This window comes from Labrus bergylta, chromosome 15, assembly GCF_963930695.1.
Source record: "Labrus bergylta chromosome 15, fLabBer1.1, whole genome shotgun sequence".
NCBI lineage: Eukaryota > Metazoa > Chordata > Actinopteri > Labriformes > Labridae > Labrus > Labrus bergylta.
The window spans coordinates 24444044-24588222 of NC_089209.1; the positions used below are offsets into that span (position 1 = coordinate 24444044).

The 144179-nt window shown below is 42.6% G+C and overlaps 1 protein-coding gene across 7 annotated transcripts; it reads right to left on the minus strand.

Moving 5' to 3' along the window:
* Positions 1 to 8629: 8629 nt before the first annotated feature.
* On the minus strand, positions 8630 to 109949 carry epha7 (eph receptor A7). Of its 7 annotated transcripts, none has more exons than XM_065963477.1 (17): positions 109759 to 109949; positions 108151 to 108215; positions 106924 to 107593; positions 83837 to 83992; positions 72024 to 72359; positions 35961 to 36085; positions 32827 to 32995; positions 30299 to 30407; positions 28123 to 28178; positions 25301 to 25414; positions 24641 to 24826; positions 22787 to 22848; positions 22342 to 22551; positions 21089 to 21304; positions 16604 to 16797; positions 15850 to 16005; positions 8630 to 13628 (listed from the first exon to the last, which is right to left on the minus strand). In XM_065963477.1, exons 1-17 carry the CDS (start codon positions 109850 to 109852, stop codon positions 13514 to 13516), a joined length of 3033 nt encoding a protein of 1010 aa, XP_065819549.1. In that variant the 5' UTR covers positions 109853 to 109949; the 3' UTR covers positions 8630 to 13513. The 7 variants fall into 7 exon arrangements, with proteins under 7 accessions (XP_065819549.1, XP_065819548.1, XP_065819547.1 ...); XM_065963476.1 differs by having other exon boundaries at positions 30263 to 30407; XM_065963475.1 differs by having other exon boundaries at positions 25301 to 25426; positions 30263 to 30407.
* Between the last annotated feature and the right edge of the window lie 34230 nt (positions 109950 to 144179).

The following is a 144179-nucleotide window of genomic DNA, read 5'->3' on the forward strand; positions in this document are numbered from 1 at the left end:
GACCTGTGGAGTAAAAGAGCTTTGACTATTCTAGAAGACTAGAAACAAAATATACAAGCTCAAGTCCATTTAGCATTTATATGTCACCAGATCTCTTCATGATGGATGGCTACAGCAGTTGCTCTTAATATATTAAAACTGCTGCATGGGTTAACATTGTCTTACCTTTATGTAGTTTAGATACCATATATAGTGCGTTACAATGTGTAGGTAAAATATCAACACTGAATAAGAACATTGTGGTGTGGAGTCATTCTCCAGCAAACAGGAAGGGCTGCCTTCATTTTAAACAGGCTTAAATCAAGGCACAGTATTTGCAGCTTGGTCCACATAGAAATGACTCTTTGGGACAACAAAGTTAAACAACAATATCCTCGACATAATGAGGATGGATTGATGTTGTCTTCCTACAGACAAGTCAATGACTGAACTTTTGATGAAGCACCTTCTCTTCTCTTAGGAAAGGGGGCCTCTTTCCCTTGAAAATCACCTCCATTTTTCATCAAGACAAGAGCAACAGATTAGGCGTGAAAAGTCTACTTTGTTGCATCTGTAAATACCACATTATATTTCCCCGAGGATCCACCTGAACTGTGAAAAAGCAGAGCCTTTGTTTTCTAAATGGGTCATGATCTGTTTTCCCTGCTGGAGTCCAACAGGTAAAACCATTAGTCAGGCCTGCACGTTCCTCCGAATCAATTTTACACCGTTTAAAACCATTCATCTCCATATCCGTGTTTGACTTCTTTATTAGATGCAAAATGTCAGACGCTGTAATAACGTTGGAGCTGCGTTCAGGATTATTGCAGAATCGTCAAACACAAATGATTTCTTTCTTCTTATCTTCCTCTGGCAGTCTGCCAGGCCCCTCTGATGCTCTGTGGCACTACATCAGTGTATTAGAGAGATGCAGATGAAGACATTCTGTCCTCTGATGTATAGAGATCCAATATGTCACCCAATACAGGGTGGTGATTAGCTAACAAATGTAATATAACCAATTGGAATCTAACTCAGTAAATATATTTATCATGCTGACAGCGTATCTGGGAGAGTTTGCCATCTTAATGTAATGTAGAACATGAATTTTAGAGCCACAGGAAGTCACAATCACATTCCCTTTCTACAATGTACATTTGGAGTCTTTTTTAAAACTTATTAGAAACATGCAGAGGCTTTTTAGGTCGGATAGAATCAGTTCTATCTGAACCAGTTTTCTTCCATTGTTGAAACACCTGTCTGTTTGGCCTGATAACTGCTCTCATGTCTGGCAAACTGAGGGGCGCCCAAAACTGCCGTGTGGGCGTGTCTTGAACTGCTTACCTTCTCTGGTCCAAACAAATCCAGAGCATTCAGGAGCAGAATCTAAAGTTAGAAGGAGGACATACTGGCTGCTGCATTGTTGTCAGAGAAGACAGCACTTCAACATAGCATGTTTCATTAATGTCTGATCATGTAGTAAGGTCAATTTATCATTTAATTCAGTAGATATCTTACAGATTGGACCTTTAAGTGAATTTGATAATGTTACCGTATTGGCTGTTTTTACATGTGAAAAGTAAATAATGTCATATGATCCAGACATTTTCACAAAAAAATGGTTCTTTTATAAATCAAGTTATTTATTTTTGTATAAACACATGATGTAAATAAAACAGGAATACTTTTATTTGTGCGTATTTATGTTTGTATGTGATGGGCTTTTATCACATGTGGATCTAGATTTAAACCAATGGGGGGGGGCACATTGACTCATGTGACATTTCCTCAGATCAGGAATTTAACACTAGTAGGTTGAATATTCACATTTAAATTACAACAGTATAATTTGACATTTCACATCTTGATTACATTCTTTCATGTGTGATTTTCTTTTAATCTTGTGGGAAAAAAAAATATTGAACAACAATTTTAAGTTAAAGTTGCCATATCTGCAGCATGTCTTTGATGCCAGACGGCATGTTGACCAGGGTGCCCGGGTGCCAACGGGCCTAATGGGGGACAAAGAGTTTTTGTTTGCATACTGTGTGTCGCTTTTAGGTTAAACGATTCTGGCAAATTTTGCAAAAAACGCTCTCGGAAAAACCCTCCACCAGCTTCAACCAAGAGTATACTTTAGTTTCCATCATATTCCCCCCAGTAAAAATGCATCCCAATAGCCTGTGTCTTTGGTTTGTGCCCGTGGGGTGTTACGTAGACAATGAGGATCATTACAGGTTGGTGAGCCCTTGACCTCATGTGTAGGCTGGTTGATTGACATCTGACTCAATCCATGATGATCACCTTCTCTTTGCTTTCTACAAAGCCAATGGATAAAAGCCATTAAATGACAGGATATCATCTCAATAAAGAGGGACTCCTGGTCACCATAATGGTGACACCAACAGAAAGGAACTTGTTTTAAAAGCACTGTTTTTTTCTACTTAGAAACTCAGAAACATTTGGTGAAGACATTTCTACTGCAAGCTTCCTATCCTTTGTGACCCCAGCTCTCTGTCGCAGTGAATGTGAAGACTTTAAGCCCTTGTATCTACTATAAATCCAGCTGTACTGGGACAATATTAATACACCTGATTAAATTTTCAGGTGCAATAAAGTGCTCCAAAAATAATCTGGGAATTGTAGAAATGGTCGTGCAAACATTTAAAATTTTCCACTGAAAAAAATATAATTTCTGCGAATGTTTTTGGTTCCCATTGTCTTGTTAAGGGTTAAAACAAATGAAGAGGACCCAATTGTAAACCAACAAAACTGTATACGACAAAATAAAAGACAAAAAAAAAATCAAACTCAAACAATGTCCAACAAAAAATCCAAACACAGGAAAAAACACAAAAGCTTTGGAAGATGACGAATCCAAAGAAGAAGCTGACAGTGATAAGAAGGTTTTACATTTAACACATGATCAACTGACACAGAAGGGAAGGAACACAGAGACGAAATACACAAGGGCAATATGGATATGGGTGGTATATGTATGTATATATGTGTTGTGTTGTGTGTATGTATGTATGCTGGCTGCTGGAACACCTAAATTTCCCTGCTGGGATGAATAAAGTATATCTTATCTGTATCTTACCTTAAAACTAGACATGAAACACTGGGGGAAAGAACTACAAAATAAAACAGAAAAAAACTAAAGACTGGACTCAGGAATAACCAAGTGGCAACTTCCGGTATTGGAAAATGAAGCCAATGTGGAAGTGAAAAATGCAGTTTGCTGGCTCCAGACGCTCCGGAAGTCACACACACACCCATTCACAAACATTTTGACAACAGAAATGAACATGTTTACAGCCTTTAAAAACATATAATAGGTCTGATTAGTTATTGTCCTCACGGGCACACACTTTATGGGTGGGGGTTTATATCCGTTTTGATGTCATGAATGATACATGTTATCCATAGTTAGCTGACCTACTCGACAGGTGTAATGGTGTGTCAAGAGGTTTTAAACCCGCCTCAGCTCCAGCTCTCAGCCTGTCGTTAGGTTGACTAAAAGTTAGGATGAGACATCATTTCCAGCATGGAGACCACCAACGCTGAGCCTCCCAACCTCCTGCTGTAACAGATGGGTAGCGTCACTCAGGCTTCGTCCTTTAATGTTTACAGTCTATTGGAATAACAGACAGAACGTTAAGCAAGACGTAACACACAAGGGGCAAGAACTTTGAAATTAAAACAGGAAACACAAAAGACTTAACTAAGGAATATTACAATAAAATTACACACAGGGGGACACAGGAACCCAAATATGAAAGATTTTAATTTATAAGACAAAATAAAACAGGAAATATAAAACAAGACAAGATGACCTGATGACGCCCATAAAACAACAGCACCATATTTTTTAATATGATGACAACCTACGAAAATCTACATGACAAGCACTGTAACATCTAACATAAGGGAAGCAATATAAGGGTAGGGTTAGGGTGTATGATAGAAATGATAAATCAATCCATTACATGATTGATAATGTGTCCCTATTTCTCAAAGACTCTCCTTTCTCTCTGTATTATGTTACTGTCAGTTGTTGGCATATGTACTACCACTGACTTTGAGGTGGTGTTTCACTTATTGTTGTCGGTAAGCTGCATGTTGTGACCCGTTCAACCTGAAGCTTTTAGGGAGGGCCACCACTTTAAAGTAAAGCACACTCACTGACACAGATCAAACCGTGACAGTGTGAAAACAGAGGAGCTGGAGAGATAAAAAAAAAAAAAAAAAAGCAGACAAAGCCCTCTTTGTATTGTACCTGCTTTGAATTTGTTAAAATATTTAAGAGCAAAAAAAACCTATTGTATCTTTCTCACTGCACTGTGTCAAGATGTGCAGGTGTTCAGACCTCAGAGATAACATTTAACTGCCTCTTTTGTCTCTGATGAAAGGTTGGAACAAGTTCCTTCTCTTCAAATACCTTCGACACAACAAAGTCAGTCGTCTCATGTGGAAAGTATTCTCATTCAAATGCACAATGCTTACAGAGATGATGTTTCACATCCAGGTTTTGGCCTTGTCTTTCTCTAAGCTCAATACGGAGTGGTTTCATCCACCTTTCATGTAGCTCAGGGTCGGAAAAATGATTTGTTAATGGGGAAAAAATATGACTAAGGCTGGATACACCAGTTTTTAGGCCCGATTCCGACCAATCAGATTTCTGGCCACCCCTCTTGACACGCCCCTGATCTTAAGTATCTCCAGTGAGCAAAGCTTTTTGGTGTTTGAGTGTATTCATGTTTTAAGGATGATGAGTCTTGCATGTCAACATCTTTAGATTGTGAGGGGGGTCAAATTGACATGTTCTGTGAACAGTCCTTCCATTTTTGTTTTCATCCCTTGTGGTTCGACTGGAGCTTGTTTAATTGTATCCCCTGGTCATGTCCTCTTGTCCCCCTGCAAGAGTTTAGATAATAAGGTTTTTATCTCAACGAACCAACTGCTACTATTGGCAAATTAACAAACATGAATTCAGAATTCATTCTGTGAAAATGAACATCTGGAGATTTGGTTTAATTAAAATATGATGGAAACTTAACTATTGACAGCAAATTGAGTAAACCATTTTCCAACACGATCCATTCAGTATGTGTCCCAAAACTATCCTTCCCCTTTCATATGATAATTTTTGTGAAATTGAGTTATGAAATTTAATAATTGTTTTTGCATTTCTTTTATTTAAGTTTCCAGCCAAGTTATAAAACAAATTGTTCATTGGAATGAATTTCTACCAAATAAATGAAGCCTCGGTGAGCTATTTGAAATCTGTTCTGTCGTTAATCCAGCAATACGATGTTTTAACAGATATTAATTTTGTTTTATTGAAATTAATCTTTGTTTATGGTATCATTATTAGAATTGTCATCGCTGAACGAAACCCCCCTAGGTGTCTTTGTTCTCAAGCAAAGGACTAATGAAGCCACGTCTCTCTTATAGGGCTTTCACACAAACTCTTATAAACTCCAGAAGGAGCTGCATGTGTGAACGCATAAAGTCAAACATCGTTCGGACTTCCCTGGAGTTTCTCCTGCCAGATCCCTAGTATATTTTTCCCGCAGTCTTTCATCAGAGTGAGGTGATGTGAGAACGCAGCAGGATATTCTCCGAAGAATTCACCACGAGCCAATAGGAGGGGGGGTGACGTTTATATCCTGCCACTGCTGCATGGTGTATAGAGTGTATGCACGCGACCACTGCGATCTCTGTGCATGTAATTAAACTGCTGCATTATGTTCTCTGTTTGTTAATATGTTTAGTTTGTAGTTTTCCACTCTTGTTGATAGTTTCATTCTGTTAAACTACACATAGCATTGATTTAAAGATAAACATTGCCATGATAGCATCGTAAAGCAGACTCTTTTACTCCGGCCGCTAATTCCATATTGGTTTATTTACCTCGGGAGACCCCTCGCCCCCCTCCAGTCTGACAGGGATAATCTCCCGCTGTGAGGTGCATTTGTGAACAGCCAGTAAGGAGACTATCAGGATCAGTCCTCCTGAAATTATCTAGATATTTTCAGGAGTGCGAATGTGAAAGCGGCTTTATTCTGAGTTTTCTTGGACGTAATCTAAAATGTCAGAGAAGCTCTAAAGAGATTCATAACTAGTGACAGATTAGGAGTACCTATTCAAACGACTATAAAGCTGAGTGAACGTAAGCTGAGTGAACGTCTTAAGATTTTGAAGCCAGGCTCTAAACAAGGCACCACAGCACTTTATCCTCCTGCATGTTCAAACTTTTTCCATGATCTTACCGTTTCATTAGGATCAGATTGTGGAGCTTACATTACTGGGAAGTGAGGAGAAGTCACAGAGAAACAAATGGAAGGAAGCCACGAGAAAAGAAATCCAAATATGAGTTTCACAGAGACTCAGCAGCAGGCATGGAGACAGCATATGTGAGGCCAAAGCTGGACTTACAGAAAATAAATACTGCAACTGCTGAAAGATGTGATCAGGGGAAATGTATCCGAGCATCATCAAAGAGTCCAAGTTTCTGGAAGATTAAAGTAGAAAACTGGAGGAGTTTGGAGGACTGTTTGGACGGTTCTGGCTGACTTATCATGTCTGCGTGTTCAAACAAGCTGGATAGTGTGTCCACCGGTCTTACATGCACACTCACAAACCTCAATGGTGCCTGTTTGAACAAGGACAAAAAGAATCCAACACTGAATGAGGGTAAGTGCCCTCCTGATGACGGATGATGTTTTAATGCCAGTTTACATACGCTCTGTATCCTGGTGTCACTTGATGTATGTATTTTTATGTTTTTGTACCTGCGTCTACGTATGTGCCTGTGTTATCAACATGTTTGTGTTTTCACCTGACTGCTACTAAAAACCTTCTCAGTGGTAATAAACTATAAAAGCTGTTACCAAATGTTAATCTACTCTGCTGCCAAATAAAAAGGAGACAAGATTGTGGTTGATCCACAAGTTAACTCTCACTTCTCTTGGTACATACCTTTGGGTCTGTTTTAAAAAGCTGTGTATGCTTAATAATCGCTCTTATAGACAGAAATATCACCAAGAAAAAATGAAAATAATGTAAAGGAATCTTGTCCGGGCATTAGCGAGCAGCTCTAGACCTAGACATGGTTCCCTCAAAAAGAAGAGTCAGTTCAGTTTCTCTTCCGCCATTGTTACTGTCAAAGCTGATACCAGAAGTCCCGCCCCTTTTTTACTTTGACTGGTTGATGAGGGAGAAGTGATATTGACATGCATGTAGGTGTTTCAAAAGTTGAAAAAAATAGAGAGGGTGTTATCGGGCTCAGAATACTGAAAACACTTAGGGGCGCTCCCAGTGCAAACAGTGCCATCAATGGACACAGGACCTTAAATCCAGGATCCCTTGGCTTCTCTTGTTGTATTTCTGGGAGCCAGAAGCCAGCTCTGTAATAAAACTGTGGCTTATTTCCTCTGATGCCCCCAATTTTCCAGTATGGAAAATGAATGTCAATGGTTTGAGTAATGGATTTTAGAAAACTCTTAACTCTCCGCTGTCACAAGTCAGTCTTTATCTTGTCCTCACATTTGAAGAAAATCAGATTCTTGGTGCTGGCAAGTATTACTTAAAATAATTGAACTATGTCAACAGCCAATTGGGTCACTTTCTCCAGCACCAAACAGGAAGCAGCAAACAGGTTTGGTAGTAAACATGACGGGCACCTTGTCCTTCCTGAATGTGACTCGATATGCTTGCTTGTTAGGACACAATGTTTAACCAGTTCTCTATGTAAACAGTGAAAGTGCCTCACTAACAGCCTTCTAACTGAAATGCTAAACCAGCTAATGTGACAGCATCAATCACCGTAGATAATTCATACAGCACACGCAGGAGCAACTGTTGCCAAAAGCTGCCTCTTTCCACCAGGTGCATGATGGGAAATAATGCAAACAGCAATATAGCCTTCTAAGAAGTGACCCTGTGATAAACTCAGCTTTTGCTGGAGCACTGTGAATAAATTTTTTTTTTTTTTTTTAAAGATTTATTTTGGGCTTTTCGTGCCTTTAATGCAGAGAGAGGACAGTGGATAGAGTCGGAAACCCGGGAGAGAGAGTGGGGAATAACATGTGGAAAGGGGCCACGGGTGGAAGCGAACCCAGGCCTACCGCTCGAGACGAGAGTCTCAACACATGGGACGCGCGCCCTAACCGTTGCTCCACCAGCGCGCCCCTAAAATGTTTTTTTTTTTTAACTAGGCTTTAAACATGTTTTTTATGTCTTTTTTGAATGGATGTGTACGTGACTTCTGCTGGCAGCCTCTAGTGGTCACTCGACAAACTGCAGGACTTTACACTTCTGCATCTGCTTCATTTTTTAACTCCGGGGATTGCCGCTTGCTTGAGATTGATCAAAGGATTTTGTTTTCAGATGTTTTTCAGTACTTTTCTCCACGCTCTGTCTCTGACACTTGCTGGTGAAACAGAAGGGACGTGAGGAGCTGAGGGATGAAGGAGGTGTGTCCAAAGAGAAGGTCTGTTTTTGTCTGAAAATCAGCTTTGAGAACTGCATAGTAAGCCTTACATATAACCAAATCTCAAACAGATTTATCACAAGATTATACATGAAAAATGAACAGACAACTGTAAATGATGAATGCAAAAACAATTCAACGGACAACCAGAACTTCTATAGAGATTGTATTATATTTCCAAAAATATATGTACAGTCTATTACAAAGGTTACAAAGCAAAAAGAATTGTCTATGTAACAAGAAATCGTCTAATTAAATGATCTTACAGTTCTGTTGTTGGGGAAAATACCAGTGAATCTCAATACTTTCATCACAGAAAAATAAATAATAAATTGACAATTTGAATCACTGTACAACGAACTAAAAGGCAAAAATCAAAACAAGGTCAGAGTAAAGATGGAAATCCTATCAGCTGTCTTTGGTCCTAAATGAAAACATTATGTACAACTGAAATCTTGTGGGTGACAATAATTCCTCTGCGAGATAGAAAAATATAGTGCATTTTCAATGTATTCAGAGCTCTCTACTGAGTAATATGTGTAAAAAACAATATAAATAAAATGTACAAGTTTTACAATTAGAACATATACAAAGATTCCCTCAAATCTCGGCTCCTTCGGACACAATCAACGGTGCTGCACTCTTTGGAATTATCCACCACCTCGCCCAAAGCGGTGACGCTAATTTCCAACTGCTGAACCACAAGATTTGAAAAATAACTTCATACTCTATCTGCTAATCCTGATTCCAACTGAACCTCTACATCCTGCACGCTTCTGTTTTTTTGTGTCTTTTTTTTCTTCTTTTTCTTTACATTTTTTCTTCTTTTTGTGTTTTTGCTGAAATAGTCACAACAAAAAGTTTAATTTCCAGAGTTGAGCAACCTGAAGTTTAAGATGTGGATGAGACAGACGGTAAAGTGACTTTTTTTTTTGTTGTTGCTGAAGGTTAGAGGTGATTTGGACATGGAAATCGATTGTATCCTGGCCTTAATCTCAATTTGGCTCAAACCGCTGTTCGTCCAGCGCAGAAAAAAAAAATTGGGACGGAGCTTTCTGCCCCAGCGTGTGAGGGGCCTCCAGAGGACCAGTTTTAAAATCAGAGCAGGGAGTGAGGGTGAGGGAGAGTGCTGCCTGTGAACGGGGGGGGGGGGGGTTTGTGCTGACTGAATGACTTTTATGCCTGTATTCAATTCAAAGGTCTGGCCAAGGCCCAACTGCTGAGCTCTGCTGTATGGATAAAGGGAGGGGTGTGTGTGACACGGGGGGCTCAAAGCCGATCAGGGCTAATTCCTGGTGTCTCCTCACAAAGGTGAGTCCCACAGTGTAAATGGATCCACAGCCACACTAAGCTGGATAAACCTGCAGCACTGTACGCGTCTACAAAGACATGCATCTTAATGACCTTTTTTCAGTTCATTTGTCTTCAGTAATCTCAGGGACGGGTGGCATGTAACGTGTCAAAACTAGCTCCCAACACCTGAGAAACAAAGTCAATGCAAACTCCCAATGCACATGGGGGAAGTGTTTAGAATGTGGTCAACGTCTGGTGAGGTCACACATCTTTATAAAAAGGTTTACATTACATGAGAATCAGTTAAGTGTAGAAAACTAAAGATTGTGGTTTGTGTTTAAATGAGTCCTTAAGTCAGTTTAGTTTCATATACGGTACATTATGTTACTTTGAGTGCTCTAGCTGCTTTCACACTTGCACAGCAACTCCCAAGTTTCTGGTGTGATCTACATGTGTGAACACCGACAGCTGAATTTCTCTACCACGTCCGAGTGAGCTGATGTGAGAACGCAGCAAGATATAATCAGGAGAACAAAATTAAACTGCTGCATGAAGTTTTCTATTTGCGCTGTTCTTCTGTTCGACGTACATCATGTCTCGTCTCAGGTGACCCCGCCCCCCCTGATGTCCGACAGGCACTCTATGCACATGTGAGAACGGCTTATGTAACGTGTAATGAAAATCTATTTGTTTGCATTCAGGCACTAAAACTAAATGGTGACATTAACAAAAAGAAGATGGTGGTTTGGGTATGAGTAAGTAGTGGTATCATTACGTGCTTTACGGAAAATGGCCTCGGATTCTGACACCTAAAATACTTGGCTCGGTTAAGATCAAAAGGTTGTGTTGTGAGTCTATGTACAGTACACGTCATTAAGTTTGTGACAACAAGACTAGCTTAACTTTTAATGTGTGATGAAAACTACTCGATTATGTTTAGGCCACAAAAGTAGGTTGGTGACTTTTTATAAAAAAGATTGCCACATCAGTGAAAATGATTACTGAAGGCAGTGAGATCATATTCACACTTCATGATATGGATACAATTTTATGCTAAGTGCATGAAGACTAGTCTCTTTTTTTTTAGCATGGGGCCGCACCCTGAATTGACTTCATCTAGGGAGGATTTGGGATTGACTTTGATTTCCCAGTGTTTGTGTTCAGCATAGTGCCCAAACATCATCTGAACACATTATGTGCCACCACAATGTAATGGAGGGTGTCAGGAAATGGTTTTGGGTGAAACCACACTGGTCCCAAATATTACTCTCTTTATCCACATGTCCAAAAAGTAATATGTGCTGTGGAACATATCGGTCTATGCAGCCGTGCTACTGTCCAAATGCATCAGGGCTGAGGCAACGCTTTCAGAGAGGACAGGCTTTACTCAATAGACTCCAGACAGACTGTACATCTTCCTCATTGAATCTTGTCTACACAGGCGTAGAGTGGACACAGGGTCATAATGGAGAGATGCAGCGACTATAGGTAGAGTGAAGGGAGCTACTAATGGTGTCACTGCTTGTAGGTGGTTATGATTTCTTGTGCATCTGAGATGAGGAAAGTTGAAAGAAATGACTTTGAACGAGATTATTACCCATGTTTTAGCAGCAGAACAGATTATAATGGTTTTTCTTTTGTGAGCAGCACTCGTCTTTCTATGACAGATGAATAACGGCATTCTCTTATCAGTGAATTATGCTCTATTCAACGTGGAAACTTTCTCTGTCTTTTTTCTTCTTCTCCTTCTTGTATTTGAGTTGGAGAGACAGATGGCACCGAATAGGTTGATTGGCTTTTAGCACATCATCTGCAAAGCCCCTCTCATCTCAGTTCTCCATACAAAGCCGTATGGAAGAAAAAGAGGAGCAATCTTAAGAGACACTTTAATGCATGTTCAGTCACATCTACGCCTGTGAGGGATGAGCGGCGGAGTCACATGAATAAACAAGGCGAGCAAGCGCGGCCTGCCTGCAAAAGCCCGGTGACGCTGGGATTTAACAGCATGTCTGACTCGGGCTCTGTCGTTTGGTCCTGCATTTTCAAGACCCCCGAACCCTGAAGGGGGCTCTCTGATTTTTCTTGGGGCGGCGCACAAATGTCAGAAGATGATGTCAGCATGGCTAATTGGCACCTTTTATAGTGTTTGGAACGGTGCCTCTTTCATCTCTGCAGCCACTCTTATTAAACACTTCCACGCCGTGTTAGATTCCCATCAAACGTTTAGCATATCATAGCGGCAAAAAACACAACACCATTATTTCATTTGATGACTTTGCACGGCAGTTTTCTGAGCACTTCCCAAATCCCCTTTTTTTTTTTTTTTCTTAAGGTCAAAGAGATACATTTCCTTTTTACTCTCCTGTTTTCAAGCGGTGACTGAATCTTTCCGAAGATTTCCTCTCAGTACAGCACACACATGCGATAGAACCTAGCACCTTTAAAAACCTCAGGTGAGGGGCCATTTCTACCTGGTAATTATTGCTCTGATAAGTCCACCTCTCCTTCTCCGACTGTGTCACTCGTGGCATTTGAAACCGTATATATATCCGTGCATCGGATCACACCAGTTCAAGTTCCAGAATAAAAAGACATCGCACTACAAGATAGAACAGGGAGCTGGTCCGCCCCCGTTGAAATGAACCACAGAAGAAAGCATTGCCATAGAAGTGCCTAGAATAGAGGCAATACTTAATCTAACACATTTAAGGCAGTATAACGTCTAAACTCTTCCAGGATCCACCCTTTACAAAAAATTGTATTTGCAGCTGAATAATGCACCAAAATATACACCGTGTGCAACATTTTAGGCAAAATGATGGCAAAAAACAATTTGCGGTAGCTTCGCTTTCAGTACAATCTGTCAACAGTGCGTCGACATTCCCGCTCTGCGTCTCCTGTAGTGAACACAACACAAAGGATATTGCTACTCTTATAGAAAAAGTCTGGTAATTCGAAGAACAATTTGCACTCCTGTGTCTCCTCAGTGTTGCACTCTTCAGACATTTCATTATTAAAAAAGGAAAGAAAAAAACCCACTTTCGTCGGCTTTAAACGAGCACGTGAGGTCACCATTGTCACTTCAACAGCACATGTAGGGAAAACACAAGTCACTGCAAACAGTCCAGCATGTGCACACACAAAAAAAGTACCTTTTGAATCTGCACCGTAAAGTTCCTCTGCGTTTGGATAAAAGAGTTTACCCTGTTGTCAAGTCCAAAGAGAAGAGATTTAAAAAAAAAAACAACTCACAAAACTAACAAATTGGAGAAAAAAAAAAGAAGTGAAACCACGGCTAGACGTCTTTTTGTTCATGTAAAAGGAAATCCAAAGCCATGGTGTGCACTCAAGTCATTCGTTGAGTTAAAGACAGGTAAGCATCAAACTCATAATGTGCGCCTCTTGATATGTGGTCGAGTTCATAAGCGCACATGAGAAAAAAAAAAAAAAGAAACCAAACAGGAAGTCTTCTCATCCAGGTAGTTTCTTTTTTTTTGTTGCCGTTTTTTCCCCCCTTCTCCTCTCCTCCTTTAGTGCCCTTTTGCAGAGGAAGCTCACAATCTTTCACTGAGGAACAAAGGAATGATTTCACTCCAGACAAGGCCGGAGGAGTCAGACACGACAGATGTCCGTTTTTAACTTCGACGATTATCCCAGGTTTTACGTCCCAGGCACTGCTCCAGGTTTTGAAAGTTTCTGCTTCTTGCTTTTAAGCCCCCGTCATGTGTGGCGCGTGGCAGTCCGTCACACCTGGACACCCGTCCCGTGGAGATGCAGCATCTGGGCTCTCATAGTCTGTATGCTGCTCATGATCTTCTTCTGATGGCCCACCAGCGTGATCCCCAAGCTCATCACGTCCCTGGAGAACAGGACAACACACATCAATCAATGCAGTGGACCAGAGAGAGAGAGAGAGATAGACAGAGAGAGAGAGAGACAAGAAGTGAGATTTACGGCCTCTGATTTTTTTCCATTATTGTGAGTAAGAAAGGTAGATAAACACGGCCCACTTCTTTATGAGTCTTTTTATCAATCACTAGAATCCCTACAGAGACCGACCTTTTGAAGAGCTAAGATGTTTATTTAGAAACCACAAGCAGTAGTAGCATATCTTTTGAATCAAAGACACCAGACTCCATTGACAAAAACAGTAATTTTCATCTGCAGGCCACGAGATGATTCTCTTCTGACCATTAAATATTCTGTTCGATTCTTATTGTGTATTACACATGAAATGGGTTAGATCAAACCATTTCAAAAACATAGTCCAACAAAGAGACAGAAACCTGAATGATCATGGCAGCAGAGGAAAGGTCATCTTTTTTTGTCTTCCGAGGTAAAATGGTTGTTTTTGTCAATGGACTCTGGTCGGTTTGGAGAGAGTGGTGTTGAGCTGACTCATGGGCAAAACTGTTCTTAGATTTCACATCTGTTATGTAAATGGTAAACACTTTTAGTGGACTTAATTTGATCTGACACATTGGCCCTCAAAGTTTGCATCTTTGGTGGTTTATGAATCGGTCCAGTTGAGTAATCTGGAACCATTTAATCTCATTCAGTAAATTAGAAACTAAAGTATGTCTAAATATGGCTCAGCTTTTAAAAAATGACCCCTGAATGATTCCCTTGGATGTAATTGACACACTGGACTTAACGGTGTAAAACTTCATTTCTTTGGAAGTACGTTTGGAACGATTGAAAACCTTGTGCTTTTATCACGAGAATGTGGAGACGGATGTTGACATTTTTTGGTCACTGGAAAGCTCTTGAGCAACAACTTCCGAGCAAACCACAGTCTGGGCTGATGTTCATATTCTCTCAACCGGTAAGAATGTAACAAACAGTGTCGAGTTCACACGAGTTCATGACACGGGAAATGTCGAGACATTTAAGATTGTAATTTGGTGGAGGCGCGGTGAATACCTTTTATTTCACATGTCTTGTTTTAAAGTTCTTGAGCCCAACAAACGGAATAAAACAGATGATTACTGAGCATCAAACCGGTTTTATCAAGGGAGATTTTCAATCAGTGCACAGTGTCTTTCTGCTACTAAATCTTGGCTCTGTTTTCTGCATATTTCAGGGTTGTAAATGACTATTTGACTATTAGCTACAGTAGAGAAACTAGCTTTGAGAGCTGTAGCGATAGACTTAGAATATTTTTTCTTAAACAGGAGACAGCCCTTACATCCTTCTCTTCAAAGCCACAAGTCTCCATTGACGAACATTAAGGGCCCTTTTTTGAAGGTGTAAAGAACGCTGTCTAAAGAGCGTGGCGCCAAGGGATTTGGGGTGTGTGCTAGTAACGCAGTGAACATTCTGGGCGCAAAGCTAGGTGCATAGGTTGGAGAGGTTGGATCAAGTCCCTTGAATATACATAGTTGTGTTTTAAGCATAACATATATCAAACCATGTGAAAGCTCTGAATCGCCTTAAAAAGGTAGGTGCACCTGTAGGCAGATTTCAGTCTTTACTCTCAGATAGACCGAACACGAGCCGGCTCATTTAACTTCTCTCCTTTGACTTTGACCCTGAACACACAGGACACTGTTTGAAATATGTTGATGTTATATATCGCCAAAGAACTCCTACAACATCAGAAACAATCAAAAAGATGCTGGATAAGGATGCTGTTGTAAATATTTCATATTTCCCGCACAAAGTGCACATCACTTCTGATTCGATCCCTAGGGACACAAAAGTTTGCCTTGATCTTGTTTGTACCTTTTTTTCTCGTCATTTACGTCCTCAAACGAGGGACGATAGTCAAATATTTCATGGCTCTGTCATTGAAGCTATGCATGGGAATACACGGTTCAAATGTGCAGCTTGAAGTAAATCCTGTTGCCTCTGCCATAAGGGTTTATTAAAGGGAAAGCCTGCTGTTTGAAAATGTATATAATAAGTTACAGAAAAGAGGCAAACATCAGAAGAAGTCTATGAAAACTCCACATGGAAGCACAATGCAAGCGAGTAGATGTGTTTACTCAAGTTGTGACATACGATGGTGAAGTGTGGTTGAGATTTGGCACGGTGTTAATGTTTTCCGCCGATGCCGAACCCACTCGATATCTACTTACTCGATTGACATCCTGGCCACAGATTCCAGGGAGCTGTAGCCAGCTGCTGTGAAGTTGTCTCTGTATCGCTCCATCTTGATGGCTTCCAGCCACTCTCCCACTGAGCGGAAAGCGGTGAAGTCTGGTGTGCTCTGATCTAACAGCGGACTAATTGGTCTGCGGGATGAGCACAGAAAAAAAAGATGTTGATGTCTTATGTGAAAGGGGAAACATTCGGCTGAAAACACAATCAAGCAGGAGAAAGAGACAAAGAGCTACGACCAAAGGCTTCCAGCGGGGCGGTAAACTGTGACAAGAGGGTGGAGGGAAAAAAGTGTCTGATTGGAGGCTTCAATCAATAAGAATGTCACAAACAGCATGTGAGCTTTCTGCTTCTGAAAACTATTTTAGTCAATATCTTTACAAATCTTGATGCGTCCGCCCCGTGCACGCTCTGTATAATAAAAGAGCTTTTTAACCAGCTGTGACCTCGTGAGTCGACAAAATCTCACCTCTGGAAAGTACGTTCTGACTGCAAACGAATTCATCTGACAAACGTTGGGAGTGAGGGCTGGAGTTCCCTCTGCACTTTAAAGTACCAGGAACTCATTACAGTGATTGATTTAAACGCCCCTGCCATTGACCATAAAGCCGTGGAAGCTGCTTTGGGGGTATCGATCTCCCCGGGGATTTATCTCTCATCTGTGAACTACGGAGGCTAAATCATCCACTAATGGGCTCAGGCTAAAGTTGAACATTTCAAAAATGTCCTCACCTCGTACATGTTCCCACCGGGGTTTTCAGAGTGTTGGGGTTGCGGATCATCTTATCGAGGATGCCCACTATCTGATCGAATTTGGGCCGCTCGGCTCGGTCTTTCTGCCAGCAGTCGAGCATGAGCTGATGCAGTCCTGGAGGACAGTCCATCGGGGCGGGGAGACGGTAGCCCTCCTCTATCGCCTTTATGACCTGGACAGTCCAAAACAGAAGGAGTCATTAGTATCATGAATTAGAAACCATCCTAACACTTTAAATAAAAAAGAAGGCTTTTTTTCAGTTCAGGCACATTACCGCAGTTACTGAGTTTTTATTTAGCCTTGGTTTGATCACAGTCATCACCTGCTGCCAGGAAGTGCTGAACACAGCAGGGAGGCTTTTAACAAACTCTTTAGAAGACTGGCTCATTAATCACTATCGTCTCGGTTTCCTGGGGGACTTTAAAGTTTGTAGAATGGATTTTTATGATTTTACTGATAATCCTGAATGACAGGCTAAAGATTAAACTCGATGTCAACATGAATTGAAGGGATTTTGGAAATGGAACTTTTTGTTATGGGATTTTGTAAATGAACTTTTCCTGTGATATATGTTTTTTTTTTTGTTTTTTTTTGAGAAATTGGGCTGGACATGTCACCGTACTGGGCAAGAGGATCGTTTGGTGATGCTACCAAATGCCATGCTCTATATATTTCAATTCATAACTACTGTGCTGACTATAGAAGCATTTCTCAAAAGAAAAGGACATTCTGTTCTGTAAGTTTAAAAGAATAATCACATCAGATGCTGGTTTATTCCTGTGTTATTCCAACTCATGGCATTAGCTTACAAGTTTACTGCTATTTCTTTAAAGAGCCAGCATGACCACACAGTACAGACGAATGACAAAACAAAACACTGAACTTAAAGATGTTGTCCATGTTCTCCTCACGTCCACCTTTTCATGTCGTCAGTCTGTGAAACCTAAAGAGGCGCTTTGCATTTTTTGCAGCTCAACAAACTTCTTGTTGATCTGATACTGGCGTCATGAAAATCCTTAACTTTAGCCTCTGCCTGAAACTGTTCATTTCACCTGCTGTCTCTTTAAGGCCCACCTCCCAAAGTGCCCACTTTATTCTCATGGCTAGCTCTCTGGAAGCCTGCAGGGGGACAGAACGCTGCAGGGCTGCCAGGCAAGGGTCGCTCTCTTGGCTGGGAGAAGAGAGCCAATGTAAGAGGTTTCACTGGCTTCCGCAGAGGCTTGAGATGTCTCAAGGCAGTAAGTTTCTTGTCCTGCCTTTACAATAAAACCAATCTTTATAGCAGGTCTTAAATCTTGTCTTATTCAAGTTGTTGTTCAACGATGTGACCAACAAACCAATCTGCACGGTCTCAACAGCACCAAGCAGGAAGCTGCAAATTACTAAACATTGCCAGGAGGCGAAGGAGTGTGTGCTCATGATGACAATAACTAATCAGAACTATTTCATTTTTTGTACCGGGCTTTAAAAATGTTCATTTCTGCTATAAAAATGTGCTGTTTTGAATGGGTGTGTATGTGACTTCCTGTGCTTCTGCAGCCAGCCTCAAGTGGACACTCGACCAACTGCAGGATTTTGCACTTCCGCATTGGCTTCATTTATAAACACCGGAGGTATCTGCTTGGTTTAAACTGGCACATCGACCAGAGCGATGTGTAACACACTGTAACCACAGGTATGTGGACGTTTACCTGCAAGGAGGACTGAAGGCTGGTGTTGTTAGCGATGCTAACATTAGCCATGTTTTGCAAATCGTTAACAGACGGACCAAACGTCTTGGGTGTGAATGCACCCTGATAGTGAACGGAAGGCAGGAAGTGTTTGCATTTTATTTTGACATCGGTAAATAATCACTGACAATGAAACAGCTTGAAAGGCCGTTTGGTGTAAGGCAGATATTTGTTTTCCTGATACGAATGTCCCACATTGTTTGTGTTTTTTTTTAAGAAGGAACTATATTTATACTGCTCTGATGAATAATAGAAAGATGCCTCCACTGAGCTTTTAAACTTAATCTCTTGTCACTCCACATCATGCATGCAGTTCATCGCTGTGATCGTTAAAAGTCGTGAGATCAGCGGGCACTTTGATTTCTTCCCTCATTGTGTGGATAAGGAGCTGTCTACATCTGCTCGCGTTCATCAGCTATTCCCGTCAGCTCCGCTCAGACAAGACTGAGTCATGGAGGGAAAAGGTGTCAAAACAATAAAACCGCTGGGAAAAATGCAGATAATGTTCTTCCTCCATCCCCAGAGGATGTTTGCTGACATCTTGACAAAGCACAAAAATATCTGACATTGATGTCTGTCAAGTAGCACGGCGTCAAAACACCAGCTTTAATACCCGGGGAAACTTGTTTAGCATTTCTAACATCGGACTGTTCAATCAGCATGCCTCTGCCTGGCGGCGCTGGGGAATCTTAATCCTGTTTAGCCCCCGATGCTGTGGATGCTAAACATCGGGCGGGCGCCATATAGGAATCCTAGAGGCCAGAGCTCGCCCGCCTCCCACCATCAATCAAAATGTGTCAAGTGTCCGACAATAAGGAACGGCTTCAAGTGGTCTGGCACGGTTGGACTCGCTCAGTGGGAGTTGGCAGAAAAGCAGGCAGCAGCACTCAGAGAGCTGCAGGAGAGTCAATCATTAAAGCAATTTGTGACATTTGTGAAAAGAAGTGCGGCGAGATGAAAAGTGTGGGCTGTGTCAGGAGCTCTTACTATTTACTTGACGGTGAAGTATGAACGGTGCAAAAAAAAAAAAAAAAAGATATCATCTTGAGTGAGTCACGTTTATTCTTCTGAGTTTTACAAATCAAATGAGATCCATGACTCTGCACTTTTAAAATTCACTCTCAGGTTTAGTTACAGTGTTTTTTTTTTCTTTTAGCCCTAAAAGTCTAAATTCTAGTTTTCAGCTTTAAACTGAGTTTTTGTTTTTATCTTCTTTTCTATCCTTATAACAGAACAGTGCTTCAGTTTAAGAGCACACTTTGCTGATTGTTTATTCTTACTTTATATGGTCATATTTCCCTTTACACTTCAGTACCCGCTCACTGCTTGAATTCACTCTGTTGTTGCTCATAATGATGTAAACTAGTAACTCATACATATTCTTCATTCTGCAGAGTTTTGAGCTTTCACTTCAGCCCTCCTTCTCAAAGTAAAATAGTCTCATCTCGTTGGGAGATTTTTCTACTTCGGCTAAAATTATAAGCGTGCACTTTTTTTCACAAGCTCAGATTTTCCTTCGCTCCAGATTTAAAGGCTTTTTTTGTCTCTGTAAACTGTTCAGAGAAATATCTAGTGCAACATCAATAAAAAATACCCTAAAACCTATTCAGTTCTATTTTTTACTTTTGCAGTCAGCAAGCTCATCCAACACTGAGCGCGACGTGTCAGAGCTGAAGGAGAGACGGTGAGTCTGCTTGTGTCAAAGACAAACACTGAGAAACATTTTATCTATCATTTGATTTTAGCAGTTTCAGTGAGTTATAATTTTTTTTGGTAATGCCTCGCTTTGATTTTAGTTTCACTTCAGACAAAAATTTTTTTACATTTGAGTTTTTGTTATGTCTTTAGTTTTTGTTATCCATAATAACCCTGCTCCTCACAGTCGAACAGTCCCTGCTTGCACTTAGCTCCTCTCTACACTTTGACTTCCTGTCCTCCAGCCTGCACGTTTCATCTCAGATCAATCCTTTCAAAATATGCCCCGACCAATCAAACGAGGGCTCATTTCTCATCAGAAGCCAAAAGGAAACCACATTGAACGTTTCCTCACATGTGAAGAAGCACCAACAAAAGCTGAAGCCCCTTTAAATCCAGAGTATATCTATTTCATTACATCCTTGACTTGTATAACATAGCGAGTGTAATAATGCAAACTGCAGAATATGCATGACTTGCTCGCTGTGTAATTGGTTCAACGCTGCTACTCACAATAGTTTCCATTAGCATAAGTCATTATAAACTTTTAAAGACGTTTGAGGCTAAAGCATCCTGCATGACGAGTGTTTTCCACTCCTGTTATTCATATTAACGCTCGCGTCAAATCCATGTTCTCAGGACATTTTTAATGCGTGTCCCACTTCAGGACTGTTTCTCCTTCAGATGTAGTCGAAGTACGTGAATACAGCGGGACTTCTTGAACTAATTAAGCCCAAGGTTACCCTCCTCGCCGAGCTTTTCTCACGAGAGTCCTCCAAGAAGGCTTTGAAGAAGCACAAACTGAGATTTTTTTTCTTTTTTCTTTTTTTTTGTATGTCATTTTCTCTTGTGTTAGTGAGATGACTTCATCAGGGATAATTAGAGGAGGAATCTAGGGGAAACATGATAACCTCCTAATGAATGCACTAGTTTAGACGGCGTCTTTAGTGTTGGAGTCATGTTCATTTCTAAAAGCTTTGTGATGCTTTGTTAGGACACACAGAACTTAAAACATCTCCACATCAGGTGGTCACTCACATCTTGATTGGACATGTCCCAGTAAGGCCGCTCCCCGTAGGACATGACCTCCCACATGACGATGCCGTAGCTCCACACGTCGCTTGCAGAGGTGAATTTACGGTACTGGATGGCTTCTGGCGACGTCCACCTGACCGGTATCTTGCCCCCCTGTTCAGTAAAACGCAGGTCAGTGGCTGGAGTAAAGATCACATTCATTATATCCTTCATCTTCCCCTAAAAACACAAAGTGTTACAAACAGTGTTACACACATCAACCAACAACTTTATGACATGTTAAGCTTTCATTTTTTGTGGCTTTTTTGCCTTTTGCCAGGACAGCTGAAGAGAGACAGGAAATGTCTGGAGGAGAGAGAGTGGGGGGTGACATGCAGCAAAGGGACGAGGTCGGATTTGAACCTATGACTGCTGCCATGAGGACTACAGACTCTGTACATGGGGTGCACGACATAACCGCTAGGATCTCCCGCACCCCGGACTTTATGACAAGTTGAGCAATGGTTGATACTTTTCTTTCTTCACATTGTTGGAACTATTTACATGATTATTAAAGGAATTAAACTGTTGTGGGAAACCTTTGTTTTCTTTTGAGGGCTTAGTAACATGAAAACAGAAGACTAACCCTCAACAGAACTCAAAGTTATTAATGGCTAAGCCGGATCTATTAAAGCTTTTATAATTTATAATAAAGGTTGTTTTTTTAAGATTTCTTTTTTTTATGCCTTTAACTGCAGAGACAGGACAGTGGATTTGGAAATCAGGGACACTGAGAGATGCGGGGAATGGAGCTACAGGTCGGATTTGAACCCTGACCGCCCGTCCCCCTCGAGGACTACACCCACAGGCGACCCGTTTATAATAGAGTTTAAAGAGGTCAGAAAGCTCCAGTAACACTTAAAGTATGATGCTTGTGGCCTTCATCAGGGTCTGGATGACCCTCTCCATGCACTGCAGGTAGTTGGTGAAGTCGTGTCAGATCACCCTACTCTGCTTCTACAGTAATATAGAATTGGTCACGACTAATACACCTTTAATAAACGGGTGTCTTGTCAGGGAGTTGCACTCAGACGATGTTTGTTTTGCATGTTAAAATGGTGCAGACTACTCGGGCGTGCACCGGTGCTCCTGCTCTATTTTCATACACTGGCTGAGACTTGATTAGAGAATTCAGACGGGGGTTCTTGGAGGAGAGAGAAAGAGAGAAAGAGAGAGAGAGAGAGAGAGAGAGGGAGGGAGAGCTTTAATTGACTCACAGTTGTTGTGTAGACAGCCTCAGGATCGTCGTCTATCACCCTTGACAGGCCGAAGTCAGACACTTTACATACGAGATTGCTGTTGACAAGGATGTTCCGCGCAGCCAGATCTCGATGGACGTATCCCATATCGGAGAGATATCTCATCCCCGCCGCGATGCCCCGCAGCATGCCCACCAGCTGGATGACTGTGAACTGACCGTCATGTTTCTGCGCGGCAACAAGGAAAAAACACAGACAGGTCAGCCATCTTCACTGACCAGGAGGGGAATGTAGGTCACAGCACTGCAGCAGCTCCAGCACTAAAGATTTATGATATTTATACGATGCACAGATCCTGCTGCAGACTGCCTGCTGTCTGGGACTCTTTCCAGCAAATGCACAAGAAAAAGTTTGGAAAAGATACTGCTTTGAGCCTCCTGGGCGATCGAAAGGTGATACTCACCCTGAGGAAAGCGTCTAATGAGCCGTTCTCCATGTACTCGATGACGATCATCACTGGCTTTCCTGCACACAACAAAGACACGGACAGGATGATTCACTGATACCTTTAATTTGGTTTGCTTACATAATGAACCACAATACTTGCCGAGTTATTTTTAGCCACGCGTTTCATTGGCTTTTAATTAAAAGTTACCATCTGCTGCTTTTATTACAGCGTCTAAATGGGGGAATGTTAAACAGGGAGTTTGGCTAATTTCATCAGATATAATGTCACTCTAAACTTCTTTTACCTCCCAAAGCTTAACCCACTCTGATGAAATCCATCACGCAGGATATTTGAACCGTTTCACTGCGCTCACACTTTTTATTCTTTTCATTGTAGGCAATACTCAAGAGGGTTTTTAAGTTAGTTTCATAGGAGCGGAACAGTTTTATTAAAGGTCAAAAATTAAGCAAAAAACCCTTCATGTTTTATTCTAACACTAATATGTGTCCCTAGTCCGTCTACAAACCCCCCAGTTATGAGAAAAGTCCATCCTCTCCGTCTTTTGCCTGCTCCACTTTTCAGAAAACGTGTGCTCAAATAGGCCGTTTGGAGATTTTCCCTTCATGACATCACAAAGGGCAGTAGCCCCTCCCCCTGTGGGTGACACTCCCACAGCAAGGTGTTTGTTCTGCTCTCTCTGAGTCTGCCTTCTCACCGTAAACAATAGGACATGGAGCGAGAAAGCCCAAGCCACATCCCTCTTCGAGAGAGGGGGCGTGGTCAGACACAGCTCATTTACATTTAAAGGTACAGACACAGAAACAGCCTGTTCTGAGCAGGCGGAGAAGTGGGATTAGGTAGCAGAAGTCTACCGGGTTAGCTGGATAGCATCAGATAGTTGACAGACAACAGAGTGGGGGTTTCCACATGGCTGTTCTCGTTCTGCAGTACTAAACATTGACCATGAAAATGTCAGGTCTCCATGGCGATATATTCACTAATCGTACATGAGCAGCAACATATCCTGTTCCAACTCGTCACTGAATTTAAGAGTCTTCTCACGGTCTTACATACATGAGTAACTACATCATCAACAGAAAAACATGTCATACTCTGACTGTTACAAACACAGTGCTAACCCCTGTATGAAGGTGGATCAAAGACTTTTAGGGAGGAGGAGGCTGGACTGGTGGAGGCAAAGCTTTGCCTGCAGCAGCACGATGTGAGCAGCATTGGTGTAGCAGGGAGCGTTGAGGAAGTCATGGTTAAATGGACAGCCTTGTTGTGGGAATGAGCTGTGATTGGCTAGTGAGTGATAAGAAGTGAGTTCTGACTTCTGATGAGCAGATCAAAAGGTGTATAACAGTAGAAATACAGAGCCTATACTGGTATTTTTGATTGTCTCATCTGTCTTAAGTTTCCTTACGAGCAGCTTGAAGGTTATGTACGTTCCATAAGTTATGCTCTGGCTTCTACACTTTTAACTTGAATTTCTTAAGAAGGGATTTTTTTCAAAAGTAATAAGAGTTTTTCAGGGACTGATGCCACTCCTGCTGTGTGTTTTTTTTTTTTTTTTCATTTGGGGACCACACACAGTGTCATGACATGATGTCATCAACAAACACACAGCAGGATAAAGCAAAGACAGAAGCTCTGCTTTCCCCTAAACAAACAGTGAATGCTCGATCTCTCATACTCTTTGTTTTACGTTTATTTAAACAGGACGAGGGACAAAAACACTCTTCAGCTGCAGCAGCGCTCGTGAGGTCTGTTTACCTCAGACAGCATTTCCTCAGTTCTTTAGACCAAGACTCATGTCGTGTTGACTGTACACTTTTTACATTTATTATCTAATCTAAGCGTGATTACCTCTCGTCACGACTCCCTCCAGGTGAACCACGTTAGGATGGTCGAACTGTCCCATGATGCTGGCCTCGCACAGGAAGTCCCGCCTCTGCTTCTCCGTGTAGCCCACCTTCAACGTCTTGATGGCGACCGACACGTCGCGCTTTCCAGGCAGCTTGAGCCGCCCGCTGCACACCTCCCCGAACTCTCCTGAGGCGGGATGAAGAACCATTCATGAGTGAGGGGGGGGGGGCGGTGGCGATGAAAGGGGGGGAGGGGGAACATCAAGCCACTTCACAATGACAAATTTATTAGTGTATTTTGAGACGAAGCAGCTGTGCGGTGTGGAATACAAATTGGAGTGCGACATCTTGTTATACTCAGGGGAGTGTAACCGAGACCTATAATAAGACATGCTAGAGATGCATAGATACTGTCATTGACCGCCTGTGTTAAAAAAACCCATGTGGCAGCAATTTTTCTGCTGCAGGAATCTCAGCGGCCGCCCCTTCAGACGGAGCCCACACATTAATTGCAATGAACTTTTTCCCCCTCTTTACAATTGCACCATCAATAAACAACGCATGGAGCTGTGTCCCTGCACAAGGTGTAAATATTTGCCTGTCAGCGTGATGTATGATAGCTGGAGAAGACACGAGATGGAGGGGGGAGGGGGGGGCTCACCTGCTCCGATAACCCGCTCGATTTTAATGCACGAGGCGTCCAGCTCCTTGGCAAACTGATGGACGGCTCTGTTGGGGTCCTCGTAGGTTTCAGGGTCGATGTAGGTTTTGGTGCCTGGAAATTTAACTGTAGAAAGGTAAGAGGATTACTGTTACGGTTTTAATATGCAACACTGCGCTGCGGCGGCGGCCCACTTGACAGGCACAAACGATCACAAAGAGCAGAGGGAATAAGTGAACAGTCAGCAGCCGGTGTCAGAAAAAAAGCTTTTTTTTCATGTCAAATGAGAAGCAGAGGTTTGAGTAACCTGTGCACATTATGATTTTATAAAGCTGTCGGTGACCTTTCACCTGCCTGCAGCTCACACTCACTCACTGGAGAACACGTGTGCTGGTTCATACACTAAGAGTCTTAATCATTATTTCATTAGTAGAAGAGCTTATAACACTGAGATACTCAGTCAACTTTATGACCTTGAACATATCTTCACTTTAGAAACCATCTGAACAGAAGTGGTTTGAAACCTTCGTTGACCTTGAGTCATTCCTTAATTTGTTCTTAGGAGTTCAATGTGTTCATGTGTGACTTATAGAGCACTCATGTTTCTTTTAAAGATTTATTTCTTGGCTTTTTGTTCCTTTATTGTAGAGAGTGGATAGAGTCAGAAATCAGGGAGAGAGAGAGAGTGTGTGTGGAATGTCATGCAGATAAGGAGCCACAGGTCGGATTTAAACCCTGACTGCCCGCTTCGAGGACTACAGCCTCTGTACACCGGGTGTGCACACTAACCCCTACCCTACCAACGCAAATGTTTAATGTCAAATTAGCAGCACTGTTTCATTCTGTGGGTCTGAGCTGAACCAATCAGATTTGTAAAAAAGCTGATTCACTGACTTGACGTGAGCTCTGAGCTTTCAAAGAAGTGACCAAAAGGATTCGAGCAAAACATCTGACTGAAGCTGAAATGCAGTATCTGAACATTTTACACTTATTTCTGGACTTTTTCACATTATGTTAAACATCATTCCTACCTTTCAGAACTATGGGAAAAAAAGCACTTGAATGTGTTAGTCACTTTAAATAGTTGTTACTGCTTTAACTGTTTTTCAGTCCACTTTGATTTATTTACTAATTTCACTGTCTCCAGCCAACTTCTTGTCACTGCATATTACTACCTCCTCATTCTTGATGATTGTCTTATGTAGCGTCACAGTCCAAGAGGAACAAAATCTCACTGTGTACTTTGCATATGGTTTATATGAAAACAAAAGGAACTTGACTTTGTGATGTGCAGATAATGTCCGACACGCTTTAGTCAAATTATTTAAAGCTGTGGTACAATAAAGAACCTTACAGCATGAATACAACAAACTCCTGCCTTCCAGTCTGCATAGAGAAGAACTAAATAAAAAACGTGTCGACGTGGGGAAATTAATTATTTTGTTTGACTGAAGTGGAACATCTGGACCCCCCCCCCCCCCCCTAAAAAACAGCAATGTCCCTGTGATTTTCTAAAACACTGATATGAGAAAAGTTCATGAATTTCAATGAAGTGAGAGCGGAAGCAGTTTGAAGAAAACAAAGAAAACAAGGTTAAAGGGAGGCCAGCGATGGGGTAGTAGGGGGGGAGGGGGAGTGGGGGTTACTGTATAGCACTGAGCTCCAAATTAACCGCAAATTACAATATTACGCTCTATTAAGGGAACGGGCGACTCACGGGGGCGATTATGTGCAGTTTAAATTCCACTGATAACAATATAACCTGTCAACTTTTTAAAACTTAATGAGATGAGTGCGGCTCTGATATGCTGGATAAACACAACAACAACAATGGTGGAGCAGGAGTGTAGAAGTGTAGAGCTCGTCCAGCTGGAGAGACACTTATTCCCACCCCCCCACATGGAGGAATTCGACAGTGTAAATACAACAAATGCATTGTGCTCCAGTGAGGGGGACGCCGGCAGCACACATTTCCCTCCACTTGCTCCCATAATTGCTTCGTCCATCCGAGATGTCGGCAGATCTGATAGGAGATGTCTTATCGCCGCTGCCTCGCTGCTACATGGCGGACAAATTGGCTCTGCATGTTGAATTCTCGCGCTATCTTGCTCCTGTCGACCCCGGCAGCCTTTTTTTTTTGCGTCATTTGATATTGCTCGATGGATCCTTCCAATAAGCCAGACACTAGCCTTGTTTGTGTTTGCTCACAGTATTTTTTCATCCTCAGCAGGTTTGTCAGATACTTAGCGGTAGCCGACCTGCAGCTCGCCGCGCCGCCTCTGCTTTAGCCCCCGCACTCCGTGACACCCCTGACCCTTTGTTTTCCAAATCAGCAGTTTGCCTACAGCGCGGATCATTATGACTCCACTTTGGGGAAGCTGTCTGCAGCTGGATCTCCAGGGGCATCATTAGGGGGGGGTGGTGGTGTAAAAAAAAAAAACTCTCACTGAGAGATGCAGCTCCTGCGACGGAGCAGACTGTGTGTGTACACTTTGTCGCTCTCTAAGTCGGGTTTCCACAAAACAACTCCTCTTCCTCTGGGGTCAACCTCGGCTCTCTCCCTGACAGCTGTCACATTCAAGCATCTGCAGCTTCCTAACTTCATCACACAGTCTGAGCTAGCCAATCAGCAGCAGATGTTAGCCTGATTGTTCCGGCTTTGACTCAAATCAAATGAACTGGGATCAGACAGTCATGCCTGTGGGTGCTAATGGGCTTTAAGGCACCCCTTCCTGTTTGGTATGCGTGATTGAGATGTCTCTGTCTCTGAGTGTGTGTGTGTGTGTGTGTGTGTGTGTGTGTGTGTGGATTCGGGCACTTACACTGAAAGTAGAGCTCCTCGTCTCCCTCCTGATCGGCTTTGCTGTACCCGCAGTGTCTGCACAGGGGGAAGGAGAGGAAGAGAGCGTCAGAATCAACTGATTGCACGCAGGAAATAAAATTCCCTAAATTACAAGATTTCTAATGCGGCTGCTAATGCAGTGCGTGACAAATCTGTCATGAGCCCAGCTGAGCAGCAGGAGCCTGAAAAAGGCTGGGAAAGAAGCAAATCATGTAAAGGGTCAAATAATACATGCACTGTGCAGGACTGTTCAACATGTCTCGTAATATTAGTTTGTAATATTAACGTGTTGAAGGTCTCAAAAGAAGGTGACATGCAATACAAAGTCGATCTCTGAGCATAAAGTAAAAATAATCATGACTTCTGAAGGTGAAAACGACACACGTGATAGATATGCATGTGTGTGTGTGTGTGTTTGTGTGTGTTTGTTTTTTGACAATGCCTTTTAGTCATTAGTCATTACATCTATCCTTAACGAGGAAAAAGCTGCTCAGTGGACCTTGAGTTTGAGGAAAACTCTTATTTTTCCACCCTGGATCCTCCTCCCTTTTACATATTTGAGGTTGAAATGACAAAGAAGGTGCAAAAACTTTGAGAAATGCTCCAGCAGATTGTTTCAGTCTGCAGCCAAAACCACAGGCATGCAGCAGGGCTGGGAAATATACATAGTTTTTAAGATACAACGATACATTTTCTAACTTGTACCAGGGAAAGACGATGTTGTTTATATCGATATAGTTCATGTTGCATTAAAATGACATTGTATGTTTCTTCTGTAGAGGCATCAGTGCGCCTGTTTCTCCTCTCTGTGTCTCTCCCTCTTCACTCTGCTTCTCCTCTCTCTCTCTCCCTCTCTGATCAAAACTCAAGATCTGCCTGCAGAACAAATCACACAGCTGTGAGAGGTTTGTTCTTTTTATTTATTTAATTTAATGAGGATAACTTTTATCTAATCATATTTTTATTTCACACACTATAGTAGTTCATTTTGTCACTTGTCATGTACATGTTGACGTTGTGCAGCAGGTTGTTGATAAAGGAACATGTGGGACATTTGGCATTTGACTTAGAGCAAAACTATGTTTGTCTTATTTCTTTAGGGAATAAATATTGAGATATAAATCATGTATCGCGATTCAGCTAAAAAGTATTGTGATGTTATTTTTGGTCCATATGGCTCATATGGTTGACTGGTTGCTCAGTGTGGTCAACATAGATGAGAAAGTGTAAAAAAGTGTGTTGGGCACTCTTGGAAAAGGGGAAAATGTTTCACACACACACAAGAAGAGGAAACCGGCATGAAACATGTAAAAATGAGGAAGGAAATACTCCAAAGGTCTTTATTATAAGGGTTATAATGGCTTATAATAAAGAATCTGAAATCATTTTATGTGTTTCTTTTAGTGGATTTACTTTTGATTGGGCGTCTTTCCTGCAGGGATTTTTGTTGCAGACATTACAGTCTGTTTAGTAGCTGCAGGCTGACTGATCTACCGGAGCAGTTCCAACATTTGGTGTACCTTTTTTTTGTTTCATTTAGACCCCAAATTATTTACAGGAGGTTTAAAATACCAGAAATTCTTTTTTAAAATGAAACTCAGAAAACGGGGGGGAGGGGGTACATCTGATGAATCCACCATAAAAAGCAAGCTCTGGTGAAATGCCATCCGTGCAGATGAAAACACAGATGAAGTGTGTGAGGAAACAGTGATAATGACAATGCGCAGGGTTGCTTTGTGTGTCATACTTCATCCTGCCCTCAGGATCTCTCTCTCTCTCACACACACACACACACACACACAGGAATGCAGAGCCAAAGCTGTCTCGCTCTGGGGGTGCTCGTCTCATAATGGCTCTGCAAAAAAAAAAAGCTTGAAATTTTTTGTTGGGGCTGGAGAGAGAGAGAGAGAGAGAGAGAGAGAGAGAGAGAGAGAGAGAGAGAGAGAGAGAGAGAGAGAGAGAGAGAAAAAAACTAAAAAAAATAATGATGCATCACAACGGCATTAGCACAGCATGCCACGAGATGATGGGTGCACGTGTGTGTGCGTGTGACGGCTCCACAGACAAGACGTGGAGGGCCTGTGAGTGACAGAAAGGCTAATTGACAAGCGCAGACTCACAGGAGCGGAGAGTCAATGGGGCCCGCGAGAGCGTACCTTCTCCCGATGATGAAGCCGAACACCATGAACACCAGGATGATGGTCCCCGCCACGGCCACCACTGCGATGATGATGACCGGGTTCTGCTCGCTGGACACGATGGCAGCTGATGAGACGGACACACACATACACACAGAAAGACAGAGTGAACCTCAGCACATCAAAGAGAACAATCTGCAGGACATAATTGAGTCCATTGAGAGGCGTGGAGATTGATAACCCCTCCCCCGTCCTCTCCTTCCCTCAGAGGGAGCGAAGGAGGGCCCGCTTCTATTTTTGAGCCGTCCTCATACACACGGCTCTACTGTTTCAGAAAGTGGGCTTAATAGTCCCAGACGGCGACGGCGATGCCCTTCATCTCAAACAAAGACACATTCAGGTTGGATTGTTTCCCATCCGGAGCGCTCTCTCAGTGCTCAAACTGTTTGCGTTGACAAACTGCCGATTGCTCCCAAGAATGACTCCTCGTAGCGTCGAATAAAGTCAACGCGAGCGGTGTATGAGGAGGAAATTCATGCATTTTAAATCAAGTGGATCTGAGCTGTTTAAATTGAAGAGAATTACTTTTTTTGTGGTCTGCCCGAGGAGGAAAGGAGGAGGCTGGAAAAATGCTGCAAACATTTTGATATCTAAACATCTCGACTGTTGTCTTATTATTATGTGAGGAGTAAAGACGACGACTCTGACTTATCGTACACCTTCCCCTCATGGGGGCCGTCACAGAGGAAGGCTTGCGGTTCACCGTTTTGGTCAAGGGCGCTTTGACTGGACTGCAAACTTGTAACCTTGTATCAGGACACACCCGGCATGTGGTATGAGTAATTAATGTGTCCTAATGCAGGAATGCTGCATGTAGGGGGGGGGGGGGGTGTCAGTGTGTGAGATGGTGGGTAGGCAGGCTGGACGTTGGGTCCAAAAACAAAAATGAAATGTCCCCAACTCTCGCTAGCATTTGGCTTTGAGCTCAGCAAATATGAAACGAGGAAAAGAAATGTCACAATAAACACATTTCCTGTTATTTGATTAACTGTAGAAACAGAATATGGAATCTCTAAGAAGTGTGGGGGGGAAATGTTGATTGATGAAATCGTACTCTTAATTGTTCTTTCTCCTGTCTCGCGACTTCATTTTTTTTAATCCAAATTGGTTTCCAAAGTAACTTCCTCTGTCTTTTATTTCTGGGAAATAAAAAAATAAATGAAAGCGCCACAAGACACAATTTTTTTTTCAGGCCAATTTGGGAACATAGCCAAGTCATCACTACTGCCTCTTGTGGCAAAAATGAGTATTACAGCAGCAAACTCTTCAGGACGTGGGCCCTAATGTATCTTTTAAAATCTCAATAAATGTTTTTAAAACTGGTAGGAAGGACAGAAAAATCCTTCCCAAAATGATAAAAAAAATTCCAACTAGAGAATGTGTTTGACGGCCTGTAATGTGTTTGAAACCCTGAAAGAGGAACTTTGCTCCTGCTGCTGTCACATTTTTTCAGCTGCTTGTAAAATATGAACACAGTCGAGCAGTGACTCTCAAACTTTTAAACCACAAACCTCTGAAACTACACGCCATTGTTGTTGTAGCGTGTGTCTATTGTCTGGAAGCGTAATGCACATGTGTGTAATGTCTCTGTTTCCAGAAGAGCTGCATGTTGCCAGTTAACACGATGATGGAGACGGTACTCGATGTGGAACTTAAAACTTTGCATTGTTCAGGCACCCAGAATAAGCTTAGCTTGTGAATGAACAACCAAAACGCACCAATAGGTTGAAACCTTTCTAGCTAAAATTGTCATGTAAGTCAAAAAATGAATCCATATTGATTTTAGTGTTTTTCAAAATAAGAGCGTAAATGACATAATAGTGAGGTTTACCATGTCCTGACTGACATCACTGCACGGACACGATCCCAACTTTCTGATGTCATTGACTCTATAGAGCTAATTATGTCGAGCGTGCCACATTATTACCAAAATGTTTCATACAGGAATCTTAACAAATAAAAGATGTTTTGACTTCATTTACGGAGGTCTGAAGATTGACATGAACTTTCCTACAAACACCCCCGCAGAGGAACCCCTCACCCAAACTCACAATAACACGCCGCAGCGCTCACTCCAGGCAGCGCTAATGTCAGTGATTAGATTGAAATTGAGTTCATCCTCATGACGCTACAGTTGCTTGTCCTTGTGCTCATTCATTTTTTCCCATGACGTGTTGTCAGCACTAAAGTCGAGGCAATTTCTGTTTGCTTTGCTCGAAAGCGAATAATTTCCCTGGGCCATTCCTACAGGAGCTGGAGACATTAACAGGTTGTGCATAAATTTAAAAAGCCTGTGTTCAAAAAAACGACGTGCGGATATGCCACTGTGGTCAAACTCTCGCTCCGTTAGCGGTGCATGTGGAGCCCATACTGATGCTCTCTGTGAGCTGAGTATTCAAACGATCAGCGGCTAGGTGCAAACAAAGAGGAGCAGGGACAAACACATTCTACACAACAAAAAGCAGCGGTGTGTTTATTAGTCGTACCTGTGGTCTCCTCCTTGGTGGTTATCTCCAGTCTGGGCCCGAAGGTGCCGTACCCGGCCTCTGTGAAGGCCCTGATCTGGAACACGTAGGCCGTGCTGGGCTTCAGGTTGTTCACCGTGGCTGACGTGGACTTTGACCTCACCGTGGAATAGATCCGGTCCTTCTGATCCTGCATGAACGAGGATGAAATCAGCTTTTAATTCAGAGAACGACCTTCACCGTTTTGGGGTCAAAAAAAAAAAAAAAAAAAGACACAAAGTGTTTTTGTGTTAACGTCTAAGCTTGGATAAAAAAAAGGTTCAGAGACACAGAAGATGTAATTAGCTGCTCTTTGTGAATGGAATGAATGTGATTTAACAATGACTCACTCATTTAGATAAACAGGGAGGCAATTTAAGGTGAGACTGCTCACATTCAGCAATCGTTAACAGAAGTCCTGAAGTCATGCACAGCTCGTACAGACTTCCACTGTCTGAGCTGAGGAGACGACAGAGTCCACATCTAAACTGGTCGTCAAGGGAAACAAAGCTCTTTTATTCTTTTATCTTCCTACTTCTTAAGATTAAACTTTGATTTGTTGATTTGACTGTTTATCTATTCTCTTTATGGATTTAGTATAAAGAGTATTTCCACAGTCCTGTATGAGTCAAACTAACCTGCAGTGTTCATCTTTCTGTCTGTCTGACAGGGCCGCCATGACAGACACGACATGTTTATTGTTGCCATGGAAACACCGGATGTTACGTCAAAGACCGCTGTATTAAGAAGTAGAAATAGCTACTGAAATCTCCATGTTGCTGTATGTGCTGCTGTGATAAAAATCATGTAAATTGTACTTGGATACATTAGCTCGTCGATAAACATATTCTCTTCCTCAGGTCGGTTTCTTGCGTTCTTCTTGACTACGGTCGACTGAGAGTTAATTTTAATCGTGGGTGGGGGGTGGAGTAGCAGAGAGAATCACTCCCATGATTCCCCGCCAGCCTCGACATCATCTTTTGTTATTGTTTTGATTGAGAGCCCCCTGGTGGTGGAATCTACAAACTGTGCGTTTAAGAAAAGATTTATTTTGCTTAAGTAGATCAGACGTAGCTGATCCATGGTCCTTCAGAAGAATAATGCATCACCAGCCAATGACTGACACCCCAAACAAGTCTACGTCTCTACAGCATAAAATGGAAAGGAAGATCGGTGTTTACTTTTATTAACATAGGTTAAAAAGATGGCGAAGACACAGGCAAAGAAACTTCTTCAGTAACATGCTGCGCTAAATTATGTTAAGCTGAAAGTACCTTACTGCTATCAATAGTCCTTGCTTTTGTTTGTCATGTTTACGTTTCTATATGTAGTTTTCTTAAAAATACTACAGAGAAACATCTGTAACAGTAAGTGAAAAGATTGTTTTACCATGATACAGCCGGCATTAAAGACAACATGTAAAAACTTCAATATCTCCAGAATAATAGATTCTATTTAAATGCAGCGGCTGCTCTTATCGTGTACTTTGTTGTTGATCTGTAAATGTTTTGCTCGGCAAGAAGCCCAAATGGAATGCCAGGGTCCGTTAGGGGTGCAGTTGTTGTTTCCAATTTCCCACTTTTACAGCTGGGCAGAGCACAGCGGCCACAGTACGTGACGCAGGACACTGATTGGTCGGTGTTTGTGAGAGGCTGCAGCCAGCGGGACTGGCATCACAGCTCTCTGATTTGCCAGGTTAAATTCACTCCATTAAACCTCGCTGTAAAAAAGCTGATGTGTTCACACTTGAAACACAGGGAGATATTTATGTGGAAGGAGATAACAGTAACAGATTGCTAATTCTGGCAGTGCAGCAGACTCTGATTGTGTGTGTGTGCGTGTGTATGCTAACATGTGTGCGGGGGCGGCTGTGAAGGACTACAGCCTGATTAAAATCTTATGAGCGTCTCATTCATTATTGCAATTATGAGACAAAGAAGGTACTTGCAGAATCTTGTGAATTCCACTCACAGCAGCATGTAGACAGAATACAAAATGAAGAGTCGGCAAAAGTGAGAGATGGGGGGGGCGTTGTTCACAAAGAGACAAGGACGCAAACAAGTCTCCTTCAAACTCACTTTTGTGTTCGGTTATTGTTTAAATTGTGCACGACGAAATACAAGAGCTCTGAGAGGAAAAAGAGAAGCTCAATTTGATCTGAGTTTGATCTAGATTGTTCTCTTTCCTGTGTTGGTGACTCATGAACAGGTGCATACACATATTTTTTATGTGAGAGTAATTTGTAGTATTGCATTTAGTTTTTGCTTTTTTAAATAATAACAATTATTTATTTATTATTAAATTTTCTCATGTGAATGCAATAGGCTTCCTTAATAAACTTCACATTTCAGTGTCAATAAAAGAGAAACAGAACTTAATTTCTTAAAGTATCTTTTTTGCAATTATGAAAAAAAGTAAAAAACTTAACTGAATATTTGGCAGGCGGATATATAATATAAGTTTTTCCCGGTGACTTTTCTGATTCGGAAAAAAGGGTGACATGAAAAAGATTGCATGTAATAGGTCGGATTCAAAAACCGGGCTACCCACAAAGAGGACCACAGCCTTTCTACGTGGGGGGCACACACTAACCACTAGGCCACCTGCACCCCGTATTATTTCTTATTGTTGATCCCATGCAGCACAAAAATACAGAAGCTCTGAGAGGTAAATGAGAAACACAAAAGTTCAGAATAAATATTTCTCTCTCCTGTGTTTATGACTCAAGACGAGAGATTTTTAAAAAATAATCTTTCGTATTTTTTTATCAATGGAATAAGTGTGGAAAGAAATGTTGAGGATTAAAAAAGTTTTTCAGGGTAAAACTTCTAAGTATTCAAATTGGCAAAGATTAATCAACAACAGAATTTATAAATTATTCTGGAAAAAAAAGCTGCCATCTTTAAACCTATAGGGGCAAAAACTAGACTAAGAATAGAGCACTGACTTATTTAGTTTTTTTTGGCTCTTTAGGCTTCCGTAGTACAATCTTAAAAATGAGAGTTTGTGTTTGAAATGTTGGAGCTACATTCATGAGGTAAAAGACTTTCCTGAGTCTTAGGCTGTGAAGAGAGGGGAAGTGAGACACAAACAAAAGAAATGTTCTTCAAACTCACTTTCTCGTAGTACTTGATCTCGTACTCAGTGATGACTCCGTTGGGCTGGTGCGGCTCCTGCCAGGAGAGCTGGATGCTGCGCTGCTGCACCTTCTCCTTGATGACCTCGCTGACCTGGGACGGAGCTGTTTGGACAAGAAAACGTCGATGAGTGGAGGGCAAAACCCTCGACGCACGCACATGCATACAGCCAGCCACTAATCAGCCTCAATGACTCCTCTGCAGCGGCTTGTGTCGAGCTGAGGGATATTCACAGGGGCGCTTCTAAATGTTTACAGCTCATGATCGAAATTTCAATTACAGCTCAAACAGCGGAAGATAGCGTCACGCCATCCGGCAAGGGAGGAAAAACAGCCATATGTAAATTATGAATAACAATTCAGTTCAATTAATTCCAACATTTCCAGCAGAACGAGCAGCCACTCTGTCTCCCTGATGACAGAAGTATTGAGAAAGCATCTTAAAGAGAGAGCGGGCTGTACCTGTAACCTCCTGACATCAGTCTTATGCACACAAATTATCTCCGGCTCTTTGCGTGACTCATCCCGAGTGTCAGGCTCGCCTGGATTAAGTGCAGTAAAAAATTTGCCTAACAGTGCACATACACAGTGATATTTCTGGTTGTCAGAAGCCAGAGGTAAACGATGCTACTGAAACTTAAACACCTCATGTCGAGGGAGTTTTATCCTGCGGTGGGGCCTCAGCACAAAGCTCCGTCTTTTGCTTTAACTGTGACATATACAACTGCTGTAATAACTAATACTGCTGCTGTAAAACAAAAACAAAAAACAAGTGCTGTAGTGTTTCCACTGCAGGAACATCTCCAAGGACTAGGAACCTTTGGAGGAAGTGTTTCAACTCCACTGTTAGCAGGCTTTAAGGAACATGGAAACATGACGTCAGCTGCTGTTACTGTCACTACTTCCATCACTGGTGTGTCATCTACAGCTTCTCCTGTACTTCTAAATGTAATGAATAATACAGCGACAGCTTCTCTTGCAGAACTGCTAGTCTAAACACTCTGTTAAGCTGTTTTCACATAATGCACTATACAGAGAAAATGTCTAGAAAATATGGAGAGGACTGCTCCTGAAATCCTCCTGACCTGGTTTGTTCACACATGCACCTCACAGCCGGAGACTATCCCTGTCGGACAGGAGGGGGGGTCGGGGGTCTCCCAAGTCAAATCATGATGTAAGAAGAACTAGAAGCAACAGAGTCCACTATTTGACACGATGTGACACTAAAATCTGCATTCATGTCAACGCCTTGTGTAATTCAACAGAATCAGAATATCAAGAAAAGAGCGGAGAACATAAGGCAGCCGTTTAACGATGTGCACGGAGAACGCAAGAGTCAAGTGGAGACGGTCCGTAAACCCCCTCCCAATCGCTCGTTGTTGAATTCTTTCAGTGATTAAAAAAACCTTTGTTTGACTTTGTTCAATGTTTGCTGGAGATGCAGTCCATGAGACGTTGGACTAAACCAATATGGATAGCTTAGGGGGAGTCTGAAAACTTAAAATAAAGAGCAGAATGATAATATATGCTGCAGAGTTTGACTGGTTTGGAAACACACAATAACTTTGTCCAATGGAAAGATAAACTCCTTATCAAAGCAGCTTTGACGTCGTTTTGGTTAAAAACACTGAAGTATATCAGACAGAGTGCTTTGACAGGTCAGAGATGTTTTTTTACAGTGTACTTCTCTTCCACAGCTGTGCCCTCTGTGTCTTTCACAGCCTCCATTACCTTTACATCACTCTCATAATCATGTTGATTATAATCACCGTCATATTTACAGCACTTTCTTTAAACCCTGGTGAGACAACAAAAGGGCAATCTCTTCGGTTCCCCGAGGAGATGATGCTTTCAAAATATACGCTTACTGCAAATCTGCACTCAAAACAGCGTCGGAAAAAAAAAAGCCTTTTGTAAACATACCGTGAAATCTTGATGAATCACGTTGCTCTGGGGGGCAAAACTTATTAATTAACACGTCTTAGCAAGTTTGAAAAGGCGTCCTGGGGACATCATGAACTCTCTCTCTCGGAGTAAAAGCCACTTGTCAGGAGCCGTGCTTTGATTTTCTGTTTCCTGGGTCTTTCATGGATCAGAGGAGTGCTTTTCAAGTGACAGCAGAGCTTGTGAATGAGGAAGTTGCACCCAAAAAAAAAAAAAAAAAAAGACGTGAATTTTTCAATGGCAGCGTGATGATACAGATTAAGTTGATCGTCTTATTTTGAGTGCTTCACAAGTGATGAAACAGAAGCCTGTGGGGATGGGTTGCATTGCCTTTTGGTGGTGAAATAAGCTCCAGAAACAAATTATACAGACAAATGCGCCATTTTTTGACACCAAAAAACCAACCAACCAGAGACAAAGCCCTGTTGCCCCGGCCTCGCAGAATCTGCCGAGGTGCTGAAGTGTCTGTGTCATGCTCAGTGACCCAGTTGGAGCGGCCCTCTGTAGCTCTTAATGCAGCCCTGACCCCAGATTGTTTTAAGATGACCTGCCACTAATGACTCCGACTGGATTAAAACCTCATTAGGCCTCATCGGCATTCCTGACAGTAATGCTCACGACAGCGGACACCCAAGACCTTGTCGAAAACCTGCTGTTGTGACATGTCCCCTCATAATCCACCCAAAACACAGGAACAATGTTTCCCTTCTCAGCGCGAGGCGGCCGGTCAAAGGGACGATTGAGTTTGCTCTCCAGAGTCACAACAAGCAGTTAGTGCAGCTTAACTTCATCCAATTTGGCTGCTTTCTCGGCCCCCATCCAGACAGCGTCCTTGAAATATGGACCTTTCTCTACTGCAGCCTGAATCTGCACCGGGTTTATGGGCACTAAATGATGCTTATGTCTGTGTTTACTGCTTTAATCTGACGTTCGCTGTCAGCCCCTGCAGAGGCCTTAATTTTTAACTTGTATGTTCAGAGGAACTCCACCTTCAGGATAGATTTTTACAGAGTAGCCTGCTTGGAGGATTATAGCCTACGTATATAGGGCTGCGCACTAACCACTGCTGACACCCCAGCAATGTCACACTTTACGATGTTTCTCACACACTAATATGTGTCCCTAGTCGGTCTACAAACCCCAAAATTATGAGAAAAGTCCATCCTCTCCGTCTTTTGCCTGCTCCACTTTTCAGAAAATGTGTGTTCAAACAGGCCATTTAGAGATTTTCCCTTCATGACATCACAAAGGGCAGTAACCCCTCCCCCAGGTGGGTGACACTCCCACAGCTAGGTGTTTGTTCTGTCCTCTGAGTCTGCCTTCTCACCGTAAACAATAGGACACAGAGAAAGCATAAACCACCCTAGCCCTTCCAGAGAGGGGGCGTGGTCAGACACAGCTCATTTACATATTTAAAGGTACAGACACAGAAACAGCCTGTTCTGAGTAGGGCTGAAATAGAGGGGTTTATAGACATGACCAAATACAGGATCAGAGTGGATTTAGAACAAGAAACTTCACACACAAGTTATGGGGAGCTCTGAAACTTTAAACTGGTGACCTTTCATTTTGACGAATATACTTTTGTGTTCAACTCCATCAATAAGGGTTTGAAATGTGACACAGGAACCAAACATCTGATTGAGTGAAGTTTCAGATACTCGTGTCTGAAGGTTATACGACACACTGCATCAAAGACATATTTCCTGCAGGTAAAACCACTGAAGGGTTTTTTTTATTTTCTGCGTGACAAGCTTTTTGAGATTCCTACTTCTTTTCCACTTCTCTTTTCAAAATCAAAATCAATACAAAAGAAAAGGACCCACATGCTGTTTGTAAGACAGAAATACAAAAAAAAAACAAGCCATTGATTCACCCTGATGCTGCTGCATGATGGTACAATCCTGATCCAGCTCTGTGCTGTAACCGTCACTCTGCACACATATTCATCATACGAGGACCAAGGACAATCACAGCAAAGGGCTTATTTCTCCTAAAAAAACACCACTTGTATAATTAGGACATCTGCTGAACCCATGGCAAACACAAACTCAATAAATGATTCAAAATCACTTTGGTGCTTTCGACGGGTACCTGAACCTTCATCTGTATTTTTTTAAAGCACTTGTAAAAATGAAAAAGAAAAATGACATTATTAAGGTAAAAAATTATGGACAAAGCTACCACAAATTGGAATGACAAAATAAAGCACATGTGACATGGGCAGCAGCTCAGTTGGTAGAGTCAGTCGTCTCTCAACAAACAATAAACCCAGAGGGAGTTTGACTTCACCACTCACTCATATATTTAGTTAGGATGTATTAGATATCTGCTAAATTAATATTGGAATGATTTTAAATCTAAAAAACAATGCCTAGAGATGCATGCTGTTGATTTACATGCTCCTGAGGTAGCACAGCATGATGAGTACATTTTCCCACACAGCGTCTTCTTCCCCAGAGTGTGACGCAGGCTCCAGCATCGGATCTGCCTCATTTACTCCCCTTTGGCCCCCCTGGCTGTAGTCGCAATGATTCAGCCTGGTCTGGCCACATCCCATACTCCCCTTTACCCCCCTCCACGGGTGACAGAGATCTGGGGAGGGGAAGCTGTGTTTCTACAGAGATCATGAGATCAGTGTGCAGTGTGTTCAACGTGCTACAAGGTGATAATCCAGGAAGTGTTTTTTTTTTTTTTTTCAAAGTGTCATCTCGATTCCTCTGGGTTGTGAATGAAAAGCAGCGTTAATTCTAAGAAAAACCTTCTCCTCCTTCTCTCTCTCTCTCTCTCTCTCTTTGACAGCCATTAACGAGTGACCTGATATCATGCAGACCAGAAGCAGTCGGCCTCGCTCAGACTTTTAACAGACCTGTGGGGCTCAGCATGGCAGAAAATTGTATAATTGCCACGCCGCCCTTAAAAGAGACTGTTTGGGAAGGCATTTGTGCATTCATTTTGAAATATTAGAAAATGTGTTAGTGACCCCGAACACCTTCTCCTGTAAAGCTAACTGATCCAGAAGCAAGTCGGCACCGTGCTCGGCATTTGAATATCTTATGAATACATTAGACGCTGCGTTTTAATATCCTCTTCTTTCACTCAGCCAAGGCGGAGAAGCAGAGCGGAGGTAGTTCATTACATAAGCGTCTTGCTCTGCCTCCGTGCTCGCCTCATGGACCGTACCAATGCTGTAAACTCATATATTAATTTGCTGCTGTTTTCCAAGATGTGCTTGTGTTTCTTCACGCCTCGGGTACCATCTCTGTTGAAGATCGCTGCCATTTTATGAGTGTTTTAAGGATTGTAAGAGCTTTTTAATTTGAACAGGAGATTACGATAACTCCTTGAGAATAAAATCACAAAAGGAAGATCCTTAGGGCCCAATATGGGCTTAAAAACAAACATAAAGCACATATCTTATACACTTCAAAGAGGGGAAATGATTTTAAACTGTGGCGACAATTGAATGTACTGGAGTGTTTCTTGTTTAGAACCCAAGATTTTCTGCACAACTGGCAACATGTGCTGGATAGAAACACATGTGACACCCTAAAACCTGCCAATGCCTGCAGTGGTACTTGTTTGGTTATGTTGCCATGTGTTGAAATGTTTTCAAAATGCCTCATGAGCCTAAAATATGTTCACTTTCAAAGGTGATGTGAATAATGCTCTAGTATATATGTTTTCTTTAAAAGAGCAATTTGTAAAGCATAAGAGATGACATTCCAGGCAAACCTGTCATTTTAGGATTGCAGGCATGATGTTGGCACCGCAAACCGACTTAAAGATACGGAGTTCCTCAGGGCTCAGGTGAGAAAAAGAAGGTATTTGCAATTCCGTATCCTAGGTTTACAAATCGGTGTATCTGTAGATTACTAGTACGCAAAGGAAAACTTTTCTGATTAACTCAGGGGTGGGCAACTAGGGGCCCAGGGGGGGCACATGAAGCTATACCCTTATCAGTCAATGGGACGTGTGAGTCAATTTCAAATGTTAAATTGTAAACATTAAGAAAATGTGACAAAATACGCCATGAAGTGATTTAATCTAAGTTGCCAATAGGGCACAATGCTCAAAGACCAAATGAATTTGAACATGAAGAATGGAATTGGGCGGCTGTGGTTCAGTTGGTAGAGTTGGTCGTCTCTCAAACGGAAGGTCGGGGGTTGAATCCCCAGCTCCTGCAGCCACATGTACGATGTGTACTTGGACATTGGACACACTTAACCCAAATTGTTCCCTCTAGTTCGTCTGCGGGGGCAGATAAAATTATGTTTCTGGATAAGGCCTTCAGATTCATTAAAACCCCCCCTTTTTTTATAGCTCTAGTCCACATGCAAGTTGAAGCCAGAGAGAATGATATCCCTACACCTAACCCTGCGTTGTGTTTGGGGTTAAGCAGAGGTGACATGGCACCGGACAGCTTGTGAAATGCAACGCAACACGGAGTCTCAATGCCAACAACAACACAACGGCTCTGTAGCCCCAGAGCGAGAAACGTGTCAGGCCAACTCTGACAGTTCCCCTCACATCCATCAGAGCCAGAGTCTATTAATGTCCTCCGTCCTCTATACTCTGTGACTTACTGAGCACGCTCCAAGTTCACACAGTCACTAAAGAGAAACTCTGCTTTTTAATTCAGGATTGCTCAAGGTACGATCGGTGGATAAATGGCCTTCAGAGTTTAGCTGCAAGCTAATTTCACTCCAACCAGCTTCATTGACAGGTGGAGAGCAGCTGGGGGGAGCGAACATCAACCCACCCACCCACATGCACACACACACATTCTGACAGGTTCACACAGGCAAGCAAACACCCATGCTCGATCAACCCAGCACTGAAAAAAAACAGCTGTGGTAGCATGAAATCTGCTGAAATGATCATGCTGTCTTAAATACAGATACATCCTTTAAATATAAAGAGACAAACGGCCCCCACAGCCGAGGTTAACATGGGGATGAGCTGATCGAAGCAGGCAGCAGTTTGACGGTGAAACAGAGCAGGGGGAAAGTGAGGGTGTGGAGGTCAGAGGGGTTCTGACTGCTTCCATACATTTGCCTTTGAATTCAGCGACCCATGCAATTCTCAACTCATGCAAAGAAATGTTTCAGAGCCCGGATTGACAATTTTATTTTCAGCTGAAATGGTTTTCATTTAACCAGGAGCAGAACTCGACCCGACTCCCAAGCATGGACATTGTAATGCACCAATTTCACACACACATGCCGCTTTGTGTGGCTCTGAAGGGGGTTTATCAAGTCCAAGACATTTTCTGCCGTAGGGTTACTCTCGGTTGAGGTTTGGTAACTACATTTATAGCCAGCCTGGTTGACGAACAAAGACATTGCACTGATTTACTAAGATCCCATGAACAGTAAATCGTACCAAACTGTGTGTTCACTACATCAAATTGCCCGTTGGTTGGTTCCTTTCAAAGGTAGAAAATACAGACACCTTCACAATCAACGCCATTTTGTCCGGGCTTGGTAAATCCCAATGAGTGTACCAACTTAACTTATTGGCATTTTCTCCTCCCAGTATTTAGCACTCTAGGGTAGAAGCGCCCCATACTGCATATTCATTAAGGCAAACGTACCTAATGGGAGATGATGTGTGAGTTAGTAGATCAGTTTGCACATTTGTTTGCAGGTGATATCAAGTTTATAAACTTTTTAACACGCAAACCTTTAGTAAATCAGTACATTTACACGATTTATCTTGTGAGTCTGATTAAAATTGCACTTTTAAAATACATGTAATCATGTTAGTCCTGCTGAAATGGTTCTAAATTGAATTTGTCAAAGTCGAACTGACACATCTAGATAATGCGTTTGGAGATCCATTAACTCTTCAATGAATATGCCTTAATGTGACACAAACTGGACGTGGGGTTCCGTGCATACTCCACTGTCCCCACGTCAGGTTTTGACCCGGAAGTTGAACAGCGGTAATGCGTAGCAAAACCTTTCGGAGACAACCATAAGCTAGAAGGATAACCAATGTGAACCAAAAGTAAAGCATAGAGCTTGTACGAGCTGCACAGTTGTCCTTGTTTGGCCGTTCAACATATAACCACCAGTTTTATGTTTGCTTACTTGTTAGCAAGGTCAATAGGAAGAAGGGCCAATACTATAAACTAAAGCTAAAAGAGGGGAATATTAGAAACACCCCGTAGAGGAGTCGTACATTTCTAGGTCAATGAATCGATTCTCCCCCTCGGTGCTTGAGAACTGAAAGGACAGTATTCCAATGAAACGGCCAAATCTAGCTGTTACCATTGCTCAACTTAATTGTGCAAGTGTTTTTAAACCTGGGTCCTATTTTCAAATATTTTGGGTTCTAAATAACCAACAGGTACTAAAAGTTTTAAAATTGCTTCATCCAGCAGCCAAGTGAAATCAAGTCCTCCCATGAAAAGACTGACGGTATCGTCTCTGGAACATTCTGATAGCCTGATGATTCCTATTCACTGTGAACACTTCAGGTGCCGGTGCATGAAATACCCTTGAACCAGGAGTGTTTGAAAATAGAGTTTTAAAAGAGCCGGGCAGAGGACGCAGTGCTCGCTGCATAACAATGCCGGTTTCGAGGCAGGGACACCTTTAGTGACCATGCTGGGAGGTCAAAGGCGGCTCCGTTTGAAAGCAATTAGCTGGTTCTGATTTGAAGGAGACCTGGGCTGAGGTCTTTCATGTTCTATAGGGCTGACAGCTCCAGAGGTGATGGGATGATTATTAATACATGTCTGATGCTTTCACCACTGACAGCTCAACACAGCCATCAGACCTCACCTCATTATTTCCCAGTTCAAGGACCCCAAGATCATACACTCGCTGGATCGACAGAGAGGCATCAAACTGATTCTCTTTGTCTCAGAGCTTCGCCTCTAATCTGAAACAGTCAACAGTGAACAGGAATATAGGTCAATATTGATATGTATCACTGTATTTGATTTGGTATCCTGCAGGTTTGAGGCATATCGTAGTAATAAAGGAGGCATGAGGAAAGCTAATTGTCCATTAGTTTAATTTAGGGTCTAATCTATTAACATCAGTTGACTACCACACCTCTAATCGGGCTGTAAGTAAAGACAATTGGGGGTCGGCGGGGAGACTGGACACGATCCCAGCTCTCATTGGGTGAGAGGCGGAGTACTTCCTGGACTAGTTGCCCTCCACAGACATACTGAGACAAACAAAAATTCACACTCACATCCACATATACGAGCAATTTTAGAGTCCCCAATAATCCTTTGACTGGTGAAGCACCCACACATTCCAGAGATCCTGCAAACTCCAGAAACAAAAAACATAGAGAGATTTCAAACTGTCAGTCAAACTGAATTATCTCTTTGGAGTCTGTGTGCTGAGCTGCTGCTAACATTAGCTCAGCTTGTTTTTATAGGTAAGGATTCCTTTGATGTTTATTTAAGTAAAAAAAAAAAATAGGAGTTTTCACAACAACAACAATAAGTGTCTCTCTTTAGCACTTAAAAAAACACGATATGAGACGAAGCTCAGGACCTGCATTAGCCTGCTAGCATGTTTCTAAAAGCTTAGCTTGTTTTTACGTCAGGATATGTTCAACTTGCAGGTCTTCTCTCAGAAACAATCCCCGCTGTGATTGAAAGCCTTACATTATGTTTCACGTTAAAAATTATTGTTTTGTTTGACTGAGGCAGAAGTTCCTGTGAGGGGGCTGCTAGCCGAGCTGCCGACCATTTTTTAAAACTAAAAAATATCTTCATCTGTAGGGATCTTATCGAAATTAGTGTTGATCTATGAATGTGGATTTATTTTATTTTTATATTATGGTATTCTGCCTCTTGTGTGTATAGTACACACAACAGTAAAGCACATACATGTTTGCAGTGGGCAGTGAGCAAGAATCAGATGTGTACTTAAAACGTCAGCAAAAAGCTGTTGTTCAATCCATCGGTAGCAAGCTACAATGTCCAAAGTTTTTTATTGTTTATGTCGTAAGCTTAAATGCAATTCTGCATCAGGATGATTTTATCCCCCGGCCCTGCGGTGAGGTGTGAGAGAGAAGTGCCTATCCAGTGATGGTGAGATGTGTTTGGCCATAAAGGCGGGACATTAGATGTCAATGTCTTCAGTTAATAGAATCCCCCCTTGAGTTCTGCCCGCGCTCAAGCAAGTAAATGTTTTTTTTTTTTTTTTTGGGGGGGGGGGGGGGGGGGTGATTTGCTGAGTGCATCACCCATACCTAACAGCTTAAGTACAGCCCTGTGAGCTGCTGTGAAGCTCCTGAATCAGAATCGCAGTGGAAGGTCAGCGGGGGAAATTGCAATTCATGCTACACTGACATGCACACACAAGGCACACTGTGCATGATTGCCCCTCCAATGCCTCCTGACAGGGGAGTTCATTTGAACCTGCTGCACGCTCTCGTATAATATCAAAATGTCATTCAGCAGTGTAACAGATGCAGAAATCATTGGTCAGCTTTGTTACATAATTGTGAAGCCAGCAGGGACCCCTCTTACTGCAGGAGCACTCAGCTTTCCTGTGTCAGTGTCCAAATTAGGGAGCAGGGCTGGCAGCCTATCATCAGCAGCTCTTAGCACACTCCCTGAATCCTTCAAGTCACCGAGAACAGGGTCTGCAATCGCCATATTTATTCTCCCCCATGTAGAGCAAGAATAGAGTCATCTCCACTCCATGGTACCGTAACCAAAATTTACATAATCACATAGCAGTAATGGTGAAATGATGGCCCTGTTCTCGCCAGGCAGTGAAATGCATGTGGGGGTGCACCTTTCATAAATGGACAGGGTTATATTTAGGCATGAGTGCATCCAGAACACAGAGACAGGATTTAAGGTTGTTAAGCTTTTGGCATTCACATGTTTCTACACAAGTCCTGGGCGACGTGTCAGGCAGCTCCCATCTTTTCAAATACAGCAGCTCACTCAGAGGCCAAACCCTCCGAACTGTCACTGACATGGCTTCCCTCTTAGTTATTTCCAGAGGTGGGTACATTAGCCGGTGTAACGGTTTAAAAAGGGACCGTGTTAACTGGTGACTTTCAGTTGAATGCAGACCCAATCGACTAAAGGTCACCAATTAACATGGTCACTTTTTAAAACGGAGAACCGGTATTATCAAAAAACGTCAGCTTTTTGCAACGTCATTGGTTCATAAGAGGCCATGATGACTCTAATACAACACACACACACACACACACACACACACACACACACACACACACACACACACACACACACACACACACACACACACACACACACACACACACACACACACACACACACGAGGCGCTATGTTCTCGCTCAGGTTGTAAGAGCAGGATATGGATGTTAACAGAAACAACATTTACCCGAAATTCAAAGGTTTCGATAATCCTTTTAAAAACACATAAAAACTGAATTTTAAGAAGAATCACAGATACTTCACATTTCACAGATTAGCTCTGGTTATTTCTACATGTGTCCTTTAGCTGACTGTTCTGTCTTGCTGTCAGTGAGATGATGTTGTATGAAGAGTACGACAGACTGACTGGGTGGTGATCAGGGCGATTAACTTCTATGCAGGTGATTGACTTCTTTGTTTTTTAAGTTGTACTTTGTAATATTTATCATTCTCCTTTCCTGTATTTGACTAGCGCTCATTTTCACATGTAAACACATTTTGTACATTTGACACTCATACTGATTTCTAGCAGAACAGTGCAGACTGCAAACATGTAATTCCTCCTTTCACATGTTTTTGTCACAGATCAAATAAATGTACACGCAGTGAAGGAAATCAGCTAAGACGTGTTTCAGTGGTGCCAGGTGTGATCTGATATTTCCTCCTCCGTCTCATAGAAACCAGGTCATGTTTTAGAAGGTCGTAATGAATAGCAGGACAAATGGGAAGCAGCAATCTGACTCAAAGGACGATGACATGGAACATAAACTGAATGTGTTCTGCAGCTTGATTGTGCCAAAACCCTCACATTCACCGCAGCCTCTCCGTTTAAAACCCTTTAACCGCTCACGTAAGAAGCAAAACAAAAAACGGATCCCAGTTGTTTGTGATAAACGTCCCAGGCTGCCAAACACGAACTTGTGTTTACTTCTTCTGGCAATCACAATTAAAGTGACAATACCCAACAGGGCCAGCATGTGTGCGCCGGATGGAACGGGAGGTGAGGCGGTTTTTCAGGGAGGTCGCAGGAAACAAACGGACGGGGTCAAAGACGGAGGAAAAAACTCTGAGCTTTTTGTAAATAAACCTTGGTTTCTTTTGCAGACCGATTCCATCTGAAGCCACTTAATCAGAGTAAATCCTCCCAGAAGTGCTCGGCTGCGTGATGTACAGCCTGATATCCTCTCTCCTAATTGCTTGAATTTCCTGAGATTCTGCAGAATTCATTGCCTAGAAAGCCTGAGGAAGTCATAAAAATATGCCGCGCTTGTCCATATTCCCTGTTTTTTTTCTCTGTCGGGCTTGTGTTGTAATGATGCTATCTAGCTCCAGACTGTCAGAGGGAACAAGCTGTGGAACAAACAGGCGCAGGTCCAGATGAGAAATGAAAGCGCTGGTACTTGTTATAATGTACACGCTTGGCTTTGCTTATCCGCTGCCTCGCTGACCTTTTCCCGCTACTAGCAGCTGCGAGGCACGTCTTTTTCAAATCCATGACCGGGCTAAGCAGTGATACGTGTTTGCATACGCGGTGACTTTATCATTTATCTTAATAAAACAAAGACGGCGGAGAGAGAAAAGGCACGGAGCAGATTACAGCACACTGGCTGTGGATATTTACAGGAGCGGCTAAGCAGCCAGACGCCCTTCCACCTCTCGGCTTGCCTTTAAATGTCAAAGCGCAGCCTGAGGGCCCCCAGCTCCAATCTGAAACCCTGATTGGACATCTGAGCTCTAGAGGGGGATTGATAAGTGAGATAATTCACAAAAAATGCACTGTGCTGCAGACTGATGCTGCACACCGGGTCGGGAATCCTGAGGCACCGCTATTATTTTGAGGCTCCAACCTCTGTATTCACACTTATCTGCAGCTTCACACCCAGGCAGCTGCTCTCCTTCCGTAATTATCAGTGAATAAATCTCATGTTTGGCATCCGGCATGAGAAATATTTAAATTAAACCCGGACGTCGTTTGCAGAACGTGTAGACATATGATCGCCAAGAGCTGGCATCATAAACATCTATTTATTATAAAAAATACTTCTGTCATCAGGAAGATGAGCATATTAATCAGTATTCATATGCTCTTTAATCACACTCCTGGACCGACTCCATCCTCCGGCCGCCTCTGTAATTCTTTTTTTTTGCGAGAAGCAGTCTGGTCCAACACGCTGCTGATTGCCAGCAGATCTAGGCCAGGCTGCAGCTCTCCAAAACAACACACAGCGAAATCAGATCAGAGCCCCGAGACACGTCCGACAAGCTCCGAGAAGGACCCCCGCTAACGCCGCTGTGGACTGCAGTGTGAGGTGCAGGACGTGCTACCCTGACTGCTGAGCACCTGGAGTCTGTCAACAAAGACCAGCAGTCCTCTGCCCACACCCAGAGAGACAGCCGCACATCTCAAGTTTGGTTACTCCAGCACAGGGCTGGAGCCCTCATATTCTCATTTTTGCCAGTAGACCAAAAAAAAAAACAATTCACAGCACAGCAAGTGGGACAGATGTGAAGTAGTGCAAACACACCTGGCTCCAATTGGACCAGCGTTCTCTAAAGTGAATATAAATGGGATCAGATTAGTGAGTATAACACGACAAGAACAACCAAAAAAGGAAGCTTGACTTTGCACAAACTCAAGCTCTGTGTTCAAACTATTTTTAAAACTATAGTACACGTCCCCATTTGTTATAAAGTTACTAAATAATTCAGGCTGAACGTCAGGGATATGGGTGTCACATCTTGAGAAGGCTTTTCACAACAGCTGGATTAAGAACCAAGCAAATTGTGCAACTACCAAATAAAGCCTCGTAGCTACATTGTAGTGGCCTACACCGTCATGAGCACTTCATACGTGTGTTGTTGATGTGTCTTTGTAGCTCTGCAGTACTCTCACACAAACACGAGTTGGCAGTCTGATCAATATGCTAGTCATATTGCTTCTTCTTTCTGCAGATCATTGAAAATGGCAGCCATACCAGCATGTTGTAAATGCAGGAAATATGATGCTACCCAGTGGACAAATCACAGGGCTTGCAGATTGCATCGTTTTTGAGTTGGAGTTACATTTTTTCAGGAGGTGCACCTCAGGCTACGTACTTAGCCGTCTGCACAGGTACATGACCTGAGCCACAAAGTGATGTGCATTAGCAGCAGAATCATATACAATTAAAAACAGTTACAAAAGCATCTTTTTCAGCATGTGATTGTATTCAAATAAAGTTAAATAATTTGGTGTTTTCTCACCCACACAGCCCCTCCTTCCCTGCACCACCCTCTATTTTAATAACAAACATTTCTGGCTCAAGAAAATCAAGGCGGAGATGGCCAAGGATTGCCAATTCCTTTCTTTTTTTTTAAGGTTTATTTGTATGCTTTTTATGCCTTTATTTTAGAGATAGAAGAGTGGATATATGGGCAGAGAGAGAGTGGGGAATGGAGTCACAGGTCGGATTTGAACCCGTGCCGCCCACTTAGAGGACTATAGCCTCTGTACATGGGGCGTATGCACTAACCACTAGACTAGTGCAGACCTAATCTTAGCCAGAGAGAACCCCAAACAAGATGGTTATTATGACCTTAAACAAAAGGTATAGACCTCATCTGACTGCACACTCAGTCTGAGTCAACAGAGAGCATCTGCAGGAAATGGAGCGGTGCATAGCCGGAGAAAATGCACCTGGTGATAAGGCACACAAGACTGGAAGGCCCGGCCGACTCAGCAGCAGCCCTGTAATCAAGGGGACGACCTGATGCTGGCAGGCCCCGCTCGTGATGAGTAACCCCCCAGGCCAGACACTCCAGACAGGCCTCCAGCCAGACGGCAAGAGAGAGAGAGAGAGAGAGAGAGAGAGAGAGAGAGAGAGAGAAAAAAAAGACAGATTGCACAAAAGCCCATTTAGTGGCTGACTGTAGTTTTGGGGATTGGCTCTTTTCTGTGTCTGTCATCAGCGCTGAGCTCTTCTATCACTCATCTGTCTGCTATGAGCTCACTTGATGTCTTCTTTATGTGCAGGACAAAAAGCAAATGACAGGACGTGATGGGAACCAGACGGCAGCGAGCGCACCAACTCTCACGACTGGGTGTGTCGCTTCACACACAAACACACACACACAACCACAGAATATTTTTTCCCAAAAGAATAATTGCTCGAAGTGTTGATCCTTTAAAGAATTGACCTCCTGAGCCACATCTTTTCTTTTTTGTGTTCTGTTCATTTATGGAAGCAGCTGACTGATTATGATTAATGACTGCTAAAGCACAGACGCACAAACACTGCAAAATGTGAGCCGAGGATGAAATATCTTAAATCAAGGCAATACGTGCTTATCTCTTATAACCCTAACCAACAACAGATGAGGTTTCCTCTGTTCTACTCGTATCTTTGTATGTATAAAATGTTGTCTAAATGTAAGGCTATATGTTTTAGAATTTGGATAATGTGTGCATTTATAAGCTGATATAATAGTTTGAAATATGTTTTGGTGTTCATTCCACTTTCCCTGTTGCTGTATTTGAATGACGTTAAAGGTCACATGTTATGAAAAAATACACTTTACCATGTTTTTCTCAAACTAATGTGTGTCTCTAGTCTGTCTACAAACCCCCAATTATGAGAAAAGTCCATCCTCTCCATCTTTTGCCTGCTCCACTTTTCAGAAAATGTGTGCTCAAACAGGCCGTTTGGAGATTTTCCCTTCATGACATCACAAAGGGCAGTAGCCCCTCCCCCAGGTGGGTGACACTCCCACAGCTAGGTGTTTGTTCTGCCCTCTGAGTCTGCCTTCTCACCGTAAACAATGAGACATGGAGCAAGAAAGACCGAGGCACCCAAGCCCTTCCTGAGAGGGGGCGTGGTCAGACACAGCTCATTTACATATTTAAAAGTACAGACACAGAAACAGCCTGTTCTGAGCAGGGCTGAAATAGAGGGGTTTATATGATCAAATACAGGATCAGAGTGGATTTAGAACAAGCAACTTCACACACATGTTTTGTGGAGCTCTGAGATTTATTTAAACTTTAAAAGGAGGATAATATGTGACCTTTAATTCTCCCAAAACTCAAAGTGTGTCCAGAAAGTTTAATGAAGCCAACTTTGATCTCTTGTATTTGAGGTTTAACACTGGACTTGAAGGATGCAGATAACAGATAACTTGAGAAAGAAGTTCTGAATCACCGACCTCTAAGTCTACCTTCTCACCATAAACAAATGGACTCAAATATTGTTACTTTGGGAAAACGGAGAAAATAAATTGAATGAACACATGTCCTCTTCGGGCTTCCTTAAATTTGAGAAATCTCTTTTAATCTTTAAAACTACTCAGAATATAAAGATCCAAACACACTGTGCTGCTCACCACAGTTTAATATCTAACTACATGTAAGCCTTACCAACTCTGAATCTTTGAATCAGACGTTTCCCCTCATTCTATCACTTCCCCCCTCTTTGTTTCTGAGACGTTGACTTCTTGCAGTGTGGCTCTTATGGACGTGTGTGATTAAGGAGAAATATCTCATGCTTTGCTTTGAGTCGGTTTGCCACAACTCAGTGCTTGTAACAATCTGTTCAGATCAAATTCATAAGTATGATTTATGGCCGGGTGTCGTGTAGAAGCTGTTTGCGGTGCTAAAAAGCAGCAGAGTCTAACAGGAGCTGATTATTCCCAGACTCAGGCGGCTCTGCCCGCCCTCTGAGCCGCCGCACCGTTTTCAAAACCCGACCTGCGCTGAGTGATCGGCGGCTTATGGAGACAAAGCCAGCTCTCAGGTTCCTCCGACTGAACTCGGCACAGATCGGCTCTGCTCACTGTGCCCTACAAAAGCTCCGTCCACTGTCCTTTGTCTCACCTATGCCCCTCCCACCCCCACCCCCAACAGGCAGCAGGGTAAGGTGACTGGCCCATATCAGCGGGCACAGAGTCATATTCAGTGCATGGAGAACACCTGCCAGAAAAACAAGACGGCTCCCACAGAAAGCCGGACACAAATGCTCTCCACATTTTATTTTCTAAAGAACCACAATCACATGAAGCCAGAGTTTAGGAATTAGTTTGACCTTTTAACCCTGGCAGAGAGAAAGGACGAAAATTATCTACGGTTTATTTTTCTTCCTCTAAAAGTAAAATGCATATTTAAGTAGCTGAAGTAACAGAGACGGAAGAAGAAGTCTAGTTTCCCTCGTCAGCCATAAAAAAACTATTTCAGTACAGGTCGTGACTTTCACTTTTTCCTGACTGTTTTTTTCTCCACCTGAGCAGAAAACTCAGAGCTGACAGCAACAAGTTCACACCAGCTCTCAGAGAGCTGTCAGAAGTCTGGGAAGAACTCATGGCATAGGTTGAAAAATAAATAAATAAAACGAAATATCCAAAATATAGGAGTAAAACATTTCAGTATTGGATATATACACACTGGACATCACAGAAGGACAATACAGAAGTACAAGAGGACAGCCTCTCCATCAGTGTGTGAATGTGTAGGTGTGACCTGCGGTGTAAAAGAGCTTTGAGTAGTCAGAAGACTAGAAAATCAATATACCATTTACCATTTAGAATCCTTTAACCAGTTGAATAGTGGAGTCAAAAGCAATAACAGGATGTTGCCCCCACTCCTCATTCCCCCGTTGGCCTGCACTCACACTGCTCCAGGACTAACTGGGCCTGAGCACGGTGACTTCTTGTACATAACGTTGTAGTACAACATTGGCTTTACGTGATCATGAAGTGTGCTTTGTTAACAAGACAAAAAAAAAAAAGGGCCGAGTCGGCACATCAGAGAACAACACAGAGAACATGACAGCTACTTTACTGACTGTGTGTCTTATTTTGAGTCATGTTAGTCAGATACAGACAGAACACTCCATAATGAAGGCTGTCCACGTTGTGTACACGTGCTTTTGCTCGTTCATGAACTGGACCATGCCAAAGCACACCTCTTCCAAGCGTGCCAGGGCCAAGGAAGTGTACCGTGTTTGAGTACGGAGCGTTCACACTAGTCAAACAAACTGGACTTTAAGGGTGAAGTGTGCTAAGGCACAGTACAGATTGCCTATAGTGGGAGTGCGCCCTAAAGGAAGGAATAGTGCATGTCCTGTTAACAGTATGCCCTTACAGAAGCTTTCATAAAACAAGTAAAAAATAGTGGAAAACGGAGGGGTATGAAGTAGTTTGATGTGTTCCTGTAAATAAATAAATTAAACAGCCAAGTGAGAGTTTGTGGAGGAATAACTGACAACAATGGAACTAACAATAGTCCTTCGTCGGGCCCTGATCTTTTTAATCTCGTGTTTTAAAATCTTCACAGAGAAGTTTATTTAAAAAACACCTGCAGCGTCTTTGGATGTTTGACTTATTCTGTGCACAGTGTGTGGGAATAAAGCTTCGTTCTTACCAGCCTGAGTGCTGGCTCGCTATCATTATAATGATGTCATTATTGCAAGATAATTAGCCTTGAAAATGTATCTCGGGAAACAATCTCATAGCTTGTACTTTCTCCATCCAGCAAAGTGTCTCTGTGTTGCTGCCAACTGGATATTGGACTTGATAATGACTCTTTTCTTCTTTTGGGCTGGTTACAGAAATTTACTCCACAATATCCAGCGTGATCACTTTGCCTTGGTGCGGTGTAATACGAATAAGAGACACTCTAATGAGATGTCAGAGATCATCAGTGGAAGCCAGGGAGAAAACAACGGGGATATTGAGAAGGACTACCACGAGCCGAGCAACATAATACACCCGGGCGTGCTCAAGGTGGCACCTCGTGGCATTAAGCAATCCAGAAAGGTAGTTCTTTTTTTCTAACAGCTCTATTAGCTGTATAATGTTTTCTCATTTTGGCTGTTTCACGCCTTTGTGGCGAGCTTATGGAGAGCTGCTTAAAACGACAGAAGCAAGGAACAGTCACATAAAACTGCGAGGCCGAGCAGATGAATCACTCTCTCCTGCCGGTAAAGAGAGAAGTCTGCGGAAAAGCTCTGCAGCTCCTCGAAGTCCGAGGGAATGATTAAAGTTTGGAGATTGGCCAGACAAAAAAAAGAAAAATATGAACTTAGAGTCTTTTTCTTTGGCTGCGAATCATATTTCTATTTTTCTGCAGGCAGCAGGTACGGCGCAGAGAGAAGCTTTCAGAGTGGGTTCTCCAATATGAAAAGAAGCTATTTGTTAATCTCTCCTTGCTCTGCACTGAATACTTCACTCTGGTCGAATAAATTCTCAGCCTCCACATGGAAATAATCAGCGGTCGGGACATTGTGTTTGCTCCTGAAATGCAACTGCCATTAGTCACACAGGGACAATTTAAAAAAAAAAGCTGCCCCAGTCTGTCCTTTGTAAATCTGTCTGAATTGCCTTAATCCTTCACTATTAAGACTGCAGAATAGTCGCTGGGACCATTCATATCTATATAGACGGCCGCTCCGCTCCACGCTGCAGCCCATGCAGAGCTGTGTGGATTCAGTCTCAGAAAGCAGCAGCAGGGGGGCCGGGAGAGAGGAGGAAGGGGGGGGGGGGTCTGACTGTTTGTGATGCAGATCCCCTACTAGTGGAGGACCACCAGCAGTGTGGAGCACAAACACACACACACTCGTACAGTGTGTTAGTTTGTTGGTTTACCAGCCTGAGCCTGGCCTTGTAGGAGAAGTCATGTATCTGTGATGTTCCCCGCTGATGTGATGGAGCGAGGTTCAATTGGCATAAAGACGCCCCATGACAGAGCTGAATTCATATTGGGAGTTCATGAGGGATTTGCTTTTTGGTACCTGACTCTTCTGACTGAAGTATACCACGGTCTAAACAACTCATAGCTACATTGTGTTTTGTATTAACTCCAGTAGAGTATTTCAGTCGGCAGACATAGAGATGTCTTAAAGCTGTCATTGTGGCTGCAAATGCAGGAAATCAAACTTCATCTACTAGAAGTTGTAGTCGTCCCACTGACAGGTTCTGCTTAGTTTAAGAGTCGGCCATCATTACAGAATAAATCCTTACAGAGGTAGAGAGGTTGTCTTAACAGGAACCAGCTGTCCTACCAGTGCACCAGACTCCATTGAGAAAAAGAGTGATTTTACCGCGCAGAATCCTGAGAGTTACTGGTCCAACGCTGCCTTGATCTGCCAGATTTCATTGCTTGACGATGGTGTATTTAAAGGTCAGTTTGGATCACACAGAATATTTTTTAACACAACTGAAAAGTTGTCAGAGGTAAAAACAACTTAAAGTGGATGTTTGTTACGCTGTAAGTTTTGCTGTCATTTGACCAAAGTAAAAACTTGAGTTTTTTTTTTTTTTTTTTACGTCAAACTGTTAACACAGACAATCTCCTTTCCAAACCGTCTGTGTGCAAACAGGAGAACAGCAGCATGTGAAATTGGGCCAAAGCAGCTTAAAGTTGCGTACCAAAGCGAGTGACAGCGGGCCCCGAGAATTGAGAGATGAAGCCCGACATCCTGATTAAGGCAGGCGAGGTGCCACATCATTGTCAGCCGTTGTGTATTGGCCGCAGGATTTGCCATTACTGTAATTGGTGATTTCTGTCTGATAGGCAGCGAGGGAGACAAGGCTTAAGACTAAGTGGGGAGGGCCGGGGTGAGAGTTTGCTTTTCAGGGTGCTCTGCTTCTCCCAAAACCCCGTCCCAATTACCCTGGGGAACAATGACAGACAGTTTGGCTTTTGCCTCTTTGTGTCAGACGTCCGGTGTGTTTACTTAGCGTATCTGCTATCCACTTTGTCAGCAGTTAATTGGAGAGCGGTGATTTATTTTCATGCAAATGCAAAAGACATGTTCACACAATGTAAAGCGTGATGCCTTCAGTCAGCTCAAGGTGAGAAAATAACAAAAAAAAAATGGTGTTGGCAGTGTGGGGGGAGAAGTCTCCCGCTTCCTGCAGAACGCCATGTATGTGCTCTCAGTGAGTGACTTCATGCACTCGGCTGTAACATGCTGCACACTTACAGACTGAATTCATCTGCTGTTATCAACTGCGATTTAATTTCAGCCAGAAAAAGCCGAGGATGTTATCTGCAAGATGTCAGATTAGCAACTGAAATACAGCCAGTCGATGCATTTAGTCGCAGAGTCGTGCAAGAGAGATGAAATTTAATTTTGCATGGTAGACAAAATCAAATAACGTCATGATATTAATAAGTGATTATCTCTCTTTCTGCGCGCTGGTGGAGCGTTTTTTTTTTACAAAACACACATAGGTCTCTGCAGGCCTCTCATTTCAGATCTCATCTAGAGCCAAAGTGTACTTGGTCTTAACACATTGTGACATACTTTTTGGCAGCAGTCGACGGCGAGTCACCCGCGTGATAGGGAGATGATTTGGGAGGAATTTACAAATTTAATTAGCTCGGTCTCTAAGGATGCAAGCTCTTCCAACTTTCATTTAGATTTAATCTTTCTTCAGAGAATACATTACAGCACAGGGCTCGCAGAAGAATAGCTCACGACATGCGGTAGACACTGACGGCTTAGTTCGAAAGAGCACAAACACACAGTGTTGAAATACTGAAAAAAAGGGAATTAATTAGTGGTGTAATGGTGAACATCGTGCACATTTTGGAGTCACAGTTTTCCGATACTTCTGAAAGTTATTTTTCCTAAAAAAAATAATGACACCTGCAGTTTTAACCCCCGTGGTATCAAAAAGTATTATACATTTTGACAATTTTATCACAAACTGAAGGCACTTAATATGTTTCCTCCTCAAAGTAAATTAATGTAATCTGTTGTCCAAAAAATAAGAGGCTCCCTCTCCACTTCCACTTCCTGTTAACATGCTTCTTTAAAGCCTTTTTCAATTTTTTCAAACTTCAATATGTTGTACTCTTCCTTTTTGTCAAAACTCTCTGAGACCAGGAAGTTAAAATAAGGTTAAACGGGTAGTCATGTTCTCTGCGTCAGACCGGCTGCACATTCTCTACTAACTCTTTGTTCCAGATGTCTGAGGCTGCGGACCGAGCGAGTGGAGAGGACGGCTCAGCGAAGGAAATCAGCTGATTGAAAGGGAACTGTGAGACTCTGCAGAAGCGCTTGGCCGTTGTTACCTTGTCACAGCATCCCTCTCGCCCTCGCTAACTTCATCCAGCCCAGATGTGGAGCCCATCTGCTCCGCAGCCGAAACACCCGACCGTCCCTCTCAGATCCTCGGCCGCTGTAATCTTTGTGCTGCAGTTTTATACCAAATAATTAAAAGCAGCCCTACCAGATGGCTGTCACACACTCCCTCTTGCTTTGATAACAAAAAGGTTTAAAGCAGAAGCACTACAGCTGAGGAGGCTAGCAGGTGTGCAGGACTGAACCGACTCTCGGCCAGGCCCCTGAAAGAATCTGAGGGTGACAGCTTTCCGGGGGCAAAAGGTCGTGTGTAATTGCCAGCGGCCTTTTTGAGAGGAAGCAAATGGACTTTCTGAATTTCTCTCCCCCTTTCCTTTCTCCAAAGCCAAAGTGGTCTGCCACAAACTCATTATGATTTCCAAGTGTGATGATCTGAATAAAAGGGGGGGGGTGGGGGGGGGGTGGGGGGTTGAAGACATAATTAGTTTTCCTCACTGCAGGAGACAGTATGCTGATGAGACAATGAAAGCCGAGCTGTCAATCTTCCCCGATTCTTTCATCTCACAAAAGCACAAGTGAGTAATGCTCACAGACCCCAAACCCCCCCCCCCCCACCTCCCCTCACACACACGCCCTCAAACGGCAGTGCACGACTCGGTTACGCAACACAAACCTCAGCAGGCTCTACGACCGAGAACCATGGTGCTACATCTTCAAATGTGTTGCAGTTGAAAATGTAGCACTGACTAGTTTATTGACTCACAGCTTCATTTTGACCCTCAGTCTATGATCTCAATCTGGCTGTTATTAATCATCACTACACCTCTGTACGTGTCCAATAAGCTTGATTAAGTGTTTTATAGACACTCGGGGGCAGTGGGACAAGTTACAAAACATTTAACATATTATCACCTCCTGAAATCACTCTGGCTAAGACGTTAGCATAGTTTTTAAGTGATGTGGCTACATGTAGCGAGAATAATCACTTCTGTTGTCGTGGTTTCAAACCATGTCCTATTCAAAATACCAGTTTTTTTTAGCTGTTAAGTGTTTTCTGTTTTTCCCTTCAGCTTGTCGCTAACTTTACTTTTTGTGATCTCAGGTATAACAGGGTTTAATATTTGTTATAATGAAAAAATTTAAATCCTTCTTAAGGAGACGAATCATTATTTATGGGAGAGCTTGTCGTCTAATAAACCAAAACAACAAGTTAAGAGAGGCTAACAACTCAAAGCTACACCTGTTAGAATGCTACAATGTTGTTAGCAAAGCTTCAAATTGAAGTATCTTCTTCAACTTGACAACAAATGATGAAAAGTGTGACGGTTTTTTTACAGCAAAGATGCCGACTCAGACAGATGTTAGCGTTTTCCCGTGTGTGTAAGATGAAATGGTTTTCTCTCCAGCTAACATGCTAACACTCTGTGGGCTCCAAACAATCCCCGTGCACCAGCAGACAAAACACCATCGCCTACAGGAAACAACTATCAGAGTTTAGCTATCGACTGGGGATTGCTGCTGAGTGTGTGTGTGTGTGTGTGTGTGTGTGTGTGTGTGTGTGTGTGTGTGTGTGTGTGTGTGTGTGTGTATGTGTTTTGTCCAGTAGGGGGAATTCTTTGCTATTGGGCACCTAAGGCATCCAGCCCCGCTTGGCTTTTTTATTACCCTTGGAAGTCCTTTTAACTCCTTCGGCAGGAAATGAAACACTCGAATGGCTCTATTGCAAAGTGCCGGAGCCATTTGCAGCCAGGGCCGTGACATTCCCGAGCATGTGTTCCTTATAAAGAGAGGCTCTGGGAGTCACAGGTGCATGCTGGCAGGGTGTATGTGTGGTATGTGAGTGTGTGTGTGTGTGTGTGTGTGTGTGTGTGTGTGTGTGTGTGTGTGTGTGTGTGTGTGTGTGTGTGTGTGTGTGTGTTTGATTGAATGTATATGAGAGTGCAGGGGGAGTGCAGGAGAGTGAGCAGATAAAGCAGAGAGAAGGAAAGAAAGTATTTTGGTGTTTACTGAGGCCTTACAGTAACCCGTGGGCAGTAAACGCAGAGCTGCTGCATTCCACAGCCCGAGCCAGCTGCACTCCACCGACCAACCGGCCAACGCTCGACAACACACAGGGCAACTTTAAATATGGAGCACCGAGTTCACTTTTCAGTCAGAGTGCAGGCATGTCGGCCGACGAGGTTCTCTGCTTCATTGTTGGCTGCAGCACCTAAAAAGCTTCTTTTTTTTTTTTAAATTCACCTGTTGATTGCTTTTCAGATTACTTGAGAAATAAAAAGACGCAAAACGGTGAAAACGGTCAACGGCAAGTAATCTTAAATATTCAACACATCATTAAGAGGGACCCAAACGTTTAGATTTTTCTGATAAATTGGTGATAATTAGCAAGAGTAGTGTGCAGGAAGTTCTCTTATTATTCAAGTAATAGTTTGTCACCCTACGCACCTACCTAATGAACTAGTTAAATGTGCGAACACCTCCTTAAAAAAACTGTATTTCTTATTATTAAAAATGTTTTTTTCCTTTAGGATTAACAGATTTCTAACGCTCGATTTGTCCCGCGATCAAATGTTCTCATGCCTAGCAGCGATGGATTAAATAACCACAGTTTAACCCACTGTCTTTTAAACTCCTTTATTACAAACAGTATCATCTTTTCTCACAATCGATGATGGTTTAGAGGTATGAAACGTTTCTCACACTCATCTTTAAAGAGATAATGAATGATCAGGAGTATCTCTGCTACAACAGAGTCTTTGTTGTTCTACTTGAGAACGCTGTGTGCTCCGTGGGGGCTTCATTTCACTGCTAAATGTCTGTGTATCTCATGGCTGCTCTTTAATTCTCAGGTCACACCGTTATTTGTCCCAAGCTTCACCCGACGCCGCAGACTGACTACCTTAATTAGCCACACTCACCGGGAGACATTAATAAGTGTCCAACAAACCTGATGATGGAATATATTAGAGTTCCATTTCGGTCGACAGTGACATTTCTCATCAACTACCCCTCAGGTCTGTAATTTCACTGACTGAATGGTCTCTGCTCGTGATCCGTCACCCTGTGGTGGCAGCGGGCGGAGGAGTCAGCCGCTCATACCTTAATCTGCTCATGTTCTCTTACATGTTCAGGGAAATATCACAGAAACATGTAGCTAGCAAGTGCAAGATCTTTTACAAATACCAAAGAGTCATGTTTGGCCAAAATACCCCCAATAAGTATTCTTATTAGCAGTTAGCTTATTGATATCTATTTTACCCAAAGACTGTAAATTTTAATGGAAGAAGCCTGAGTTACGTCAGCCATCGTTTACTGCAGGGGACTCTGGAGGCTCATCAGCAGCAGCCGCCATGTTGGAAATCCTGTCTCAGCCTAACTTTCAGTCAACCTAACAACAGGCTGAGAGCTGGAGATGAGGCGGGTTTTAAGCCTCTTGACAAAACGTTACATAGCGCCCACCTGTCAATCATGCAGCGCCTCGTAGAGCCCCCTCCTTCCTCCGTCCTCGTCCATGTCATGTGTGACAGGAATGAAAATAGAAACGGGGCATCGGGGTGAAAACGTCACGTCTCATCATGCTCCATCGCTTCAGGGCTGATAGGATACCTAACTAGGAAACAAGCCAGCTTGCATTCTGTAAAGACCCACTGTAACACTTTAATATACATGGATACAGAAAGCTCTTACAATATAATCACTTTCAGGAATGAATGTATTAATGTACTTTTGTTTCCTTATTATGACGGTTGGATGAAAGAAGGATCCTGATAATCTGAGCCTTACTGACACTTTTTCACATTGAAGGCATTTAGCTGATCATTTCATCCAGAGAGCCTAGCAGCAGATTTACAGCTATTTGTCTCGCTTATAGTCACTTCAACAGCCCGCTCTGTGAGGTGAACTAGTCACCCGTCAATCAAAACCACTCAGCCATCCTGTCGCCAACGTGTAAACACGCTGCAGAGTCTGGGCAAACATTTTAGCGTCTGAACTTCCTGCTTCATGCCTGCAGAGATATCCTCATTTGTTTGAAGAATATCTCCAAATACACAAATACATTTAATATCCCATAAACACTGATAAGGGCAACAATGCTCGGAGGAAAGTTGTTCAGTTTCCAACCTCGGCAAAAAAAAATAAAAAAAGAGTTGTCAAAAGTGTGGGCTGATAAATGAGAGAGAAAAAGATTCCAGGAAGGTGAGGGTCCGGCCGAGTCTCTATGTGGAAGGTAAACAGCAGATTGACTGCCAGAAAAAAAGAGAAAAGAAAAATGTTGCCTCAATCTCTCTCTGCTGGAGCGCAGAGGTCTGAATAATTAAAGGCATGTCTGTGTCTGCTGCCGGGGAACACAGCCTATAGGATGAAGCTGAATGTGAATCAGCGCTCTCTTTTTTAACTTCCACACATTTCCCCCAAGCTGCGCCTCAAACATCACAATGTTGCAACTTCTCACACGGACTTTCAGAATGAAATCATCTCTCTCTCTCTCTCTCTCTGTCTCTGCAAAGGGTCCAAATTAATAACTCTGCATCCAAACACAAGCAAGCCGAGCTGCAGACAGCCTCAACGTGGAAATAAACAAACATAAACTATAGAAGAAAAAAGAAAGCACAGGAAGAGGTTTAAGAAAACAGGAAATTAATAAAGAAATACTGGATGTTATCTAATGTGAATTTATCTGATTACTTATTGGAGTAAAACTGCTAGTTCACGCTGCTCCCACACAGTTGACCAATCCAATGATTTAAAGAACGGTACTCAGACAAGTAAATTCAGAAGATTTAACAGCCCGTTGTCTGAGTCATAGAAAATATGAACACAGTCTCAGTGACATCACCCTTTGGTTTCTGAAGGGGCGTAATGAAACCCAAAGATGGTGGTAGCCATATTGGAAATGCAAGCTCGACCTAACTTCAATCTATAAACAGATAAAGAGGAGAAGGCGGGGCTTAGCCCTCCTAGCAAACATCTACATCACGCCCTACTGGCCTAACCCAGGCCCAAATTTATGTAAATGTTATAAAACAAATTCAGGCCCGTCGAGTTCTGATAAATGAAGAAGGAGCTAAAGAGACCAACATGGCTTTTTGATCAGGCTGTAAACACGTTTTATTTTGGCTGTAAAAATTTGAATTTTCAGCTAAGCAGTAATGGCGAGTCCTGAACTTTTGCAGCCTGAAGAGGAGACTTGAGGAACTGCAGTTTTTGCTTCATTTTTTAACACAGGAGTTTGTGGTTTGTGTCGCTCATATCTAATGTAACCAGTTAAACTTTCCACCTGTGGGAAATGTACGACTGTGAGGTAGTTTGTTATGAGAAGTTTATTTTGTGTTCGGTAAGAAAATGTTAGCTGTTAGCTTGTTAGTTTCAATGCAGCTAACTGAATCAGCATAAAGAAGCCAGATGATGAATGAAGTTACACTATGTTGTCAAACACTGACTGAATGATCGTACACATTTAGAACCATCACTGTTTTTGCTGTTTATGTTGTCTTTACATCTTACACTGTAAAAACTAAAGCCTAGACTCGTGTTTTAATCTCATGTCTTGTCAAAAAGATCTAATTAGACTGATTTCAAGCCACATTCATGTGAGAACTACGATCTTAATTAGATATTCTATCTGAATTAATTAGCACATCCCATGTCAAGACAATTAAGTAAAATGTGCTTGCCCCGTTGGCAGAGATTATTTCTTATTAATAGGAATTCAGGAGTTTTTGTGTGTTTGATATCTTGAAATAATTGTTGAGCTGCACTTTTGAGGAGAATGTGGCTTGAAATAAGTGTGATGACAGATTTAAATAGAAAAGAGAGAAGAACACTTGCTTTTAATTGAGTTGTTTTTTTTACAGTGTATTTAAGTTTCCCATCCATTAAACCCACTTTTCAGAAGCATATTTCTGTGTGCATGACTGTGATCCTTACTTTAAGGACATTGTTTTCTTAGTTTTTATTTGGTCCATAACCACATGCTGACTGCCCCTTTTTTGTCTTATTCTCTAGAATCTGTAGCTGCGTGTTCCAGTTTGTGGCACAGAGCTACTGCAGATCCACATCTCTGTGATCCAGAGAATTATCCTAAGGGCAAGATATAGTCTTCAAAAAGGGAACAGACTGAGAGAGCAGGACAGGCAGCAGATGTCCTCAAACGTGCACAGAGAGAGAGAGAGAGAGAGAGAGAGAGAGAGAGAGAGAGAGAGTCGGGACTCGTTCAAATGAGTTAGAAGTGTGTTCATGTTTCTCGTTTAGGAGAGTTTTGGTTCGATATTTGGAGTGCATTTGTGCATTTCCTTTTCTTAATTGAAACACAATTTTATCAATTTTATCAGTGATTGTGGTTAATTGATTCTTATGTTTAGTGAGCAGTATCTCAGTCTATACGAACTTAGGTTGGGAACTGGAGGCTGTTTTGTGTATCAGGTGCCAGTGGGTGTGGGTGTGGGTGTGGGTGTGGCTGTGTCGTCCTGGATGGAGAACACCTGGGCCCGGTGTAAATAAATGTGATTTTCTTGGGCGAGTAACTCCGTGTCTACTCCACTTATTTATTACTGGTTTTAAGCCGGCCGTGACAGGTTCAAGTCCCGTTGAGGACCAAGTCTGGAAGTTGGTCTGGTAGCTGGAGAGGTGTCAGTTCTCTTCATGCGCACTGCCGAGGTGCCCTTGAGCAAGGCACTGAACCCCCCACCCCCACGTTTGTGTATTTCAGCCTGTGTGTGTGTGTAGCATGTTCAACAACACAAGAGTAAAATTGAATTTCCCCCCATGGGATCAATAAAGCATATCTGGACTGTGCACTACAACCAATCCAGGCACTGAGGGTTTATTTCTGTCACAGTTGTAAAGGTTGTAAGTTTTGACAGTAGAGCTCTGACACAGAAAGTTAAATATCTGGTCATGCTACACTGCAGTCCAGTAGTTATCAGCAGGGATCCTTCATTGTTGATTTAAGTCTATTCATTCAATCTGTAGATAAGATGAAACATCAACAGAAACATATCTGCATGTTAGCAGCTCTTCTATCCGGGCTGGTTGGGGGGATATTCTGTCCTGCAGCCCTGCACGGCCGTGTCTCTCTGTGTCCTTTCCAGCGCACTGAAACAGCTCGTTGCCTCGACAGGCTCCCTGCACCGAGAGAAAAGAGCCGTCCAACGGCTGCGATAGGGGAACCGAGTGAAGGGGAAAGAGGCGACGCCAGCTTCTATGAGGGAGGGCTCGCTCAAGCACGGCAGATTCGAGGGGTGGGGGGGGATTTAGGGAGCTCGTCTGCCAGCAATAAAAGGCTGAAACAGGATACTTGGTGAGATTAATTACCTAGATAGGCCACGATAATGCCATTTAAATGGGAAAGTAATTAAAGTGCACCTTCCATGAAAATTATTCATTGCTGACGGATTGGGTGACAGACAAATCAGGAGGCATTTACAGAAAAGCTACAGGTTAAGTGCTCCGAGCTGCTGCACTGAGACCACCACAGTTTTTTATTGCAGCTGTTGAATCTTACTGCTTTGCCCAGCTCTCATCAAATTACTGAGAGCATGTGGAGCAGGCGAGGGGAGGAGGGGGGGGGGGGGGGCTGTGGTGGTTGAAAAGAAAGGGATCCCAGGTAACGTAAAACCGGGGACAAATGCTACAAAGGAGGATCCGCTTAACTAGAAAATTACACTGGCTGGCACTGGTCATTGGGGAGCGCTCAGAATCAATCAATCCTTCTGTTTAAGGCCACCATGGCAGATTAGAACACAGAAAGGGATAAATCAATGGCCTCATTGTTCCCCAAGTGTTACTTTCACAAATTCACTCAACAATATCCATTTAGTGATGATAAAGTGTCAATAAAGTGCTGGTATGGATTACGACGGAGGAGCTGCTGGGCTATCAATTTTCACACGTAAACATCTAAAAAAAAAAAAAAACACGTAAAATGATCCTGGAGGTAAATAACGATCCCATCATGCAACAGACTCTGTGCCGTCCTCCAAGACGCCGAGAGGAGCAAGACTCTCCGACTGAAGCAGCCAAACAAAACTGAAATATTTGCTTCTCACGCAACGCAAAGGCACAGAGGCTTTCAGATCAAAGTAAAATACTTAACTCACATTCTTGTGCGCCTCAGTGCCTTTTCTTTTTTTTTTTTTTTCCTCCCCCCCCTCCTCTTGCATTGAGAGATTGTACTAAAGGGAATAGCCCGTTGTTCTCTTTGAATGTTTAAGTAGGCTGAGGGGGACTTTAACATCATCCAACATTCACACGGCGTCGCACAACAAATGAAGATGAAGAATGGCTAAAAATAAACACCAAAGATAACTGTTTGTTTTTCTTAATTCCCTGGTGTAATGAGAGGATTTAATCTTACACACAAGCCCGAGTCAAAGCTTAATATTGTGACTCTATTTGATCATTTTTTTTGTTTCTCAACGTAGGCCATGAGGTTTTTTTAACATTCAAACACAAAACTCGTCTAAAGCTCCTTTTAGACATTAAACTTTTACACACAGAGAGTCACGTTCACAAGAAACACGAGGAACAATGGGCGTCATTTACTGAGGCTGAGTTCTGCATATGCTGAGTTTATAAAAGGAGTGATTGTTTCATTGGTTAATACCTTCAAATCCAAACTGATGTAAATGGTAGATGGACTTGAGCTTGTATATTTCTTTTCTAGTCTTCTGACTACTCAAAGTGCTTTTACACCGCAGATCACACCTACACATTCACACACTGTGTTAAGTGTTTTGCCCAAGGATGACCACCTCTACCACTAAGCCACAGCCTGTGAGCGATCAGAAAACTTTCCACTATAGTGCTGCAAAACTATTCATTCTTTATAATTGTGACATCTATTCGCTGAAATTCAATAGTACATTTATACATTATACATACATTTATGTTTTAAATTCCATTATTTGACATTTGTCAACAGACTGTTGTCATAGAGACAGGAGGGGCGTGCAGCGCTGTTATTCTCTGAGCACAATCTCATGCAAGCGCTCGATAGCCAGCACTTTTCTGCCCGTAAAACACGAGGCTGACACGGAGCCTAACATAGAATAAAGTTTTAGTTGATTTGTGGCACGTGTATTTCTGCTACACACCTGAGCCAACTTTAATCATGAACAAAAAGAGCAAGAGGACTGCTTCAACACAGCAAGAGTGGTAAGAAAGTAAGTATGTAAGTACATTTGATTTATATAGCACTTTTCACAGACATTAGCCACAAAGTGCTTTACAAAGACATAAAATACAATAAACAGTCATAATGGTGTGGTTAGAATTACTATAATAGGAATAATAACAACAAGAGCACATAAGAAAAAATGAAAAGTTAAAATAAACAGAACAAAAAAAACATTTCCCGCATTAATTGATCCTGAAAGTTATCCAAATGCCTGCCTAAACAGGTGTGTCTTAAGTTGACTTTCGTCTTATTTATAAGACTGGGCCGAGCTGCTGTATTTGACAATTGGAGCGTGAGAAAGATATTTCACAAAAGAAACATAAAGTCAAATATATCACGTCTGTACATGGCTTTGAACGAAGATGTGTCCATCTCATCGGATGTTGTTGAATAAAGACGATGACCTTGTAGGCATTCTGAGGCAACTCTAGTCAGACTCTCATCACAGCCTAAATAATGCATCTGGCTGAGTAAGGCCCCCCCCCCCCCCCCGCCCCCCTCCCTCCCCTCCCGCCATGTTTCCCTGTTTTCTGCTCTGAATCACCCACAGAGCCTGTGAGTGATTCAGAGTGTTGTTAAAGTTGCTCTCTGAGTGTAACATGCTTTGTGCTGCTGCTGGCTAACACAGGCAGTCAACATTCAAATCGATTTCCACCGGCTCTTCCTTTCACTCATTATACTTCTTATATGCTGATCGCACCTAAACACTATTTTAATGTTTGGAGCAAAATGTGTACTCGGGCACAAACTCCACACAAACACACACACACACAGGTCCTGTTGCCTTTCCCATAACTCATTTGAAATCCTATTTCCGTGCCCTTCTCCACAGTGTGTTTTTTTTTCTCTCTGGCTCAGAGATGTGAACAGCGGCTTGAATAAATATTAATGGTTATTCTATGAGCAGCAGGCCACTCACAAGTGTGCTGGAAGAAACAAAAGGCCTTGTTTACACGTGTGCTTGAGGAAAAGCGAAGGCACAGAGAGCCTCCGAGGGCCTCTCTGTGCTACTATTGACTCACAATGGAGTGCTGATTGAAACACACTCTTAACTTCCAGCGTGTGGCGACGGGTTGAACGCGGCAGAAGATGATGGAACATGATGGATTTCTATTCAGATGTTGCGACGAACGAAGACGTAGAAATCAAGCTCATGAACTAGCCGCCTCTACTTGAACTCATTTAAGACAGAGCTGAGAGGTAATTAAGTTTCTGGGGAACAATAAGCACTCAGCACCTTGTGCAGCTCCAGCCTCGCTCCACACATTTCCTTTGGTGTAATTAGGGGAGGTGTGAATTCCTCATCAGATGGATCACCATCTGCATTCACACGCTACATGTTCATTCCCCCCCCAGTCCCCCTGCGACGAGCACCACATTCACGCTGATTATCATGCAGGAGGTGGTGGATGGATGGAGGAGAGAGAGAGCCTCTTTTTTATTTTTTTTCTAAAATGTCTTTCAGTGCAACAGGCTCCAGCACCTCGCCACGTAAAAAGGTTAATCAATTCTGAATGATGAGCCATAAAAGCTTTAATAATGCAGTCGTCCTCTAATGAGCGGTCCTGCATGCTTGCTCAGGAACGGACCGATTGTTTTTAGGAAGCTCCGATGGTGCAATTACAAAGCGCTCAAGCATTCCCTTAACTGCCCGGAGGAGCTCTGGACACAGCGAGGGTCCAGTGAGCAGGACAATGAGCCCTAGCAGCGTGCAGCTAATGTCTGCTCCACATGGGGAACGAGAGAGAGGCCCCGTCACATGGCCGTCCAATCAACCCTAATGCCGAGTATTGACTCAAACCGCAGAAGAAGCCTGGAGCGGTTTCACATGTAGCTCGACCATTTTGCTCAGCAGCTCTGCTTTTCAACAGAAAAGTTCAACCTTACAGACTTTACAGAGCCAACATCAGGGTTGTAGATGGATCCTGTTTACACATGGATTGGAAATGGAAAAACGTTTGTTGCGTTATGGTGTTCATTTACACTTCAATGCAATGGAAAATGGGTCACAAGGTGAAAACTTTTGACTCTCTGTCGTCTTGTAAACTGTCAAAATGCCCTTCCTCTTCCACCAGATCAGATCACATTAAATCAACATACCTTCACAGATATCTCTTTATAGAGATAAAGACAAAGGTTATTTATCTTTGTATGGATTGTAGCAAACACAAAACCTCGGAAAAGGCTCTTCTCACACTTTATCCACTGAGGATTTCCCATACACTGTAAATATTACTGGACGAAGCTTGAGTGACGTCATCTTGGGGCTTTGGAGTCCCATCGATGGCGGTGGAAATGCTGTCTCAGACTAACTTTCAGTCAACCTAACGACAGGCTGAGAGCTGGAGTGGGTTTTAAGCCTCTTGACAAACTGTTACATCATGTCCGACTGTCAATCAAGTCATACCTGCCTTCTTCTGAGTAAGTCTCATACTTCATACAATCAAAACAGAGGAGTTTTCATAAAATTCAACTCTCGTACATTGTGTGCAGACAGAGATGAGCTAATCATACCTATTTTGTTTTTTGAACCAGGCTGTAAACATGTTAATTTCTGCCATAGAAAAACTTATTTTTTTGAATGGGTGTGTATGTGACTTCCTTTGCTTATACAGCCAGCCTCTAGTGGACACTCGATGAACTGCAGGGTTTTACACTTCCTCATCTGCTTCATTTCTCAACACCGGAGGATGCTGCTAGGGATTCATCTTCTAATAAGGCACAGCCCTGCCGTTATCAAAGACATATCAACAATACTTTGGGATTTTGTGCTCAACCTCCAATTAAAAAATACATTCTTCAAACCTCCCCAAGTTTATTGGTTAACTTTGATTTAGAATTAAGTATTTTTCTGAATGTATTTGAGTCATATCTGTAGAGGGAATTATAAATGAGGTTTTCTTTGACAGAAATCTTCCATGCATCACCCTGGTCTACTAGGCAGATTAATGGAGGAATGGATCACCTTTATCCAAACAATGGCTCTCTTATGAAGACTCTTATATAACTCACATATGCCATGCGTGAAACAACGACTATAATAAACCTGTGCGTCTATTCTCCTGCACATTTGGTTCATTCTTTTCACTGCCGTCTTCTGTAATTCCAGCCTTCATTTGGAGGTATTATCATGTCCCAGCCGCGGCGCATGAACAGATGGAGTGGGTCACCCTGCACTGAGGAGCTGCTAACCCTGAAGGAATTTGATTAGTCTGGGTTTCAAAGTGGGGTTTTGGTATTGCATCATGGTCTAAATTGCGCTTCAGAGATAAGTCCAACCCCACCACCATGAAGGACTCTGGGAGATCAAGGCGTCTTTGTCGTTTTCAAAATGAAACAGAGTTAATTTTTTGCAACTATTGGATATCAAACTGCACCAAACAAAATGATTACAAACCTGACCTTCTCTGGCCAATTACACTGATTACAGTGTTATAGCGCTTTTTAATGGTGGCCACTCGCTCAAAATAATAAACGTGACACCATCTTGGCCGAGCACGCCCCTCTTTCATGATAGCTAATGGCTGAAAAGTCCACCCAGGGTTAACTGAGTAATCGTCTGTTGTCAGCACGCCACGTGTAATTATGAGTGAGTCACAAAGAGCATGTGTTAATTGTTCTTTTCTGGCTTTTTTCCCGCAGGTCGTCCTCTTCCCAGCATCCCTGCATCCTTGGCCATGGCAACCCCTCGGCACATTCCAGCGCGTGTCTCTGTCACGAACGGAGCGGCAGGAAATACATCATCCCCCCTCGAAACACTACATCCCACACACATCCATTCAACTCCCTCGCAGATACAAACACAGATAATGACTGTGTTATAGACTGGTTTTTCGGTGGCAAACTTCAGCCCTCCAGAGACGCACGTTTTGTTGAGAAAAACGGCAGGTTTAACGTTTAAAATAAGAGTTGTATATCCTGCTAAAGCTACGGCGCTCTCTTTGCACTTTCCCGCTTTTAATCACCACAGTCAGAACAGCCAACTGTGTTTCATGGATGCTCAAGCATGAAAGAGGGAGTCTTGTTGGGTGGATCCATAGAAATAATGAATAAAAACGGCTTTTAGAGTTTGTCACTGCGAAATACAGCGTTTTAATTACGTTAGATTCCCCCGAGAGCGAGCGAGCTGCACGCACACACACAGTCGTTGCTCTTCAGGTACCGCTGGGAGTCTGGCACCATTGCTAGGATAATAATGTTTGCCGACTGCAGTGCTGTACACATTAAATTAATCTGGATGTATTATGGATCATATCAGATTGTGGTCATTAATGCTAATAGGGAATCATTACTGAGAGCTTTCAAATTTTTTTTTACTGTCAATCGTAGTATTGTTAAGCTCTCAGCGGGAGTTAGAAGTGTGAGCTGCGCACAGATTGGTGGGAGCCAAAAATTTTTTGCAAACACAAGCTTAAAAGATCAACACCGTGGTCGTTCACTTTCTGTTTGAGGATCAATGCAAAAACCCATGACTGTGTGCTAAGCATAAGACCGAGGTCAGGACCCTCAGATCAACGTAGGCGCATTTTTTTTTAAAATCAAGACGCTTAAACAAAGAATCCCACAGTGGTAGCTTTCAAAAACGCTAACAAGAATGAATAGCTTTGTTTCCACCACAAAGCTTTTTGAACGAGGGTCTTTACCCCAAAGGAAACCAACATTATGAATACACTGCGTCCTGTTCTTACCTGCTTGTCCGGTGGCGATGCTAACTGCCGCAAACAGCCTCTGCGTGCGGCTCAGGTCCGACACCCCGTTCACGGCCTCCACCTCGAAAGTGTAGTTAGCGTGGGCGAGCAGGTCCACGATGCTCAGATAAGTGTCCACTAATCCCGACTGAGCTGGGGAGAATCCCACGTTAGGCCCACACGGAACACACTCCTCGGGCTCCCAGCTGCAGCGCCGGCAGATAACCCTGTATGTGACGTCGTTGCGGCCGCCAGTGTCGGCCGGCGGGCCCCACTCCAGGCTGACGGTGGTCTGGTTGATGTTGTAGACCAGGTTCTGTGGCGCTGAGGGAGGTCCTGTCACAGAGGTGGACACAGAGGAAGCGGGAGTTAAATAACTGGGTGTTAAGGAAAGTGACAGCCAAGAATGTGCATTGACTGGATCTGTGCTTTCACTGTTCTCAGATAGAGAGAGAGAGAGAGAGAGAGAGAAAAAAACAGTATTGGACATGCCAGCTCCAGCCCTAGAGCCAAAGTCTCACACTCAATTATAATAAGACTCAGATCCAGAAAAAAAAAAAAAAAAGGAGCACAGGTACACTGAGAGGAAGTGAGCTCTGGCAGGCACCAAGGTCAGTGTTAGAGGGCTGTGAAATCAAAGAGTGCAGCCCAGAGTTTCAAAGGGAAAATCATTTCACAGTCAGAGTTCATACAGCACTGTTTTTATGTCTTACTTTTTAACACAACAGCACAGCCAACCAAACCAACGTCCCTTTATTCTCCCCCTTAATCTATTCGTCACCATTGTAAGCAGTGAGACCTCAGAATGAAATTAAGATATATATAAGCCTGACTGCAATATGTTCACATCCATTATTTTTAGAACAAACAACAGAAAATGTGACCTTAAAGGATGAGATAACAAAATGAACAACAAATGATCTACTCTTTTTTTGATCAGAAAACAGAGGGATAGAGGGAGAGGGAGAGAGAGAGAGAGAGGGAGAGAGAGAGAGAGAGAGAGAAAGAGAGAGAGAGAGAGAGGAATGACATGCAGGAAAGGAGCCCCAGGTCGGATTTCAACCGGGGGCTGCCTCGAGGACTTCAGCGCCTGTACATGGAGCGTACATACTAACCACTAGACTACCAGCGCCACATAATAGTCTACATTTATTGCAAAATGTGATATTAAAACTGTTTTTTTAACATTGAGATGTTAGAACTGTCTCTTGCTGAACCCTGTGAGGACTGAAGTTGCAAAGTTGCATTCATCACGTCTCATTGGTCCTATAGTTTATCTGGATGTTGTTACAGGATATAAAATGACACAACACTCTGTACTTTTAAGAATGGGTTAAAAACTTTGGCAGCTAGTGTTTCTGTCAGTGAATTTGATGACTTGAGATCTTGATACTTCAGACTATAAAAGTCTGTACATGTCTGTAGCGATCGTTTCTGTGCTCGTGTGAGAAATGCAGAACAACAGTTTGAGCCTGTCACTGTTGAACACAACAGCTTGTTGTTGACATGAATACAATTTACTGCTACTACAGCCCGTTATGGAAAGATTGTGATCCTGCAGGCAGAAGAAATATACAGAGGCAGTTCTATAATTTATTGTACGCATTATTCAATTTGAAGCCTAAATATTTGAGAGTAGAGCCAAGGTTCACAAAAACTGGAATCCCCCCTTTAAGGCAGCCTCATGTTTTAAATCTGAAAACAACCTGATGCTTTTTTTTTTTACAGTGCACTCATGCATGCAGAAAAAGCTGATGATTCATCCAGATGGACCGAGGGCTTTGTTTACATAGCGATTGTTAACAGCATAAAATCTGCAGCTGTTATGGAAATGATTGAGACGTGGTTACACGGTCGGACAAAATGCTTAGCAGGCAATCAAGAAAAAAGCTACAGACGGAGGAGAGAGAGCGACATTCTGCAAGTCGTCCTGATCTCTGGAGATATACACAAGCATCCCAGCTGGAGACAGCGGCTTCACTGGGCTTCCTCTGGGAGGTATATCATACAGACAGCCGGACACTTAAAGTTATCGTCTTCCCCAAAAAGAAAAAAAAGGACTCAGAGTGTGACTCACTCAGAATTTATGGACTAGATTTAAACCTGGATTATCACTGATCTGTAACTGCCACATACAATTTCAAATGACAGACAATAACATGGAGCTCCACGGCATCAGAGGCGCACAGCACCACAAATAACGTGCCAGTAAAATGTTCTTATAATGGCAGAGAGATTATCTCATCTCATAAAACAACGAATAACAAATTGCTGCTTTCATCTTTCAAATTCCAGACTGTTGGTTTTTACGGTCCAGATGTTGGAATAAATAAACTCCCCGCATCGCAGTAAAGATTATGGGACCACCGAACATCTCCACTTTGTTCTGTTTTAAACTCTTCTCTTTCCATATAGGAAATATTTCTGGAGGTAATCTTAGGGAGGGAACCTTTCACATCATTAAATCTGTCACAACAAAAACAGGTCATGCATATGCAAAGTGGCAAAACAGCTCTGACAATATCCAGGCTCATTAACACAGCACTTAAATTGTTGTTTTGTTTTTTTTGCCTGTTCCTCCCTTTTACAAGTGAGGGCTCGTCAGGCTGAAACATCCATATTCATGATTATCGAGGGAGATAAGAGACAGACTGTGGACGGGAAGATGAAAGAGCCACCTGTGGCAGGTGAAGTGGAGACGAGTGACTGCTGATAGCGCCACTCGACTGTGCCGCCTCAGCACTGACACTCGACCCTCGCTCTCAATCTTCCTCCAGGACAAGGAGAAGGTGTGCACTAGGACGTCCACGCACACACCTCACACCTTCCTGCTTCAACCTCAGGGCTTTTTTTTTTTTTTTTTTTTTTTTATCTTTCCCCCAGCATGTTCATGGCCATAGTTAGCGATACTGATAACATCTCATTTAGCTCGTGCCACTCTCAGTTTGGTCTCAGGTGGCGCTGCATCAAAGCGGTGATTTCTCAAACAAAAGGGGAAATGAGATTAGACTGACTCGGGATCAGTGTGACCTTTGTCTTTGGTCTTGCTTTCTGTTGCATGCTACCCTGCAATCGCTGCCCTTCTTCCTCCAGAGACCTCGGCATGCTTCACACGAAGTGCATGTCGGATCGTATAACGTCGTAAATCTCTGAAACTCACTTTCCTGCTGCAGGACTGGAGCCCAGTCTGATGAGTTTTCTAACTTTTTCCTCACAGACAATCCAATGTGAAAAGAGAGCTGTAGAATCGAGAGGGTTTATACCTTCTCTGACAAGCTCTTTGCATCATTTGTAATACTTCACATGTAAACTGCCATGCAGACAATCACATGAAAAGACCCTTTCTTACCTATATACCTTTTAGTTTTGTAATTTCTTCAGGGCCAAATTATCCAGAATATAACCTTTGTCACTTCTGAATGAAAGTCCACCTGCTCAAAAATATCAATTTCTGTCAGTTTCTTGATCACGGTCATTTCAGGTAAATTTACATGCAGCGTGAATCTGCTGGACATCTGCTGGATCAAAAAATTGCATATAAAGCCTTTAACTTTTCCATTTTGAAATAAAAGCTTCACTTTCAGTCCAACAGTTCAATAACTTTCAACAAGGACAGTGTGCTCCATGCCATGTCCACAGAGTGACCTGTCGCCTGTTTACAGCAGTATGTAACTTTGGCAGCGGGCCGCAGATCTCTCATGAGAAGGGGTTTATGGCGCTTGTTCATACACCAACCTACAGCTAAAAAGAAGCCAGTTAGTCCGTCTCTGTACTGTTTGATACAACAGCTAAGAAAAAGGGGATGGTGATGGATGAAGCTAAGAAGAGAAAAAAGAGAGAATGACGGAGCAAGAAGCAGAGGGTACATTGATTGTGGCCTAATGTTAGCCTGTATTGTTACCAGTGTCGTCTTTGTCTCATGTTTAGCAGCTTTACCGGCTGCAGAAAGTAATCAAACCCAAGATATGTCTCAGGTTTCAAATAAATAAATAAAATCTGTCTTAAGCCAAAAAGTTGTCTCTTTCCTGGTCGATCTTCAAGTTAGCAAACCTATCTCAACTAGCATGTAATAAATTAGCCTTTCCAATGTAGCCACAGCCTAAAGTCGTCATGGTAACAGTTGAATACACACAAACATATGCTAACACAGTTTGAAAACAACGAGCTGAAGTCGCTAGTAGAGTCATATTTGTGCAGAATATTACTGTAGCCTCTCCGTTGTTTCTTTAGCTTTCGAGTCTTAGCCGTAAACACATAACACGATGTCTAAGAGGGGGAGGGGTAACAAAAGCTCAGTTGCACACTGAGGCCTTTAGTGGGCGCCAAATTACTATCAAACATTTAATTATTTATTTACATATTTTTGTTTTAAACCTAAACCACGATCTCTTCAATATAACCAAATCATTTTGTGGCCTTATCCTCAGCGTTAACCACATGGTTACTATCATCGCACGCTCAATTCATATGGTTGAGAAATGTTGCACAAAATTTTATCGCAAAAGTCTAGCCAGCTCTTTTAATCATTGCCAACTAGGCAGATTTTTTATGGAATTTTAAATCAGCGTCATTAGCGCTAGCTTGACCATTGAGCCACGTGTGTAAAAACTAGAGGGTCATCTGGAGTGTCATTTTTTTTATGAGAAAGAGAGAGAGAGAGAGAGTTTTATCATGAATGCTTTTGAGGAGAGACTTTTCTAAAGTGAACAATATGACACATCAAAACGAAAACGACACAAAAAAGACAGAGTTTGTGGAAAGCTTGAGGGAAAAAACGTTCCGGCGACTTTTGCCAAGCTTTCAAGTGTGGCCACTTCTAACAGGTACACACACACACACACACACACACACACTTTTTCATATTAGACACAGCACCAGGTACACGTAATATGACCCAGTTTGTTTGAGGCATTCTGAACCGCTCTTCCTTTTCTTCTCCTCCTGCCTCGGCGTCACTTTGTGTCTGAATATGAGTCGGTCTGGACTCGGGAATATGAAACTCGTCTGCCCCGACGTCACCTGCAGCACAGAGCCGCACCACATCCTGAGCCCTCTGCTGTCTGTCTGTCTGCTCATCCTTATAGCTCAAGGCCTTGTCGCTCTGCCTCTCCTCTTTCTTTTTTTTAAACTCTTTTTTTCCCTGTCTCTCACTCCCCCACTCTGTCTTATCTCTTCCTGTTCTCTCCTCTCACCCCTCCTCCCAGTCAAGTTTCATTTCACGGATTAGCCTGCCAGAGCCCCCACAGCCTGAAATGTCTCAATCAACTTGCTAGCTTCCCTCCGATGCTGCTACTGTGAAAAAAGCATGGCTGAGCATGTGTATCTGGTTGTTGTGCATAGATATGGAAAATGTGAATGCGCAATTTCCTGCTACATGATTTGCATCCTAACATGAAGCAGATTTAAGAGCAGAAACTGTGATTTTGTGACGTAAATAAAGAAGAAGAAAGTGGTGGAAAAACAGCGTTCAATGCACAGAAGTATTCACTCCAGCTAATAATTGATCTAACAGAAAACAGCCCCGCAGCTGATAATTTTTTAGGTCATGTATAAAGCTTGTCTCCGCTCTGTGCATGGCTGTGAGACCTGAGTAAATCCGAGCTTAGGAGGGAAGAATCCGGCGCTTATCGGCCTTGAGAGGTGCTCGGGGCTGCCTTAACCCTCCGCAGCCTATTAGCTGACTGGGCTCTAATTGGGGGAGAGGGGCGGCAGGGGTGAGTGGTATTCAAATCACCCATGAGGTAATCCTCTCTCTACAAATGTGTGTTGTGACCCCGTGACCCAGCTTCTAATGATGTGGCTGCAGCAAAAAAAAAAAAAAAACCTGTGAGGGAAGCCATGCAGAAGAAGAGGAGCTCGGGGAAGAGATTTCTGTAATCAGGCTTTTTTTTTTTTTTTTATCTCTGCAGTCCTGGGTTTCCTGAATCTGTGAGCCAACTGGTTGCAATTCATATTTGAACGGCTCTCGTATTTACAAAGTGGATGCAGGTAACATGCAGCATTTTCATTGAATTTCCATGTGCATGACCCGAACAGAGACAGAGCTGCGTCATTTCTTTTCAGCGTAATTTCCAATTTTCCAAAATACAAAGTTTGCAAAAGACAGGACGGGTATTTAGCAGCGTTGTCACTACCTGGAGCTCGCCTGAACGGAGCCTGGGTCTGTTGAGGTGTGGTGATGCTGTTTTGGTTGCGGTATCAAAAATGGCCCATATGGTAGGTTACATCAGAGGGTGACTTCACTGAGCGCTTATTCCTTGATAAGGGCTCAAGTATCGTGTGTTTATTTCAAGTGATGCCAACACAGTACGACCCAAAGTAAAGAATAAATGATTAAGATTGCATTGCTTGACTTATAAATCTGAGTAACCACACAGAAGGCCACAGACACATCAAAGGGGAATGTTGGTATTTAAATCAGGATGTACAGTAATTGTTGCAGCACAGTCTTTTTGGGGGAAATACCCCCAAAATAAGTGAATCAAAGTACCAACACTTCCTGTTTTGACCCCTCCCAGGCTGAGTTTGTTGTTCTCTGTGTCTGACAACATCACAGAAAGGGTCCCTACTGAGACAGACATTTTCTTTGAAGAGTAAGATGCTGTTTTTTTTTTTGTTTTGTTTTTTTACACAAGAAACAGAAACAGACATTACATCCTTCTCTTCAATGCTGCCATACTCCATAGAAAATAATACTGATTTGACCTCACAGTAAACAGGATTTACTGGTCTATCGTTGCCGTGACCAGTTGGTTTGTTATGATATAAGGTAAGATACTCTATTGTCCCCAACGGGAAATTTGTGTTGGACGCTGTCCTGCAGTTACAAGAGAATTTAAAAAAAGGTAAATAGAGAGCACAACATATACATAAAAACACCTTCCTGCAGTGGTGACATGACACATCTTACATTACCTGTTATCCAACCATTTATTATCTATACCGCTTTTCCCACTTTGGGGTTGCGGCGGGCTAGAGCCGATCCAAGCTGTTGTTGGGCAAGAGGCAAGGTACACCCTGGACTGTTCACCAGCCAATCACAGGGCTGACATATAGAGACAACCAGCCACACTCACATTCACACCTACGACCAATGTAGAGCCACCAATTAACCTAACGAGCATGTCTTTGGACTGTTTGAGGAAGCTAGAGTACCAGGAGAGAACAAACCCATTCACAAGGAGAACACAGAGAGGCTCCTGTCAGACGGGGATTCGAACCAGGAACCTCCTAGCTGTGAGGCAACAATACAACATGATCTGTTATTAATGACACAGATGGATGTTTATAGCGGTTCAGCTAGGTCTGAGGGACTTGTCTGTTATTGCTTGTTGATGAGAAATTGTCTTGGATTTCACCTAACCCTTTAAAAGACACTTACAGAAAGAACCTAATGAATCAGCAATACAAGCATTAAAACACTCCCTTATTAGAGAGCACAACAGAAACTTGCTTCAACAAGTTTGAGGTAAGAAAGGTGTGTAGTCACAGATTTAGACAGGTTTGAAATACTGCAAGACTTTAAAACTAAAACTGAATGCTTCTGTAAACAGGACTATGCTGCTTCAAACTTGTAGTCCAGCTGAAGTGAATGTAGTCCCGAGCTCCTTGTGACAGTAGAAAAAGAAGATATAGTGTAATATGTTCAGATATCGATCTGAAACCTGGTAGCAACACTCGCCCTCTGCAGTCTGCAGGCCTCTCACACAGTCCCCTAGCAACTCGAGGCAGGACAGAAGCCTCTGATGGATGTCAACTTGTTGAGATGGCACATTTTTAAAGGGAGGGGGAGGGGGTGCGACGGGGGCTGGGAGGAGGAGACGACTGAACACAACTGCCCTTTTCAGCCCCTTCGCCTGCACCCGCACCGCTCACAGCTGTTGCGTGATTGATGCCCGCTCCCTAACTTGTCAGCAGCTCCTCTCCGTGCAGCCTCGTCTCCGGGAGACAAATTCCTCGCCATAGCAGTCCATATATATCTCATTTTGTTCACAACTTTGCATATGAATGGACAAGCATTCGACAAACAAAAGCATTTTCTTCCATCCTCTTCCACCCCCTCTCAACACTTAAAATGTATTTTAAGCTATGTGTTGTTGTTTTTTTTTGGAACTTCTTCCCTCATCTTTATTCAGCGTGGATTTGGCCCCCACATTACATCTTCATCTCATTTCCCCTCAAATCCTCATAGACACATTCTTAATCTCTGTGTGCCAGAGATCCATCTCACTGTTTTGTTAAGGCCTACGATATGGTCGCTTTACAAGCCCCCTATTTAAAAAAATCTGTCAATCAAGCTATTTGTTCAGGCAGTGCAAATTCATTTTTCAATTACTATTCACTCCTGGTCCGGATAAGGCCTGAAAAAAAGGAAATCACAGTGACTATTGGTCACAGCGACTTAATCCGCCGATGAATGGGGAAATGCACGTACAGAGCGCCGTGCAGAAATTGTGTCGGGTGAATGAGGAGGAGGACGAAGCTTTTCATACGAGTTAAAAATACATATTTACATATAATGGTATGGGGTCATCAAGTGTAGACCCCGAGTTAATGAAAATGAATAATGGAAAGTGTGCATTAGGCAACTTCAGTAATTACTGTGCTACTCGGCCAAGGTGATTACCCCGAAGGGAACGGCCAGAGGACAAAGAAGTGGGAACTTTCTCCTGCCCTTGATCAGCGCGAGATGTCAGAGGGAAGCGTTAACTTCAGATTAGGATGGTTGGAGAAGTGAGTAATGGACCTGTCTTCTAGGACAGGATGTCTATGGCTGCCTCTGTGCTGCACAGACAAGAGAGCTTGGTGCTTTGTGGTGGTTGGACGGCCTCAAATCTGCTTATAGCCTGAGTACTGTCCTTGTTTTTGTCACATGAGGATGAGTTAACAGGGAATTCCTTCAAACTAGGGTCCTATTTTCTATATGTATTTAAGCGTCTCAAATACTAATACAGAAAGTTTGGGGGTTGCTACAGTAAAGGTTCAGAGGGAAGATGTAATCATTGAGAACAAAATGAAAGCACAGACTGGAGTTGTTATTCTAAATGTCTGACAACAGCACAGAAAGGATCCATACAGAGATAGAGCTTTTTTGTTAAATGGTAATGATGACATCATTCACTATAAAGTCACCAGACTCTATAGACAGAAATGGTGATTTAACCTTGTAACACATGGGAGTTGTTGGTCTACTACTACTCCTCTTGAATAGGGAGGAGGGAATGAGTGCACTATGTAGTCCACTACAGAGAATATAGTCTCTGTTGTGGATTATATAGTGCACATTTCCTACTCCCTAGGGAGCTCTCTGTAGTGGACTACAAAGTGCACTCATTCCCTCCTCCCTAAATTGGGAGTATCTGTAGTAGACTATGTAGTGCACTCATTCCCTACTGCCTAAATGGGGAGCTCTCACTAGTGGACTATATGGTGCACTCATTCCCTCCTCCCTAGATAGGGAGCTCTCGCTAGTAGACTATATAGTGCACTCTAAAGTAAGGAGTGTGTGATTTTAGACACAGCCTGCGACCATTTCAGCACCGGTTGGAAAGACAACATTTAATTAAAGAGTCCGCTAACTAACTCAAATTATATTTAACAGCTAAGCTGAAAAAGAGGGACTGATATTTAAGGATGGATAATGCTTCTGGGAAATCTCACAGCTCATAAATAATGAGAGTGATAACTTTTCTTTTACAAGTTTAAAATGTTTTCGGATCCCTCTATCTCACCAGCTGTTTTAATTAAAAATGCTGCCTGATGATATATTTTCACTTATATAAGAGACCTAGAAACACAGAAGAGGAGCTGGAGAATCTGAGATAAGGTGGAAAACATTTGAGGGCTGCGACAAATTATTTATTAGGGAAGAAATCACCGCTGGGAACATGAAATAAACAGTGGACGGATATCAGGGCAGGTAGAGACAGAGAGGCTGCTCAGCAAGCTGCTTTAAAAACTCCCATCTTTTTTAATATGATATTTACGAGAAGGAATCCAAACTCCAATCCATATAATCCTCTCTTTGAAGCTCTGATTTAATGCAAAGACAAGTCAATGCAGATATCTTTCCAGCTCGTGTCACTCTCTGTTACACGTGCACACACACACACATCTTTACAGACACATACACACATGTTACAGATTCAGACGTGGCCTACTTTGGGTGTTGAGGGAAAAGCACAGGATGTGCAGCAGGAAGGCTGATTTTTTCTGTAATCAGAAAAAGCTACAAAATAAACCTGAGAATGATTCCCCTGCTCCTCTTCATGATGGAAAGGTCTGTAAAGAAGCGATGTCAGAGGTGCATAGCAGCCATAGCTGAGTCCTTCTCACACACTCTATGAGGTTTACATTCCAGCTTTTCTCAACGGGGTCCGGTATCTTTGAAGAGCCCAAAGTAACAACTGTTACTTAAAGTGAAAATTAAAGTGTTTTCTGCGGTACCTCAAAATCCAGACAGAAGCTAAAAATGTACCCAACTAAAAGTAGAAAATATTCCCAGACTGTTTGATTTAACCTGAATTTTTTCTGGCTTGGGTTTGACACTTGGGGAGATTCTCGTGTGTTTAGGTTAAATCTGTGGCATTATTATTAGTTTGCTGACTTAGCAGACAGGCAACTTAGACCAGAGTGGGGTTTGAATCTGTACTGCAGAGTTCTGTCAGGTTCAGAGGTCCTCATAACACATGTTTTACTGATAGAAGATGATTCAGCTGAAAAACATTCAGGGTGACTACGTGCTTACGCAGGAGATAAAAAGCCTTTTCCTGAAAATACAGGATCCCTACTGAGTGTAGGGAAGGCGTCAGCGTCGTGCATGCACATCATAACTTGTAACTTGTCTCGTTTAATAGGGACTTTTTAACTTTTACCTTCATCATTTAGAGGGCCTGCTGTAAAAGATCTTTTGGTCCTTTTCATAAAATGAAAGTTTGCTCTGGAATTGAATATTCTTAAACTGATTCATGTTCTACAAAGTTAAGGTGGAGGGTCCTTCACCCAGCTCTGACTTAAGTATCAGCCAAAACCAGAATAAGTTTCAACACTGCTACAACAAGTCTGTGTGCTAAAGAGCGTTGAGTTGTTAGTGTTTTAGAGGTTGCACATGTAATGACAGGTTAGCCTGAACATCTAGAACAAATGAATGAATACATGTGGAGATACGTCAGAGTTGTAGAGCCTGAAGGCCTGTCCAGGAGGTTTGTGATACATTATCAGTAGAATGGAGGCACACAGATAAAGGTGCAAAGATTATGTTTAGGGGCGCTGTTTACCTTCAGAGATAAAGCACAGAGCTAACAGGAACCCCCCCCCCTCCTCCCTCTGTGCACAGTAGCTGAGGGTAAAACATTCAGCGGCACCTTGAAATAAACATGTTTGAAAAGGGATTTGGAAGCCAAAGAGCCCCACCCTTCACTCCGAATCCCTCAGCCTGTGTAAATAAGCCATCAGAGGCTGTCACATAACTGTTACACTGACCAGGACAAATGAGGACGCAGGGTGCTCGCCTGGCCTGCCGCCTGCCGCTGACTGTAATTGCAATCTTTCAGACGGGAAATGGCAAATTGCTCCTCTCATCATTAGCGAGCAGCTAAGACAGAAAACAGACATGCAAAGGCCTGCAAACATAATTATAATGACACACTGGGAGCAGCACTGGGAACACATCTGGGGCTTTCCTGAGCCCACTGCTGAACGGCTCAACAGGTCACAAGTGGGGACTTTTTTCCACCCCTCGCATGTGTTTAAATTCAGATCCTGGAAAGCGATCTGTTCTGTGTTTACTTAGCAACGATCGGGGGCACACTTACTCGTGCAGGCCACAGACGGAGGGTCAGAGAGTGCTCGGTAGTAGCCGTCCTCGCAGTCGCAGCGCCACGAGCCCTCGCGGTCGTTGAAGCTGTGTGCCGGACAACGAGAGCACTGAAGGTCCTGGGAAGAAGACTTGTAGAAACCCCGACCGCACGCTGCAAAGAGAGAGAGAGACGGAATGATGTCAAGACACAAAACCAGAACAAAGACAGAAAAAGACAGACAAAAACTCTTACACTTAAACTCTGAATAACAGTTAGAGGAACAAGTATCATGTTTTGAGAAACATGCAAGCAGAATTATCTGTTAGCTGTTAGAGCAGATCTTTGTTTTTTCATGATTTACTGGTTTATTTTGTGATCCTCTGATTGGGAACCATTAGAAGAGAGAGTTGTGTTTTTACATTTTCACTGAGAACTCTACAAAACAAATGGTGTGTCAGGTCTGGATACGTTGGTTTATCTCAAAGCAACACATCCTTAAAATCTGAACAACTTTGAGGTTATATAAATTGTCTAAGGCGGGCCCCAGCTATTACTTAAAAAAATGAAAATAAGCTCAGTAGAAAAAAATCAGAATGCAAACAACAACCTTCTGATCACCAGATCACGGCCGCCCCATCCCCCACACATTTTCACCATCGTCAATGAAGACACTACTTCAGGATGCACGACACAGAAGTCAAGACGTCTTTCTCTTTTGCAAACAGTTGAAGGCTCTCCCTTTTTATTTTGTTTTATTTTTTAAATATGCAAACATCACCTTGTTGCAGCTGACCTACAGAGTTCAGTTTTCAGAGGAAATTGGATAGTTAAAGAGAGGACTCAAAAGACCCCCTCACCCAATTGGTTTTCCACCAACACCTGTTTATTTTTGCAGACAACTGCACAAACAATTTGGTTCCTAACAGTGATTTAGGATTGAAATGTGTTGAAGAATTGGAGACTTTTATCATAGGGGACACAGTTCAGTTTCAACACAGGGCCCCTCTCAGGTGTAAACACGGCCATGCTGGTATATAAGAATTCAAAATAAAGCCTCTCTTAACCAGGAAGTCTGAAATTCTCACAGCGTTTTCTTATTTAGTAAACCCAGCTAAGCCGGGTTGACACAGGTAGACATTCACTGATGATCTCAGCAGTCATTACAAATCACTGAATGTCTCCAGGTGATATTAGTCCTGTGCAAACACACGCCTGAAAGAGTCCTCACTTCACACCTGAGTTCCCATCATGAGTGAGACATGACAGAACAAATCACTGTGTTCACTAATTCAAGCAGCCGGTGTCTGAATGAAGCTTCCGCCTCAGGCTTCATCACGCACGCCCGATCCCAGAAACAGCATCATGTCGAAACATCGGGGATAAAAACCACAGCCTCTCAGTTTGAAAGGAAAATAACAAGGCTATTTCTGTTTGGATGGATCGCCCGGGTCAGCAAAGAGGTCCAGCTTGTTTATAAAAGGTCCTATCTCTGAGAGGAAACATTCTTCAGCAGAGCAGAGAGATAAGAGAGTAGAGGACGCGGATCATTTCAACATCGTACCTTTGACCGGGGCGGTAAACAAACCTCAGACTGATGTGTGTAATCTGGACGGAGTCGGCACTTGCCTGTGCGCCGGGAAAGTCATCAAAAGAATTACACGCCAACACTCCGATGATTCAAACACAAACGTCCCAACAGATCCACAGGACTCAAAAAGAGCCATTAGCAAATAATGACGAGGGCTAAATGGAAAAACAAAATCTGATGACTCATCCACAGTGACTGTGAATCACAGGCTGTCGCACACAAAAGGGAATTTGGGCACTTTTCAAACATCCTTGTATTACTTATTTTTGGATGTTTACAAGAGAACAAGTTGAGCTGTAAAAAGAGCAACCTGTTGTTGTGTTTTGGCTCTTCATTTAAATGACATCAGCTGGTTTTAGGATGCATGAAACAAAAGTTCCAGAGTGCAAACGTCTGAAAATGTCCCGGTGTCCTTTGACTGGAAGTAGTTTCTCTGAGGCTTTTAGCACATGCACATTAACAGGTCCAGTGGATAGCCATGCGCGAGTAGGTGGATGAAGACAACAACAACAATGGCAAACTCCTGAGTTCTGTTTGTGCTGCTCATGTAACAACACATGTTCAGCACAGTGTAGTAGTGTTGTAGTCAAGACAAGAGTGTGGGCCAATTATTCAGTCAGACCCCAAAATGTGCAAAAATGAGGGCACTAGAATTCCCATTAAATGTTTAAATACCAGTAAAGAGTAAAAAATACTGGCTCTGTTCATTGTGGTTTCAGAGACGATGAATCCTCTGTGACCGTCTTTGTGCAAAACAAGTCTAAGCCTGTTGAAAAAAAAAACCCCAATCTGAGCCACACGACGTCCTTAACAATCTGAGAGAAATCGATACGTCTGTGAATATCTCTGCATACAAACTATGATATTACACCCAGGATGCATCTTTCATGAGCCACTGGGTGGAAATTGAGCAATGATTCTCTGACTGGGCACCTGCCAGTTCACATCTCAGCTCTGCTTCTTCTTTGTATCCGATTTGCAGGGGGGGGGGGGGGGGGGGAATAAATTGGCCACCACCTCCTCCTGCGACAGGTCGGGGATAAGAAGGATATAGAGGCATCTGAGTTTTCTTATTTTAACACTTCCAGAGCGCGGACCTGAAGAGAAGAGGCCGGGGCTCGGGGTATCCCTATTTCAGCAACATGAAAGCCCTGTCAGTCTCCATTTATCGCTCGGCCCCCTGAAACAAGAGCGCTTCTTTTTTTTTTAATCTCAAAGAGGAAAAAAAAAGACATGATTTTATCTCTAATTTTTCTTTACCTTTTCAGGCCGGTAATTGAAAACAGAGCCAACGAGGAGGCTGCTAGCGGTGGGTCTTGAATGCTGACCAGGCGAAACACACACACACACACACACACACACACACACACACACACACACAGTGTACAAGTGCTCACTCATCATTCTTAGCTGCTTTTTTACTTTATATAGCGCTCTGATGAGCAATAATACTTGAGAGGCAGACGAGGAAACTATCTCTAGTTGCTGTATCTGATACAAAGTGTAAACAGTCCGCCCCCCCCTGCAGATGTTGATAATGACACTGAAGGGCTTTCTCCAGCAGGTTAAAGATTGGCTAGATCCCGTCTAAGACCGCGCTTTCTCCCACCACGCCACGTTGTTTAAACATTCTGATAAGCCATCGTGTGTCTTGTTTGCCTTCGGGGTTTGTGAGAGCTCGTCTGCTGGGTGGCCGGTGTGCAGGGGACCCAGGCTATCTCCCATCGAGACCACCACTCCAGCAGACAAAGAGGATCCAGAGGTCCAGATTAGGACGAGAGCGAGAGCCTGCGGCGGAAAATAAACACATGTCTACTGGAAAAGTGCAATTTATTGCAGCTTCACTTTTATTCTCGTAACTTTTACAGGTTTGGTTTAGTTTTTTTTTTTAAACAAACAAAACGCAGTTCATGACTTTAACTCTACACTGTTTCAATTTCATTCTCTTTTCCCCCCAAACCATACCGTCGTAAATCTGCCTGGATTGAAATAATTAGATAGTTTATGCGTAGGTTTTAGTTTCCAGATGTAATGCTGCTCAATCATCACTTGTGGGCCTCCATTGATGTGTGGTAGTGACTGTCTTCTGTGTTTTGATAGATTTTTATATTTTAATCGACTGGGGACATTACTGGGTGGGGAGTAGATGTGTTTCCTCCAGCCAATGACAGCATGCAGTTGAGTTAAGGAGGAAAATATATATTCATAGTAAAGCAAAACGCCAAGCAGATAAAACTGGTTCCAAGACGAAGGTGAACCTTGAGTTGGTTGAAGCCATCCTGCTTTCTATTGGACAGTCAGGGGCCAAACAAAGGCGGTTAGCTTGTGTTAGCTTGATAAATTAATGGCTTTTTCATTACAACAAATGTTCTCAGGTAGCTTGCAGTAAACGTACAACCTGCAGTGGACGCGCTATGAGTCCAGTTTGAATGTTGTGAAGAACATTTTATTGACTCTACCTTCAAGTAACCTTCATGTTTACAACCTGTCTGATTTCCTTGCTGCCCTCATTTGCTGTTTTTTTTAAAACTCTATTAGTCATGTGTACAAAGCTGCACCTCGTCTGTTATCAGTTTATCTCCACTGTTTACCGACTGTCTGTACTGTAACAGGCTGAGCCTTTCTCTGGAAGGAAAGTGGCTTTGTGGGGAACATATGCATGTGATCTAGTCCGACCAGTTTATTTCTTTACTGTTGGAAGTGAGTCAAACAGAAGGACGTCCAATGGACACAGTAAAGTTGATGCTTTCTTCGGGGTTGTTGAGTTGCAGCATTCACTGCTCTCAGTCACATGACCGACTCGGGAGACCTCTTTCATGGTATTTCTTTGTGTTGTTTTTCCAGACACGGCCTTCGTGTTTGTCAGTGTGTCCGCTGTGTTTGGCACCCGGAAATGTTTACAGAAGCAACAAGGCGGCAAATGAGGCCTCAAAAAAAAAAAAAAACCCGAATGCCTGCATGACACAAGCAGCTAAGTGTTTCTGCAGCTCTACCCCACCACCACTGGCAGCTCATTGAGTGACAAGTACAAACACAGGCGTCCCGGCTCGGCATTCCTGTCCCAGCAGCAGCAGCACTCAGTGCACACTGACTCGACGCTGGTGAGTTTCCGTTCCTGGCACCAGCTGCTGGAGAGACGCTCTCTTAGTCGCATCCAGACGAGATGATAGTGAGTGAGAGCTTCTCTGTCGAGTGTCCCTGCAGCTACACTTTCCTTCTGAGTGGAAATATCTACAAAGCAATTACACAAGTCTGTTTACTAAGTAGCTTCCTTTAAGTGAGAAAATGACCCACACACAACTGACACACCAACACGTCGACACTTTGAACTCTATACTCAATGAGTCTGCCACCGTTGTTGTTTTTTGGAGTCTCTTTGAGTTCTTCATGGTCCTAAAATCTGACCAGAACTGAAGATATAACATAATGAAAGACACATTTTGGAAAATATGCTGATCCAAAAATATGAATGTGATGGGTGCACGACTACAGGCCGTCTGCATGCGACGGCTATGATCTCTGTGTGCGTCATTTAACTGCTGTGTTATGTCTCCCTCGCTGTGAGGTACATGTATGAACAACCAGATCTATAGGATGTCAGGGGCAGTCCTCCTGAAATGTTTCGGCAGAGTAAACGTGAAAAAAGGGTGTCTTCCTTTAAATCTGAACAACCCTAAAGGCCACACACAATTTGTAGCTCCAGCAGTTTTTGGTGTTTTTCTTCTTCAATCAAGTCAAAGAGGATCGTGCAAATATTGCAGCAGCCAGACTGTTACAGCCTCCCGTCGAGTGTGCATTTCCACACATTTTAAATTACCAGACCATAATCATATCAAAATGGTGCAATATGAAGAGGCTAACAGAAGTGTTAGCTTTCAGCTGCTAAGTGATGAAAGCAGTTTCTCTGATGGTTATTTATTGAAGATAAACCAAACCGGAGCTTTGTAGAAAAACACATTTTCAAATGGTTAAAACATCGTACAGAAGTTGAGACTCTTCTCTGTCTGCTTCCACGAGAGAACTAACAGCTCGACGTGTAATTACTTTTGTAAAGGATGAAAAGTGTCCTTGAGTAAAAGGACAGTGTTTGTAAGCCTCCTTTTGGCACAGAAAAAACACGGACTAATGGCTTCCGTTTGTGGATGCGGACCCGTTAAAAAAAAGCTCTGCGACGCACAACAACAACAGCGGGCTTATTTACAACACTGAGAAATTAGTCAGTCCTCAGAGAAGCGGGTTTGAGGTTAAGCAGAGAGAGAGAAGAAAAATACAAGTCTTAAATTCCAGCCCGCTCCTCGGCAGCGCACAGAGCCAGCATCTGTAATTTCCCCTTCCAGTGGTCAAGCTCTTTCATTCAGTGATGTCGGGGGGGGGGGGGGGGGGAGCTGCAGTCAGCAGTTTCATATAGAAAGAGGACGAGGAGCCTGAGAAAGGAGCGGTCCTCAGAGTGCTGGGATTGAGATAATCAAAACTCTCACACTGTCCCACAGAATCAAACAAAGTGTCCTTATCTTATGCAGACACACATATACAAAAAAAAAAAAAAGAGGGGGAAGCGGATTTCTCTATTTTTGTAAGATCTCCGTTTATTTCTTTTTCCTCCGAGCTGAGCTTCTTAACATTCTTGAATTACATCCAGTTTCTCACACGCTTTGCCAGTGTCATGACACTCGGGGTGAGCGACAGAAGAGGGGAGGGTGGGGAGAGAGAGGCGATGACTCCTTACGCGACAGCCTGACATATCCCTTCCCCGGCCAAAATAGAAAATAATTATTTCCCCTGTCTGGGGGTGATGCCGTGGCACTTGATGTTTTTTTTTTTCTTCTTTTTTTTTTTCTCTCAGTTAATCTTGTGCCTTTGCTGACAGATCGGATTCCAAGTTTGCCCTTTAAGTTTTCTGTGTACTTCTCTGGGTCTCTGTGCAGTTGCTGCGGCTGCTTAGGAAAGTGCCAAAATACATCCACGGCCTTGAGAATTTAAATCTGTACCGAGCCACAAAAACTAAGAACATGGAGCAAAGAGTACAACTGAATAACGGGGTTAAAAGTGTTCAGATTTGCCAGACAAATGTGTCATAGGGCATGTACGTGTAAAGCATCGTCCATGGGTTCAATTATATCCTCGAAATACATAACTGCTAGTTTAACCTTTGACCATCTTAATCAGATCTACTTTGTTGGTGCTTTGCTTTAAATGGTTCTCATGTCAACGCAAAGTGCAGAAACCACTTTTTGCCCTTGCAGGTCAAATTAACAGGAATAAAAATCACCTCATGAAAAGTCTGAAAGTAACACAATAACGGACAGAGAGCTGGACAAAAAGAGAGAAGTCACAGCTATAGCTGCAAGATGGGACAACAAGATGCCTCTTGATTTTATTTTTTAAGATTATCTTTAAGATTATTAGAGAGACAGGACAGTGGAAAGAGTAGGAAATCGAGGAGATAGAGAGAGAGAGTTGGTATCGACATGCAGGATTTGATCCCAAGCTGCCCGCCTTGTTGACTTCAGCCTCTGTACATGGGTCGTGCAAAACAAGATTCAAAATTCAAGATTCAAGATTCAAGATTCAAGATTCAAGATTCCCTCATTGTCAGTCAGACTCTATACCAGACAGGTACACAGCAGAATGAAATTCTGTTGCATTTGGCTCAAGACAAAACAAACCACTAGACCACCGGCGCCATGCCTTTTGAATTTTATTCCAAGTGCTTGACTATTTTGGGATCCAACAAATCATTAAAGACCTGGCTTTGGTGGTAGTGTGACGTTTTAGAGGATAAGAATACAGCATTAATGAGAAGCTAATGTTAGCAGGATCTATCGATGCTTAAAATTAGCATTATTTATAATCTAGGTATTTACTATTCCTGCATGTTGGTATCAGGAATTGCCTTGTCTGCATGTGTGTTAAAGCCAGTGTGTATAAGTATACAGTCCATGTGGTCGTCTACTTTGAGGTGTATGACCCTCAAAAACATGGCCAAAAGTAGCTTTGTGAAATATTAAAAATCACTGTGTAAGAGTTAGTTTGGTGTCCGTTCTTGTTTACAATCCACAAATTCAATCTGTGTTACAATCCTTATAACTCCTGAGCAGGGGGGGCCGTAGCTGGTCCAGGCAGGGCAGCTGGGATATAGAGATTCTCCCCATCTGTCTCAATATTGCTTTGGATCGGGCTCAGAGTGAGCCGCAGTATGGGAATGTGGGAGATTCAATGTTTTTCTGCAGACCAGCAGAGCCGCAGTGAGAATGACTAGTGTGGGCCTTTCTGTCTCCACGGTTGTAGCATGATGAGCCCTGTCAGGGCCGGTTCCCCATCCGCCCCCCCCTCCCCCCTCTTCTCTGACTGCCCTCCCGTCCGGCCTGATTATGTGTTAAATCCGCCCATGTGTCGGGATGGATGTGGAAAGAATGCGTGCTGAGCGGAGCCGAGCGGGGCTGTTGGAGACCCGGAGAGAGCAGCCTGGAGATAGCACCCCATTAGAGTGATAAAGAGGCAGAGGGAGGAGAGCAGCCGACAGGACCAACATGCAGGCCCTGCCGCTGATGAATGCCAGGTGGAACGGGTCAAGCCCGATAAAGGAAACAGTTTATTTTCTTATTTCAAAAAAACACCAGAGCTTTCTGTAAAACGCCAGCCACGGTCCGGCCTCTCCGATAGGAAAATGCCTTTATAAACATCAGCTCTAAACACAGGCCTGGTACAATGGGGAGCCGGTCCCTGTGGTTTATACAAGTGTGTCTTTCCCTTTGTCTGCACACATCTCACATCCAATGCTGAGCTGGTCTACAATGCAATCCTCTGATCGGCCGTGGATAGCCTTTGAAATCATCCTTTATCTAGTTTCTATATTCAGATTACGGAGAGATTACAGAGAGCCTTGCTTTGCTACACAAACATGTTTTTCCTTCTGGTTAATTTCCTGAAGAGGCCCATGTGGCAAGTGGTCCAAAGCTACAGACAAAAGATGTTTGGTGAACCTTGACTTCAGAATATTTTATCTCTGATGTTTTTCCTACAAATGTTTTTTTTGTCATGTCACAAAAAGAGGCCAAACTCCTCCAATGGGAGGCTGGATTACCAACCATGCAGAGCTTCTGGGGCCCCCTAGGAACGAGGGCCCCAGAAGCTCTGAGGTTAACTGTTTGCTGTTTCCACTGGTTTGTGCTTCTTTGGGGAAATGTACATCAAAAGGCAAGAGTGATGTCTAAAAGATCATTTACAGGGTTATGTGACAAACAAGTATCAGGACCTGTAATCAATAAGTGTTTCTAAATGTTTTATGGCTGCATGAAGTCAACTGTCTTCATCAGCCTTGGGGCTCCAGATAGCCTAGTGGTTATGACAAGGTGTGCAGAGGCGATAGTCTTCGTCGCAGTGGCTGTAGGTTGGAATCCAACCTTAACTCTTTCATGAGTTACCCCTTAACTTTTCATGTCTCTCTTCATCTGCCCTATCCAATAAAGACAAAAACAACCAAGAAGAAGGCTCCATGGTTTGTTATAAACCCATTCTTTATTGAGTAATCAAAGCAACATTATGGAGGAATTTAGTTTGGTTTGGTGCTTTGGCGCCCACCAAAGGTCCTCCAGGCGGGTGGGCCAGTTTCAATCTGACCTGTGGCTTCTGCAAGTCTTTCCCCACTCTCTCTCTCCCTGATTTCTGGCTTTGTCCACTGTCCTACAGTATCTCTCTAATAAAGACAAAAAAAGCCCCAAATAAACCTTTACAAACTAGTTCGATTTCCGTTTGGCTTCAGGTTTGCTTCTTTTAGTTTCCATTGTTTAGAAGGTGTTATCAGAGCCAAATCATCCTCAGAGGTTTCCTCTACTCCAAAACAAATTCACTGGTTTAAGAATTTGGTGAGGCCCCCTAACAACATCCAGTGTGTGATAGCCCTGACATCTTCTTCATTTCTTAATAAAGGACTATCATGCAGTTTTCACGTATTTAACCTCTGACCAGGTGTGGACTTTTTTGTTGTTGGAAGCATTGGAATATCAGACACAATGCCCAGACAAGAGTGGGTGGAGGTGATGCTGCACGGTAGCTCTTCTTTTTTTCTTTTTTTTTTTGTCTCTCCTTGGCAGGTGAGTCTGCCCACGCTCAATGAGAAATACTGTCTGGACACAAGGAGTCATAGAGCTGATTTGTAATTAAGATCTACATGTTGTAAGATTTTATAACGTGACCAAACATTTTTTAAATGGTAAATGGACTTAAGCTTGTGTAGCGGTTTTCTAGTCTTCTGACTACTCAAAGTGCTTTTACACCGCAGGTCACACCTACACATTCACACACTGATGGTAGAGGCTGCTGTGCAAAGAGTCCATCAGTATTACCTGATCCATTCATACACATTTAAACACATTTATACACTGCCGTCAAAGCAGCTGGAACAATTAGGGGCCAAGTGTCTTGCCCAAGGATACGTCAAACATGTTGCTGCAGGAGCTGGGTATAGAACGGCCGACCTTCTGGTTAAAAGACGACCAACTCTACTAACTGAGCCTCAGCTGCTCCCCTTTAGCACGTACAGATTCTTGGATACCTTGCACCGCTGTATGGACACATATGAAAACATGCCAAACCACTTCTACCTTTTAAAAAACAATGGAAATGTCTCCCTCAAATGCATCTGATTGTTTCTTTCACGCTGCAATTCCCTGTAAATACTGCCATAAACATTCTCTGTCAGCTGGTTCAGAAATGCCCCGTGTCGAGCTGGATGCTCAGACAACCATGAAATGCTATTTAAAAAAAACCTCCTGCTTTATGTGTTTCAGTTTTTACTTTCAGGGCATACGATTAGGACCATGACCGTGCGTTACGACTGTAGAGAAGGATGTCAATAGCTCACACGGAGCTTATTTCTTATGCATTAACGTAGCCCGCAGCCTCTGTGTGTGCTGCTCTGATTAGATGTGACTTATGTTCTTTGCCTCAATAAATAGTCGGCCTTGGTGTGGACATTCATCAGACTCTGTTTACCGCCTTTTTATGCATACTGAACTGTGGGCTGCATCTCTTTTATGGACTAAAGCCTGTGGTGTTTTCCTCTGCAATATACGAGGCAGTACATCTTGTGAGTTATTTCAAGAGCAACACGGGCTGGGGAAGAGAAAAAAAATCGGAGCCGTGCGTATTTCTTCTACTTGAAGAGCCAGAGGACGACTCAATTGATCTCACAGGTGATGTGTGGACTTCTGCAGCTTGCTGAACTTTTACAGAAATCAAGAGAACAGATATGAGTTATTTATGAAGCTCACTGCAGAGAATGCCAACATTTGGCTCATGGCTTTGCGTCGTCTATTATAATATTACGCAAAGACTTCTCGCGGCTCCGTCTTTTGTTTGGTTCTAAACGTGTGTTGTTATCTGATCACAGGAGCAACAAAGTAGGCAGCAGGTGTTTTTTCGATTTTTCTCCCAGAAAAGACCGTCGCAGCGCTCTGAATCTTTTTTTTCAATGAAGAAAGAGAGCCTGCAGACATGTTAATCTACCACCTATGAGAGGCGAGGCGCCTAAACCAGCTCTGGGAAACTGTGGCACATCACACAAAGGAAAGGAAAAGAGCTGCAGAAAAAAATCTCTTCATGGGACGGAGGTAGAGTTTCAATGTCAAATTCCCTTTCAAACGAGTTCATTTGGAAGGTCCCGACACCTCCCGCGGGCTTTGAAAGACAGAGGGACTCTAGGACATCGCTGCGAGAAGTCAGTTTAAAATAAGCTACTGATACAAAAGTTTAACACAGTTAAAGACGCCGATGTCAAACTGTGCTGGATCCTCCCTTCACCCCTCACTTACTCCGAAGGGCTCAGTCTGGCTGCTGCTGAACTCCACACATGCAGACAACCGAGCCATTCATCCGAGGTACCTGTGCTTAGCGGGAGATAAGTAGCTTTTCCACAAGAAACAAAGAGAAGATTAGCATTCCCTTACACTGTGTTGGAGGGCACGCAGCTTTGCCCTCTGAGCAGAGTGAAAACCCAAAGGAAGTGCCTGCTCGGTTTGTTCACAGCAAAGATCAAAGCCAGACACTGATTAAGTTATATTAAATATTTTTAAGCTAACATCCTCACTGCAGAGCTGAAAGTAAGGCTGCAGCCAGGCCAAGAAGTGAAACCCTAAAGTGGCAAAAAACAGCAAACTAAGGCACAAGTTAAAGGTGCATTCCAGTATTTTTTTACCCTCATATTTAAGAGTCTAAATGACTTAAAGGTAGCAGTTTATGGTCCAGCCTGCAAACTAAAGTCTTAATCTTTAATGGACAATGCAATTGAAGTATGTCCACTTAGTGTCCTTGGTTTTGCCACTGACACTCCGATTGTTATTCTTAATGCCTGACAACATTAAAGGAAGAGAGGGATGCTTTTAAAGAAAAGGCTGTCCCATATTCTCCTCATGTCCACCTTTCATGTTGTCAGCCTGTGGAACTTGTATAACAGCTTTGTAGCTCAATAAACTCCTTATTTATCTGATACTGGTGTCAGTAAAAACCCTCATTTCAGCTTCTGCCACCAAACGGTTCAATTCAGCTGCTGTCTCTTTAAGGCCCCTCCCTACCTGCCCAGCTCTCTGGAAGCTGGCCAATCAGTACAAAGCTGTGCGGCTGCTCTCCAGCGCTGGGAGAAGAGGGTCGATGTCAGAGGTTTCAACAGAGGCCTGCATAGAGGTTTGAAGCCGTCTCGTGAAACTTGTGGTTTCATATCGGGGAACTATCACATGATTAGCGGAACAAGCCGTTTAGCGCCCTCTGCAGACTCATCCTGGGATTACTCCAACATACGTTTAACTCATGATCAAAAACCTTGCCCACGTTTAGTTTGAGCATCCAGCATTGTATTTGACATACCAAATAAAATAACTGTTTTTGTCTATGGATACTGTTTAAAGTTTAAAAACAGTTACCAAATTCCTCTTTGAGATTAGCATCACATACTGTGAAATATATGTGTTATAAGTCATCATGTATCCAAGTTTGTTTCATCAATATTTATTATTATTCAAGAAGCACAGAGAAGTAGAAGAAGTTCTATGATCTTCTTGAAGACGACAGCGTCAGTAGAGTCATTGCTCAAAGAGAAAGAAATCTCAGAACACCTGTTTCTCTTTCAGCTCTCTCGCTGATTAACTGCGCCGACTTGGAGGGTTAAAATGAAGGACATTTTAAGATTAAATCCATTACACGAGTGAATTTACAGCCTCTCACTCTGCCTGAGCCGGAGCTGGATGTGGAGCGTGCACACAGTCCTCCTCAGAGGTCCCTGCTTCCTTAAGCTATCATGGGGAGTGAGCTTTTTGAAATGGATTCTCAGTGACATGGAAAATGTCCCTACCTAATCGCCTTTTGTTTAGTTCATTTAACTCACATGGAAACAGGAGAGAAGGCCCTTAAGGCCGGCCAGGCGGCTACCTTTAATGGTTGAAGTGGTCAGCTCTAAATGGGGGAGGGGGGGGGCTGTTGCTGAAAGAGGCTGCAGACGAGGGGAGGACTCTGCATTCTGGGGATGAAAGCACAGGGTCCAAAGGTCTGAGCGACCCAAAGCCCCCTGCGGCCCGAGCAAAATCAGCACTGAAAATGTCCCCAGTCAGCAACACAGCATTATCTCTGAATTGTGCCAATGCCTGCCAACCCTCCTGACCCAGCCCAGCCCCCGTCGGTCTCAGTCCAACCCCCCCCACCCCAAACAGTCCCCTGGCAGAACAGAGAGAAAAGGAACAATGTCGAACCAGCCGCTGCGCACCAGCCTCCCCTGACACACAAACAGACCAGCTTTCAGATGGCCATGAGTGACTGTGCAGATCTAGGCTACACTCTAAAACCATCCATTCTTTCAAATATTCAACCCACATGGTGCTTTTGGGGATTTGTTTTGGCATTTTGTGCTATTTTCTGACTTTTTAATGGTAAAATCACTTTCACATGATTTTGATCATTAGCACTAGCATTACAAGACTCACTGAGGTGTTTGTTCACCCGCTCTGGTTGTACAAAGCTTGGATACATCCTAGTGCTGTGTGATGAAATCACCTCTAAACTGACGTTTCTCTCTTGAATTGATAAATCTCAACGTATATCACACAACAGAAACAAATGAGAGACAACACCAAAACAGCCCACAATTATTAGAACTCAAGCTAGGCTAACATTTCAACTACTTGAATGTTTTACTTCATATAATCATCTACTTTTAGATATATGTTGTTCATGCATAAGTTTGTTATTTTGGTAACACATTAAGTCACCCATCATGTGAAGGCTATGAGAGAAACAAGCAGAGCTAAAGTTAACTGCAGCTCAGCTCTCAGCCCATGAAGCCCACCTGAAAAAAACATGTAGGCCTATTTATTAACCAGTTTTATCATTGGCTCTGTTTGTGTTCAAGATGAGGAGACTACTGAGGATAGTTCATCTCTTGGTGCAAACCCACAGAAACCATGAATACTTGAGAACTTCAAGCCTTTAAGTGAGATAACACTGATTGCTGCAACTCAGCTCTCAGCCCCTGAAGCCAATCTGAGAAACAGACTATCAGTGTGAAACTACTTTATTCCGTTTTTTAAAGTGTTTCATCATTTGCTCTGTTTGTTTTAAAGAGGGGACGACTGCTGAGGATAATTCAGCTCATGATAGAAACCTAGAGATTCATGAACACGGCAGAACTTGAAGCCTAAAAAGTGAGCTAACAGCTCAGCTCTCAGCCCCTCCTAATGTACAGTTCACCAAAGAGAATCGAAAAAAGAAACAGACTTTAACGTGAAACTGCTTTGTTCACTCTTTCTACCAGTTATTAAAAAAAAACAGCCTTGAAATAATTTGTTAGACAGCTTTAATTATTGCTGCTACTGAACTACACTGCTGCAAACCCCAGCCTATATGCCCTGTGTTTCACAAAGCTATCTTAATTTTTAACAACTTACAAAAATCTAAAGCTGAACTTCCTCCTACAACACCATCCAAAGAATACTTTGACTTTTGCTTCCTCTGCAATGTTGGGAAAAAAAAGTGTGAAGTTATGTAATCAGTTATTGATTCTCCTCTTAGAGAAAGATTGAGGAGCAGAGCCAGTGGTCTGAAGCCTCCCAGAGGAGCAGCTTCACTGACAACAGGGCCCGAGACCCCGGGCTCGCTCACATATCACTTTCACCCTCCTGCCACGGGGACACAACACAGAAAGCCAAAGACATTGTCTTTTGACATGGAGTTCGCCTGTCTGATCACATCCCTCTCACGCAGTCAGCAGGCAAGCAATTACAAAAAAGACATCTGCGCCACAGTTTGGATAGCTAAAAAGGGTGAAAGCTGCGAGTTGCAAACGGCATGGAAGTGGGGGATCGATGGAGATGTCTGAACCTGTTAGTGCAAGTGGAGATGAAGGCCGCTGCACCGTGGGGAGGGCTCTTTTGTCATGCAGCGAGAGGGGGCCGGAGAGGTGACTCTGCTGGCGATCAGGGGTCAACTGCTGCGATCATCCATCTTCTGTCTTGACAGTGTCCTGTCAGCCGGGTCGCTCATGTTACTAAACACAACAGGCCGGCCTCCATTGTGGCGCTGCGCTCATCTGCAGCCATGTGTAAATGAAGTTAATATTCACTGACCTCCTGCACGGCCAAAAGCAGACCCCGGTATCACCTTGGAAATAACGCTATCTGACGCAGAGTCGTGGAGGTCTCCCCTTTTTTAAAGGACCCTCTCAGCATGTCTTTGTGTGTGCGTGAGAATGAGGCCGTTTACTTTGATTCTGTCTATTCACAGGATGCAATGTAGGGTCTCAAAATTGGACTGGCAGGTCAAATTCCAAGACCTGGATACTGATAAGTCATCACTCTGTGTGTTTTTTTCTTGCTGACTTGAAATGGCAGTTCCTTTTATCTGCAATCTTAAATTGAAAGCTTTCTCCTCAGAGTCTTACCTCAAGTAAACACTCAAACGAAAAAGTTCATATTCCTGACATGCAATCAACATACCCCGCCGAGAAATATCAAAATCAGTGGTCAATAGTGGTCGGCTTTAAGCTAACACAAGGAACGAGGGAAACACTCGACCATGTCTATAATTCATTATAAGCAATCCTGTGCCCTTATATGGCAGTTTAAAAAGGTTTGTAATACATGTTCCTTTGAGGTAGGTGGACATGGCACGTTATCACCATCATGACATTAGCAGGTAAGGAAGGCTTATTTAAAACTGTTCTAACGTGTCTGAGTATAAATTCAAAGGATCTGAATTAAAATATATGTCCAGGACTTTAATCATAAGCATGACTTTGTGAGCTTTCAGTAAAGATACTAATAAAACTTAACTTATTCATTTTAAACTGAGAAGAGAGCGAGTCATCCGAGTTAGTCTGGAAATGAAACAAATGGGACGCCTGGATGTGAAGCCGATATGAACAAATGGATCCAAAACAAGACCAGGGGTTCGAGCATTAAAAGGTCAAATAATCTACGGTTACTACATAATTGTAAAATATTTCCAATGAATTTTGTGTTTAATGGTCCCGACAGTGTGTGCGAGCCTTCAACAGTGGAGTGGAGCCTTCCCATCAGCTGCTTGATATTCATGTATGCGTGAAGCTTATCAGCAGAGGTGAGAGACAAACCCATTACTAGAGACCGGACACTCGCAGCCTCGTGTCCCGCTTTAAGCTCAGTGCACGGGGCTGAGTTTGTGTGTGTTTGACATTATATTTAGTGTTTCATTTGATATTTTTCTGGGGGCGCCGGAAGTCTAGCAGTTAGTACGCCCCCCATATACAGAGGCTATAATCCTCGATGAGGGCGGACGGGTTCAAATTTCTGACTCTATCCACTCTCCTAACTCTAAAATAAAGGCCTAAAAAGCCTTTCTTTAAGTGTCTTATTCCACTGTAACTTTCCCTCTGTTGATCTAAAACTGCCTTTTTTATATAGAGCTTCTTTTTGAGCTTATTTTAATGAATGAAAACAGAGGCTAAAATAAGAGTTTTAACAGATGTAGAAGAAGAAGATAAATATGGACTTTTTTTCCAGAGAGCGGGCCAATCAGAACAAAGTGAGTATGTGGGGAGGCGGGGCCTTAAAGAGAAAGGAGCTGAAATTAATTGTTTCAGGGAGAGGCTAAAATGAGGGTTTTTACTGACACCAGTATCAGATAAATGATGAGTTTATTGAGCTGCTAATCAGGCTAAGCTACTCTAAAGGTTTCACAGACTGAAAACGTGAAAGGTGAACATGAGGAGAACACGGGGCCTTTAATAATTGTGTCAATTATTTTAAAATGTCCTCTTGTGTAAAGCACTTTGAGACGCCTTTTGCAGCCATCTTTCCCTCACTGTGTTACCTCTGAATCTGGAGCAGACAATAACCTTTGTTTTAGTTGTCATTTCGGTTTCAGTGTAAGAGCTGGTGCAGCAGTTCATATGAATGTAACGTCGAGACAAATATTTACCCTTGTGAATGAGCCCCCCCCCCCCCACGGTGAATGTTTTTGTCTGTAAAAAGAGGCATTTGTATTTAATGTGACGTGTTGACAGGGCAGCCGGATCCCACAGAAAGAGCTGCTGCTGCACCAGCTTGAGCCAGTGTATCCCAGGAAACTACTTCCTCCTCCTCCCACTCGCTCTTACTTTATCGTCTCATTTAGACGTGTATTTTTAAGAGGGGGCACTGCATGTGGAGGGAAAAATAAATAGACTTTATTACAGCTTGCCAAATGTTCAACATTCTACCTTCTTTTTTTGTTTTATCCACTGAGGATGTGACAGCGGTTCAGTCTCTACAAATGAGAGGGAATTAGAGGGGAGCGCTGCAGAAACGTACAGCGATATCTTTTGTTCTTGACGACAGCTTCCACTGAAATCTAACACCCTCTCTCTTGGCTTTTTTTTTTTTGTTGGGTTATTTTAACGACTATTGTTCTCTTGTCTGCAACAAAACGTACTATGAAAACATGGTTTCTTTGTTTTATCCACCTACTTACAGCAAATAAGGAGCAGAGGAGCTATTTTCATAGATATTTAAAGGGACAATCCGCTCCCAATTTCTAATTTTTAACATAAAAAAAAAAAATCCCAATAGTTTGGATAATATTCTCAGTGAGTTGCTGTTCATGATGACCCGAATTTTAAGTTTGCAAAATATCAATGAGTAAGAGCTTATCTACTCCAACATCTTGTAATGCCTTTTCTTGTTGCCTGAATAAAAAGTTTAAAACCCAAATTCACAAATCGTACGTCTGTATGAGGCAGAAAGCAACAACTCGTTCCATCACACGACCCTGAACCAGACATTTCACTTTTTTTTTTTTTTTTATCTGTGATATATGAATCCTCCCCATGTGATACATTTAAGGACAACGCTTTAAAGTATTGGTAGAACCATCCCGAGCAGAAAGAACAACATCTGTGTGTCTGCGGCTACCTGCCAGGGCCGCCACAACAAACAGGAAAAGCCCCGAGCTGAGGAAGAATGCGACCATTCACAGGAAGCTGACAGAGGTGCTGACAGGACGAGCTCCCATCCATCACCAATGTATTTCAATCGTGAGTGATTTAGGTCAATTTGGGTCTCCTGTGGATTCGGCACACACCTGTCATTTGCATAATTAAGCTCTGCGGCGGCGGTACAGACGGCCATTTGGTGCATTAGATTCACACCTTATCAATCAAGGGGAGCATCACGACGAATGAGGACCTCCTGACTGCTGGCTTCCTGGCTCCATTTGAAATGCTAAGTGCAGCTTTTCCTGCAGGCCGGGCTGCCCGGGCCGCCTGGTGGCTTCCATACATGTTAGCTGTCGTGCTTGATCCCTGAATGTTTCCCCCCGGGGGGCTCAATCATCAATCAGTCTCCAACTAACTTCTGTCCAACTCCCTGACAGTGGAGATGGATGGAGCGGGCGTCTACAGGATGCTGTATCCTCTCATTAATTCTCTTGTTAGCATGCACCGATAGCAGCCAGATACGGACGTGTTTTTACCCAGCAGATAGGGGCCTCTCGTCCCCGTCTCTGGGCGAGGGTCAACAGTTAATCATTTCTCAGGCTTGGTTACTTAGTACCACAATGATGTGATGTGTCAAAATGGGACAACATGCATTCCCTGGATTGAGCCGAACAAAGACGGCAGTGTCCTCCCACAAGGGCCCTCTCTCTGTCCAAACGACTCTGCGGCTCCGCTGCAACCGGCAGCCAGCGCCGAACAAGACCAGCGGATGAATGGGCGCTATTTTCAACAACACGCACCGCTCGCTAAAATGAAGGCCCCGCGCAGGCTGCGGGGACACTTCAACTGGCCTTTTTCAACACCCATTACACTGAGAGCAGTGAACGCAGCGGGCGGAGAAGAAGAGTGACATTTACTGCCACAGATTGCCACACAAAGAGTTAAAGAGAGACACGGGGGAGGAGGGAGGAGGGAGGAGGGGAGGGGGGGAGGGGGGGTGTAGGGGTGAGAGACAAGGGGTCCCTCTTTGCTGACGGTGATGAATGAGTGGATCACAACACATTTGGGGAGGAGGCCTTCGCATCCACAGAGGGGGCTCCTCAAATGACATGACTGACAGCTCTGCTCACGCTCGCCCGCTCCACCTGCAGCCCGCCCTCTGGCTGGGGGTTTTACTCGGCGGCCATGTTGTAACCGTAGCACGGCTGTACTTACTAAAATAGGCCAGTAAAGACTTGTGTTAAGGAGCAGTATGCGTCAACAGAAGCGCCTGTCTGATCACTCAACAGTCTGTAACCCTTCTGCCTCCACAACTTTCCCATGTCAGAATGTCGGACGACGAGTCCCGCCGGTGAACTGTTTTTCTATTTAAACACACGGGGGGATCAAATCCACATGGAAACAGCTTCCAACAGCAACATAATGGGTTTTTTTCAAAGTTTAAAAAATCTTTTCAAACAAAGGAATCTGATTTTTTCCAGGACTTGAGAATCAAAATCTAAAAACATTGTTTGTCATTCCTTCAAATGTAGATCTCTCCGTTTTGATTAGATACAGGAAGTCCACTTTTTTTACTCTGTTTCGTTTTAATGTGAAAGTTTTCCTAAAATGATTATTTTTCCTAAACAGTAATAAATGACCCTACTTACATAACACTTTATACCACAAGTCATTCACTCGTTACACAGATCAAAATACCGCCAACATGTTTGCAGGACTTTTGAAACTTTCCCCCGCCCTTGTGATTCAAAATAGAAAAAAAACCTTCACACATCCATTTCATCAGACAGGTGCGTAGGAGAGCAACGTGTCCATCAAACACCTAAAGGTAAACTCCAACACACTGCCTAATTTGCAAACAAACATCTCTAAGCAATGACTCCGTACTAGACCTTCATCAAGCAAAAAGATTGTAAAAATGGGCGAGACATCTGAAATAGGAAGTGTCTACAAGCCTGCAACCAATCATCATGACGCCAGCTCTGAATCATCAAATCGCCCCCCCCCCCCGTCCTTGTAATGAAAGTATGATGATAAAAAGAGTGAAGAGGGTGCACTATTATGTCAATGTGCACACGTCTTTGTATTTCCTCCGCTCTTTGAAACGGCGCTCTTTCAGTCCCTCCTCCACTTTTGGATGTTCTTCTATGAACTACAATAGTTCTACACAGTACCATTTATAAAACCATGACATCATTTCTCCGCCTCTTAGGCTTCAAAGTAAGTACAAGTCTGCTGCAATATCACAGGCTCAGTGCTGCTCTGGGTGGGGCTGGTAGAGGGGGGGGGGGGTCACAAACAGCTGAGTTATAGTTTCAAAACACACCATGACATGACTCATTGAAACTCCGCCAAGTAGTTTTTAATGACCAAAGAAAAGTAAAGAAAAGAGCTGGACAAAAGTCTCTAGATGTTTATTATCAATGTCGTTTATCCACATTTATTTTAGCATCATTCAAATACGATTTGGAAAAGCTTTAACTGTCAGTGAAGTGGTTTGAGTTAGCATCTGAACCCCGCTCATACACGGTTAGATGGACTGTGGACAACAAGAGCACAGCGCCTCCTGTGCTTCAAAGAGCTCATCATTATTATTTATTGGACAGGACAGTGGATAGAGTAGGACATTTAGGAGGCTTTAGTCCTCAAACCAGAGGCCGGATATGAACCAGGGCCACCCGCTTGGAGGATTACAGCCTCCTAAACGGGGCGCGAGCTAACCGCAAGGTCATCTGCGCCCCAAGGATGCTTTTATTGTGAAATACTAGCGCTGTTGGGTGATATAACAAAACCAAAAAGTTTCTATTATTTGTCAGGTTTTTTTCTACAGACCTGTGTAATTCAGAGTTTTCGACATCATCATAGCCTCTTAAGAAGTCAAATCTATTGGAGGGACAGAAAGCTGATGTTTGTATTGATTTGTCTATAATACCGGTGTTATGGTTTAAACGGTGACCATGTTAACTGGTGTCCTTTAGTCTGTGGTTATCGTAGTGACAACAGATGTTGAAGATAGAAAATGTTTTAACACATGACACTTTGTTTAGGTTTTTTATTGTAACGTCAAAAATATTGATCATATATGAGTTGTAACTATGACAACCACAGACACATTCGGCTGAAAGTCACCAGTTAACACGGTCACTCTTCAAACCATAACACCGGTTAATTTTAGCTTCAGTTAATTACTGACCAAAATGAACCGACTTACTGCTGTCGAAGGTAACGTCTTTATTAATGGATTAGGGAAGTTTAATTTTCTGTCAGATAACAGTGTTGAAAGCTGGCCACTTGTATGAAAAGAAAAAAAAAAAGAGAGTCTGAGGGAAAACGTCCGTCTGACCATTTGGGACGAGAACATTTTGAGCAGTTTTGTTTGAAGGATAAAGAAGCCGTTCTTCTTGAGTTGCAGCATCGCCACCAGACCCCATTATAAAGACGTTCTTTTACACCAACACAGGATCCTCTGAGGGTCCAAATGCCAGAGCTTCACATTTATACCGGTCACAGCCGCTTGGACTCATTGCTCTGCTGTTCGGCTGATAGAAATACTTTGAATAGCTTTTAGATTGTGCTGAGGGGGGAAACTACTGAATGGACAATTTAATGTCAGAGGAGCTTGCTGGAAGAAGTGCTGATGGTGCACCGTGATTCTCATTTTATTTAGATTAACTACCCCTTAATACAAAGGCTTCTCATGCCTCGGTGGAGAGAAAGCTCATAAAGGTGCCGTGTCAGGGCTGGAGTTTGATCCACACACACATTAAAGGAGGCTTCTTCCCCGGGCTTTAAACAACCTGAGGGTCGCGTTGCTGCTGCTGCCTGGATCTGCTGTTTTTTTTTTTTTTTAGACGACACCTGAACACAGTAATTAATAGAGGGATGCAACAGTGTGACACATAATAAGAAAAGGAGGCTGCCGCTTGTCGTGCATGCTCCGCTCTCCCAGTGGAAATAAACGGAGAGTTTCCTTTTCACCACTGGGCACAACTGGATCTTACATCTCTGCATATTAAAACGACAAGGACAATAAAAAAAGGAGCTCGATGGGGTTGAATCAGCGATCGCCCGGTAACATTAGAGATGTAGCACAACTGAGCTGCTCTAAATTACAACGGCCTTAATATGTTTCATTAACACACCTCCCCTCTGTGGGGGTCTCTAATGGAGGACGCTCATTTGTCCTTAGATACATTCCTTTTAGTTATTACTGGCTGCTGCTCCTCATAAGCTGCTTACTATGAGGTTACCAAAAAAAAAAGGTTTGGCTGACGGGGCAGGCCACTTAAGTTCCCTGACCTGAGTCAAACCCTTTTAATCCATACTGATTTTTATCTTTCAAGTCAGGCAGCCACTGAAAGTAATCCTCTGATCGTCGCAGTGACAGAAAGCAGGTTATTGTTAAGTGTAGCGGCACGATCCGGCACCACAACACTGCAGAAGAAAAAAAAAGAGAAAAGAAAAGAAACAGCCACAGCGAGGGTGTGTTTGCCCTTCCTGTTAGGGCTCCTTCATAAATATCCTGAGGCCTAAATGCCACAGCACGGCAGCTATTTGTTTCCCCTCCCCGTCAGGGTCACTCGGCCAGGGGGGGAAGAGAGCGAGAGAGATACTGAAAGACGGTCTGGACTTCCTCTAAAACCTGAGTCTTCTTCTGCTGATTGTGTTGGCTGAGCCTGAACGAGAAGTGAAATCAAGCTGAGGAGCTAAACTCCAGTTATTATTTAATCCCAGTGTCAACACAATCAAGGCTATAAATTAAGAGCCTTGTAATCAATTAACGCTGAATCCAATTATTACTCTGGGGATGTTTGGCCTCAATACTTTATCCTTCTTCGCTGCCGTCAGATCGGCCGCTTTTAAGCCCATTTGCCAACAGAACTCCAGCCAGAGACGCCTAAATTATCCTTCACCCGCTTTGCATAATAAAATCACAAATAGTCCTTTCCCTGGCACACCTTTTGTCATGTTTATTAGAGGACGCACCCGACTGATTTCTGACACTCTGGGAATGACTTCTAAAACTGTACAAGCGCTGTGATCCTAACAGAAAAAAGAAAAAAAAAAAAAAAAGGTACTCACGTTCACACGCGTCTCCCTTCTGATGGAATCCAGCTCTGCATATACATTTCCCAATAGGCACCAGCCACTCCCCTTCGGCGCTGCAGTGCATCTTGGGGGAGTTGTCGGCCTCCTCCTCGGCGTCGCTCACGCACATGCCCTCGACCTCCACCAGCGAGGAGAACTCCGACCCCGTCACGGTGTCTGGGAACGTGGCCAGGTTCTCGATGATGGACCAGCACTTTTTGTAATACACTTTGACAGAGACCAGGGCGATGCACGCCCCGACATCCTGGAAGGCCAGGTAGAAGCCCCGCCTGGACAGGGGGCCAATTATGCGCACTTCTGTATTCAGCTTCATCTTCCTCTCACCCAGGTCGCCCTGAGTGAAGCTCTCGTCCGCCGCTATCGTGTCAATCTTAACATACTGGTTCTCCCGTAAGCTCCTGCCCACCTCTGAGTCCGTCTCCTGGTAGTACAGGTTGAACGTCTCCTTGCACGTGCCCACCACTCCGGGTAGGCTGTTACAATCCCTCAGAGTGAACTTCAGCTCCACAAAAATTCTCTGGGCATTGCCCTTCTCTATCCAGTTAGTCCGAAGCCAGTTGTTCTGATTGGGCTCCATGACTTGGCAAACCTGGTATGTGCGAATGGGTGTGTAGTTCTCGTCCAAGCCGCTGATCTCTTCCCACTGAAAGGAAGGGGAAGACATTTGTACAGAGTGCATCCATTAGGAGAGCGGCACCATGTTTGGATTTACACCCTCAGAGCCATCCCACAGAAAGGTAATGATTGGTAATAAAAGCGGAGGTGATTACTCTGCAGTGAAAATGACAGAGGTGTATGAAATATGGAGGCAGATTAGCGGGAGGCATTTTTATATCACAAATCTTTAAAGATGGATCGTGCTCAGTTTATCTGCTCCCGCTCACATTATTTATTTAAAAAGTTTGCCTGCTTTTTTTTTTAATCAGAGCAGCAAGTTGGAAGAGGTTTGCTTAAGGCCTTTGTGCTCTGAATGTCAAAAGCTCGGGGAGTTTAGCAGCAGAAAAAAAAACAACCTCCAACAATCTTTATTCTGATCATGAGCAGGGATTTATAAACTGCTGGTGTCCTTGTGTGTATGTTTTATTCCCTCCTCTTTTAAATGAAGTTATTCCTGTCACAGAGCAGAGATAGGCTGCAACATATATATTTATATGGGGGTACATCTGTGTGCATGGCGATGCAGAGATTGTGCAGACTTACCCCATTGGGAGGATAGGAGATCCACTCCAGTTCTGTCTGCTGTGCCTTGGAGTCCAGCAGAATCACTAGTGACAGGAAACCGAGAGGCAGGTGGTTAAATCTCACCGGGTGCACGCGGCAGGGTATTTTTGATAGGCCACACATTGATATCTATAGCGCATACACCCGTGACCTAATTTCTAGCAGCAGCAGCTAAAGCAGGAAAAAAAACATTCAATAAGAATATACACACTGCAGCAGACAGGTCCTGGTGCCTGCGGGGAACTTTCAGGGAGAGCAATGAAGACACTGACAGTGCGCACAAAGAGGGAATCAAGGGATCATTACGCATTAGATTCATTCAATTAGATATTTTAACGATGAAATGTGGCTTTATTTTACACCATAGTTTATCAGAACTCGTCTTTGAAATGGAATTTCATACGTTAAGGTCAACGCAGCGGCTGCTTCCATCCCGACGCACGCAATACTGTACCCAACATGCGCCAAAACTAAGACATATTTTCTGCTCAGAACGGCCCAACAAGCGGCTTGTTTTCAGATTTAATCTGAGGAGGAGGATTTTGTCAAATGCTGCCTGTTTTTATGTTCTGGAGGTGTGCGGGAAAGAGCGCAAAGCGGCACCGCGGCGGCTTTCATCAAAATGAAGTTGTTTCAATTGTAGGCCTATTTAATATCAGCAGACAGCTCAATCGGCATGAGAGGAGGAAGGGGGGCGGGGGGGGGCAGCAGCCAGGACGCGCCACCGTGAAATATAAAATATGCTCTAGGTTATGTCCTAGAGATATGGAGGTCCCGCATATCAACACCGAGGATTTACATTTCATAGAAGCTGTGACTCCCGGACAGCGCGCTCCGTTATTACACTGTAGTTTAAAGCCACATATTTGTCTGTTTTACGCATCGCATAATTTCTTTAATTAATCCAGAATCTGCTCAATTAAAAGTGTCATTTTTCAGCCATTAGGGGATTTTTTTTATTCTCCTTTAATTTGGCTGTTTTATAGACTATATGTTTCCAACTTGAGCGTCTGATGCAGTTTACGGATCCGCATCAGTCTGTCGGATTTTCCATCAAAGAAACAGGAGCAGACAGGACTGTTAAGAGCCGCTGAGGCCACTTAAAAGAGGAAATAACCTCCGAGACTGCGTCCACATACACGGCTCCCTCACTTTCCAGCGAGGCGAGCCCGCCTGCTGGGACGATCGATACGCTGACATTACCTAGTTTTCATCGTGACACGTTGTTATTCTATACCGAGCAGGTTAGTTACGCAGATAACGCATTGGCAGTGGAGTTCAATAAAAAAAAAAAAAAACAGCTCCTGCGTCTAATCCGCGTTCTGTCGCCTTTAACTGCCGTGCGTAAAAACGCCGAGAGGTCGCTCGCACACAGCCCGGGAGCAGCGCTGTCATCCCCGGCAAACCAGCCTCGAGTGACCGCGGTGTGGATAAACCAACAAAAAAAAAAAATCCACCTCTTCGGTAAATTGTATTTAACAGGAAAATCGTAAAGGCTTTGCGCAGGGTTTGGACACCTCTCCATTAATTCTGGAGGATATCTTCCAAATGCGACGGGATGGAGCAGTCCAAACTTTAAGAACTTACCTTCCTTCGCATTCTGTGCTTCCCCGCTGTCTACAAAACAGCATAAATGAAGGCAAAATGTAATCCACAGACACGAGAGAGACCTGGAGAGCATGGTAGCAGCCGCGGATTTCACTGTAGACCGTAACTCGCTTTGCCACCGTCTCGCGTGCTTCCCATTGACGACACTAAACCGGCTCTATGTACAACAATCCGCTGGTCCACCACTCAAATAGCGTCTGCTGCCGCTGGGAGGAGACTGTGGCTGCGGGGATGTCAGTCAAGCAGACGGGCGGAGCGGTCGTCCAATCGTGACGCGGAGTGGGACGCGTCGACAACAAACGGGGCCAATAGGCGCTGAGAGGAGGGCGAGGGGTTTTGAGGGGAACGCACGGCGGAGGAAATGTTGTCACAACTTGGTTTTAAAGATATTTTTGGTCATCTTCAGGAGAAATGGGTGAGGGATGCTCCACAAACACACACACACTGCAGAATGTGTGACTTCGAGACCGAGAGGATTCTGGGTGATGAAGAAAAGCTCGTCTGAAAATCATTGAAATGTGTTTCTATTTGTTCCTTTTGTGCCAGATTTAAACTTTTTTAAATTAAAAAAATATACATTTTTGTTTTTGCTCTTACACCCACATTCTTATTTATCTTTTTTTAACACAAGAATCCATAATTTAAAACAAAACCTTTTTTTTTTTTGCAAAGTATTTTTAAATAGATTGTTTTTGTTTTCTTCTTTGGAGTAGAACAAGTGAGACAAAGAATAAAATTATAGAGCACATACAAATGATTTATCTTTCTGTTTCCTATCATATAAAATAAAAAAATACACAATATATAATTTCTAGAGGAGGAAGAGGGCCAAATTAAGAAAAATAAAGTCTTCTAATTCAGTAAATTGGATTTATTGAGCAAGAAGAAATGCATTTTACAAATTCAATCATACTCTTGTCTTTAATGTTACAATTAAAAAAAAGGTATTAATTGCATTAGAAGAAAACATAAACTCATAATATACTGAGATGTCGGCGTTGTATAAAGTGACAACTCAAATATATATATATATTTATCAAATGTGTCAATGGTGTCCCTGATCCTCTTCTCAGTCTATAAAATATTTCAAATTGCTTTTTATTATAGTAATTAGCTAAATATGGCAATGAATGAATGTATGAAAGACTTTTTTCAAAACAAAAAAAAAAAAAAAGAGAATAAAAACAAAAGTAACAGTGACCAAAAAGGAGTAGGTAGAAGTGAAACTTGTACATCCCTACTCCCCCTGTCTCACTTTTCTTTGATTAGTTAGATATTATTCAAACTAAAGCTCACATTTATTCACAACTTATATACAAACGTACCCCCAGTTTGTTTTCCACCTAAAATAAATAACAATCTCAGTGTATTTACAGTCTTAATATCCACCAATCAGTTTTACAAAACAAACACGTGAAGGATTAAAAGATCTTTTCCTCTTCCATATACCCGTCACAAACATCTGTTCTGTATATTTTTATTAAAGGACAGCGGAGTGTGTTCAGAGAAGATCTTGTCCTCAGAGCGAGCAGTGGCTATACAAAGTCCACACAACGATCCAGTGTGAGTTAAAGTGACATTAAGTGACTGGATCGTCGTCGTGTCACGGGGGGGGGGGGGGGGGGGGGGGGGGGGGGCTTATTGATGAGGCCGGCGGCAGACGTGAACAAACTCTTGTTGTGTCGTGATGTTTGGAGTCCTGCGGGGCCTCTAAAAGTGTTTTTGTTCTGGACGGGATGAGACGGCATAATCTTATCTGCCCGCAGGCTCCCAGAGGTGTCAGGGTCCAGACACATTTCTGTCTCTTGTAAGGATTAGTGACATTTTCTGTTGTTTTATTTTTTAACCCCCTTTGTCTATTTATTTATTTTTACTGACTCAAAAAAACTCCCAAACTCTGATTCCAAGTGAACTACTTCCTGGATCACCAACATCAAAATAGAATTTGCGTTGACATGACAACACGATATGAATTGATACGAGATGATATCCATCCAGCCTTTATCTATTCTGCTTTTCCCATTCTGAGTCGTGGGGGGCTTGAGCCGATCTGATCTGTCATTTAATATGGTACAATATGTCATGTGGCGATATGATACAACAGTGTGATACAATTTGATATGATATGGTGCAATGTGATACGATGTGATACAACACAATCTGATGCAATACGAAAGAGAATGACACAACACAATACGATAAAATTAGATACAATATGGTATGACCCAAAATGATACACTAATGTACAATATAACTAACACGAATCATTCATAAAATCAAAACGGACCTGTTTAAAAAAAATCCACCCCCCGTACAGTGTGTGCCAGTGATGACAATAACTAACCAGACCCGTTTTGTTTTTTGTACCAGGCTGTAAACATGTTTATTTATGCTGTAAAAACAGCTTTTTTCCACTGTTGTGTGTATGTGACTTCTTGTGTTCCTGAAGCCAGCCTCAAGTGGACACTCGGCGTACTGCAGGACTTTGCACTTCTGTATTAGATTCATTTTTCAAGTCCGGATTTTTCCGCTTGAATAGGGTACGACATGACATGATACAATGTGACACGATATACTTTTGTTTTTAAGGTTAAATGTGACTAAAGATGATACACACATTTATCTCCGATGTTGTGTGGCATAAAAAAAAAAAAAACCTTTAAAAAGGAGAAGCACATATTCATCATGACCAAAGTTAGAAATACTGTAAATGATCCAGACTGCAGTTGTTTCACAAAATACACAAGTGATATTAGACCACCATGAAGCCGCTGTACGGACCCTGCAGCCTTAAGACACATGATATGAACTGAAATGTTGACGCAGATCTAAATATTAAGGGAGGATTGGAGTCGTTCAAATACAGAGCAGATGGAATTACAGAAAGAAGCTGAATATCTCTGGCAATAAAAAAAAAACACAAAGACAAAGCCAGATGAAGCAGTAAAAGCGTTTCAGACAAAGAGTGTTTCCCATCCGTCTCCTGGAATCTAATTTGTGAAAGCGTCTTTAAATGTTGGAGCCAAATATAGTATCGGATGGCGAGACGTTAAATGGTTGTTTTTTTTAATCTGGGGAAGGTCACCTTAAGTGAGGGAAAGTCCCACTGAGGGCGGGCTCGGACACGACAGACCTGACGCATTACTGCTCGGCTGCTCCGGAGACTCTTAATGTAAAGACGGAACCATCAGGGGGTCTTTAAAAAAGAAACAAACAAAGATAAACATGAGGTAAAACAACAACACAATTAAAAAGCATAAAGTTAATTCCCTCACTTTCTTGGATGACTTGGCGTATTACTTAAAAATGAAAGCACAAAGCGGCGCTCGTTATCCCGTCATACATGCAGCTTTTGTTGCAGGTCACTAATTAATCTCCATTACTTCCCAACAAGCAAAACAGCTGTAATTATGGCCGACAAATATTGATTAATAAACGGAGTACATAGGAACGGACAGAAGCAGACAAGGACTCACTTCAAGGTTTATTTACCTCTGCTTTTTTCTCTCTCTCTGTTTGTTTGTTCGGCCTGTTTATTATGCAAATGACAGCTAATCCGTTTTGCCCTTGGTACACAGTCGAGTCCTGCATGGTAGTGTATAACTGATGACTGTTGAATTAATCTGGATTAATGTTACCTTTATCGTAAAGTGTCTGTCTGACACCGGTCTGTCAGTGTGAGGGACAGGAGCACAAACACACACACACACACACACACACACACACACAGGTTGGTTAAACTGGTTTTCAATCAACAACAACTGAATATTCATGTGTGTGTGTTTGTCCCCGTCAGCTGGGTCCAAACACACAGAGACGTCCTCCTCTTTGAAATGTGTTTATCAAAAGGGAAAGACCAAGATGAAGCACAACTAACGCAGAATATTCAACGTAATCTACTGGCTTGTGACCCCAACTCCGGGGAGCCCAAACATCCAAAAACACATCCAGCTTTTTACTAAAACGATTATTTTATCAACCATGTGATAGTTTCCTTCTACCTAATGCAAGTAATCATTTATTTTAGAACACTTTAAGGATACTGCAGGTAACTTATTGTGGACAGAGAGGCCGGGATGAGATTTGTGCACATAGGGAGGATTTTTTTGTCTCAGTGTCTGATGTGTACAGCCAGGTGAGAGTGTATTTATAAAGCTGGAAGTTTAATGCTGGACACATGAAGCATGGACAACAGACAGGCCGAGATACTGCAAGTTTGTTTGTAGCTTATTTAATGCAGAATGATTCAATACATTTTATTTTTATCATTCATAAAATATTTCAGGGGACTCCATTTGAATTCCATTGTACAATATTTGGGGTCGGGACCCTAAGGTAGGGAAAGCCTGACTTAGACAGTGGTGAAAAAAGTCACACAAAAAAAATATTTTTTTGTTGTTAAAGGTTTATTTTTGTTTAAGTTTGAGATGATTTATTGGCATAAATGTTAACAACCCGTTGATCGCAAAACAAAATTATCAATAGAATCAGCAGTAATAAAACCTAAATTACATTTAACATTATTTTTATATCTTAACTTATAAATGTATAAATAAAAAGATATGATTAAAATCAATTGTAATAAAATTACTAAAATAACAAAATTAAGTAAACTAACTAACTTAAAAGTCTGAAACTGCTAACGATTTATGGGCTTTTTATGCTTTTATTGGAGAGACAGGACAGTAGATAGAGTCAGAAATCAGAGAGAGAGAGAGGGAGAGAGACAGAGAGAGAGGAATGACATGAGGGAAAAGAGCCACAGGTCAGAGTCGAACCTTGGCAGCCCGCTCAGAGGACCAAAGCCTATACGTAGATGGGGAGACGCACTAACCCCTAAGCTACTGTCGACTCACTAAAACTTATCTTAAGCCGTTATCTCATCATATGCACCCCTGAAAATGTCTAGAAAAATGTAACAGAGTTAGTTGTTCACATTTCCCTCACAGTGGGACACTATCCTTGTCCCTGGTGTTTCTAAAACTATACGCCTCATTTGACAGATTTTAGGCTCTAAACCAGTCGTTCTCTACAGGTCACTCAGGGCCCACCACCAACTCCTTCATGAAAAATCGATAACCAGAATTTCTGAGATTGTTTTCAACCAATCAGATTGATTAAATGAAATTAGTTTGAACCTCAAAACGGTACAAAATGTGTCACAGATAAACAAAACAAACAAGCTGCACAAAGCGCCTCACAGACTTTTTGATACCATCTTTTTTTTTTCAGACACACATTCGTGACCCACTGAAAACGGATCCGTGACCCACTTTTGGGTCCTGACCCACCAGCTGAGAACCACTGGTCTAAATGACTAACGGTTCAAACATTATCTAATTTCTTTGGTAGTGAAACAGACTGTTATGGCTGTAACCATTAGGGTCCACACAGGCTACTGACTTCTTTGGAGTATATTTTCTTAAAGTTTGGGACCAATAGAAGCCCAGCAGACGTCTAAATCCTCGTATATCCTCCTTGTTTGTCATGTTGTCACTTTACCAACATGTCTCAGGTCTCGACAAAAGCTCTAACTGCTCGACTAATGTGAGATGTCTCTGTAAATTGTAGGCTGTCTGTTTTTCCCCCCTCAGTGTACCTAACCTAAACATGCTCACTGTTGCCATGGCGTCCCCTAATTAGAGCTTTCCTGTTATCCTCATATGGAAGTGACACTAAGCATTAGAGGTATTATGTTCAGCACTGACAGTAATGAAGCTGCTATCATCTTGCCTTGTTGTTGCCAAATTGATCCGCTAACGGGGGAAAGTGTAAGTGTGCGGCGTGTCCTAAAGGTCACAGACAGTCGGGGCCTGAGAAAGATTGTGTGTCAGTGTGTACCAGCTCTCTGCCCGAGGAGCCTTTTCAAGCACATTTAGCTTCAATAGGATCTCTGTCATATCAGGCAACAATGACGAGGGAGTGGCTGCTAGACGACGCAGCTGTTACTGCGAACTGTGAAGTGACACGCTGCTAATGGAACCAGCGTTTGGTGTAGGACCCCCCAGTCCTGTTGATATCACTGACAGTGGGCTTGACTTCAATTATGACCACAAAGGACCGATCCAAATGGATGTCCTTTATCGGGTTGGACATTTCAAGTATATTACTGACAATCCAGTCCGAACCCTAGAGCTACAGTGAACATTTTCAAATAAATAATAATCTTAAATGTTCACTTTATTTTCTTCTTTGTTTGTTCTGTGTTTGTTAGACAATGCAACTACAATCTTACAGGCGCTTTTATCAAAAGCGACGCACATCAGAGAGTAAGAACAACACAAATAAGGATCTGGAGAGGTGGAAACAACGTCAATAAGAGCAAACACTCAGCTTTAAATCTGATCAGACACACAGGTGCTGACAGGAAGTGACCAGAGGCAAAGCACAACATCCACAGCTGATCTTAAAGGTCCCATATTATGCTTTTTCTGGTTTTGTAACGCTCGGTTGTAGCCCCCCTCGATAAAAATTTGTCAGTCCGACGTCATTGTCAGTGTGATATCACTGATCTAAGCCCATTGGCTCGTTGTGGCAAGCCCTGCAGCTCATGTTGCACGCCCGTTAACTTCTGTAGCACGCCCACGATATGCTGTAGCCCGTATTCTTAGAATAAAGTCAGGATTGTTAGAATACTGGTTATATTTACAGATGAAAAATAATTTCATGGAGGTGTAATTCAATCACATGAGAAAGTAAAATCTGCTCTTTTTCTGAATGAACGAGAATATTATCTCTGAATTATGAGTTAGGAGTTAGATGCGTTTCTTGGCACAACATGGGTGCCTCATGCAATCCATAGAGGATACGGTTCAGAACAATGTTTGTTGTTGTGTTTATAAGGGTTTTATATGGTTTCATACCACATACATCATAAAGCGGGAACTCCTTGGTCTCTGGACCACGCTGCCCGTGGATGTTGACGGACAACGGAGCATGTGGGGAGCTGACACGCAATGCACATGTATCTGGTGGAAGTTCTGGGTTACTCGTTGTAGTGGCTCTGAGTTCAGGTCTGGCCTCGGCCCTATGCTGCATGTCGTCCCACACTCTCTCCTCCCAACATTTCCAGTTTCTCTTCAGATGTTCTATCTAATAAAGACAAAAAGGCCAAAAAGATAACTTGTTCCAAAAAGATTTAAAGGCAGAATCTTCAATTTTTCACACTTAAATGTAATAGAAATCAAGTATATCCTCTGAAAATAATAAATCTACAATGGGTGTAACACCCGTGTCCCACTGTCTGTGATGTTTCCAAGTTTTCCGAGTCCTATCTTCACTTTGTTTACATCTTCGGGACAGCCGGCCAGCTCATCCCCTCGTGTATAAAAGTTGTTTAATTGAGGGACTAGAGAAAAGAATAACTTACTGTACTCACTGCTTAACTGTGTTTCTAGATCACACTCATTTCAGGTAAATTTACATGCAGTGTGAAGATACGAGCATAATAAAGGTCGCTAGCATTAGCATGCTAACACAATAATGCACCGCAAGTTGTTTTGGTTTCATGCTGGTGCTCAAGGGCGACATCTGCTGGATCAAATAAATCGCATATAAAGCCTTTAAGCTAAGAAGACGTATATGTTGCTTCTCATTGTCTCACTTTTTAAAGTCAGGAAATGATTTGCATAGATCCTTTTCATTTGTTTGTTCTTGCCGCAGACTTCACACCGCCCCTGCACAAGTCAGTGCCCCGGATGGGCCGCCCACTTTAAGTATTTAAAAGAAAACGGAACCAGCTACTGATTTACGCAACCAAATATTTTAAAATAAATAAAGCGCAGGTTCAAAAATGTCTTTCAAAAGACTCCCTGAAGAATTGCCAAAAACATCAAAATGACCAATATTTACAATGTGTACTCGTTCCCAGAGATCTGTTAAACATTCATGGAGTGTCCTCATCAGCAGGGCGGCACTTAACTTCTCTCCAGAGTTTCCTCCCTGCAGGCTCCAATTACACTTCTTAGACACAGTCCCACAGACTGCTGAGATGTGTAAAGAAGTTGGAAATACTTATGTACACACTTGTATCTTGTTCCCCTGCACCTCTCAGGCTGTGACAGTAAGTAGCAAGCAAGCCGTCCCCAAGCCTGTGGAGCCGTGTGCAGACTGATCCTGGCAGCCAGTTGGAAGGGTGGGGGCAGTCTGCCGTCTGCCTGTCAGGCCCCTGGAGGAGAACACCACCCAGAGCTTTAAAAGCGACCACGAGAAGCAGCCCAGAGGCCCCGTCAAATGGCGGTTTGGTTGTGCAAGCAGGCAATTTGCTTCTTTTTATAGATTGGTAATATGGAATGGCCGTCCCAGAGGAAATCTCAAGTGTTGAAAACTCGACTGGTATTGTTGTGGGGCAGCTCAAAGCCATTTGCACCTGACACCGTTTTGTTGATATAATCACATTCCTGCCGGAGTCTGTCTGCGACTCGCAGTCGAGTTTTTTAAAATGCAAAAGCACCGGAGAAGGAGTAATCATTCCACACAAAATTTCCCCTGTGTTTAAACTCACATGTGCCTTGGGTCGCAATTATGAAAATTGGTTCATCAGGAGACAAGGAAGTGCAGCACAAATCCAGATTTCTTTGTGATCCAATTAGGAGATTCAAAGAGAGAAGTTATGCTGTTGTATTTATGAGCATACTTCTTCTGTCTGCCATGTTGCTCTAGTTTTTTTTTTTTTTTTTAGTGGTGTAGGTACAGCAGAGGATTGGTTTGTTGTGTCTTATTTAATGGGTCACAGGAATATTGCAAAGTTAGTGAACAAGAAATTATAACTCACTGGGTTGTTTTTTTATGCTGCTGTACAAAAGTAAAAAAAAAAAAAATGACAGGAAGAAGTACAGCTTGAATAGAAAATGAGACACAAACTAAAGGAGCCTCATATGACTCAACACTCTGCTCATAAAACACAGCTGTGCCGAGCTGATGAATCCACATGAAAGACTGAAATATGTAAAGACAATCCCTTTAATTCCAGTTTGATATTTCCATGCTAATGAAAAGTAATTAAAGCACTAATTAATAGGCCTTGCTCAAATAAGACTCTCGCTTTTATAGTCCAATTTCAAATTAGTCCAGGATCACGGCTCTTCATTCGCTTTAAACCAACACACACAAAGAAATCGCTTTGAGTTAGTGAAATGTCGCAGTGCTGCAGTGTGTCGCTCTGATCGCGCCTTTCATTTTCCTCCGTCGCTGCTCCGCTCTGTGCCTACCAGCGGGGGTTGTTGAAATCAATGTTGACGGATGAAGATAGCCAGACGTCCTCACTTAAAAGGAAACATGTGGTCAGTTTCACTCCGGATCATCCATGCGTGGCGATGGGACTCGCTCGTCCGACGTCATTGTGCTGTTTGTTTACGTCGGCCTGATTGAAATGGCTTCCCCTTTGGCTCGACGAGGAATCCGACAGGCGATAAATAAACTTTTAAGTGAAACGTGAGAAGTGGAGGAAGTCAACAACTCCTGATGTTTAAGTTGAAATGTCTTCAGATACATGGCAAGATTGTTCACAGCAAAAGTAGGACATATGAGGACGTATATTCATGTATTTGGTAAGGCTCTGACCTTTAGTCTGTCGTTTTTACAGAAGGAACAGCAAAAGTAACGTAGTATAACGAGCCTAAAGGTCTGGGATGTTGGTTGGGGGTGAAGGATGGATGGATTAAAACCAGTGAGGAGTTCTTCCTGGGGACGGAAGTTCAAGTCAAATGTTAAACCAACAATCAACATTAACTTCCTCAAAGTGATTTGCATTATCGATTAATAAAACAGTCTTTTGGGGGGTGACAGTAGCCTAGTGGTTAGTGCGCACACCCCTATGTACAGTCCTCCAAGCCTAGTTTGAATGCGACCTGTGGATCCTGTCCCGTGCGTCGTGCCCCACTCCCTCTTTTCCTGATTTTCAACTCTATCCATGGTGTCTAAAATAAAGGTATAAAAAAAACGCACAAAAATCTTTAAAACAAACAAACAATCTTTGTATGTTGGGAATAGGGGTGAATTGGGGGTGAACTGCTGTTATGTGCTGCTGATAAAAAATGTCATGTAAATTATACTTGGATACATCATGATTAAACATATTCTCTTCCTCAGGTCAGAGCCCCCTGGTGGCGGAATCTACATATTGTATCTTTGACCTAACCAAATGGTAACTTGTTAACAATGTTAGAATTTAGTTCACATCGTTTACGTTACAAAAAACTTTTTTAATGTATGAAAATACCCACAGAGATATTTTCAATGATGGTTTGAGCTTTTAGAAGCTGTTATCTAAGTACTGAGTTTAAAGGTTCATTTGGTTATTTTTTCTGAGTTACCACAGAATCCTTTTAGTTCTCAGGAATCTATGGTTTTCTAAATGTAATGATTTATATATTTGTCAGCTCCCCTGAAGATGCCAAAGCACAACTGGGTCCACACTTTATTGACAAGATTGTTCAGCTGCTCCTTCAGCTATAAATCTGTCTTCATGGAGTGAAACAGGATTAACCGGGCTCCACTGAGCTCGTCTCGCCCTGCTCAGGTACCCAACACATCAGACTGTAAGGTACACTGTTTATCACCCAGACCCAAATGTAGCAGCAGTGTCCTGTTACTCAACTCTCTCCTATAAATGAACCTCCTCCACGGGAGCTCGCCGTTCAGGGTGAAGGAGTCAGAGAGCGTCTTCGCGGCTTGAAAGAGAAGGTGGCCCCCTTTGAATCTGAATGATGATGCTCTGCAGAGAGGTGTTTGATTTCACTGTTTCTCCAGCTGCCTGTGCTGCGACGCTGACAGCCTCTAGTTTGCTGATGTTTTGGCCTGCGTCTCCCCCAGGCAGACTGTTCAACGGCTGTCCTCTGCCCAGATACAGCCGCCAGCCTCGCTACCCGTCTGGCACTTGAGACCCCTGAGAGGAGACGTCTTCTTTTTGCAACAATTGCTCTTTAATCATCTGCCCACACAAAGGGCTGTCCATTTTAACATGCAGTTGAAGCTGTCGCAGGTATTGGGGGAAATTTAATTTGACTCCAGCATCAGTGTGCTGCTGCATTCTGCCAGTGGGGGGAAAGTATGAATGTAATTGTATGAATGTATGAATGTGTCTGCAAACTCCAGAAACATGGAGTAAAGTTCATGTCCTTTAAATCTGAGATATTTACATGTTTCACTCAAAGGAATATGAAAGTACAATATAACCTTTGACTATAAATGGTGTCATAGCTCGACCCAAGCCAGAGTTAAAGGTAGAGTCAGTTAAAAGAATACATTACAGAGTATTATAAAAGTAATTCTGGTCAGTCTTCACTTAAGTTTGTGTGGTGACTGTGTCTGCAGAGACCCTGTCCTCTGTCTGGATCTGGATATTTAGGTTGACTCGGGAAGTTTCTGAGGGGGTGTTTCCTCCAGCCAATGACAGTGTGCAGGTGACTTTAGGAGTGGATACAATTCAACGATTGGACGTGATTCAAAGCGGCAGTATAACGGACGTGGACATAACGGCAAATAAGAGAAAATGTAATCATAATGACACAAAACTACATGCAAATAAAGCTTGTTCCAAAACTGTTGGCTTTCGACGCAGAGTTAGTCTGCTTTCTGTTGGACAAACAGGTGGTTAGCTTGTGCTAGTGTGCGTTAGCTTGCAGTATAGGTACGAGCAGTAAACGTACACTGCTCTTCTGGCTGCCCAGGAGGAGGAGCCCCGTTTGAATGTTGTGTTTACAAATCTCATTTAAAGGTACAGACACAGAAACAGTCTGTTCTGAGCAGGGCTGAAATAGAGGGGTTTATAGACATGATCAAATACAGGATCAGAGTGGATTTAGAACAAGAAACTTCACACACATGTTTTGAGGAGCTCTCAGACTTATTTAAACTTTTTGAGAAGGAATATGTGAGAATATGTGACCTTTTACAGCTGTATTTGCAAAATGGTCTGTAACTTGGGGTTTGGTGTTTCGCCCAAGCACACATCGACATGTGGCCGTAGGAGCTCAGGATCGAACCGCCAACCATTGTTTTGCACCAAGTACAGAGTGGCCTGGTATTTTTCATTGCTCCTGTTTCTCTAATTGCCCTGCACCTATTTGATTGCGCGTTAGAGTAATCCCATGCTGACACAGCTTTAACATAATACATGTCAACCACTTAATGTCATGTTTAGTGATAGGTAGAAATGAATATTGAAGAGGTACTATTAAGGAAGTGGCAGGAGTCATGAGAATCTGTCCATCTTCATGCTCCACTCAGCAATCCTCTGCTTTCCGTCCTCTGACCAATGATTATCCCAATCAAAAGATAAAAAGGAGCGGAGGGGCCAGAGCTAGAAGTAGGCGGATCTCTATAAATCTTACATAATCTCTTTCGTTTCCCTAAAGGGCAGAAAGAACTGAATGTGGAGTCAAAAGTGCACATGGGATGTTTTAATGACAGAGGAGCCCAAAAGTTTGGAGCTCGCCAGTGGCGTCTCATTAATACATACACGGAGGCTGTAGCCGGTGTTAAAGGATGACTACCTGCTCACATATTCCACCTCAGTCAGTGCTGATGTACGGCAGCTGAAGCCAGCGCTGATGAGGACGGAGTTTAAGGGAGGCAGGCATGCGATTGATGTTATAATGATAGCGGGTTTCTCCCAAAGGCCGTGCTGCTGGAGAGCCGATGGCCTGATGAGGATTCTACACGTTTTCTTTGACTCGACAGAAGAAGAAGACATTATTCAGCGCTTAATTCTTTATGTAGCAGTCCAATGAGTGTGAGAGAAGATTTCAGGCCTGCAGTACTTAAGTCTGATCCTGAGCCCAATCTCTCATCCATTGGTTTATTAATGACACACCTAGTAGCCTCAAAAAAGTCAAAAATTCAGTCATCGTACTGGTGCGACCAACCCAGAAGTGCAGCCGCCACCATCACCCACTGCACACATGCACACCTGATCAAATGTATTGCTAGCAGACGCTTCGCTGCACAAAGCTTGCTGGGATACATAACAACACGGACCAGGCTGGCCGTGAGACTTAACAGCTTTTCTCTTTTCTTGGCTCATAATGCTGAATTTAAAGAAAGCGCTGGTATACTAATAAGGAGATAAACTATGTGGAGTGCTGGTTTGATTTAACGCTAGCTTAAGGCTAACTTGTCTTGTTTCTACATTAGGCATGATTGTTTGGTACCGTGCCCGAGAACAATCGCCTCCCCTCTCGCCAGCTGGTCTGCATTCACATTAGTAACATCGGTCCATACCCGAGTAGGCTGAGTCCATCCCTTATCTGTGCAACAACGACCCTCTACCTTCTTCCACACCTACCGTTCAGCTCATAGGAGGAAATTGACCCGTGCTGATGAGACAGTTTTTGAAGTGCCAGGTGCCGTTTAGAATGACATCATATAGCGGTCCACTTCCTTGTTTGAGCATGAATGCGTTCACATCTCCCACCGACCGTACTCAAGTACACATGAGAAGTGATGATCGAGCGGCATTACTTTTGTACAAGTCTAGATTCTTAGGAAAAAGCTCATTACTATCTTTAAGATACATGGTTTGGGTAGAGATAAGCCCTTAACTCAAAAAAACAGACACACATAACAGACATGGCATTTAAAAAAAACATATTTAAAAATTGGATCCCATTTTTTTATCTTTTTTTTGCAGGTATCTGCTCTCAACATGCCATTAGCCTTTAGATTTTTTACTGACTGCCAATAACTATTATCTAATGCCATAAAGAGATGGTTTACTTTGATAACTGTGGCAACAACAAGCCTGCAAATGTGTTTCAGGCACTTGAATCTCCTTTTTGTTGCCTTTGGTTGCATTTGGGGTTTTTGAATTCAGTATATTCTATAAATGCAACATGTGCTGTGGAGTTGTTGTGTTCAATTCATATCAATACGTCTATAATCATTCTTCATGTTTCTTGATTGAATAATTTTACTGAGACCTGTTTTGACGGTGGTGAACACTTCGAGATTCAGTTCCAGTTCTACATCAGCTCTCTTCTGTCAGATATGTGAGATGTGCCCTTAAGCGTCTTGCTCAATTATAGTGTGGATTGACCACGCTGACCTTTGAGATTAGGACTACGCTCCTCTAAAAAAACAAATATCAAGTACTAACAGTATATAATTTGCTTTAAAATGTACGGGATGCAGTAGTAATTTGGCCCTTGTCTATGTTTACATTGACATTAATATGCCGGCGGCGTTCTTCGACTCAAAGAGAGGTCACTGTAGCGTGCCCACTTCCCAGAGCGACTTGAATTAGCATGTGGAAATATGCCGCTTGTTAACTTGTGTGACTTTGGGTTTCACGCTGCTGTCACAACCACAGAGGCAAGACTTTGTTTGTTGTTCTGTAATGTAGAGAAAGACGGGGAGAAGAAGAGGGGGGATGTTCACACAGTCTGAAAATCTGTTTGCTTTCAAAAAAGACCAGAAAGTTCAAGATGTTGTTCAAATATGGAAAAAACAGGAGTAAAGATGTTGGAATAGAAATTAAACCATGTCCTTTGCTGACATGAAAACACCTTACAAGAGGTCATTGTTTGCATGATGCAAATGTAAACCATCATACCTCAAGTGATTTTCAACCAGCTGTAGTATAATATATCTCATCAATATTATTTTAATGTTTCACTCCTCTTAGTGTTGACTGCTCATGTACCAGCAAAACTCAGCAAGGCATGGTTTTTCAGATGCATTTCAAAATACTTCATGTATTTCCTCATTACTCAGAGGGTTGCTGTGGCCCAGTGGTTGAGTTGGTCATCTCTCAACCGGAAGGTTGGGGGTTCGATCCCCAGCTCCTGCAGCCACATGTCGATGTTTCCTTGGGCAGGACACTTAACCCCAAGTTGTGTTTGAATTCAATCAGCTACTGATAGACACTTTACATAGCAGCCTCTGCCATCAGCGTGTGTGTATAAGCTGTTTGCGTTATCAGAAGAGAAAAGCTCACTCGATTTGCAATTTTTTTTCTGTCTGCCAACATGGATGCGATTTTTCTTATTAAAATGTTTTATAATGGAATGTTTTTAAGCTACTTTAGTGTTATATTTTTTTTTTTCTCCATTTCCTTGTTTTTTCACGACTTTAAAGTCACATATGCTCGATGCTCATTGGTAGAAGCAGCCTTATATGTTTACTTCATCTGCATAATAAACACAGACTGTCGAGTGAAGTGTGAAGAAATGAAAACAGTGTGGGTGACGGACACAAACCAGGACAACGGTTTAAATAGTATCTGGGCGCCGTATGGCCTGGTGGTTGTGTCGCGCACACCATGTATGGAGGCGCTGGTCCTCGTTGGCAGTGTGGGTTCGAATCCGGGTATCAGCCCTTTACTGCATGTCGTCACCAAATCTCTCCTCACTGCGTTTCCTGTCTCTCTTCATCCGTTCTATCAATAAGGGCAAAAATGTCACCCCAAAAAATTAATACATATATATATATATATAAAGTAACACAAGATTGAACTGGAAATAAAAAGAGTGAAGAGAAGAATCCAAGGAGAGAAAATTTGAATAAGCATTGAAGCCCAAATGAAGGATTACAGAAAGATTAAACAGAGATAGAGATAATTGAAAAAGCAATATAGGACAGAGAAGGGGAGGCTGGATTAAACCATCAATAAAATGATATTAAAGATTAACAACAAAGTCTTAATTATATATTAACTGTGAATGACAAAAAAGTTCACACCCATTGAGAAAGAAAACTTCTGTAACTTTTTGATTAATAATAAAGTTAAAGTGTCAAACCTTTGTGTTGGATAGAAGGTGGGGATTGAAACGGCACATATGTAATGATGAGAAATCTGTCTGCGTTCCTGCTAAGCTATGAAAGCCTGTTCCTCCTCCGGGGGTCGGCAGCTGGGTCACACCCCCTTCCACCCCCCTCTGAAAGAGCGAGCCTGTATGTTTTATTACTTCCTTACAGTAAATCCACACAGATTCACACCTTTCAATCCATTACAGCTCGCTGTCACCAAACATATCCAGTGTGAAATAGTGTGAAGCCCGTAACCCTCCATGTTTCGTGCATAAATCCCTCCACTACGCCAATGAGCATCTCTGAGAGGAGGCAGTAATGGCTTTATTAAAGGCTGTTATGAGACGTGGAAAAGGAAACGACAGTTTGAGGCCGCAGTGCAACATATGAAATATATCCTACTGAGACTTCCAAAGTGAGAAATGGGCTTCATGAAAGCCATTCTTTCAAGATGACATAATCCAGAATAGATATGTGGCTGCTTGATTTAAACTTTGATTACCACATCACAAACTTTATCTCATGACGGAGACAAAACAAACAAACATGTATACTCAAATTATCTTAACAAAAGTTATGTGAAATGATCTAAGTAATCCTAAAATATCCAACACAACCAACTTTAAGTCATAAGCCGTTTTCACATTTGCACTCCTGAAAAGGTCTTGAGAATCTCAGGAGGACTACAGCTAAAATCCTCCAGAGCTTGTCGTTCACACATGCACCTTACAGCAGGTAGGGGTTTCTTTTCCATTGACAAAATACTAGGGGACTGGCAGGAGAAACTCTGGATGAAGTCTGAGTGAAAAATTCAGCTGTTTGTATTCACTCATGCAGTTCACCCTGAAAACGTCAGATTTTTATGCAACTGTGAAAAGGACTAAACATATAAGAAAGCGTTTGTTTTAAAGGTGTACCCTTAAGCTGTTTTTACATATGCACATCTGAACATTTCTAGAGAATTCCAGGAGGACTAAGGGAGCACTCAAACTTGGCAAAGTTGTCCCGTACTGTGCTTAAGCACGACTGCCGAAAAGTCTTGTGGGGAGTTTTGTGCAGGTGTGAACACGGCTAAACAGACACGTATGAAAGCATTTGTTTTGCATCTGTTTTAAGGTATACCCTCAGTGTGTCTGAAGTCAGCTCTTTCTAACATGTTCATGTGAAACATATGTCTTTTTGGTTCTGTTTAGACACACACATTGTGGTGTACATTAAAATAATAACTCATTGTGGACTTTTTATTTCTCCCAAGACCCCTCAGTGAGAGGACTGCTTTGTATTATGGACTTGTCATCTGTCCACCACAATCCCATGGACTTGTTTCTGAGACCATGATGTATGTTTTAGTTCAGTGACCATTTCACTATCTGCAGATTTATTGGAAAATTACAGCCAGTCCTTCTGCTTTAGCCTTAAAGTGACTTTATGGTCAAACATGCTGCTTCAAGTCTTAAATCTGTGCATTAAGTGCACCCCATCGATAGTGATGCATATGTTGCTCAGCATTTCATTCTGTATGACACAGTTAGTCTTTTGGCACAGATATGTGATAAAAACAACTTTAATGTTTTCTTAAATCAGCCTATATCACAACTTTGTTGAACTAGAGATTCACATGTTGTGGGTACTTTCACCCTAATATTTGTGCACCAAACTTTGAATTCTTAACAACGTATCCTCCTGATTCAGATCCTTCTTTCCTGTTTCTTAGCGCTCATGATGGATTCATGTTTGTTCTTTGTAGATAACGTAACAATGAGTAAGGACTTTTACCTGCTTTTTTGTGTCTCAAGTGTCTTGAGATAACATTTGTTGTGAATTGGCGCCATACAAAAAATAGATTGATTTATAAATTCTTGAAAAAAAAAATTAAAAACGTCCCCAAAGTGGTCAGTAGAGTCCAAAGCATGGAAACCACCCTACTGTAAATGTAACATCATTGCGCTACCCACTCACTCGCCAAGAATGCGCCATTACCTGCTGTTTTTATAAATCAGCTCAACCCAGCTGGCAGGAAAAATTTCTGCTTTAAGTTGGGGTGAAAAGATTCGATCATTTGCATTTACACATTCACAACCGGACAATGTCAGGGAATTTTCAGTAGCTGCTGTTATTCTGCCCTGGAAGGGATTTTGTCTATATGTCATGCATAATGTCATGTGAATAATGTAACAGATTTATTAGAATATTGCATGTAATTCACAAACTGTGTGATCGGATTTGTATAGTTGTGGTTGAAAAAAGCTTTGATTGGAAGCTTTGATGGATGTTTGTCGCCTTGGACGATGTGTCCGCTCCATGAAATAACAACAGTGTGACAGTGGCCTTTGTGAAAGAGAGGTTTGTTTTCAGTGGTGCTGCTTTTCAACAGGCAAGGCAGGCAACTCCATGCCTGAGGACTGACCGTCTTTAAACGATAGCAATGGCTCAGAATGTGCAAATTTTACAATGACAGTAGGACACCTAAGGGAGTCAAATCTGACCGTACTCAATGTTGTTGCTTGCTTAGCATTCCAATATTGCTGTGGAAACTTACGTTGGTCATTTAACGTTAGTGTTGGTGTCAAGATTATTTCAATCAGCAGAGACTTTATAAGAATGAACAATTATTTATTGAACAATTTAAGAAATAAATGTGCAAAGTCTTTGGGGACTTCATGCACTCAGAGGGATAGTGAGGCCGACAGCAGGATAGGGCACCCCCTGATGGAGTCTAGACCCTGGTGGTGGTGGTGGTGGTGGTGGTGATTGAAGGATGCAGGATGTGATGAGGAGTGGGTCTCTGAGGCAGGATCTGAACTCTGCTGAGCTGGACTGGAGGTGACTGGGGCGGAGGAGGGTCGCAGCGATTGCACTGAAATGACAGACTGACTGTGGAAGGTTTTAAAATCTGACAGCAGCAGGATGATTGGTTGACCCCAAATCAGCTGATCACCAGAGCAGGAGGGACAGAGGGAGTGGTAGAGAGGGAGTGGCTAAATTTAAAGAACAAATTGAATGAATGTGTGAGAGAATATAACTAGCCGTCCTGCTTGAACGTACGCTAAGCTCCATTTTTAATGAATGCTGGTTTGGTCAACAGTGAATTTCGCTTAGGGCCCCAACATATTCTAAAATCTCCACTGTTTGTTGATGACCTTGACTAAAAGGTTAAAAAGCTGGTGGCCTAAACTGGCCCTGGTTTTACCCCTAACAAGCCCTTTTTTAAAACTTGCAGGACATGCAAACACCACAACAGCAGATCTGTAGCTTCCAGAGAGAACAAACAATAAACTAATTTCCCGCGTCTCAAGCGGGTCAGAGTTTGCCTCCGTCTAAATTACACGACAATAACCTCCGCGTGTTCCTCTGAGATCACACTTTCATACTGTTTGTCTTATTTGAAAGAATGACCCGAGGGGGAGCAGAGGATGAGGAATCAGAAGAAAAGAAGCAATAAAAAAGTGACAGTTTGATTTGTGACTAAGAGGATAAATACGAGTCTGTAGACGACAGGCGCGAGGGTAGAGATAACGATAGCGATCAGTTTATGATCCGAAGATGCTCAGGAAAAGGCAAAGAAGGCTTGACCCGAAGCTGCGATTGACACGGCGGGGCAGCACACATGAGTTTACAATAATTGGAGAAGCCATACTTCATACAATGTTATCAGATAATTGAATCTGGAAACAATTGTGCCTCGCATCGTCTCACATGTCGGATTCAACATGTGAAATGGAAACTGCCACTCTTGACACACAAAAGGGGGGAAAGAGGAGACACGGGCGCTTTATTTCTGGACGTATCGCAAGCATCGGAGGGATTACAGAGAGAAAGAGAAGCACTTGTTTCTCATTTCAAGAGCTTTGCTTAATAATAGACGCCATATAACAAAGGAAGTGTGAAAAACGCACTTTATGGGCCGGAGCTGTTGTAAAGTTATATTTGCCGTTAAATTGATATCCAGTTCCCTAGACATAATAGAGAAGGCACCTGAAATCATAATAAGTCACTTTAACAGCTCATCAATTTTACAGTATAGCCACCAGCGTGCATAGCTGCCCGACGTCTTCATGGCTGCAGGGGGGAAAAAAACGCCAGACCTGTCAAAGCTGCCAAAACATGAGTGACATCCTGCGACAGCTATTCAAACGCACGGACTCTGAAGCATCTCTCTCTGCATGCAGTTTTATGAAGATGAGGGGGGGGGGATGCATTGCTTTTTTAACAAACGGCTCGCTCTTTTTTTCCCCTTGGTGGTTGTGCACAATAATTGTTTTTCCACACCCTTGGGCTAGTCATCAGTGGAGCTGCCACATCACCACATGATATTCATGATAATCCCATTAGTCTCTCGGCCCCCCAACTTTTATCCAGAATGTGTTACAATGGAGTGAAAGTGTTTTTTTAAATGTGTTGATTGCCTCTTTGGTTTCTTGTCAGGGCCTGGTGATCCGCCTAAAATTACAGCTTGTTTTTATGTTTCTTTTCTGTATCTGATGACTTAAGGCAGCAGTGGAGTGAGCTTGAATCCGAGTCGTGCACAGGCATGCTGATCGCTGCGCTCCTCCTCCTCCTCCTCCCTCCGTGGTGGAGACATGTTTTCAAAATATCTGTATGCAGGTCACATCTTTCCAACATGGCTCTCAGCGGTCAAACAGAGCTGCCCACTGTGCCTCATGTTTACAGCAGAGGGGATGATTTCATCCTATATACACTTTATGGCGGAGGAAATGTGTTGCCCTGAACATACAGTCGAACTAATTGAGGTACGAGTGGAAACTTGTACCATCTAATTTAGATGAAACAGGAAAAAAAATACATTTGAACGGTTCTTACTTTTGGTTTTTAATGAGTATCTCCTGCAAATGTAGGCAATAAAATATGTGCCAGTTACTGTAGGTCAAGGCCGCCCATAAGGGGGGAAAAGGGGGGAAAGCTTTCGGGGGCCCATGGAGGTTAACAAAAAAAAGTTTAAGCAACAGTGACCAAATTTAATTTGACACCTAAATGCTCACTATAACCTGTTAAAGACACATTTAAATTACTGTCACTTCAGTAAATTTTAGCCTGTTTCAAAATGTAACCCCCCTCCTCTTAAAATGATATGAACCTTTTATCTTGTTACTGACGTAAGCAGGCCCACAGTGAACTTAACTGTTATGCCAGTTATGATGTCACTGGAGCTTATGCCAGAAAACAAAGAAGAAGAAAAGGAGGGAGCTGGCTCGGCCATTTGACCCCAATCAGAACTTGTTAGCAAACTTATTTCAGTCAGCTCCAGAGGCTTAGGGAGCTAATGTTAGCCATGAGGCTATAGCGCTAACAGAACTATTAACAAAAATAGTAAAAAATGTTCTGGTGTTGTAAATTGACCTTAAATAAACACTTTTGCTGAGTTTCAAGCATCAAATTGGAAAGGTTTCAAATTAGTAAAATTATAAAAGTTAATCTGCATACTACATACTAATGTTATTTCAAGTTAAAAAAAACAACTTGGTCAATAAGGACCCAGATTTTACTCTGAAAAAAGAAAGGACTGATTACATTTTCATAGAGTTTGGGTCAATCAATGCCGATGCATCGTCAGGAGGATCTACATGCAGAGTGATATTTACAACTCAGCAGCATCACAACACGATATGAACTCAAGTCCACTGATGTAGATCTGTGAATTTCCACTGACTTTCTTATGTGATCACAACAAAGTCTTACAACCTGTCAGTCGGCGACTCTCTGGGCACTGTGGTTGGTGCGCCAGCCAACGTACAGGAGCTGTAGTCTTCCAAGCTGGCCGCCTGGGTTTGAATCCGACCTGTAGGTGCTTTCCCGCATGCATTCCCCACTCTCTCTCTCTCAGATTTCTGACTGTCCTATCTCTTCAATAAAGGCATAAAAAGCCCGAAAATAAACTTAAACAAAAACACAAATTACGTTTTTGAATGCAATTCCCTGACCTTTGTTTGAATCGTGCTTGAAGCGTGTTTCTGCTGCCTTAAGAAAGAATTAATTTACCTGTTCTCTTATTTCATTCCTGATTTTATTGTCTTCTTTCATCAGAATAATTTCCCTGAAACCAAAACCTGTTGTTACCTTATTCTTCTTTTCACCCTGTCCTGATTGTTGTTATCGTTGCCCGTCTTCCTGATCCTGATAAATGTCTCCCTCAGCATTCTTTCCTTTCATGCCCTGTCACCATGAAAGTGTGAGCTGTGGGAGTGGGTGTGTCTCCATTTCTTGTGTGTCCAAACCGCAGAAATCTACACACTCAGATGAGTTTCCATCATCCCTCTGTCCCCACTTGTGTCTGACTGAAACTCATAATCACTGTGTTAGAATACCACACATCCCACGCTGACATCTGTCACATACAATCATCTGTCTTTGTGATATCTGCCAGTACTAAGCAGCTCAGACATCCCATCAGATTCCTGTCAACTTTATTTTTACCTGCAGTTTGTCATTGCAAGAATTAGAGCACATGCGCTGATATAGACGCTGGAGCTTTCCTATTCTCCCTTTGGGTTTCAATCCAGGTCATGTTGTCTTGGCAAATACCAAAAATCCACTCTTGTGCCGAGTTAGTGTTCAACCAAGAAAAGAAGCATCTATTTGCAAACAAAGACTCAAAAGCAGCAGGAGCCAGACTCCATGCATGGTGAAGTTTCAGGCCGGTAAAGTAACTTGCCAAGACCAAAATTAAGCTTTAGACTTTGGTGCTTTACTTCCCATTTTCCTATATAAATCCACCAACAGGGTATTGTCAATTAACGCCAAAATGCCGTTAAATTATCCTTGAAAGCCCCTATAGTCCGAGCAGGTTGTTGAGCTGTGACGCCTCCCTTGGAGGAGAGAAAGTCTGTCCATCTGACGCTTTGTTCATGAGCAAGAAATCGCAAAATCTCGGGGTCAGATTGTCCTGAAAGATGATCTGGGTTTTAATGGTCCCCAGAGGACAATTCTCAGAGACAGCGGCGACCCCCGTGACCTTCTCCACAGCGTTACTATCAGGCTTAAGTTTCAAAGACTAATAGGTTGATCGAAATGACATTACTGGGCACATTAACATCCCTGGAGAATGAACTCTGAATGTTTAACCTCCGTGGAATAAACCCACAGACTCAAAATGACAAAGATGGCTTGTCCAAGCTTCAAGCCAAAAAAGTGCATTCTTAGTTCTTGATTTCAAAACTATTTCACCGCCATAATCTGACATTTTACTAAATTCATTGATGAGGCCAATGCACATGCAGAATATCCCAATTAATATGATTGATGCAGGTTATTTATAAATTCCTTCAATTTCCAAAATGGCCATACTGTACCAAAATCAATACTTCCTTCTGTAATTTTTAGATGTGGTGCTGCTTGGTTAAGGCTTTTCTTTTTATAGAGTTATTGCTGAAAAGTATTTGGTTAAGCTAAATAAAAGAGGGTGCAGTCATAGGAAAAAGACACAAACACTGTGTTGGAGGGACAAAGCAGTGTCTGGTGTCAAAGTCAGACCCTTGGTGGTCCATCACTGGATACCCCCAGGCAACACCAGCTACTTACTTGTACTTTGAGCCTCCTATATGGATTTACAAAAAGGTGTAAAAGCCCAAAAATTGATAAAGATGTGCCATAAGAACACATCATTATAATCAATAGATCAATACCTATTGATATTTCAGTCTCTTGCTGAGGGGTAGTTTTGAAAACAGACCAAAGATAAAACTAGATTGTTGGTTTAATTTTTCTGGCAGTGGGTGAGTTCTTTCTGCTGATGTCTACATCCTCAAAACCATCATCTTCATCACATCATCAATATCAACAAGTGCAAAGCTGTTCATAACAGAGCTGGGTCCTTAGCATTTCCTTTAAGGTGGATTCCGCTGATTAAATGTTGTTTTGATGATTCATTCCACCACCGGGAACACCAGGGACAACAGAGGACGAGACTAGCAAGAAACGTAGGGCCCTGCTGTGAAGTGAAGGGAGTTCAGGTATAGGCCGTTTTTTCAAGTTTCCTTGCGACAGTGTTTTGAATGTGAAATGAGCAGCAACTGGTAGCCAGTGTGACCAGAGGAGAGACGAGTGCTGTTTTGGGTATAGGTTGAAAACCAGTCGCTATGGGTTCTTGATCATCTGTAGAAAAAGCCAATAAGGATTTGCAGTATCACTCATTAGTTTGCATGCACAATGAAGTCAAGCTACAGTTACAGCCCAATTAGGCCATTTAACTGGAATACTGTCCTTGTCCCAGTATACATGCACAGTGGGAGAATCGATGTATTGACGCACGTTTGTCAGACTCCCCTTTGGTCGATGTGATATGCTCCCTTTCAGCTAATTACTATTGGACCTTGGTCAGGTTGACCTTGTTAGCAATGGTTGTGTATCAAACAGTGAAAACATGGACACCTTTACGGCTCTTTACATTACCTACATCCTCTATACTTTACTTTTGGTTCATATGCGATGCACACTCTAGCTTATGGTGATACCTGAAGGCAGATGACAACACGACTTCTGCTATATACTACGTATTTACGCTGTTTGACTTCTGGGGCAAAACCAGGCACAGGGACTGTGGAGTTTGTAACGAATGCTTGGTCAAGTTTGGGTACAATTTTGGTGTATACATGCCGATCTCCAACCGCATTCAGTCAGTCCTTTGGGAAGTTCTATTTGGTACCAATTCAGTCAGATTAACATGTTTACATGCATTTAAAAAGTCCAGTTTTAGTTAGGCTAACACAATAAATTGACTTTCTTTTACTATTACAAGAGCCTGTTCCAGGAGTTATGTTGCATGTTTTGACATGGAGGGTCTGGTCTTCTTTATGTTGTACAAGGCAAACTGACACAACTGAGCAAATCAAGGCCACGTGAACCTTAAAGGTTAGCTGGTCGTCAATCATGACACCCAGGTTCCAGGGCAGACTTTGTGGGTATAGTCTTGAGCTAAACAGAATGGGGATGCACGCTGTTCTTCTTCTTCTTTCAGCTCATTTGTGGTTAAATCCCCAACTTCCAACCCAATCTGACTTCATTAATCTTTCTTCTAAGTCATCACCATCCAACTCAGGTCAAACCTTCAGATTGGCTGAAAATGACATTAATGATATATGAATTAATGTCCAATACTTTACTTAAGTACATGTACGAACACTGACTAAACTCCCTGTGGTAATATATTCATTATGCTGTACCATATTCATAACAACCTCTACCTTTTTAGTCGTAGATTAAAATAAAATGCATAAATCATTAGCAAAACCTGCATTTCCATTACTGCCGCCAGCAGAACAAATCATTACTCTAACCACTTTTGGATCATTTTGCACAAAAGTGCACCAGGATGTGAAAAATCACACGATTCACTCAGGATTACCCTGCTCTTCATTCACCTACAAATGCATTACTTATCATCACGCTCCACTTTGATTAAAAAAAAAAAAAATGGAATCTGACTGCTTGTTGAAGCTCTCAGTCTGTGCTGGTGTTGCTGCGAGGCATTCAGGATGTGGTACAGTACTGAGCTCAGCTGTATGTGTCTGAGAATAGGCCTCCCTCCTCCCACAGCACTTCCTTTGTTTGTTTGAGTTGCTGCAGGTTCACATATGGAAGCTCGCTGGCTGCCTGAAGGACGAGAGCTGTGTATTGAACATCGCTACAGGCCTGCAACACAGCAGGTGGAGGAAGTGGGGGGGTGGGGGGGCTGAATACTCACAGGACTCCCCTCCCCAGTTCTCCCAGCAGGTAGAAATGGATACACTAACAGCCCAGTTTGCTGCTCTGTCCACCTGTGGCTCTCATCCCCTCCCCCACTTATGCATAGTCTCTGTTTTGAGGAGCTTTCTGCATGTGAGTGTGTGTGTAGTGCATCATACAACCTGTCATCATGAGCAGACTGCTGCGCCCTGTTTACACCCTTCATCTGAGTAACACCAAACACGTGATTTCAGCTTTCCCAAGGTGTGAAATCCTACTCTTTTCACTCCAGTCTAGACCTGCAATTGTAACTGCACAGTAGCTAATTCTCCTGCTCTACATGTGTCTCCTTTCATTACTCACATGTCTGCTTTGAGTCAAACCCGTCTGTGGCTGGAAAGTCATGGGAATGACTGTGAGCACAGTGTGTGTAACAGAAAAAGCAAGGTGTGTGTTCCCTTCATTTGGCTGTAGCTGTGACTCACTGATTGTGTTGATGCAATGCTAATGCGCTCGCTAACAGCTGTGATGAGGCACGCTCCATATCCAAACAAGTATTGACATGTTTGCAGAGATATGAGCAAATTATTATTTTTCCATCCCTGTAAGGTTGCCAAAACAGAACTCTGAAATTAACATGATCCCAAAACACATTTTAAAAAGCCCACATTTCATTTCTCTCTGCATTTGCATGCACAGTTCAGTTTATCTGGTTATAGCTTGATGAGGCCATTTAGTCCGTCAACTGTCCTTTTCCCAGATTAACCGTTTATCTTGGGGTGATGTTGATTTCAAGTTTAACCCTCGGTTGTCTTGTCATTAACTATACACCTAATAGACTTCAAGAGCAGGAGGACAACTTCTGCTGTACGTCTCACACACTGGCTCAAATGCCACAAAAAGTTTTAATTCATCACAATGTTTCAACCAGAGGTCTTCTTCAGGTGATAAGTTTTGGAACAACTTCTTCCTCTGTCTCTAAACATAGAACAACCACAGGCTGTAAGTATTAATGAACGATGTTGGAAATTAGCAATAGCTATATACTCTTTATGCAGCACATCAGTTTCATGCTTTGTATTGAAATTATGTTAAATTGCATTGTCCCTATTAAAATAAATACATTCAAATGTCTGAGTGAAGTAACCCATCTGTTACTGCAGGGGACTTCTCAGGGAACCTGGAGACAGGCTGAGAGCTGGAGCTGAGGCGGGTTTTAAGCCTCTTGACAAACCGTTACACCGCTCCCACCTGTCAATCAGGTCAGACACTTATTGTGAATAAGGCTTATGATGAGTTTTCAAAAAATCCCCTGAATTGTTATTGACAAGATTACTTCATACAACCTAATTGAAAAAAAAAGAAGAGAAAAACTAACCTTCCCTTTAAACACAATAACTAGCTTTTCATTTTGAACGTTTTGAAGTACTTTAAACATTGACCTAAACTCTGAAAATGGTTATCCCTGATTCTTATTTACATTTTAGCAATCATTTAACAGATTTTTGATATCCCAAAATTAAAGGGAGAGCAGCTCATGCGTCTCTCTTTAAGTGTTACAATTTAAAATGTCAACCAAATTAGTAAGTCAGGGAAAATAGCACTTCATCTGTCTAATTAGGCAATGATGATTTCATTATCAGCACTGCTATTATAGTTTGAATATTGCTTAAATCAGCAAAAGTCAGCCAGTGATGTTTGTTCGCTGACTGTACAACACTAATGCTTCACTTGACTCAATTAACACAGAGAAGTAATTGTTGTTTTCATCTTCCATTATTCATCGTTTTGTGTTAGGAGATAAAAATCACATTGACTGGATGAAATAAACCTGATCAATTAAGTGGAGGAGTGTTTTTTAGTGAGGAGAAGACATTACAGTAGAGAGCGTGACACTGGGGAGTTACAGTCAATCAGACGGGGGCTCGCCTCCTCCTAATTTATGCTCTTGAGAGGCCTCAGTGATGTCTGCTGGATCAGTCTCTCCAGTCTGAACTCCCATTGGTCACATGGCACTTATCTCAAAGAGGATTATCATTAACCTCTGCATACTGGACAAATTCCCCGCCCGGCTCCCTCATTGTTTCCACCTAATTATCTCCGAGTTTAATTGGCTAAATAAATCACTGCTTTGCTGTAGCGTCTTTGGTGTGGGGTGCATGTCTGGAACTAAATAGGCAAATAAGGATATTGAATCTGGAGGTCATGTGGACAAATTGGAGAAACAGCGGGGTTAGCTGAGTTAGGATACTGTAGTTCTGCCTTTAAGGTCCCACAGCTATGAATCCCCAGTCCCAGAGTCCCTGTCTGGCTCGCAAAAAGCCAAATCAGGGCATGCTGAGGTGGGGTTTGGACCGGTGGAGAATTCCCCTCACTGAAGTCCAGTTCTGCTCTGCTGGTAATGAACTTATAGTGCTGTGATAGGGTTTTGGAGAATAACCTGGGTGATTATAAATTGCGTCTGAAGAGCCCTATAAGGCGTACAACTGGGCAAAGTTGGAAAACAATGTGAAAACTGCAAAATATCCATAAAGGCTTCTGCATGGCTTCAAGGGCCACAGCCTCTGCACACTGGGTGCGTGAACCAACCGCTAGGCCACTTCATTTGTTTTAGGTTACATACATTAACTATCTAAAAGGAAATAGTTAATATTGTGTGAAAATGATAATTTGCAATAATGACGTGGATTTAAAAAGTTTTACCTGTCTAAAGTTACTGATTGGAGACGTGTTTACAGTCTTGGGCGCAGGACTCCAGTGCTCTGGGCCTACATTGAACCTTGTGATAAGAGCAGGAAGAATTTGATCCTGACTGCATTACACAACAACACACAAATGTAGGCAGCTGAGCGAGACGTCCAATGAACGAGTCATGCAGTTTCACTGGATCAGAGCTTTGACATGAGTCAGAAGTTTGTAAAGTTTGTCTCCACAGAGCTTAGGAAACACATGCCTGTAAGAATGAATGCATATTACGTTGTTTGTGGAGTACATTCGGTTAAATAGATCGTTTCCTAAGTTATAACTATCCAAATGCTAATTCTGCTCATGCCAGTATAGGCATTTCCCAGTATGTGTTAGCATCAAGCTAACAAAATAAGTTATGTGTCCATGTCTAGGTCTTTTTTGCCTTTATTTAGAAAAAGGACAGTGGGTAGAGTCAGAAATCAGGAATGACATGCAGGAAAGGAGCCACAGGGCGGACAGGTCAGGCCGCTCGATTGTGACTATAGCCTCTATAGCGTGTGCTAACCTCTAGGCTACCAGCACCCAAAGCTTCTGGTCTTTTATCTGACACAAAATTTTGACAAAACAAAACAACACAATTTGAAATGTCTTAATTAGTGATCATCTTGAAATGAATGCAACCTCATGTTACTAAAAATGTGACACATCAAAAGGTCAGTTCAGGGGTCATCCACAATGACTCGTTAATCAGAGTTAAAGAAAATCATTTAACCACTTATATCCTTTTTCTTTTCCAGCATGAAACACATGTTCCTTCCCTTCGTGTATCCAATCGCTCTCATCATCGAACTGCTTTTTTGTTTGTTTTTTGCCATGTTGTCGCATGTAGTGTCGTTGCCACTTTCCTTGATCTCCACCATTGTTTCTGGTGAACACAGTCTAATTATTATGAATAGAAATGATCATATGCAAATAAGACTGAGGTTGTAATATACTGGACTGATCCTTTAAGCAGGATCTTAGTAAAGGAGCAGCGTTCACACCCTTTCTGTTGCACATGCAGAGGATTACTGTCGCTTGATGTGATTATACCTCAGCTGAGCTCTGAAAGGCTCCTTTGATCCCAAGGACGCAACAATGGCAACAAAAGTACAGCTGTTAGATTCCAGGTGTGCATTGAGTAAATATCAAATGGTAAATAGGATGTCAGGCTTGAACCTGGAAATCAAAGTGCATGGATAGGAGGAACCAATCTTGTCCCATTTCTCTGCTGCAGTGGTTTTAAACCGTGTGAATTGCCCGCACCGGCAGATCCAGCAGCTCGGGTTAGACACAACCTGCGGTGCATCTCTGAAATACCTTCTAGATCTGTCACAGATGAAACCGGTGTTTAATAAAGGCAGTGTGTTGTCAGCTCATAACCAGAGCGAGGGGTTTTTCGCACCATAACGGCTTATCCAGGGATTTTCCTGCTTCTATGCATCTGCTTAAGATTTCCGTCAAGATTGGATTTTTCTCTGCTCTCTGTGTCTTTGTGAGTCAGGAAGTCCAAAGCTTAGGCGAACAGCATGACTCTCGCTCCGTGTGGGAGTATATGTTAGAGAGTAAATTGCTTTGACACATACTTTACCAACTATTTCTTTGTGATAGAAACCAATGAATAAAATTCAGAAGCTATTTGCTGTCCACAAGTGAGCGGTGAAGGACAGAAGAGGCTCTTTTAATCCATGTAATGGGTTATTGACTTTGACCCCAAGGGGAATATATTTGCAGACATAGGATGACTCTTTTTTTACTTACACTACAGCTCGAGCGATAGAACAATCCAGATGGATTTACACCTCTATTTTCTCACCTTTCCTCTCATTCGTTTAGGATTGTGACACGAGTGCAGATAAGCCATTTGTTGGAGAGGCCTACAGGAGGTCTTTTGTACCCATTAAATGGTAGAGAAACGGCCTACAACTATTTTAACCATCACTCCTGCCTCTATAACCAGCTGAGTGTTTGAATAACTGCTGAGTATATTTTACATTTATCCACTGTCAATGATTATGCTGTGAAGCACATGAAGTATTCTGCTCCTGGAAATGACCTACTTCGATTTATTTTCTTTATTTTTTTTGCACAACACAAAGCCTTATGTTAAGCTAAGGAGAAGACATTGTTTTGGTTATATTTGTTTGTTTGATTCATGTCACAATGCTCATAGAATAACTGCACAATAATGCTTTTTGCGCCACACAGCATAGCAATTTTTTTACTTTCTTTACTTTTTTAGGAACTCTTTTGCCATTATTTTAGGACATCCAATGAGAGACAGGAAATGTTGGGAGGAGAGAGTGAGGGGAAAAGCGGCAACCTCCGGTGATGAAAAATGAAGTCCAATGCGGAAAAGCAAAATCCTGCAGTTCGTCGGGTGTCCACTTGAGGTCAGATTAAAAAACCCAGTTTTTAAAGCACAAGCTAACCTGTTCACAGCCTGGTACAAAACCTAGTTGATGATTAGTTATTGTCCTCATGGGCACACACTGTACGGGTGTGTATTTTTATAATGCATTAGTTTTAATTTCATGAACGATACTTGTTAGCCGTCTTGCTGACCTGATTGACCTGCTGGCCGGTGTAAGGGTTTGTCAGGCTTTAAACCCGCCTCAGCTCCAGCTGTCAGCCTGTCGTTAGTGTTACGAGCTAACACAACCCCACAGCTAAATGCTATCCTAGCGCCTATGCTAAGGTCAATTAGCCCGTAACCTAAATGTCTCTCCTTACGTGTTGCTTAAACGTGAAGGTGTATCCTGCCTTACCTGAATGTGTGTGCAACGGTCCTGTCTGTTTGAGGGGTGCGTGTAGGTGACTCACCCTAAAGATCCTCGTAGCCACTTGGGGTACGAGCTCCTCCGCCAGCCCTCTCTTTCAGATCAGATTAGTTTGTGTAAAAAGCACTCGTGAAGTGTTGAAACAAAAACAAACGTTACTTCAGATTCAGTCTCTCAGGTGTCTGCGTCCTTGCGACGTCTCTTCGACTCGAAACCCATTTTCACCGGCTCCTCTGCAGGTGCTGCTAATGAAGATTACAGAGACAGAGCCATCACACCCCCCTCAGGTGTGTCATCAGTACTGACCCTGAAGTGAATCCTCATAATGCATTATCATAAAATCAGGTTGTCTGAAAGTTAGGCTAGAGTTAGACAGGATTTCCAGCATGGTGGCTGCTGCTGATGAGTGTCCAGAGCCCCCTGCAGTAACAGATGGGTGACATCACTCATGCAACCACAAAAAGCAGCTGACGTTGAGGGTGTTCTTGCGCACAATGGTTTTGTATTGAAAACGAGCGCTGCCAGTGCATTTAGTTCTGTCTGAGGACAAAGGCCCTAAAGAACAAGAGTACCGTATTTTCCGCACTATAAGGCACACCGGATTATAAGGCGCACCTTCAATGAATGGCCTATTTTAGAACTGTTTTCATATATAGGGCGCACCGGATTATAAGGCGCATAGAATAGAACGTGTTTACAACTGAACAAGGCTGGGAGATATTGTGAATATATAAATATAAATACGTATAAAACGTAACGTATAAAACTACAAAAACAAAAGTACGTAAGACGATTTCCCCAAATAATAAATTATTTCTTTGACGTTTCTCTTAACTCTCAAAACGTAGTTTTATACGTAGTGCATTCACAATAACTCAACGTTGTTCAAACGTTAATGTGCATATTCACAATATCTCCCAGCCTTGTTCAGTTGTAAACACGTAAAAGAAACACAGTCTGATACCGCTAATTCAAACGTTAGTGCAGGGGTGCCCAAACAGTCGATCGCGATCGACAGGTAGATCGCTGACTGATTCTCAGTCGATCGCGAGATGTTTAGTCAATATAAAATACAATTGTAAAATAGAAAAGTGATTTCAATTTCATCTCATTGCACTGTTTCCCACACACGATACCTGTGTTGGGAGCCCAAGTATACTTCCGACCTGTGTGTATTTAATTTTTCATTTATTCATGAAATTGCTGCGTGCACGAGAGAGCAAGCGAGAGAGCGAGCGGCGGAGATAGAAAGTGAGAGTGCGCGCAAGAGAGAGTGCAGGCATGCGCAATGACGTGCAGGTAAAACCGGGGGGGGTAAATGTTTTACCAAAAAGTCATATATAGAAACTATGCTACGAGTATTAAGCACATTTGATGAAGCTGCAGCTACTTTTCTCTGCTCCTCTCTGCTGTCATGACTGTGAGCATCGCGGGGGACGAGACACACCAGCAAACAACGCACACGCACACGCACACGCACACGCACACGCACACGCACACGCACACACACACACACACACACACACACTTGCACTGGAGCGCCAGCCACCACGCGAACCTTTTTACTTTTTACTTTTAGTGCTACAGCACACAGTTGATCCGTGATCCGTACGGACCGAGGTGGGAACACACGTGACCCGGTCAAACAGTCGGTTGGACTTTACTCCGTTCACTCTCACCGTGTCTGCAGCTAATTTAACAAAAGCAAAATCACCTCACAGCAGCCTGCTGTAGTCTGTAGTCTGCATTATTTTTTACAGAACTCTCATTTATTATTTTCTGTTTGTTGTGTGAGTATTAAATGCGTTTGTAGGCTGTTGGTAAAGGCTATGGCTCACTATGTGGACTGGTAGATCTCGGCAGACTGGTAACTTTAAAAGTAGATCTTGGTTCAAAAAAGGTTGGGCACCCCTGCGTTAGTGCATAACTCAACATTGTTCAGTTACGTATAACACGTAAAGCTCACTTTTTCAGTTCATTCCCCGTCCACGAATCCCTCGAATTCTTCTTCTTCAGTGTCCGAATTGAACAGTTGGGCGAGTACGGCATCCAACATGCCCGGCTCCCTCTCGTCATTATCCGAGTCAGTGTCGCTGAGCGCCGTGTACAACCAGTATGGATCAACCAATTAACCAATTGATCCATATATAAGGCGCTCCGGATTATTAGGCGCACTGTCGTTTTTTGAGAAAATTAAAGGCTTTTAAGTGCGCCTTATAGTGCGGAAAATACGGTATACTTCACATAAACATGTAAAAAAAGTTTCAGAACACATTTATTGCCAAAACAAGAGAAACATCATATAAGGGTTCTGGTTTAGGATAAATATATCTTTCATTGGCGTATTTGTGGGTGTCAGAAAAGAAACATCAAATTGAAATCCACCTGGTGAAATAAAAACATCACCTGTGGTCGGCCATTTTCCGACTATTCCCCGAGTTTGAACAGCATTTATTCAGCTGTTAATTGGCACAGTCACAATCCCATGTCAAAGTTTGTTTTAATTATAGCAAACAGGTGTTGCAGAGCAGGAGACAGATAACAGAACCATCAACCACATTTGCAAAACAATGAATATAATGCGACAGATTTGTCCGTCATTTGAAAGACTCTGCATAATTATGCTCCTGTTGAATAACTTTCCATAATTACTCATGCACTAATGCTCTGCAAGAATAGAGCAGTGTGCAGTAAAGCGTCAGAGGGAAAGTATTCTTGCTGTAATTGCCGTCCGGTCTTTTTAACCTCCAACTTGAGAGGCCAAATGTATTTACATGTGTATTGTATCTTTAATTTCTCATTTAGATGTCACATTATTGGACAAAATGCCGTGAATGATATCAAATCAAGTGAATACAAAAAGACTTCATTAAGACTGAGGCTATACAGTTTGGGGATGAGCACTGTTGAATAATTAGTTTTTTATGAAATGTTTGTTTCTCTTTGAGTTTAACTTGATCTAAAAGCTTAATATGCGATTTTTCACACTTAAATGGAATAGAAATCAAGTATCTCCTCTGAAAATAACTGTGAGTCATGACTGTCTACAATGGGTGTAACACCCGAGTCCCACTGTCTGTGATGCTTTCAGAATTTTCAGAGTCCTATCTTCACTTTGTTTACATCGCCTGCCGGCTGACTCCTCCCCTCTCGTATAAAAGTTGTTTAATTGAGGGACTAGAGAAAAGAAGAATAACATACTGTACTCACTGCTTAACTGTGTTTCTAGATCACGCTCATTTCAGGTAAATTTACATGCAGTGTGAAGATACGAACATAATAAAGATCGCCAGCATTAGCATGCTAACACAATAATTCAGCGCGAGTTGTTTTGGTTTCATGCTGGTGCTCAAGGGCGACACCTGCTGGATCAAAAAATCGCATCTAAAGCCTTTAATGCCGTCTGATCTTCAAGTACTGTACTCAAACAATAAGTTTCAGTGTTTTTCCTTAAAGCAGCAAGAGAGG

Excerpts from the sequence above, each read along its gene's own strand:
- epha7 (XM_065963475.1), bottom strand. The coding sequence starts at position 109,852 with ATGCTCTCCAGGTCTCTCTCGTGTCTGTGGATTACATTTTGCCTTCAT. Across the intron at positions 83,993-106,923 it reads GAAGGGAGACGCGTGTGAAC|CGTGCGGTCGGGGTTTCTAC; the intron begins GTGAGTACCTTT and ends CTCTCTTTGCAG. Across the intron at positions 25,427-28,122 it reads CGAGGAGCTCTACTTTCAGT|TTAAATTTCCAGGCACCAAA; the intron begins GTAAGTGCCCGA and ends ACCTTTCTACAG.